The 144,179-nt window shown below is 33.3% G+C and overlaps 11 protein-coding genes and 1 long non-coding RNA gene across 22 annotated transcripts; 5 read left to right on the forward strand and 7 right to left on the reverse strand.

Moving 5' to 3' along the window:
- Positions 1 to 5,351: 5,351 nt before the first annotated feature.
- Positions 5,352 to 20,447, reverse strand: LOC125063472 (probable ATP-dependent RNA helicase DDX46). Of its 2 annotated transcripts, XM_047669935.1 has the most exons (18): positions 20,250 to 20,447; positions 19,967 to 20,158; positions 19,614 to 19,758; positions 18,946 to 19,135; positions 18,721 to 18,821; positions 18,360 to 18,483; positions 17,427 to 17,596; positions 16,813 to 17,027; positions 15,764 to 15,998; positions 14,907 to 15,068; positions 14,359 to 14,478; positions 13,548 to 13,755; positions 12,644 to 12,806; positions 10,577 to 10,788; positions 10,138 to 10,301; positions 9,154 to 9,342; positions 7,248 to 7,415; positions 5,352 to 5,623 (listed from the first exon to the last, which is right to left on the reverse strand). In XM_047669935.1, the coding sequence occupies exons 1-18, from the start codon at positions 20,261 to 20,263 to the stop codon at positions 5,381 to 5,383; spliced, it is 3,015 nt and encodes a 1,004-aa protein (XP_047525891.1). In that variant the 5' UTR covers positions 20,264 to 20,447; the 3' UTR covers positions 5,352 to 5,380. The 2 variants fall into 2 exon arrangements, 1 of the variants encoding a protein (XP_047525891.1); XR_007119515.1 differs by lacking the exons at positions 7,248 to 7,415; positions 9,154 to 9,342; positions 10,138 to 10,301; ... (12 more) ...; positions 19,967 to 20,158; positions 20,250 to 20,447 and adding an exon at positions 6,426 to 6,941 and having other exon boundaries at positions 5,390 to 5,623.
- A 742-nt stretch (positions 20,448 to 21,189) lies between these two features.
- Positions 21,190 to 22,529, forward strand: LOC125063478 (U6 snRNA-associated Sm-like protein LSm3). The gene is made up of 3 exons (XM_047669946.1): positions 21,190 to 21,339; positions 21,459 to 21,566; positions 22,322 to 22,529. Exons 1-3 carry the CDS (start codon positions 21,319 to 21,321, stop codon positions 22,499 to 22,501), a joined length of 309 nt encoding a protein of 102 aa, XP_047525902.1. The 5' UTR covers positions 21,190 to 21,318; the 3' UTR covers positions 22,502 to 22,529.
- LOC125063477 (U3 small nucleolar RNA-associated protein 14 homolog A) lies at positions 22,514 to 25,226 on the reverse strand. Its single transcript, XM_047669945.1, has 3 exons — positions 24,453 to 25,226; positions 24,069 to 24,261; positions 22,514 to 23,999 (listed from the first exon to the last, which is right to left on the reverse strand). The coding sequence occupies exons 1-3, from the start codon at positions 25,100 to 25,102 to the stop codon at positions 22,536 to 22,538; spliced, it is 2,307 nt and encodes a 768-aa protein (XP_047525901.1). The 5' UTR covers positions 25,103 to 25,226; the 3' UTR covers positions 22,514 to 22,535.
- Positions 25,227 to 26,526: 1,300 nt separating this feature from the next.
- LOC125063117 (type-2 histone deacetylase 2-like) lies at positions 26,527 to 35,139 on the reverse strand. Of its 4 annotated transcripts, none has more exons than XM_047669336.1 (13): positions 34,750 to 35,137; positions 34,486 to 34,601; positions 33,281 to 33,346; positions 32,265 to 32,307; positions 31,695 to 31,780; positions 31,196 to 31,273; positions 30,607 to 30,690; positions 30,126 to 30,203; positions 29,795 to 29,887; positions 28,710 to 28,781; positions 27,196 to 27,305; positions 26,991 to 27,116; positions 26,527 to 26,739 (listed from the first exon to the last, which is right to left on the reverse strand). In XM_047669336.1, exons 1-13 carry the CDS (start codon positions 34,937 to 34,939, stop codon positions 26,598 to 26,600), a joined length of 1,284 nt encoding a protein of 427 aa, XP_047525292.1. In that variant the 5' UTR covers positions 34,940 to 35,137; the 3' UTR covers positions 26,527 to 26,597. The 4 variants fall into 4 exon arrangements, with proteins under 4 accessions (XP_047525292.1, XP_047525291.1, XP_047525293.1 ...); XM_047669335.1 differs by having other exon boundaries at positions 31,695 to 31,778; positions 32,260 to 32,307; positions 34,750 to 35,133; XM_047669337.1 differs by lacking the exon at positions 33,281 to 33,346 and having other exon boundaries at positions 31,695 to 31,778; positions 32,260 to 32,307; positions 34,750 to 35,139.
- Positions 35,140 to 36,273: 1,134 nt separating this feature from the next.
- Positions 36,274 to 44,629, forward strand: LOC125063726 (early boundary activity protein 1-like). Its single transcript, XM_047670310.1, has 9 exons — positions 36,274 to 36,416; positions 38,665 to 38,750; positions 42,548 to 42,628; positions 42,741 to 43,012; positions 43,250 to 43,312; positions 43,454 to 43,566; positions 43,770 to 43,913; positions 44,202 to 44,328; positions 44,515 to 44,629. The coding sequence occupies exons 2-8, from the start codon at positions 38,669 to 38,671 to the stop codon at positions 44,278 to 44,280; spliced, it is 834 nt and encodes a 277-aa protein (XP_047526266.1). The 5' UTR covers positions 36,274 to 36,416; positions 38,665 to 38,668; the 3' UTR covers positions 44,281 to 44,328; positions 44,515 to 44,629.
- A 12-nt stretch (positions 44,630 to 44,641) lies between these two features.
- Positions 44,642 to 46,498, forward strand: LOC125063727. The gene is made up of 3 exons (XR_007119556.1): positions 44,642 to 44,888; positions 45,516 to 45,600; positions 45,931 to 46,498. It is a non-coding gene; the product is annotated as an uncharacterized LOC125063727 (long non-coding RNA).
- Positions 46,499 to 48,225: 1,727 nt separating this feature from the next.
- Positions 48,226 to 55,184, forward strand: LOC125063532 (isocitrate dehydrogenase [NAD] subunit beta, mitochondrial). Of its 2 annotated transcripts, none has more exons than XM_047670024.1 (9): positions 48,226 to 48,389; positions 48,678 to 48,767; positions 50,033 to 50,125; positions 50,353 to 50,469; positions 51,073 to 51,280; positions 52,298 to 52,461; positions 53,347 to 53,556; positions 54,115 to 54,251; positions 54,572 to 55,184. In XM_047670024.1, the coding sequence occupies exons 1-9, from the start codon at positions 48,348 to 48,350 to the stop codon at positions 54,663 to 54,665; spliced, it is 1,155 nt and encodes a 384-aa protein (XP_047525980.1). In that variant the 5' UTR covers positions 48,226 to 48,347; the 3' UTR covers positions 54,666 to 55,184. The 2 variants fall into 2 exon arrangements, with proteins under 2 accessions (XP_047525980.1, XP_047525981.1); XM_047670025.1 differs by having other exon boundaries at positions 48,678 to 48,734.
- Positions 55,185 to 55,948: 764 nt separating this feature from the next.
- Positions 55,949 to 57,639, reverse strand: LOC125063765. Its single transcript, XM_047670372.1, has 4 exons — positions 57,405 to 57,639; positions 56,869 to 57,124; positions 56,231 to 56,350; positions 55,949 to 56,148 (listed from the first exon to the last, which is right to left on the reverse strand). The coding sequence occupies exons 1-4, from the start codon at positions 57,605 to 57,607 to the stop codon at positions 56,056 to 56,058; spliced, it is 672 nt and encodes a 223-aa protein (XP_047526328.1). The 5' UTR covers positions 57,608 to 57,639; the 3' UTR covers positions 55,949 to 56,055.
- Positions 57,631 to 65,347, reverse strand: LOC125063764 (ileal sodium/bile acid cotransporter-like). Of its 2 annotated transcripts, none has more exons than XM_047670371.1 (11): positions 65,013 to 65,347; positions 64,188 to 64,325; positions 63,422 to 63,574; positions 63,122 to 63,252; positions 62,326 to 62,445; positions 61,749 to 61,923; positions 60,071 to 60,333; positions 59,417 to 59,603; positions 58,795 to 58,870; positions 57,968 to 58,124; positions 57,631 to 57,739 (listed from the first exon to the last, which is right to left on the reverse strand). In XM_047670371.1, the coding sequence occupies exons 2-10, from the start codon at positions 64,315 to 64,317 to the stop codon at positions 58,022 to 58,024; spliced, it is 1,338 nt and encodes a 445-aa protein (XP_047526327.1). In that variant the 5' UTR covers positions 64,318 to 64,325; positions 65,013 to 65,347; the 3' UTR covers positions 57,631 to 57,739; positions 57,968 to 58,021. The 2 variants fall into 2 exon arrangements, with proteins under 2 accessions (XP_047526327.1, XP_047526326.1); XM_047670370.1 differs by lacking the exon at positions 65,013 to 65,347 and adding an exon at positions 64,390 to 64,775.
- Positions 65,348 to 69,951: 4,604 nt separating this feature from the next.
- LOC125063603 (sodium/bile acid cotransporter-like) lies at positions 69,952 to 93,900 on the reverse strand. Of its 5 annotated transcripts, none has more exons than XM_047670116.1 (11): positions 93,655 to 93,900; positions 85,631 to 85,804; positions 84,157 to 84,309; positions 80,155 to 80,285; positions 77,089 to 77,208; positions 76,450 to 76,624; positions 74,519 to 74,781; positions 73,931 to 74,117; positions 72,520 to 72,595; positions 72,077 to 72,090; positions 69,952 to 70,572 (listed from the first exon to the last, which is right to left on the reverse strand). In XM_047670116.1, exons 2-11 carry the CDS (start codon positions 85,791 to 85,793, stop codon positions 70,463 to 70,465), a joined length of 1,392 nt encoding a protein of 463 aa, XP_047526072.1. In that variant the 5' UTR covers positions 85,794 to 85,804; positions 93,655 to 93,900; the 3' UTR covers positions 69,952 to 70,462. The 5 variants fall into 5 exon arrangements, with proteins under 5 accessions (XP_047526072.1, XP_047526070.1, XP_047526071.1 ...); XM_047670114.1 differs by lacking the exon at positions 93,655 to 93,900 and adding an exon at positions 92,484 to 92,582; XM_047670115.1 differs by lacking the exon at positions 93,655 to 93,900 and adding an exon at positions 86,038 to 86,170 and having other exon boundaries at positions 72,083 to 72,090.
- A 1,016-nt stretch (positions 93,901 to 94,916) lies between these two features.
- On the forward strand, positions 94,917 to 113,127 carry LOC125063382 (phosphoacetylglucosamine mutase). The gene is made up of 13 exons (XM_047669800.1): positions 94,917 to 95,147; positions 96,245 to 96,315; positions 99,883 to 100,015; positions 101,861 to 101,956; positions 102,311 to 102,462; positions 103,343 to 103,545; positions 104,798 to 104,922; positions 105,636 to 105,792; positions 107,069 to 107,223; positions 108,457 to 108,646; positions 109,288 to 109,458; positions 110,053 to 110,153; positions 110,424 to 113,127. The coding sequence occupies exons 1-12, from the start codon at positions 95,044 to 95,046 to the stop codon at positions 110,137 to 110,139; spliced, it is 1,644 nt and encodes a 547-aa protein (XP_047525756.1). The 5' UTR covers positions 94,917 to 95,043; the 3' UTR covers positions 110,140 to 110,153; positions 110,424 to 113,127.
- Positions 113,128 to 113,320: 193 nt separating this feature from the next.
- LOC125063383 (2-aminoethanethiol dioxygenase) lies at positions 113,321 to 114,997 on the reverse strand. The gene has a single exon (XM_047669801.1). The coding sequence runs from the start codon at positions 114,903 to 114,905 to the stop codon at positions 114,036 to 114,038; it is 870 nt and encodes a 289-aa protein (XP_047525757.1). The 5' UTR covers positions 114,906 to 114,997; the 3' UTR covers positions 113,321 to 114,035.
- Positions 114,998 to 144,179: the final 29,182 nt, after the last annotated feature.

Here is a 144,179-nt window from a genome sequence, read left to right on the forward strand (position 1 = left end):
CTCTCATTGGTCGCTTCGCGTCTTCGGTGATTGGACATCGTGTTGAAGGCTGCAATTTATGAGCGCGGGTTTACCTGCGGCCGTCCGATAGCCACCTAACGGTGCCAAACGGTTGTCGAACGGTTAACGCCTTGTGCGGGTGTTTTGTCCGGGGTGCATACACCGTGCCTTTTTCAAGGCGCGAATCAGCCCCTCCGCTTCCTCCAAGTCCTGTGCGCAGCCGGGCCTCCTAGTAGGCACTTATTAGGGAGTAGGAACTCCAACTACTCTCCTGAAACCGGCTTCAATCAGGTCCACTGTTGGACGGGTCCTGTCACATCCGCGGGGGCTCTATTTACCCAAACCCCTGCGGGCTGGTTAGGTCGGTGACAAACCTCACCTCCGCTATCACCAGCGGAGACACATACATATTAGGGCAAACCACAGCTTAGGTACTCACACGTTAGACGTAGGTACACACTCGCCGCCAAACTGCCTTGCTTCCCGCATACAGGATGGCGTCCGAGGCTCAACCCCCCGACGATGTAAAATTATTCTTAAACTTTTTAAGAAATAGATATCCGGATATCATTACGGAATTTTATGAGTCACAATGTGAGGACTCACCTCGCTCGCCGTCCCCGTCGCCGTTTATGACGGAAAATGCCTCCGCGAAGGCACCGCGAACTAATAATAATAAAACCTCACCCGACCAATCCCGCCCTCGCTCGCGCTCGCGCTCACCACTCTCCGAAGTGGAAAGCGTAAGCGATGAGGAGGCGGAAAATCTAGCGCGTCCATTGTCGGCAATGTCGGCCCAATCCGCTCCGGCGGAAACGGTTGACGAAGCCGTTTTATCATCTTCCTCGGAATCCGACGGATTCCAAACCATCGGACGTAAGAAAAAGCGTTCGGCTAACGGCGGCCCACCCGCGAAAAGGCCTACACAGCCGATAAACCCTCCGAAGAGGGATTTAAGTTCGTTGTTATCGGACAAATCGGACAAACCTGCGCCCTCCGCCCCCGCGGACCGCATCAAAACCCCCCCGCCCGTTTATGTTAGGGACAAGGGCGTATGGCCCACCCTTTCTAAGCTTCTCGACTCAAAGTCGATCAGTTATAAAGCCCGAACTTTGAGGGATAACATTTGCATACAGGTGTTCACACCTGAGCACCACCGGTTCCTTACCTCTTACCTTCGCTCCGAAGGTATCGGTGGTCATACTTTCCCCTTACCCGAGGAGCGAGTCCTTAGGGTAGTCATTAAGGGCATCTCGAAGGAAATAGACTCCGGGGTCGTCCAATCAGATCTGACCGAGCAGGGATACCCCGTAAGGGATGTATTCCGTATGCTAAACCGCACCACCAAAGAAGAGTACGATATGGTACTCGTAGTCTTAGACCCTACTCCGAGCGGGAAAAAGATTTTTAACCTTCGGGAGTGTTGTAAGCTCTCGGGGTTGAGGGTTGAAACTCCCCTCAAACATTCTTTCACACGGCAGTGTCATCGCTGCCAACTCTACGGGCACGCAGCCCGTAACTGTTTTGCAAGGGCGCGGTGCGTCAAGTGTCTAGGCGACCATGGCACATCGGACTGCAAGCGTACTCTTCCATGTGCTGAGCCGCCGGCATGTGTGCTTTGCGGGCAACATGGGCACCCTGCGAATTATCGCGGTTGTCCTAGAGCCCCCAAGGCGCATAAGCCGCCGTCTTGGCGCATGGTGGGTCGCGACGCGGCCCGTCGTGGCACTGGAGCAAAGCCCTCATACGTGCCGGCCCCGCCTCCCGGTATTAGTCCATGGGCCAAGCCCTCCGTTACGGAGGGCCCTCCCCAACTCACGGCAGAAGCCTTCCCGCCTCTGCCATCTAAATCGGCAACCGCAGCGCCTTCCCAGGTCCCTGCGCCAATCCCTATCTTAAAAGAGAGGCCCACATTAAATGCGAGCCCTCCTAAAGCCCTCAGCCCTCCCATGAAGGCAACTGAGGAGTCAGGCAGCGTCCGCGACGCTTTTAATCTTGCGTTCAGCGTAATAGACTTAGACGCACTCGTCGCATTCGCGGAGGCCTTTAAGTCCGCCAAAACTGCGTCCACCAAGGTGGAGGTAATAACCGAGCACGCCCTGCTCCTTAAGTCCGTGCGGCAATTTGTGGAATCCGGCACACCGCAATAGTTACGACCATATTACCCCTTCCCGACACATAAGGCTCTTAGGAGGCCCAGGTACACTTACACACTAAAGGATTCGGATGATCCAATTATCGTAGCTAACACATTAAATTAAAAGCCGCCGGCGCGGCGAATAATAACAATCAAGTATTCAGACACAGATTAGGGATAAAAACCGCCTTCACCGGGGAAGGCGAGGACCTCTACTTAGCACTTCGCTCACTTCAGTGAGTTTCCGTCCTGCCCTTCAGGCGATTGACCACCCCGCGACGGCCCAAGCCGAGGTTCGAGTCTCACAGGAGACGCCCTTGCGCTAGTCGCGGGAAAAACGCCATTCTGGCCGAGCTACGCTCGCCAACCAGCCCGAGCTGAGCTGTAAAGGCCTAAAGGCCAACAGCGAGATTCCTTTCAAAAAAAAAAAAAAACCAAGCTGCTTGGAGGCTAATTTAGCCTTTCCTTCTAAATGACCGCGTAACTGAACGTCGTTCGTATCAACGTCTAACATTCCGTTCTGGCTGTGGCACACTTCTATGCTTACTTAAATTGGTATAACATTTCGTTAAAAAAACCATTACGCTACCTCAGATTTCTGTATGTTTCGTGATAATTTTTTTCTTAGTTGAGTTTTTTTGTGTAAGGCGTGCATGCCGTCCTCACGAGGTTTTCCTTCATTTATTATATATTATTAGTAGCTTGCATACAAAATATCTATTATTATTTATCAAACCAATTTCAAGATTAAATGCGCATCGTTTTTGCTAGGAGTTAATTTAGAGAAAAAAAAAGACAAAGGAGTAATTTTGGCCGTTTATCAAAAACTAAATTAATGAATGTTCTTTTAACGACGAAATTTTAATAAAACAATATATTCCTGTAGACATTTTTGCTCCTAACAGTAAAAGAAGCAAACGAGCTCGCGTGGGTCTTCGTAAACAATGAAAATCTGTCAGTAGCAAGGTAGTGTTCAAGTATTACGTAAAGTATTTTATTCCTTTTGTAAAACGTTACGATGCGGGGCGGGGATTAAATTACGCGTTATTGTTAATATTTTTTTTGACTTACACCACATAATAGTAACTAAAGAGTCACTAGGTGGTCACGAAACGTTTTACTATACTTGGGACTGTACTTGGGCACTGAATAACGTTACGGCGAGTTACATGGGGGGGGGGGTCAATAATCTCCAAAAATTGCGTTACGTAATCCTTGAACGCTCCCCAAGTAACAACCCGTCTCTTAATACGTTTTCATTTTTATTTTACCCACTAAACAATATACGAAAACCGAGAGGTGATAAAAACATTTACGTTATAATATATAGCAGAATATTACTAACTGTTACTAGTTATTCATTCATATATTATATATATCGAAAAATATTCCAAGAAATTGTTAAAATTTACTAAGTCCAAGAAAACGCCTACTAGACCAGTGCAGATAGCCTTTAAAATCGAAAATTCACCCGTCAAAATATCTGCTTTTTTAAAAAAGTCGGTGTGCTTTCAGTTCATTGAAATCTCTACTTTCCCATGGTAAAAAAATATATATATATTACCATAGTAAATCTTCTCAGAAAATGCAAAAAATCGTATGCAGTAACGCCCAGACCCGTCATCCCTTTCCCTAATTCTACATCTTTTTATTACCTACAACTTTGCCATTTAACTTTCTTCGATAGGACTTTTAGTTTTGCCGGAAATCGAGATAAACCGTTTTTTACCCTTAAAACTCCCCCCCGACCTCAGATCACCCGTAAATTATTTTTCCTTTAATTTTTATAATATTCTCCTCCTTTTCCAATAGGTTTCATCCTACTATTCTTTTTTTAGGTTTCAAAAATTATCGGCACTGGTCTATACACGATATCTCTGTATTATGCTTTATTATAAAACAGGGCATGTGTGTATATTAAAGATATAATACATACTTTGGCGATTGACATAAGTGGGTATGTTTTTATAATATTTTTTATCAATGACTGCCATAGTAGTTAAAAAGCCTGATCGACTTCTTGATGAAATCATCGGCATCCAGCTAGATAATGATGATTACTTTACCTAGTGAGTTGCCTTGCGTACTGACTCACAATAAAATCGGATTAGTGGTGTGTAAGCTATGCTAAGTACCTTATACAACTTAGTAAATATTTGCAATGTAGCTATGCTAGCAGTTTTTCCTATCATATATCCCGTGGTGTCCCGATTATTTGTTATAGTTGTCATAAGTTTTTATTATAAAGTTCTTTCAACCACCACACACCACACAACTCTCCGTCCTTATTCAAACTCAAACTCAAAATATCTTTATTCAAGTGGGTAACCAAGTACACTTTTGAATTGTCAAGTTAAATTAATTGTAAATTTACATTTACATTACTACCAGTTCGCAAGTCAAGGGCGTAGAGCGGGTATTATCTAACTTAAAGGGCCACCTATTTTATACGGGCGAATTCCACTTTGCTTGAATAATTATGTAGGAGTAAAATTATTGATACGATTTTTTAACACTCCGATTTTCCCACTCTCTCATGATTAGTGCCGGAGTTTTTGGGCTTTAACTTCACCTATCATCTCCTCGATCTCCACGTTTTTCCTGATTCTAAAGCTTCCATCCTGCCTATTTGTAGGCTACTAATAATTTATCCTCTTTCATGGTTCGACAATATGGGTTTAATAACTGATTTGATACCTTAAGAAGAATCTATAAATATACCTAAACAATACCTATTGTTAGTGACCTACTCCAAGGTGGATGCAGTAAAATTTTCGATGGTACAAATAATCATACAAATTAAGTGTTTCTGCTGTACTTAGTTCCTATTATTCTGCGACACAAAATATATCTGACGAGTACTAATCCAATACTCAGGACAGGTAACAGGATACTAGCGGCTGTTTCACTTTGGGGAAATATATTTTCCTCGGGAGCCTGATCTCCTGTGACTGATACACGCCATCGACTTATTGGGTCTATGACAAGCCGGTTTCCTCACAATGTTTTCCTTCACCGTTCGAGCGAATATTAAATGCGGACATAGACAGTCCATTTGTACACGGCCGGGGATCGAACCTACGACATCTGGGATGAGAGTCGCACGCAGAAGCCATTAGGCCAACACAGCTCACATATTTTATAATAAGAATAATAACGATGTTTTACTAACTATATCACATAAGTCACTAAATCTAAAATAAAAAAAAACATGCCACAGTACAAGTCAAATTTATTAAATCATTATAGAACCTTATATCTAGCTTTGTTAACCATATGGTGCGCGGAAGTCTGTAATTTGAGCAGTTCTTCCTTAATAAGTCGAGTTATTTCAGATTTCGCTTTAGCTACGGCTAACTCCTGAGAGCTTTCTATAGCGAGGTATAATTTTCTTTCGCCCTCTGGTGGTGCTTTACCCGTAGGTACGTACGTCCCTCGCACTGTTATACCCGCTTCTGAATATTCGCTTATAAGAGCCAGCGCCTCCTGCAATTTAAAAAAAAATTACATGTAACTTACAGCGATATTTTTAAATCCAATTTAATTTAAAACCTTAAGGCAGTGAACACCGATTTAACTTAAGCTTATTTTAAAATTATTCTTGGTAATGTATTTAAATCACTAAATGTTAACTCTTTGAAGACGGATGATTTTACTATCAATGCGCCCATTAATACTTGCTCATACGGTGAAGAAAATAACCACGTTTTTATCGATTTATTGATCATTATTTTATTTATGAGTGATCAGCGCCAGGACTTTGTAACTTCCAATATCAAATTTAATTCAATAGCGCGGTTGTTTCAATCTTTTTTTTAAATATTTTATAGATAATTCCCCGAATATGTTGTCGTCGGAGGTATTAAATCGTTTTCTCTATCGTAAAACACGTCTCCGATTTTTGAGTCTGAGCAGCAGATGAACCACATCGAACAAACAAATGTTAATTGCGCATAGAAAAGCCAGGGTTCAAACGCACGACCGCACTAGAGAATAGCATGCTTAGCGATTAACACTGCTCTAATGAATTTGTTTCGCTCATTTATTAGATAACTGACAAGGACAAAGCTAGTTAGATTATTTATTTTATTTATAGAAGAATATAGAAGATAAACAGTGTTATTCAGTCAAAATTTTCTCCTACTTAACTCACAATACGCCAGACTCTTCACAAATACGCTATTCTCCGACGAAAAATCAAGAAAACTACTCAACTGTGGGATGAGAGAATGCCCATTATTTATAGATGGTAAAAAATTAGTATGAATGTTAGTTTTAATATATTTACCTCTGTCACTAATAATAATGTTTAGTGTAGCACTTTTGCCTGTTTAATAACTTAATACAGAAGTAAACAAAGGCACCGATCAATGCTAGTTTAAGGAACATGATTAGATTGCAACTGAGGGTTAAAATGTGCAACTCTGTATTTATAGGCGCATTTGAGACGGGTTATGGACAAACTATTTGCGTAGCGGGTTAAAAGTTATCATTTATTGCAGTTAATTTTATTACCGGACTTAATTAATGTTTGTTATTGACGTCTTAATTAAAAATACAGTTTATATAAATGAGTTTATTTTTGATTTTTTAATTTATTCGACACTAATCTATCAGGGAAGTTAATTAATTGCGAGCGCCCGTATAGGTTACAAACAATATTTTTCCGACATTCATTGGGTATTCTTGTTTCTAATCAATGGTTTTGACAATCACAAAATGACGGATTCAGACTAAGGCCAGTATTCGAGAAAGTCAATCAAACCTTAATGTAGTTTGCAGGTCCTTTTATAAAACGTTACGATGCGGGGCGGGGATTGAATTAAGCGTTATTTTATTATTTTCGACTTTCCAGTACTTTACACCACATAATGGTAACTTTTAGGCATAAAGAGTGACTGGGTGGTCACGGAACGTTTTACTATACTTGGGTACAGAAAAACGTTACGGCGCGTTACATGGGGAGGGGTCAATAATCTCCAAAACTTGTGTGACGTAATACTTGAACGCTCCCTTACCCTAAGCGTCACAACGTATTATATTTTATACGTACGTAACGTTTTCTTCGTATTTTATAAGGGATACTATAGAAAAAAAAAATTAAACATACCTTACTAGTGACCCGCCACCTGGCCTGTTGTGGGAAGTCATTAATTTCTAATTCCGTTTCGTATTTCCGGAATACCTCTTCCGCGGGCTCTGCATTCGCTTCATCACGAGGTTGGTAGTTCAAACGCGTATTTAACTTCGCCGCTAACTGTTCCGCTACTGTTTTTGCCTAAAATATTACATGATAAAATACATTACTTTTGTTTTAACACAACTAGCATTTAATGTAATATATAAAACTCTCGTGTCACAATGTTCGTTCCCATACTCCTCCGAAACGGCTCGACCGATTCTTATGAATTTTTTTATACATATTCAGTAAATCGAGAATCTACTAACTATATTTGAAACCCCTAAGTGATAAGGGTGGTCCACACCAAAATTTTATTTTTATTTTTTATGATACAGCATACAAAATACATACAACCCTTAATTACCACCCCTCTACGATCAAACCCTATTTTTTTATAGGTGATAATTATTTTTATTGAATTAAAAAAATGTTTCCTAGAAATAATATACATGGCAAAACGACGTTTGCCGGGTCAGCTAATAATAAATAATAATTTAATGACAGTTAGTAATAAAAGGCTTTTAATAGCATACACTAAATATTTGATAAACAAAGGGCCATGCACTCCCGAAAATAAAGAGAGAAAAACGTAAGTATTATTATTAAAGTTAGTGGCAATAAACAGCAGAAAATCCCTATGTCTGTTCTCATATTTTTAAGCCGTAAATAAAATTATATAAAATAGTTTCTTCATATTAATAACCTCATTGGGGCTAGTTATCGGTAGAAATTAAGAAGTACTTCACACTATACGTGTAATATTTAATTCAAACTAATTGTTTTTCATTCTCTTTACTGTTAATAGATAGGAACACTCTAATCAGCTTAGAGACATTTTCTCATTAGTGCATTAATAGCGAGGAAAATCGGAAAAAACCCGTTCGGGCTGTTATCAGTCGCGTATATCATTAGAAATGTTATAGCACATTTCTAACGATATACGCAAGTCTAACAACTAATTGGCGTTATTGAACATCCAAACAAAAAGATAAAGATATAATATAAGGTAGTTTATATTATTTTCAACGCAATGTTTTTGTATTCAAAACACCCAACTGATAAAAATACGATAAAAGATCGAAATCTATATATATATAATTCTTCTGTGAGTGTGTATGTCACTGAACTTCTCTCAAACGACTGGACCGATTTTGATGAAATTTTTTGTGTGTGTTCAAGGGGATCTGGGAATGGTTTAGATTCACAAATCAGCCCGCCAGATGGCGCTGCAGTCGGTACTTTCATACTTTGCTTTCCTAATCGCTTAAAATATCATGCAGGACAACGTCTGTCGGGTCCACTAGTATTATTATATAATTAGATTATATTACATACTTAAACATTTTGTATACAGTAAAAACTAAAAAATGAGTGCGTGTACTTATGTACGCGCGTTATAGTTAGTTATACTTCTTTGGCATTATTAAAAACAGTTTTTGATTGCATGCAAATAATTAATTACAATAAAATAATCAAAGACTGGAAAAGGAGTCATTATAGTCAATAAAGTTCAGTTTACATTTGAAAAATGAAATAAATAAATATTTATTATTATTCTCTTACATTAAGTGTAACATAAATTCTATTATTATTCGAATGTTGTTTTTAAATTATGTCCAATGCCGTATCTTACGTGGGCAACTTCATTTTGTTAATTTTGTGTCACGGTGCGCGCGCATCGTAAAATTTCACTCAATTTTTCATAACGCGCCTAAAGAAGTATAACTTCAAAAACACACGTCGAAATGATAACGGGGTTCGGGTTTTTGAAGTGTTTTAAAAATTATATTTATATTTAAGTTTTGACCATAGACAGTTTCTATAGAAAACTTACGGTAATAAGTGTATGTGTAGATGGTGATCCCTTCAAAATGGCTTCAGCGGCCTGTTGAGTAGCGCCCTTTTGTTCTACACCAAGACCCTTAGCGATATTTATCCTTGAAGCCAGACGTTTCGCCAACTCCAGTTTGCCATCGGCGGTAGCTGGACCCCCGGCAGGGGGCGTTGCACCCGCGACACCCGGCTGTAAAAGGCAAAGGATTTCTTAATATAAAACATGTTTTTAATAACTCAAGTCACTTATTGCTAAAATACAAATTTCACAAGACTGATCATTCCAAGTTAAAATGTCATTTAAACTAAGATATCATTTTGTTATTAATTAAGTATATGTGTATATGCAGTCAATATCTGTTATAATCGAAGGTACTCATATTTGGTCGTAAAAACCGATAGTTGTAACAGCTGATGACGTTGTTAATAAAAACCTAATGCAATAGAATTCAGCCGGGACCTTTGATTTTGGTCAATAAACAAACAAAACAAACAAAAATCATTTATACATGTAGGTAACACAATGTACACTTATGATCGTCAAAATATACATTAAAAATGGCAGTAAATGTAAAATAAATAAGTTAACATTTACTGCCAGTTCTCAAATCAAGGGCGTAGCACGGAAGAGAAGAACTGTTTTACAAAACGTTTGTAAGGAGTTGCAACCATTACACCATGTTCCACGAGACATTTTAAGTAATAAATAGTTAATTAATAATAATAAAATTAATTAAAAACAAAGATTTGTGCACTATCAGCAGGAGGCATGGTGAAATAGGAGCACGCACGTACATTCTCGAATTCAATTAAGACCAGTCACCACAAGTAGGACCCGTTCACGAGTATGATGCATGGCCAGCCATCGGCCCCCGGGACAGAGACAACCCGACGCATGGACGCAATATAACCGGTATGTTGTCCTAAACTATGTCGTCGTAAACGAATTTAACTGTTTTGACAATACATTCAATAGAAACCTTACCTTAATTTCTTTAACAATCTTCTTGGCAGCTAGCATTGTCTCAATCTGCTGATCGAGGTCTCCTTCAACATCCTCATCATCAGAATCTTGAAGACCCAGTGCCGCTTTCTGGTATTTCTTTCTTTCCGTCGCCGCCTGTGCCTCGGACTCGTCAAATTTGAATCCTAAAAATTAAGAACAATACTTAAACAATTGGCTTATATCGATGATATAATTTCATAAATATATAATACCGTTTATATAGAAATATAAACTGCATAATTGGACATAGCTTTGTTTGCTTTAAGTAAGACAATACAGGTAAGTAAGAAGATCATAGTTCGCGTTTTGTTCTGAGATGGCTATCAAAATTGTATTTGCTTATCAATGAAATCTGGACCAAATTAAGCTTTAGTAACATCAGATAACTATTATCGAATTATCTATAAACGAAATTTACCTTTCCCACTAAACCCTCCGCCAGTATGAACTTTCTTTCCATCCTTTTCTTGTGCTTCCTTATATTTCTCCCAAAGGTTCCTCAAATCCGGAGTTGGGTTGGTTCCAGCGAGTTCGAAAGCCCTCAATACATCCCCAGCGTATCTCCCTTGTTCCGGCGTAAGGAAGGTCCACGCGTAACCTTTGTTACCAGCTCGGCCAGTTCGACCGCATCTAAATCATGTTACAATTGTTTAATAAAAAACTTCAAAGGTCTATGGTACAGACAATAAGTTATGGAACGGTGTCGTAACCAGTGTATACGCAGAAGTATAACCTGCGTGAGCGCACTATTATCTATTTAAGTACCTCCGACAGAGAAAGGATCATCTGAATATGAAATTTACCACACATTCCTAAACATATAACACAAATCCACTATTATAAATTTACAATTATTATTTTACATAATTTTAAATTTAACCGATAAAGATTAAAGTCTTTCAGACGGCCTAAAATTGTCAAAACCTGGGATCCAATAATATCCAAATTAAAATCTCCAAGATAAACAATCCGCGAAAATAGAGGACACCGTGAGCCATTTATGCCAAAACCCTCCATCTTTTAGTCGATACCAACTCCGGGGAAATAAATACACATAATACAACTTTTTCTACAGCTGTGATACTTTTTGACATTCAACACCTTTTGTCTTCAGTCACCGTGACCACGCACGCTGTAAAGCACGCGAAACGTCGGTTAAATTTAAAATTATATAAAACAAGATGACCCCGTGAACTTTGTTTCACCAACATATATTTGTGTCAAAACTTTTAAAACAGACCAAAGAGGTCGGCCCTCATACAGCAGACTACATACTGATACAATGAAACACATATTTTTGAAAGAATCTACAAATATGTAAATGACAACCAAGTGACAATTTTTTATTTCTAAAAAGACGTCCAATTTCCCATCTAAAAACAGTTTGTATTGGGAAATTCAATTGTCGTTTTTAGTATTTTTTTAAATTATTATTTACGTTTCGTTTAAACCTTCCCTGATCTTCCACAAATATTTTAAGATCATAATTAGCCAAATCGGTCCAGCCGTTCTCGAGTTTTAGCGAGACTAAGGGTGCTTACATAAAGAAACAGGTTTCCGGTACAGACAAATCTGTACGGGTCGGTACCGATCGGTACAGTGTTGACTCGCATAAAGAAACAGGTGAATCTGTCCTTAGTGACAATCATGGCCTCCAGTTCGTCGGACGAAGATTTTTTACTTTTAGAAAGTACTTACGTCAAATATAGAAAGAGAAGAACAGTTAGTGTATCTGATATTAACAGAAAAAGAACTAAATATGGAACATATTATCATTTATTCTTAAAAGATATAAAGGACGATGAAAAGGAGTTTTATGATTATACAAGGATGACTCAAGAAACATTTTACTACATATTAAATTTAATCGAACATCGCTTAATTAAGAAATGGTGTAACTGGCATGTTCAACCAATTTCACCTGAAGAAAGACTCGTTATCACTATTAGGTAAGTAATGAATAATATTTATTAGTATAAAAATATGCGTAATATAGGTACTGGGTGGTATAATTTCAAAATGAAATGTCTTCTATACCGCTTATAATCGGGGTGTCCACAGCCAATGTTCAAAAAAATTCCATTTTTAATATTATTAAACACACCCTACACCAGTAAATGCTTAAACCCGTATGGCACGGTCCAGGTAGTCGGCACCGACAAGTTACAACCTGTTTCTTTATAAGTGAGTGAATAGGATTATATTGAAATATTATACCTGCGCTGATCGGTACCGACCCGTACAGATTTGTCTGTACCGGAAACCTGTTTCTTTATGTAAGCACCCTAACGAACAGCAATTCATTTATATATATATATAGATATAGATAATTGTAAATTTATAATAATACATAACTTCAATCAGGTAAAAAAGTGTTTTCTTTAAATGTGTAAAGGTTATGTCAATAAAATACAAATCCTACACTAATATCACAAACACATACATACAAATAATTTGCCTTTTAAAAGTCGGATAAAAACATTACCTATGAACATAATCCTCATAGTGATTCGGACAGTCGTAGTTAACAACCAGAACCAATTGCTTGACGTCCAAGCCTCGAGCCGCTACACTCGTCGCCACGAGGAGTTTCACTTTGCCATTCTTGAAGTCGACGATCGTCGAGTCCCTGTCGAATTGATCAATACCTGTAACAGAGCGTTATTAATATTCGAGCAGAGGCTTTAGCATGACATCTAAAATCGAACAGATAGTAACGTGTTACATTTTTGTATGGACAACGCTTTTTAAACGCCCCCCCTCATGTAACGCACCGTAACGTTTTACTGTACCCAAGTATAGTAATGTTCAGGTACATCGGTCTTATCATCATGAGCCTAGCCTGCCACCTTCAATAGGTGAAGGCTAGGCAGGCTAGGCTCTTTTATACCTAAAAGTCGAAAATAATAATTATAATAACGCGTAATTCAATCCCCGCCCCGCACCGTAACGTTTTACAAAAGGACCCCCCCCCCCCCAAAATTCGTTTCGTAAAACTTGAACGCTCCCTAGAATATGAGTAACTATACAAATAATGTATCGATGTCGATGTTGTTATCTGACGTATACGACTGTTAAATAGACCCAGAAATGAAAATATACAGAGGCGTAAAACTAGAATATTTATAACGATTTCACAGAATATTATTCAATGAAGGCAATTGATTAAATGAGAATGAATAATAATTTATCTCTATATGTTGTCCCTATCATGTTATTGATTTTTGAGATCATGACATGCGTGCACGTTTTCTTAGTATTTTGCTTTCACCATAAGCAATTACTAGTAACGCACAAAGAAAGAAAAAAATATTGAACCACAGCTGGCGTTTTAATACTAAGTTAAATTACAACCTACTAACACTCAATTCCTTTTTACACCAACATACCTCCATGCAAGCTCATACAAGAATAGGAGGCCTTCATAAGGTCCTTGAGTAGACTGTCAGCATTCTCCTGTTTATCCACGAAAACGATGATACTTCCCAAATGGCTGTACAGTCCCAATAATTCCAGAAGTTTGAAGAATTTCGCATCTTCTTCCAATATTGCCACGTGCTGTTCTACTTCTTTGCACACTACACTGCGACCGCCGACCTATTTATTACATAATACATTAGATGAAAAAATTACAGATCAAAAAGGTAACCTCCTCCTCAAAAATACTTCTTTTTATTAAACTAATTGAGTAGACATTTATGAGCATACGCAGATTAAATCGAGATATATTGTCCGGCAAATAAGTTTGTCAATATCACATACACAGAATAATTTCTTGATTTATTTTAATTCATAATTACGTTATATATTTTATATCAGTTAAGTGAGCGTTCAAGTATTACGTAACGAATTTTTTGGGTCATTTTGTGAAACGTTATGATGCGGGACGGGAATTGAATTACGCGTTATTGTTAATATTATTTTCGACTTTCCAGTACTTTACACCACATAATGGTAACTTTTAGGTATAAAGACTCGCTAGGTGGTCACGAAACGTTTTACTATTGGGTACAGAAAAACGTTACGGCGCGTTACATGGGGGGGGGGGGGGGTTTAATAATCGCCAAAAATTGCGTGACGTAATACTTGAACGCGCCCTAATACAAAAATATTAGAATGATTATTACTAAATAATATTAATAAAATCACAAAATTTTGTAGTTTTAAGGTGATGGTTTCATGATGATAAGACCGATGTACCTGAACTTCAATTGGTTTCTGCAATATCCGTCTAGCGAGGGCCTCCATTTGTCGGGGAAAAGTCGCGCTGAACATCACTGTTTGTCTGTCTGGACGAATATTGTCTATTATCTTCATAACCTAAAAATATTACAAATAGATAACAGCGCTGGTTACATACATACATACACATTTATGTTATTAGTATACTATATACTGGTAACATAAATCTTAAAATTCGAAAGCACATTATTAAATCGTTTAGTGGTATATAGGGTAGTTATGATTTTGGTGTTTTTTTCTTTCTTTCAAGAGTTATCTTATCTTTAATAGTATGAATACATACAAAAAAACGATTGTTATAGATATAAGTTAAATGTACTTTAGTATTTAATTGCGTACTTTAGACAAATAAAAATTATGTCTTAGATAAACCCAACGTAATTACGAGATTATAAAATAAATATATAAAAAAACTAATTGCTAATAATGCAAATAAAAAATTTGGTAATTTAATAGATATTGATATTATATCAAAGATTTTATAAAACTTTAAAAGCCTAAGTCACCTGCGGTTCAAATCCCATATCAAACATCCGATCAGCCTCGTCCAACACGATGTACGTGACTCTTCGCAGATTTGTGACTCGTCCCGAGTTGGCAGCCAACATGTCGATCATTCGCCCTGGAGTGCACACTATTATTTCAGCGCCACGTTTCAATTCCGCTATCTACACACATAATAATACATTATTTAGCATTTTTACAAGTTTTAGGCCAAAACAATATTAACTTATAAAAAAAACGTGTGGCACTCGGGGACTGCCGCGGTAAAGCTATTGCATATTTTTTTTTCAACTTATGCAATTATAATTATTTATTTATGCAGTATTTTTTTTTCTTTCATATTAATTCAAGCTTTTTCATTGATAAATTAATACAATCTACCACTCTACCAGACTCAGACTAACTCGCCTATATAGTCTGTCTCACTCTAACGCGCACCGGCTGCACCGATCTCGTCAGAGAGATGTGAATACGCAGTATGCGTTCTGTCCCGCTCTAACGCGTAAGGTTTTTTTGTTACGGAATTTCTAAATTCGGTCTCCACGCTCGAGGCCCGCGATAGAAGCTATGCAATAGCTTAAAAAATGAATGTTGTATATTTACGAAAATAACTGAAAATAGACTCTCCACCACTCTTTTTTTTTGTTTTTTTTTACAAAATGCTTTTTATATATATTGGGTAGTAATAGTAAATGTAAGGGATTACCATAAACGCCAAAACATTTTTTGACTATACCCAATCAGGTGTCCTTTAAAATAAGTCAACCTGATAAATTCCATACTAATTGATAAATATATACAAAATTTTATATATTGGGCTTCGTTTTTGAAGATTCATCCATGTATCCAAGATTCATACCTGTTCAGAAATTCCCGTGCCGCCATAAACGCAAACGACTCTTAGATTCAAAGATTTCGCAAATTTCCTTATATCTTTGCCAATCTGCATGCAAAGTTCTCTTGTGGGTGACATTATGAGGGTAATTGGGCCATCTGTGTCTTCTAAGGGCGGTTGGTCCAAAATATGTCGGAACATTGGCAATATAAAAGCTAGGGTTTTGCCTGAACCAGTTTTAGCTATACCAATTAAGTCTCTGAAAAGAAATGTAAAAGGTAAATACATTTTTGTGCCATTACTTACATATAGAAAACTGACCAAATTAGTTAGTTTTTATAGAAATTTCAGGGGATTTCTTAATAGGAAACCACAAATAAAATCAATGTATAAAGTCAGTAGAAAAATGATCAACTGTAGGTGTTGATAGAATAGAAATGTTGCCATGCTGTTAGTACATTTATAACGGTTATGTTCCGATATACACTGCGACCACTGTACAGAGTACCGTCAATTTAGTATACTGTGAAACCGTTTCTCTATAGCCAGCTATACTGGTTACAATTTAAAACGGAACGCAGTCCAGTATACTAGTCAGCTTCGTTTTTCGACACAGTTTTCAAATGAGTGCATCAAAGTTTTTCAATTCAACAACAAACTATTATTGGAGTATTATCGCATTAAAAAAATCTATATTAATATTAACTGTCAATTGAATTAATACTACAAAGAAAGTAAGTTAGAATTTTAAATGTTTGTTATTAAACTGTAAGTTATATCAGCCGTTAGGCATTCAAGTGGTTTTGATTGATGACGTGATCAAAGCACTGCGAGTACCTTACCTCGAAAACGCCAGTGCTCGCAGTAGAAGTATAGCGGGGATTTGTGACGTCATATATTTCCCTAGGACGCTGCGGCTGTATACTGGCAGTCATAGCGGAACGAATTTTTGAACAGTGGGAGCACTATACAGTACTCGCAGTGTATATCGGAACATACCCAACATTTATTGTTGTCTTATACAAAAACAAAGCAGAACTTATCTACAAATATAATATGAGACATTTTCCTACCTTCCGGACATAATAGCCGGTATGGCTTGTGCCTGAATAGGGGTTGGTTTTTCAAATGCAAGTTTCTTCAAAATATCCATTTCCTTCTTACTAATACCACAGTGAGCCCAGCTCTTAATAGGTTTGGGACATCCCTTGCCTTTCACTCGGATGCCTTCTAATTCTGTTCTGTATGCTTCCACTTCTTCTGATGTCATTCGAGCCAATTCACTAATCTGGAAATCAATTTTTTTATTTAAAAATTTAAGTATTTACGAATTTTAAATGCCCAATTCATAAAGTGAGAGGAACCTCGAATATGTACTGATCTAATTTGTGATGGCAATAAAAAATATTATCTAAATATGTTTAGTTATTGTATTGAAGATGATCAACACAAAAACTTTATTTAGCTTTTCTTTCTGTAACATTCTTGAAGTATTTACAATTTATAAAAGTTTAAACCTACACAAAAAATATTAATCAATTAGTAAATCATGAATTAAATTGTTTAATTATTAAGTTTCTATAAAATAATGTTGTTGACAGTGAAACTTTTGGTTTATGTTTAAATGCGGATCACTTAGCCCAAGACTCAGAATAAGAAAAAGAAAAAGAAAATAAGAGATGCTTACTTCAGTATAAAATGCTTTCCTAAATGACATGTACTCAAGGCTGGAATGATCCACTTTAGCTAACTCCTTCCGCTGCTTAGATGCAAGATTTGCGGCTGCATCTTTTATATCCTCAGTTTCCTCTTCAGATGAATATTCCAAACCATCCTGATTCTGTTCTATTAACTCTCCTGAAAGCACATAAATATACAAATTTTTACTTATATGGAAATATAGAGTGGATCTTTTTACCTCATCTGAAAGGGTTCTTAAACATGTTGTTTTAATGAAAAACCAAATATTGGTTGTAATATTTTGTGTTTATTCAATGAGACATTTATAATAAATAAAGCTTTTACTAAAGGCCCAAAGTAAGTACCACCAAGTCTCTGTAAACAAAGAGTTTAAATATTATTTTTATTACTTGGCTAGGATGGAGGTGTTGTATATGTCAACGTAAAATTGTAAACACCGTTAGATTGTAATCTATCTCGCAAGATTGTGAACTGTCGAAAGATTGTGAATCTCAACGCACTGCTTACAATTTAACGTATTATTATTCGGTAGATTGTAATCTATCGAAGTGAAAGTGAAACTATAAAGCCGACCAATCAGGGACAGCCTTCGGACAGTAAACAATTTGACAATTTGAAGATTGTAATTCGACGGTTTCACTTCGATAGATTACAATCTACCGAATAATAATACGTTAAATTGTAAGCAGTGCGTTTAGGTTCACAATCTTTCGACAGTTCACAATCTCGCGAGATATATTACAATCTAACGGTGTTTACAATTTTAAGGTGACATATGTATACTTAGCGGCCGGAATAACTTCATTAGCAAGTTTCAGGGTATGACGTCATCACAGTGATAGCCGTAGATTGAAAGTATTGCTACAGATTCAATCCCATGTTATGAGATTAATTAAAGTAGTGCCTATATCCCACCAACCTTTGTTTTTCTGTTCTGCCACTTGCTTTTTGGCAGTCCCGGTTAGGATAACTACACTAGAATCAGATGAGGGCAGATTTATGATTCCACGAGCATGGTCTATTTGATTCACTTTACGAACTTCCTGTAATATTTGGTAAAAAATTATTAAGGTATGAAAACTAGCTATGTAGATTATATACAGAAGACTTTTATAACATTTTATAATCCAGTTATGTTGAATTTAATTTGCGATGTTGCCATTTCTGCTTTGTTAAATTCATAAAACCACAATCAAAATGAATACCAAAAAGATTTAAAACCAGATGTCTCAGGTACTTTTTAAACATAAATAAGTTAAGTTTGTATGTCCCAAACTTACTTGTTGAACTTCTTGCATGTATGCATCAAGAGTATCAATTTCGTCTTCTTCTTTCTTCTCTTCTGCCAATTGCTTCTCTTTGGCCTCCTTATCTTCTTCACCTGTGAATACAAAAGATTTTTTTTTAATACATAGAAACAAACAGTTTATAAGCACAAGGATTTATATTATTTGCAAATGATAAGCTGTAATATGAAAACTAAACAATAATATGAAATTAAATACCTTCATCACCAGAGTCGTCTTCTAATGACCATTTTTTAACAGTCGGTGTCTGTATATTGGTGACTAAACTACCCTTTTGAACTTCTTTCTTGGCAGATTCTAATTCCTTCCGCTTTCGTTCAGCACGCCACCTCTCTATACGATCGCGACGCTTTTGCATTTCTGCTTCTAGTCTATTCTGTTCTTCTTCCTATTAATAATATTCTTACTTTAAAAATGTTAGTGATAGTTCATTTTAAGAAAGGGTTAAGCAATGGTTATACTTTTATAAATATTTGTTTACACTTTAAATCAAATGAAATTAAATTGAATATACATAGTTTTTCCATTGATATAAGTAAAGCAATTAGGAAAAATGTTTGATACATAACTATAATATTCTATTAATCTTTAAAAACCGAATCTTTCTATCTTCTGTTTTCACAAATCTAAACTGAAAGGCTCTTGATACACACTACACTAATTATTGTCAGAATAACATCATAAAATACTTTACTATATTAAAATTTTGTTACAATTTTACAATATACAATTATAATGCCATATAAATCATTCGTAAAGACCAAAATAGCAATATTTTTTTTCTTTAATTGATAATTTCGAACACATTATAAAGCTTTTATTATTTTCACTCAAAATAATAAAAGCTTTATAATTATATTTCTTACCTTATCAGCAGATCCAATGTCATAATCAGATTCAGCTTTTAAGGATTCCTCCTTTGATTTTAACCTCTCACTTTCCTTTTCTCTATCTGGTGATTTCTTTCTAGATTTACTACTAGAGCCATTACTCTTTTCTTCCCTTTTATCTCTATAAATAATACATATAACATTAAAAAATCTCTAGCTGACACTGGACTATGCAAAATTAGGAACAAGTGTTCAATAGTTTTATATTATAATATAATATAAAACAGAACTAGAGTATATATATTATATATTAAAATATTAGAATTCGTAATATATCTGAGGTGTATTGAGGTTATGAATATTTAAAATAACATAAGCACAAATAATACCTTTTTCTGTCTCTATCTCTTTCCCTATCGCGATCTCGACTTCGATCGCGTTTTGTATCTCTTTCCCTGCTGCGGCTGCGCTTCCGTTTTGATGTTTTGGATGGCCTATCACGGCTTCTGGACCGGGAACGCCGTCTTTTCCTTTCTGGAGTCACAGAACGACTGTGAGACCTACGGCGGTCACGGTCACGTCTGCAAAATAATAGAAATATGTTAACGTTACTCTATTAAACAAACCCATGTAAGAACTAAGTTTAACTACAACACAAAGTAAAACACTCACCCACTTCGCACCATTACGATTAAAGTTCGTAAAAAATTATCATTTCACACAATATTAGACAATAGGAATAGAAGCGTAACCTGGAAAGATTAAAATTTGTTTTTAGACGCAGTAAATTGTTAATTTGTTATTGGTAAATTAATAGTTAATTATTTAATATTTTCTTAAACACGCTTGGTGTTATCGCTTGTAGTTTGACAATTGACAATTTGACAGATAAAACTCAAAAGACAAAATTAGTCAAGATTCCTTAACAGATTTAGTGCGTTTTTCAATTACAGAGCATAATGCGACTCAGTGCCGCACAATGCCGCATAATGCTGAAGCTTAATTGGAACGTGAATTAGTTTTCAAATGCATCAGAAGAGTGCGCTAAGTCAGTGTTGAAAAAAAAATGTTCTGAATAGAGTTAGCAACCTCATTAATGTATAAATAATGTGTTAAACAATAATAATTGTTTGAAAACTATGCATTGGTTGAAAACTATGCAAATGCATTTGAAAACTAATTCACGTTCCAATTAAGCTTCAGCATTATGCGGCATAGAGTCGCATAATGCTCTGTAATTGGAAAACGCACAATTTCGATCAATGCCAACTTAAAGAAAAAACACTAGCCACACAGGGGTCACTTTTAAGTTTTAGAACTCAATGATCAATCTTATTTCTAAATGTAGGGATTGAGTCCACTGTTTCTTTGCTAGCTTCCACTTGCTAGTCCACAGTCCACTTGCTAGCTTTTAATTTTACTGTTAATGTAATTTTTTTATTGAATTGTCTTTGGCGTTAATGACGGATTTTTGTTTATAATTTATTGCTATCTCTCTTATGTCGCTTATCGCTATATCAGTGATATTAGATATAAATTATAGTCTTCTCTTAATCTGTCAATTTGATAGAAGCGTAACATGTAAATTGTAAAACTAAAAATAAGCAATAGGAATTAGGATGAATTAATTACCGCTTGAAGTTCTTTTTTAATATATTTTAGTGCTAACTATCTAAGTACTCTCTAAAATCGAATATTAAACAATCGTAAAGCTATATCATAATTTAATTAGGACTTTGAAATGGCTGATGATGGAGAAAACGTTTGTATTATATTTTTATAACCCGACTTTATTTTAAATTGACTTCGAGTAGATTGATATATAATACCTTAATAAATTTTGCTAACTTTGAATTTGTTACATATTGAAAACTCTTTCAGGTGGCGGTGATGACCGTAAAAGAACCTCTGGACTTGATAAGGCTTAGTTTGGACGAAAGGATTTATGTCAAAATGCGCAATGAACGCGAATTACGAGGAAGACTGCACGTAAGATATTTTTTTTAAATAAAGCAAACGACTTAACTTGACTTCATGTCGGTCTTGAGCCTCGTATTTCACCTCGCTCCAAGTCGTCTCAGCTAAGAAAGCATACTTAGCGTGGTCTATGAAAATACAATTCAGTTTTGAATCCGCAGACATAGCTAATTCTCAGTTCTGAATCTTACCCTTAGAAGAGCATAACCCTGGTAATCAAAATGCGCACTAATGTATTTCTAAAACTTTTGGATCTTTACCTTGTGGTTAACTATGTGTACTCTCTATATGTATGTAAATAAAATATATAAGAGCAGTTATGGCGGTTTACTCATGGAACCTTCATCAGATTTTTTTTTGAGTGTAAAATTACATAAAAGTTTAAAAACTTGCTTGCATGGTGCAGGAAAACATTTTGAGGAAACCTGCATACCTTTGACCCAAAAGTTAGTGGTGTTTTTCAGGCACAGAAGACTGGTAACCTCCTTGCCAATAAAAAGACCTAGAAATGAATAGAAAATCTTAAGCTTTCTAATCTAATAACAAGGGTTGGTTGCCTTTGGTTGGTTTTTATGTATGCAAATATAAATAAAAGGAACTATACATGCATTGCTATATTTAATAAATGGTTTGCCCCACTATTTCTAAAACATCTAAAATGTTAACTTTGTTACATAAATTGTAGATTTAAATAACAAAACCGTTTTTGTCATGAGATAAAATATTAAATGGAAAAGTTTATCAGTTACATGATTATATTGTTTTAGGCTTATGATCAACATTTAAATATGGTCCTTGGAGATGCAGAAGAGACTATTACAACAGTAGAGATTGACGAAGAAACATATGAAGAAGTTTATAGAAGTACAAAAAGAAATATACCAATGTTGTTTGTAAGAGGTGATGGTGTAATCTTAGTTTCACCACCTGTTAGGGTTGGAGCTTAGCTAAATAAAACATTTTTTAATAAATAAATTTCTTTTATTGTTTACTAAGCAGCTTTATAATCTTTTCATTCTTAAATGTTTGGTTACGTTTAATCAAAAGCTGTTCATCATCCATGGGTTCTATTATTGTTCCAGCTTTCGTGATGATATTTGGTCGAATTAATTTTTTGTGAGCTGTTTCAGGAATGAAGGTATTACCAAGTGGAGCCCTAACTGAGGCCTCAAAATCACTTACTTTTGTAAATGGAAATGGTAATTCAGATACCTTATGTGCTTTTAGTTTAGGCAATTTTAATTCATTTATTATAATGTCCCCTTTATTTTCATCACGTCTTGGCATCTTAGGTATTTTCTTGGAAATAAACCTGTTATTTTTTCGCTTAGGTGCTTTTACTCCTATTCCACCCCAGCTTCCCCACCCTGGTAACTGCAAGTCAATTTCTTTAGGAATATCATTATCAATTTCATTTTGTTTTTCTTGTCTGAAACTTGCTACAACATCATCTTCCTCAAAAACTTCTTCTATATCAATTTTTGGAACAATTTGTTCATCATCATCTAATTCATCTAAGATGTTTTCACCTCTTGGAATTGCAGTGTTGAGATACTTGGGTTTTACTTCAATAAATTGACTTGGATCAATATTAGAATTATTATTGTTAGAATGGGCAGCTTGTTCAGATGGATATTGAATAATTTTTGTGTAAGTCTCTGTCTTTTGAGGTATATCTTCAGGTGCCTTAAGATTTGTCTCTATTAACTCTTCATCAATGATAGGCTTTGGATTATTATTTTTAAACATTAGAGATTCCAAATTACTAATATTGTTCCCTTTCCCTCCCTTTTTCTTAACAACTTTTAGTTTAGTAGATGATTTCTCTAATCGCTTGATGTTCTTCCTTAATTTATTTATTTTTATTTCAACTTGTTTCGCTACTTTAGTTTCAAATGTATCAAAAACCTCTGCAACCTTAATTTCACCCGATTCAGTACTATCGTTTGGCTTGATAATTTCAACCGTCCACTCGGATGTTGCTATAGGTCTTTTAATATTTCTGTCTTGTTTCGTAACTTTAGCATTCATTTTTTCCATTGGTTTCTTCTTGGAGTCACCTAAAGGGCTAGATGCCTTGGCCTCATCAGCAGTTTTAGGATTACTTGATTCATGAACATTGTTTGTTAGTGCACCCAATATATAATTTTTTTTTTTAAGTGCAGATAAATCACAAACTGTTTCATCATTTTCTTCAGAGTCACTGTCCTCTGTATGCTTCAGCACTTTTTCCTTTAAAAATTTTTTGTAGCCAAAATCAAAATCAGTATCAACATTGCTTTTGTTAGGTCCTTTCATCATCCACGGATTTGAAGGATCCTGAGCTAATGTCATATCTGGTAGTATCTCATTTTCATCAGCTTCATCATCAGTACTTTCAATATCTTGTGTTTTATGTGTAAGTCCCCTGCTCACTGCTAATTGCTCAGCTAATTGTTGTCTTACCTATAAACAAGTTAAAATTAAGTATTTATTACGAAAAAATAAAATGAAATATACAATTATTCTATTTACCTCTTTATCATATTTTGCTCTGACTAATTTATTTTTAGCCCACTTTCCTGTATTTTTATGCCTTAAAGTATGACGCTCAAGAGCTCTTGCTTTTTCTAACTCCTCCAACTTTTTTAAAGCTTCCTCAGGATTTTTCTCCTGTAATTCTTCAAACTCTTTAAGCTGTTCTTTCAATCTCTCCTTTTTAAGGATTCTGTAAATAATTATGATGTATTAATAGTTGTAGAAAAGTTACAAAGCTCCTATGTCTATCATGTAGCACATTACAAGACTTATTTGTTGTTCAGATCGAGGGCCACTGCATAGCTATGTGCAGATATGTGATTTATACCAATTATAACTATTTGTACTAGTTTAATATACCAGTATCATAAAATAACATACCTGTGATATTTTTTACTTTTAATTTTACTCTGTCTCTTAGCTTTTGCTGCTTTATATGATTGCTGAGCTCTCAACTTAGCCATTTCTTTTCTGTGTTCTAACATTTCTTCATAAGTCATAGGAAAGCTTTGTTCCTCTTTATTTTCCTCTTCAACTTCTGCTGGGGGGTCAATCTCATCTAGCTCTTTTTCTAAAGGAGATTTAGATTTTAAATTAGACAAGATTACTTTTGTAGGATGTTCTCGTTTGGAGACTGAATGTAGTGGGAAGGAAACAAAGTCCACTGTTCTGTTCCTTGCTACAACTGGATCCCATTTAGCCACTTTTTCTTTGGTAGCATCATACCCTGTTGACCTTTTAATTCGTTCAGCCTGTGGTTTTTCTAAAGGTTTGGGTAAAACCTGCCCTTGGTCGAGACTTTTTAATTTTTTTGTTATGATTGTATGATGAGCACTGTCCTTCAGAGCACTAACAACTTTACTCAAATCTAATTTATTTGAGCTTTTAATTAAGTTAAATTCTGAACTTAGATTTGTGGGTTCATTACGAGTGGGCTCTGTAATATGTTGCGTTTTGTCCAATTTTGTTATTGCACTCACTAAATGGTCGTGTTCGGCTGACACAAATTCTTGTTCTTGTAAGTCACTCATTTTTAATTATTTTTTACATTTATTTAATTCTTATTTATCATAAATTGAAATGCTAAAAAATAACTTGTTGAATATTGGTTAGAGTTTAGACACATGTTAACAGTTAACACTGACTTAACCAAAGATGACAATATGACATTACTTAATGTTAACCAAACTTCAAAGTATACCCATGGCATTTGTAATAGTTTCCGATAAAATTTAAAGCTATTCTTAATGTGACGCCCTCTTAAGTACAGCCCTGAAACTAAACTCTAACTAAAACGACAAGTATATTTTGATATAATAATTAATTGATAATGATCTAGCCTCAGATTGTATCCGTTTCTTTGATAATTTTTATTTTCTAGGTGATCAGCGGAGATCGAACCTACGACCTCAGACAGAGAGTACGCTGAAGCCACAAGACTTACACTGCTTACATTCATGTATTGTTTATTGAATATATAACATTATCTATTGCATTCATTAGTTTTTGTGTTTGTGAAGATTTTGTACATTAACAAACAAATACAATTGAATTAACATAACCTAGCCAGTACTAGCATAAAAGTCAAAGTCAAAGTTTACATTCTTGTAAATTGAAAATAATGCAATTGTAATTTTTAAATGTTATTTTAAAGAATCGTACAAACGTTAACGTCACATACGTTTTTTCAGATGTTTTTACAAGAAACGTACTTTTAAATCATTGGCAATCAGAAATCATTTATAACACCAATAAGTATTCATAGGAGTGATAGCATCAATTTTAATACATCCATCCTGGAATTAAAACTCATTTTAGAAATTTTGCATCAAAGTACCTAGATGCAAAAAAAGGCAATCTTATGAAGGTAGCTATGTACATACCTGAGGGTAGGCGTTTAAAGATCGTTCCCAATTTCAGTAACCATCCAGAGTACTGCTTCTTTCGATAGGCGGTAACGGTGACAAAAATCAACATCATCCCAGGTTTCTAACGGCGGATGGCGTTGCCTAAATATTTTTGCTCTTCTCATTAAAACATATTCTAATAATATAATATTATCATATTCTTCTATAGAACTTTCGACATCAAAGTATCTAACTACGTTTAAATTCATCACTAGATAGTAATAAACGTATCGCAGCTTGATTTCTGTGACAAACAGCTGTTACTGTATTAAATAACCAGCGGCCATCTTGTTAACCCACCGATACTGACTACTGACTAGTTAACTTTTTTGACTACTGGTTAGATATTTGACCATTAGTTACTCTAACCACGGATCAAAAAATGCATTCAGCATTTTGCTGATATTTAACTAATAGAATATTTAACCAATAGTTGAGTTAAAACCGGACCTAAGTGCATTTTGTGATTTATACGTAATTGTACTTATTTAAAAAAATATCTTGTATATAGATTCATAAACAACAGGTCAGAAAATAAGACTACAGAGTGTAATATTTGCATGTCAATTTATTTGCCATCCGTATTTTATATGTGAGATATATATATTGTTATTATATTTTACTCACTAGTGTTAGAATCTTCATTTGATGAGACGGGAGACGGCGGATCGATTTCATGGTTCTGTTGACGTAGCCTTTTAAAAATTTGACGATTGCGATAGAGTTTAATTTCGTCAACACAATTGGTTGTTATATATCTCCTGAAAAATATTATTATAGTTATCAAACTCCCAAAAAGATATCAATTATGGCTTGACTTTTGTTTACTTTCTATATATTTTTCATACAATCCCTTAACTTTAAGTTTTAGTTTAAACTATCTATGTTTTGTTTGTTTCATATTATGACACATTCATTCAATTTGACAAAATGAGGCAGTTTAGTTAAAATAGGGCAAACAATTTTTAATCTATGTCCTGGTGTTAGTGTAATTATAAGATTAGTTGGTTACCTTACTACTCTCTTTGGCACTGCGCATCTTTCAGATACCATGTTTGCTATGTCGTTCACAATGACGGGATCGAAGCACTTTGTTGCAGACCTATCGGCCATCGCTATTGAGTTATTAAGTAGTACTCTGAAATAGATGATTGGAATTAAATAAAACTTGTAGGTATGAAAGTTAAGCAACAAGACATCATCGAAAATAAATTTACCTTGGAAATACAGCTTGTAATAACATCCGAGTGGCATTTGAGTACGACGTCCAATCAATTTCATCTAAGAGTGGAGCTGGTATCATTACGTTACCTCTTCCGATAGGTATCTGCAATATATTATCATAAATAAGCATATTGGTACATCGGGAAAAAGTGTACCTTATATTAGTCTTAGGATTTACCGACATGAGTTGGTAAATGTTAGTATTTCTGAAAATACGACGATTTTTTCGAGCTTTTCGATCTTAGGATTTACTGCAGTTCGAGCGTTTACAGTAACATATACATTGATTACTATGAAAGAATTGTTTCCGTTACAATAATAATTTCAGGCAAGCAAATATTATGTCAGATGGGTTAACCTTTTAGGGTGAGGTTTAGAATGAGACTTAGCGCGGACTATCACTATCGTATGTCATAAAAAAAAAATCAAATTAAAATTTGATTTCAAGAACCCGCCAAAACTAACCCGCTAAAATTGCGTTCTCTAACAAATGTTCAGCAAATGTTTTATAATTATTTTTGTCAAAACTTATGATCTACAATTTACAAACTCTCTCACATTAGAAAGACATCTTTTCAAAATTCGAATGATGATTTACAAGTTACTTTACTTTATAACGCTTTAAAGCCATGTCTAACACGGATAACTCTCAATAACACTTTATCATACATCATATATCATCATCATACATACTTAGACGATTTGAGGCGGGTTTTTGTGGAGAGCGAAAGTAGTGTTGGTCTAGTGGCTTCAGCATGCGACTCTCATTCCTGAGGTCATAAGTTCGATTTCCAGTTGTGTACTAATGGACTTACTGTCCATTTAACACTCGTTCGGTCGGTTAAGGAAAAGATCGTGAGGAAACCGGCATCAAAAAAATCGGTGACATGTGTCACACAGAGATGGCTGACCTACTAGTCTATTAAATAAAAATGATCAATAAAACAGATGCAATCTTAGACCAAGACCCAAATAGGCTTGTAGCACCACTGGATTATTATTATTTCGAGAGCGATTATTAATATATCTTTCATTAAATAAACTATGGGCGTTACCGTATTACGCAGTACATGGATAAATTTAATAATTTTTATTAAAAATACGGTTTTCACATTTAAGTTTTCTTTTGTTTCTACGTACGTACCTACCAATTCAGTAATAGTTCCTGCAGATGCAGTATCGACTGTACCTGATTGGGTATAGTTTTGCTCTTGAACTAGCAAATTATGGGTATGTTGGTGACAATTTCCCATATTGGTCAAATCAGTTTGAAGTAACTTATCACAAATTAATTTACCTTTTGGATTATACTAAAAAAAAACAGTTTTGTTTGATAAATTGGTCCTAACCTAAATATCTAATAGCAGATTTATATTGATAGATTTATAGAGATACATAGATGTTTTTCTTCATCGTACGAGCGAGTATTGATACTTAGAAAGAAAAGTGATTCTAACCCACGACTGTTAATTTAAAACCTTCAAAATTTTATTATTCAGACACAAACCTCTGTATTAGTTTCCATGTTACTATATCTTTCTTGCGATCCTTGGCCAGTTTGGTCGTTTAGAGATGTAACCTAAAAAAATAAACTAAGAAGCTTCTTTCAATAATTGCTAGAAATTAATATATTCAATAACAATTTTTTTTAATGGAATCTGACAGCTAGGGGCGTATCTACTCAAGGACTTTTTGGGCTTCAACCCATGGCCCCGTGGACACAATGGGCCCCCAGTCCCCACTGAAAACAGTCGCTAGTTTCCGGTGGGAGTATTTGTGTATACGTGCGTCTATTACAGGGGACTTGCCCGTTATCCCACAGAACCCTACAAATTCACGATCCGTCCATGTTGACAGCTCAACTACTATTTTGACGAGTGTAGCTCAGCCAGATAATGATTAAACTATTTCATATAGGTAACTAGCAGATCGGCCAAGCGTTGCTGTGGCTAAGGTTTTTGTTATACCTATTACATAGTAGCAAACTATTCAAGGGAAACGGTAGGAGAACACCAGTCATGGGGACCACCATGCTTTTTTGGTGGTTATGCCATTAAATTGTAGCTTATGTGAAACGTTGGTACTTTCAACACAGCGCCATCTGTTAGAATTGGGACTATCAAATAATAAACAAATATTTTGCGATAAAATAATATTGCGGGTATAAATTGAGATGTAAGCTATCCTATCTTTTAAGTTGGATCAAAGTACACACGGTGTGCAAATTTGATTGATTCGGTATTTTAGGAGTACATAGCGGACAAACAACGTGACACGTAATTTATATATATTAAGATTTATTTACATAGCGATAAATTGCAACATCGAGTTGTTTTATTTTAAAAGTTTCGACTTCAAAACAAACAAACCGGAGGAATCTAAGGAAATCTTAGAAAATTTATCTTATTTTGATTGTGCCGTTTAATGTTCTAAAGGTCTGTTAAAACAAAAGTACTCCAGTTGTCAACGTATTTCACTAAAACATGTAGTTATCTATAGTAAATATGTAATTAGTGTAAATCAAACAAACAAACATATTCAGCGTTTTCCAGATAAATTTAAAACACTTATATAGTATGTTAATATACTAACCGGTTGATTTATTTCAGTATTACTATTCGAAATCGTCAATTCGTCGATTCTTTCCTGCGATAGATTACGATTTTCGTGGCTTTGTGATGCAACCTTAAAGAAAATTTTAATCTCAGATTTTTACTCACTTCATATTTTAATACTCCCCTTTTATGTCCCCGTCGCACAGTAAATTTTTGTTTTATTTGAACCTTTGAATCTATAATGATATGACAATTTGTCCAAATATTCCTAGTATAAAATAACAAACATACGTACTATTTTTTTTTTCTGTAAATCTAGTACTTATAATAGCTATAACTGCACTGGTATAATATATTTAGGTACGAACCTCTATATTAGCTGGAGTGTTATTGGCGACTCTTGGTCTTTCTTGTGAAGCTTGGCCATTTTGTTCGTTTGGTAACGCCTAAAAAATAATTAAAAATCCTTAGAAGCTAAAATCCTCATCAACGTTCCTAAACAATATATATAATTTGTTTTTTTTTTTTTTGGACCACAAAATTAGGACAAACACATGATATACATTGACATACATACAAAAATATCAAAAGCGGTGCCGTCCCTATAACATGTGGACACGACTAGATTTGTTATCTCAAGGCCTTCATATATTTATATTGCCTTAGCACAAAAAACTTAAATTTCATTTGTTTTCTACAAAAATGTTCTTGCATACAAGCTATGTACCATACATGTACGATCTTAGGTAGAGTGGCTACTTATTATTTCTAAGCCACCCAAAACTGTAATATGTTCTTATTCAGTTTCCTAGTAGGTACATTTAGTTATCATTTCATAAAGATACAAACCTCTATATTCGTTTCATTGTTACTATTGTCATTTGTATTTCTTTCTTGTGATATTTGGCTACTTTGAACGTTTGGGGATGAAGCCTAAAAGTAGGAATTAATATTTAAAGCTTGAAATTATATATTGAAAGATTTTCGATTTACTATATCCCATTACTTGGGAACATTATCGCTTTTTGTTAATTAAAACAAGTTACGAGTATCTTGGACTAGATTTTTCTTGAAATAAAAAATAAAAGATTTATGTAGTCTAAAATAATATGTATGAATTAATTTCTTGACCAAGCTCTTATATTTTATTAAAACAAAAAAATCAGCAGGAAATGGGAATGAAACTTAATTTAACCTCAAGAAGACACATCGCTTGCCACGGGGAACAAAGTCGTAAAGAAAATCTATTATTTTCAAGTAAATTAAAAAAATATTTTTATCCCCGGTTCTTTAAAATATAAAAAAAACATTTATTTACATACAGAATGAGTCGTGGTTATGACAGCTACTTCTATTCCTGGTAATAAATGTACGATTAACTGTGTGTACTTATATTCCTTTTTTTCGATTAGTTCACTTGTATAATATAGTTACAAACCTCTACATTAGTTTCTGTGTTATCGGTTCTATTTCCTTCTTGTGATGCTTGGTGACTTTGCTCAGTTCGAAGCGTTGCCTTAAAGAAAATATTATTTACATAGCTTCTTTCGACAACTGAGTTAAAAATTATTATAGTTTAATATCTTTATTTTTGAAAGATTTCAAAATCGAATGAGAAGGGACCTTTAACGTGAAATTGTTTTTAATTTAATCGTATAACATTTTTCTAACTCAATGTCTATTAAGGAATTGACTAAATATAATAAAATTCAGTGGCGCTTATGAAACTTGGCCTCAGATAGCATATTACAAGATGGTGATTGAAATATTATATGCAGGCGAGTCAAAGTCAAAATCAGGTCATCTCCTCACCATGTTTTCCTTAATAATGTGAGCAGTTGTTTACATACACTTGTTAAATCACACAAATAGCCTTACTTCTTGTGTTCTTTGTAACGTGAAGTTCTAAAACTTTTAAAGAAATATGAAATACATACCTCTGGATTGGTTGGAGTGGTATTAGAATAATTGTCATTTGTTTCTTGCAAGGCATTACCACTTTGTTCGTTTTGCGGTGAGACCTAAAACAATAGCAATATTTTGACTCAAAGATTATTATTAGTCATATATGTTAGTATAAAAGAAGAAACCCTATTAACAGCTTCGTGTCAGCTTTTATAAATTTACAGTACCTACTACCTATTAGGTATTACCTCTGTATTAGCTATGATGTTACTAAGCTCCGAAACTTAATATATGCAATAAAATAGTTTTAAGAATCACCATCAATAGCGTAGATAATATAATTTCGGGTTTCAACTGTAAATGTAGCATTCGCCCAAAGTTTTAATAAATGTTGAGATAAAATTACATCTGATTTCGGCTTAGGTGTTGAATGATATTTGTGTTCCGTTTCCCGGCTAAACGGTTTCTATTACGTAGGTTTCGTTTGTTCTAACAAATCGTAGTAAACAATTAAATAAATAAGTAATCTTACACTCCTTGTAGGGTTTCGAGACCGTAAAGAAACTATATTTACTTACAAAAATATAATTTATATACCTCAGCATCGGAATCACTGCTATCGAAGACATAGTCTACAGATGAGTTCTGGAAAAATATAAAAAAAATTAAGCTGGTTTTTAATACTAACTGATAGCTTTGCTTTGCTCCAAAATTGTTATATATTTCAGGTTTTTATTTCATACTGCATAGCACACACAAAAAAAGCTAAAAGGTAGTGCTTGAATAAAATCATATTTAAATATAGATGTTTCAACTATATATTATATACTAAATAAAACTTCATTAATATTGTCATAAACGCAAATTAATCACATTTTTAATTCGTCTAACGAGTCTTTTACAGTAATGAAAGCACGGCTACTGTAAAGCTTGTTTAATAATAATGTAGTTCAAATTACATAAAAACATATCTTCTTTATATATTTTACTCCCTTATATAAATGAAACGCTACTGATGACTATGTCAAGAGTAGTTATTATAAAAATATAGATATTATTTTTAATGGTGACGGTTAACTTTTAAAAATATGTACATTTACTTTTGCACATACCTAGGTACTTGATTGAACTTTTATATATTCCTAATTCCTATATAGAGGAATATATATTCCTTTCCATTAGCCATACGTAATAATAAACAAGTTTTATTTTATTAAACTCCAAGTCATCTTTTAAACTATTATATCCCTAAGATAATAATTATATCTACAGAACGGTGCATCTCGAATAAAGATAACGTATTTAACGAAGTACAGATAAGCCTTTTCATATTAAGAGTTTCGATTATTTCCATATTTTAATGTTCTAAAAATATGGTATAAGCAACAGTTAATTTTCTAAGTACGGCTGATAGACGAACTATGAGATGGAATAATAATATTTAAATAACATGTTTTTACGGAATCAAAACGAAAACGGCAGTCCACTATTTAAAACAAACTTGACTATGTTAACAGTGCTTTTCAGTTCGCATGATCACAGTTAAATGTAGCACCACTCCAATGCCCTTACGCGTTATCCGATAAAGTTTTCAAAACAAATGTTAATACATACAGACCTCTCTGTCACTGTTTTCCATTAAATCTTCTCGTCTGAAGTCACTTTCACTGATGAGAGGTAGGATCTGAAAATATATGTATTTGGATGGCTATTCATTGAATGGGTACTAATCTTAATATATATAAATTACGTGTCACGTTGTTTGTCCGCTATGGACTCCTAAACTACCGAACCGATTTCAATCAAATTTGCACACCGTGTGCAGTTTGATCTAACTTAAAAGATAGGATAGCTTATATCTCAATTTATACTCGCAATATTATTTTATATATGATAGTCACAATTCTAACAGATGGCGCAGTGTTGAAAGTAATGGCATCAACCCAATGGCCAAAAAAGCATGGTGGTCCCACTGACTGGTGTTCTCCTACCGTTTCCCATAGGTTACTACTATGTAATTTAACTAAAACCTTAGCCAGAGCAACGCTTGGCCGGTCTACTAGTTATTTATAAAGATTTGATAACTCTCTATGAGTGTTGCATCTTAAAAAGCACGCGTCTTTTATTTTTGGTTTGAGACATTCCGATCAGGAAATTCAAAGAAACCATAACAGGATAAATCAAATAAAAAATGTAATAATAATGCACAATTGTTATTGTAACAGCAGTGTTCTCGGTTTTCTTCCCTTTTTAGCAATGCAAACCAAACATAAAGATATTTAAAAAAAACCAGTGGCGCTGCAACCTTTTTGGTATGGGCCTGAGATGTTTCGGGATAATTTGTTATTTTTTCTTATAGGCATGTAGGTGATCAACCTTCTGTGCCCGACATTCGCCTTTTATTGGTCTAAGGCATGTGGGTATCGTTACAATGTTTTTCGGTCGTACGAGCGAGTGTTAAATACGCACAGTCAGAAAGTCCATTGTTCCCGGGATCGAACATACGACCTTAGGGATGATAGTTGCACACTGAAGCCACTAGGTCAATACTACTGAGTAGGTATAGAAGTAGTATAAATAACAAACATAGTTATTCAATTTATAAGAAAAATAAACTCGTCAAAATGCGAGCGGCTAATAAATACCATTTAACATTTGTATGATTAAAATATCATAATTTAATATACACATGTAGGGTGCATTACAAAAAAAATAACTTTTTCGTAAGCATAACTAATATTTTTTATATTAAACCATGAAATGTCCAAACTATAGTATACAAGAGTATGTATTATAATATAGTCATATTACGTAGGTACATACCATTTCAGCTGGTTTTTCTATTTCGTGCGTGTCCGTAACTAGTGGTACCAGATGTTGTAACTTTTTATCTCGTCCCAAAAAAACACCCAACATTTCTTCTAAATACCTTTTCACTTCTAAAATAAAAATAATAACAAATACAGCAAAACCAAAGTTATTATTGCACCGTTACTTGGTGTAACGATAGGACGGTTAACGGTCGTTGCCTACGATTCGTTACTTATTAAAATAGTAAATGTATTTACTTTACAAAGGTTAACCAACCTGAAATCTTATGAACTTGTCCTCTCCTCGGCTTTCCCTTAACACCATCTCGAACTAGAACAGTCTTCCCCTCGATTATCTCATTGCTATCTATCCAAGCCACATTTACCACGCCATAACTTGAAAATTCTTTTGTGTCTTGTGAATCATGATCCACCCACTCTACTAAAACCCATAAGCGTTGTTCCATGGTTGAAAGTTTAAAGTCCTATTAATAAATGACTAATTCGGTAATTAATTACGTCGTCCTAGTGCAATTTTAAGGTTAAAATCAATACAATAGATGCATGTGCTCATCCAGTTTCATACCCACAGAAACAAAGAGGGAAAAAGATTAAAAATAAGACACAAAAGGCGGTGTGATGATATATCTAGGTACGATAAATATTAATTTAAAAAACTGTTCATAAACTATTGCAAGTATTTAATAAATTATCATAATTTTTAATAATTTATTGTTCGCTTTACTGTCTATAAGCCTGTTATAACTAAATAAATATATAATTCGTTCAATAACCAGAGATTATTTTTCTACGGTCAATAAAGGTAGATCAAAATAAATTGAGAGACTCAAGCGAGAATTCTTGTGGGTACAATTTCGATGTGTGATTAATGCTTAGAGTTAGATTAACACGATCACGGTTTATAAAAATATGAATGTGTGTATGAATAAAATAAAGCTTTTTATATAATATCGATAAAAACTGTAAGTACAAAATTTTATTAATTCCTCCTTTTTTAATTTGATTGTTTTGAGAAAAGTGAAGTAATTTATTTAATTATAATTATTTAATTTTTGCTCATTATAGTTAGTGAAGACCGGCGACGTGTATTTTTTTTAATGAAAGGAGTAAAAAAAATCATTATGGTACGTAAAACGTGACATTTTTAATTATAAGTAGTTCATTTAATAATAAAAAAATTACATTATTAGAATGAATCAGCTAAATCAAATTAAATTATGCATAATATAACTATAAAAAGAATATTGTATTTTAAAATTTATTTTTAAAAGCTTTATACAAATACCTTTTTTAATTACTTTTTGTAAACTGAATACCGCGTTTATGACAAACAAGGTTTCACATCCCTCTCGTCAACTTTTATTCCCTCACACCCTCACCCCTAAATCCAGGTATATGGGACACGAGAGAATTTACTACCATAATATACTTTTTAATGCATTTATGATGCAAACGTTTGACTTGATTATTCTTTTATATTATATATTGGTTCATAAGAACGTATTATAATTGATAGCCGAGCTTTAAGGCGTAACAGTTATTGATTGAAGTTCATATAGGGGTAATTATAAATCAGCTACATGCCACCAAAACAGATGCTAAACTGTATCTGCTTTTCAGTTGAGGCAATCTATCTTACAAACGTTGTGAAAAACAAAAAACTTGTCGATTAAAAGGAGTGGCGGAGAGTTAATGCCAGTTGTTCTCTTCCATTCTACGCCCTTGATTTGAGAACTGGCAGTAAATGTAAAATTAGAAGCATTTAATGTATATTTCTTTTTGTGTACATTGTATTACCTATGATTTTGACTTTTGACATTTAAGATTTAAAACACATTTTTAGGACGCGTGCGTTGGGATCATGGAATATAGAAAAATATATTTTAACACAGTGTGTGAGTGGACGCTAAAGCAACGACAATGGTATTATTCTTTTGTTAGTTCAATAAATCTTACTTGCTAAGGAAAACTTTAGATTAACAGACGACACTAAGCCCTTACTTTGGCTATATTATGTAAAATTATTGGCGATGAGTCTCGACTGTCAATCATACCATTAAATTTAGGTATACTTTGAATTGGCCTAGTTCAGATGAGTCTTCTTTGAATTACAATAGATTATTATTAGATAAATGTAACATAATATTTATTAAAAAAAATACAAAACGAAAGTTAGTTTTTTTGCTGTAAAATGAAAATTACCTTTATATCATTAACAATAATTCTTCATGCTCATACCTATAGCTCAGAACCTATAGGTACTTATAAATACTTGTCGCATAATAGTATTGTCAGCGATTACAAATGTTAGCAGGCTCAATTATTGTTAAAGTTTAAATAAATGTAAGGGAAAAATGGATGGGCATAATAACTTTTGATTACATCAAATAAGTAGTATGTAGAACATTTCATTAAAAGTAGGGCAGTGAAAGCTAAAAGCTAATGAAATCAAATATGCCTGTAACCATAAAACTATCTGGATGGATAAACCAAACATAAAATAAAATTATTAGTACCTACAAGGCATTTCTTTGAATATTCTGTATGTTCAAAGCAATTATGATCTGGTACCAGTCTGTTCATACGTCTCGCTCTTTTCTATACGGTGAAAACGAGATAGGGAAAATGCTAGAGGATTTGTTTTAAACGCATCATCCCCAAACCTAGATAACTTTGTTCCATTTGCAAATTCGGTCAGTGTCTTCCGGTTTCTTGAAGTTGAAAGTTCTAAAAGTAAATTTAGTGTCAAATTTGGTGATACGTTTTTCGAGTTAAGTCAACTTTCTAGTGTAAGTAAAATAAAACATTTTATTTTGTTCATTGCATATTTTTCTTAATTTAAATAATGTCTAACTAACATTATTTGAGATTTTATTTTGATACAAAATAATTGGGAACATATTTATTACTTTTTGGATAGTGAAAATAATTGCTGTTTATAAAATGAGCATTTGTTTTGTTGTTTGTTGAGTAATTTAAATATTTACTAAATAACTGTGCTAAATTCATAGTGTTTTATGAAAAGCTTCAAGTCAAAATAATTGGACACAAACAGTTAGTTTTCAGACATTGCCATAACTACGAACATTATTTATTAATATATTTGAATCTTTGATATGGCAATTTAAAAAAAAGTTAAAAAATTCACCATAAATTTTCCTGTGAAATAATAACTTTAAAAAAACTTGTATGAAAAGAGTTAATGTATTTATAATTGATAAACAAATAACTAATATACAAATGAGCAGGGCTTAATTAGGTATTGTCATTACGACACCAATTCAAATCGCCATTTTGTTATCGCCGCTGCATTTAGTTAAAACCATAATTTATAAATGCGTATCAACAAAGCTTCGAAGTTTTTAGGGCGTTTTGAATAATTTAAAATATAAAAGTTAGCGGCATTTATTGTAAGATAGAAGACTTATTAAATGAATAAGTAATTTATCTTATTAAAGTTATATGTAAACAGTAGTAGTATTTAAGATGTTCATTATTAAAATTTTCATGAATGAAAAATTCTCGCGTCGCGTCTACGTTTTACCGATGAAAACTATAAATATAAATTGATTTTGACAAAACCTCCTGTGCATAAATAATCTTTTTAATAAGTATAAATTCGTTTACTTTAAAAATATAAATTAATTGGTTGTTCTTTACATTATTCATTTTAAAGATTTGTTGCTAATTGAAGTTTGCTATGTTTTTATAAATGAATTTAAATTATTAGTTATGTTGTTAATAATGAATTACGCCTTTTATAACCACTAAGTTAATGTTAGTAGTTAGTGTTTTCTTTCTAAATATTTTATGAATTCATAATTTTAGGCAAATTTCAAGTACATAATTATATAGCTCGTAACTCGTAAGGCGAGCTCTCTCTTAATAGGTAGGTAATTTGTCAAACCGGTTGTAGGCAATGCGAGTACATCTAATAGGATGACCATTGTAAACAATACAAGTACACAGGTACCTGATTGGACTTACATCCCTTTTCGGGCTAACAATGCTTCCAATTGTTACCTGCAGTGGACAAATGGTTAATACTGCCCGCCCTAACGATGGATACCTACTTTAATGCCTATTTGAAAGTTTAAATTTTTCGTTATTTTTAGCATTTTGAATTAACGCAGTTTCGACGTCATAATAATTTAATTATTTATATTTATAGAAGCATGTCTCTGCTAGCTAAGGAGATCGCAACTGTACAAGCCCTGTTGAAGCTTCAGGGATCGAAAATCCCTTTTCCGCCCAGTGGTATGTAAAGTTGATGTTCTATTTAATCAAAGTCCTTGCCTTAATGTCCTATAACCCCTAGTTGGGGCAGAGGGCGTCCACAGTGAGTCTCCATCGCGTTCTGTCTTGAGCCTCGTATTTTACCTCACTCCAAGTCTTTCCGGCTCTCTTTGCCTCGTCTGCGACTGTACGGCGCCAGGTTTGCTTGGGACGGCCACGTTTCCGCTTTCCTTGCGGGTTCCAATCAAGCGCCTGCTTGGGAATATGATTGGGATCCCTTCGGAGTGTATGGCCTATCCAATTCCACTTGCGTCGTTTGATCTGCTGGCTGATCGGGGTTTCTCGGCAGCGCTCCCAAAGTTGCTCGTTAGAGATTTTTTCAGGCCAGTAGATGCCCAGAATACGGCGAAGACAGCGGTTGACGAAGACTTGGAGTCGGTGCGAGATGTCTTTGGTGACCTTCCACGTTTCACACCCATAGAGCAGCACAGACTTGACGTTGGATCCGAATATTTTAAACTTGATTCGACGCGTCAACATCCGTGACTGCCATACAGGCCGAAGTTGTGCAAAGGTTGCTCGGGCCTTGGCAATGCGTGAAGTGATGTCCTCTTCTGTACCTCCAGTTTCAGACACGACGCTTCCGAGGTAAACAAACTTTTGAACGCTTTCTACGTCCTCTACACCCATCCGCAATGGGGTGCGATTCTCAACTCCAACACGCATTTCTTTCGTTTTCCGGGTGTTGATTTTGAGTCCCGCAATTCCCGCCTCGCGTTCCAGGTCGTCCAACTTAGATTGCATGTCGCGGTGCGTGTGACTTAACAGACATAGGTCATCGGCATAATCCAAATCTTCCAAGATGTTGGTTAATCCCCACTCTATTCCGCGGCGCTTGTTCTGATGTGTGCGATGCATAATCCCGTCGAGAACAACCAGGAAAAGTAGTGGCGAGAGTAAGCAGCCTTGACGGACGCCCGCATGCACTTGAATATCGTCTGAAACGAGGCCGTCGTGAGTCACTCTACAAGAATAGTTCCGATAGCTGGCCTTTATTAGGTTAATTATCTTTGGCGGGACACCAATGTTAGAGAGTCGCGACCATATGCTGCTCCATCTCAGCGTATCGAAAGCTTTTTCGAAATCAACAAAGGTAAGATAAATCTCCCTCTGCCATTCTGATGCCTGTTCGAGAATGATACGAAGAGTATTAATTTGGTCAGTACACGAGCGATTAGGCCGGAAGCCAGCTTGTTCTATGCGAAGGAGAGGCTCGACGGCTCCAGACAACCTGTCCAAGATAATTCTGCAGAAAACCTTGGAAGGGGCAGAGAGCAAGGTGATACCTCTCCAATTGCTGCATTGGCTTAGATCACCTTTTTTGGGCACAGTTATAAGAAGGCCCCTGTTCCAGTCCTCCGGAAGCTTCTCGCTGGTCCAGATTTTGCCAATCAAAGGTGTTAGCGTGTCGACTGTGGTAGCCAAGTCCGCTTTTAACATTTCTGCAGCTATTAAGTCGAGACCTGGTGCTTTACCAGTCTTAAGACCCATGACCGCTCTCGCTACCTCATCACGTGTGGGTGGTTCGACGTCGATGTCAAGTAGCCTGGGTGGTGGAGAAGTATATTGCGGGGCATCTGACGTAGACAAAGCTGTGGGCCGAAAGGTTTCCTCAAAGTGCTCACGCCAGCAGCTCGTAGTTGCCCTTCTGAAGTTACGATAAGCTGACCATCTTTTGATTTTAGAGGCTTCTTACGCTGACTTCTCTTCCCTGCCAAGATATTAGTAGCTTTATAAAGTTCTCTCATGTTGCCGGTGTTAGCGGCAGTTTGAGCGTGGTCAGCAATACCGTCAACCCACAACCTTCTGTCATTACGCGAGCTGCGATAGATTTTCTTACGAATCTGTCGATACTGCTGCCTGAGGTCGGCTTGCAGTAGCTAGTCGTTGGTTCCTAGCAGTTTTAGGTGGAGTTCCCTACGGTCGTTTATCAACTGCCAAGTGGTTTGTGACATCCAATCCTCGCGCGGGTGCTTAGTGTGACCTAAGACGAATGAGCTGGTCTCTGTGTAGGCCACTTTGATGCGTTTCCACTCTTCGTCTATTGAGTCATCGTCAGCATGCAGTCCTGTGAAGCGGTTACGAAGTTCAAGCCTGAACTTATTCATAGTTTCAGGGTCTCGCAGTTTAGTGACGTCAAACCTTCTTCCAGCCCTACCAGGAACACCGGCTGGTCGCGCAACCGCAACCTTAAGTCGCATTTCGGCAACAACCAGATGGTGGTCGCTGTCAATATCAGCGCCTCTTCGGTTTCGGACATCAAGGAGCGACGAGCGCCAGTTCGAACTGATAGCAAGGTGGTCAATTTGGTTTTTCGTTAAGCCATCAGGGGAGTTCCATGTGTACTTATGTACATCTCTATGAATGAAAAGTGTCCCACCGATGGTCAGGTCATGGTGTTGGCAAAACTCTATAAACCGTTCACCATTCTCGTTTCGCGCACCAAGTCCGTGTTTTCCCATGTTACGCTCACAGTTGCTGTTTTCGCTTCCAACCTTTGCGTTAAGATCCCCCATGACGATCACAATGTCTTGTTTCTTAATACCTTTAAGTGTGGCATTTAGAGTGTTGTAAAAGTCATCCTTGGTGTCTTCCGCAGACGTGTTGGTGGGAGCGTAACACTGCACAATGGAGATCTTCCGGGCTCTTGAGTTGAAACGGGCCCAAATGATTCGGTCTGAGATCGGTTTCCAGTCCAAAAGGCTTTTCTTTGCGGAGTTAGAGAGGAGGAAAGCGACACCATATTCAAGGTCGTCATCCTCATTTTCCTTCCCGGAGTATAGAAGAGTTAGGCCTTTGGACGTTCTCAGTTCGCCAAAACCATTTCTACGCACTTCGCTTAAGCCCAGTATTTGCAGATTGTATCTAAGCATTTCTGCTTCTGCTTGTGCTAGTCGAGTGTCGTTGCTAAGCGTTTTTACATTCCAAAAAGCAATTCGTGTCCGTGATTTAATGCCAAAGGTCGTCGGTAAAAGATCGGTCCGGTTTCTCACTGTTTCGGTTTCTTGAATCATTGATGGTTTTTCAGGCAAGCAGGAGATTAGCCCACTGTGCCCTAGTCTGATAGTGGGGCTGCCACTTTAGAGCTTCCAGACAAGCTCGGTTTTATGCGGGTTACCTCCCTAGTGAGTAGATTCTGTTTTAAGGCGCAGAATATTCGCCTTTTGCCCTGCATCCTCAGCTCAACTGCAGCTCTAGGTAGTGGGCACGCGAAAGCGTGGCTGCAGTAGGTCCCAGGGTGGACGACTAGGACGTGGATGACTCGGACTGGCCGGGGTTCTGCTTAAACTAGTGTTCCACTACAAAACACAGCAGCTGGTTTTATTTGGCTTTTTCTAGGCAATGCTGACCTCACTCCATCAGCGATTCCCACCAACACCATCCCCAACTTCCCACCCCAAAATTTTAATCAAAGTACCTATTCATAAACATTTATTACAATCATTGTAATAAGAAAACAACAGTAAAAACCCGTAAATGGTATATACAATCTCAAATTCCCATTAAAAATATATTTCTATTCTGTTTGAGAAGGCAAGCAATCATATTTACGACGGTTTATAAAATTTTGCAGAAACATTTTGTTTGTCCACGCCATTGCATGTCGGGGTTAACTATTGTTTAAAACAAAAGAATACAATTTTACCCACATTCTACCTACTCTTGGTAAATATTTTGTATTAATGCTTTCGTAAGCTACGTTGGTACCGTTATATCATTGCCTAGTATGTAGTAGACTCTAATACTAACACTTGCAGAAATGGATATCGCCGATATATTGGCCGCTAAAGCCTTATTAAATCTTCGGGCGACCTGCAATCAAGTTCCTTCTGAGAATTGTAAGTACAGCATTTTTTGGTTCCTTTATTTCTATAGCCAAAATACAATGTTGAACAATATTATTTGTGGTTAGAAATTTGATTTTCCTTGATTTATATTACGAATTTTCAGCTGATAACCAGATCATTAACGTACAATCTGTCAACATACGCAATCAAACGGACGTAATACCAGGTGGTAAATCTGAATCTTTATCACATCGGACTCCCCTGAAAGGTATTCAAAATATGAGTAAACCAGTTAAAACTGAGATGCCAAATATAGAGGACAATGAGGAGCTTGAAATATCGACGGGGCCTTCTACTGTAGTTGCATCGAAAGGACGACGTTCTACGATGGAGAGACGCAGGAAGAGATGCAGAAGAGTTCGCACAAGCACTCCAGTAAATATCTTATCACACTAGCTTTGTTTGGTGGATTTATGTGTAGGCATTAGACCAATATTGATTTTATCCTTTCTCGGTTTCAAGAAATACAGGCAACCAACTCATTTATCGTTTTTTGCACTCTCGCTTAGGATTAAAAATACAAACTGGAACATACTACAGTTACACTTGTATATATAGTACTCAAAAACGGGATTAAACTATATGATATATTATAACATCTCTTTTCAACAGGAATTATCTAACAGACGCCGTACGAGTAATTCACAATCAAAGAATAAGTGTGGAAACAATATGGTAAGTAACTATTATTGTATTGCGACTTGAATATGATAAATAAATATTTTATTTCTTTTAAATTAGCTGTGTTTTTTGTGAATTAAAGTCGAAGTTTGTTTATTCACGCAGAAACATAAAATGATTTTAAGTTTTTTATAGGTTCGATTAGGAGAGGGATATGCCATGGTCCCTAAGGGAGTCCTAGCGAATATTAAGTGGGAATCATATAAAAGCGCAACAAGAAAACTATTAATAGCTGTTTTCCCTCGCGAGTAAGTATTTTTCACGTATTACGTAAATAAATTATAACACAAGTCTGGAAATTTTTCGCATTTCTGATATTATAATATATGTATTAGAGACTTGGAAATGGTCGAATTTAAATGTTAACATGTTAAAAAACGTGATGACTGATCGATCCTATCTTCTGTGGTCTTATCCTAAAAGATATGATAACCTTTGCTTTTTATTGCAGAGTTCTGGCAACGCACTCGATGTCAGGAAAAAGGTCTCCAGCGTTTCCCAACAAACCAGCAAAAGCGAAGCTCGACCCAAATGTCATTAGCGATATTATTAAAACCGTTATGGCCAAATGTGGCGTAGCGGAAAATATAGTGAGGTAAATCGTGGAAGCGCAATTATGTCCATTTTTAATATAATATGCAGTAGGTAGTATAGCAGTCACTTGTTTACTTAGAAACGTTTTAGATTCGAAATGTATTTCAACAACAACATTCTTCAGATTCAGTTTAAATATTAAAGCGGTAAGTAACATTACCAAGCATCTATATGCAACAATACATTCAATTGTTTATATTATTGTCGCTGTCAAAATTTACGTGCAAATCGTTGCATTTAGTTAATGTCCAATATTAAATGTATGTAGGCTTCTATTATATTCTTTTAGGATGACCATAACAACGAAATGCGCCGACGAAAGTAAAATGATGCGATACCGGCAGAGACAAGAAGAGGAAGAAGATTAAGAGTAATTTTTTATACACAGCACTAAACAAAAAATATGTCTTAACGAGGTACGGTAATACATTGTGTATTTCGATTTTTTGGGGATATGGGGAATGATAAAACTTTTACAACTAAAAAAGAGAAAATTCCGAACAAATTGAAACAAAACTTAAAAATAACAGATATCTAATAATGACGAAATAAGAGGAATGTTCAAAATAAGAAAAGAGTAAAAAAATAACGTTTTTTTTTAGCAAACTATGGTTAAACACAACACCTATACTGCCCATAACAGGTAAAAAAACAGTCTTCTAGTCGAACACGATTTTCGAGATGACTTTAAAAAAAACCAAGCTGTTCGTCTCTGTACTTCGCGAGCAAACAACATCTGTGGTGAGAAAACGTTGAAGAGATTTCTGCCGTGGCTAGTAAATGAACTGCCCGGTTAAATGAATATTTTCATATACATATATCGCGTTCCTAACAAGACTGTAATATTGTATGATTTGTGTATTATATATACTGTTGAATAGATATATGTTAAAAAATATAATTATTTGTAGAAACATGTCTCTGTTAGAAGCCTTATTGGAGCATCAGGGATCGAAAATCCCCTTTCCACCCAGAGGTATGTAAAGTCGATGTTCTATTCAATTAAACGTATTTCTATATATGTATAATTAAAATTAGGTCTATATATGAACATTTATTAGATTTTTGTTCCTTCCTATCCGGTGCACTCTTGACAGAGCGGTCGTGATCGCTATGAAGTGGTAATAGAAGGGGCAGATGGGATGCGCTTCACGACGTTTCGCCATCGTTGCCTATTAGAGGTCATCCTGCTGCACTGAATGAGTGAGTCTCCTCCTTGGTCAGTCCAACGCGTAGGTGACCTTCCGCGCGGTCTAGTGACTTCCACCTTCCCTGGACGACAAGGCGTTCTATGGACTGATCACCACGCCGAGATACATGTTTTTGTTAACAGTATATAAAGTCCCATATTCGCATGTGTAATATATTTCTAAATGTCTGAGAAGGTGAGAAATCATTTTGTGCACGCTAAGGCACTCACTCTAAGGCAAGGCTTAAAACAAAATAATTACATTTTATCCAGATGTACGATTGGCAAATGTTTGTATTAATGCTTTCGTAAGCTTTAACATTAGTACAATTATATCACATGCCATAGTAAAAATAGTAGAAGCTTCTACAAATAGTTAGAATAAGATTTGCAGTGTGTTTATAATTTTTGCAGAAGTGGTTTTCACGGAACTTTGGCTGAATATTGGGTGCTGAACCCTTTTGAAACTTCGAGAAACGGACAATCGATGTCCTTCGTTGTAAGTACTTTTGCGTGTCTTAATTTCTTTAGCCAAAATTAAATGTTTTACAATATTTGTTGTGGTTAGACATCTTGAATTTGGTCATTTTGATTTATATTGCGAATTTCTTAAGCCCAAGCCTCTATGTACAAATAAACACAATAGCTCCCAATATCCACTAAACAACTGCACTTTCAACTACTTTCAATCGAAAGATATCTAGAATTGAGCTATGCTATCAGAAAATAGTCCATAAGCCACGTATTAATCTGGGAAGCTAAGAAACGAAGCAAAGTTAAAAAAAATCATTAAGTTAATACAAAAAATATTCGAGAATTTCATTCGCAGAATTGGACGAGAAACGCGAGGAGCACAGCAGGCCGGGAGATCTTGAAATGTCTCCAAAACTGTTATTCACAGTTCTTGCTAATATTATGTATATTCAAAAAAACTTAACTGGAATAAAAAGGGAATACAAATGTATGATGTCTACATGAGTCATTGAGCTTTTGCTGATGTTGTCCTTTTAATCGCCGAAGCAGCTAACGATCTACAAGTAATGATAAAATCTCTCTACCAAGAAAGTATACAAGTCCGTCTCAACCTGAATATAAAAAAAAAATACGACGGAGAGACGCACTACGAGACATAGAAAAGCTCTCACAAGAACCCCAGTAAATATCTTACTTCTTAGTTTTAAGAAGTAAAAGCAATACGTTAATTATTCTTTACTCTCTCGTATAGGATTTAAACACAAACAGACAATACATGCTACAGTTACACTTGTATAAATATAGTAGGTACATAAAAGTACCTGCAAGTGACAAAGTTATTAACAGAAGAAGCTTTCTCACAAATTATTGCAGAGAATTTATGAAAATTTTGTTAACATATAAAAGAAAAATGAAGTTTAATCAAGCAAAATCTTGAAATGCTGAAGTGCGATTTATAATAAACACCTCTTTATCTTCATCATCTCATGAAGAACAAGCAATGAAAGTGAAGTTCTTGGAATTGTTTTCTATCTCTGAAGCCTATGATCGACGGGCGAGTAAGACCGTGGTTTTAAATACCGACGAACCTGGCTCGCGGCTCGTTGGTGCTGATCGATTAAGGGCCTGATCGACGGACGAGTAAGACCGCGGTTTTATGGCTGGTCGGTAAAGCTCGCCAGTGTATCATTGCAAAACCACGGTTTTAATTACCGCCGAGCCTGGCTCGCGGCTCGTCGTCGTGTTATATTTTTTACTCGGCTCGCCATGCAATACCGCGTGTCGATCACGGCCGGCGAGCCGAGCCGTCACTTTTCGGTGACAGCGCTAGAGGACGGATGTGCGCCAGAAGAGCTGTGTACCTAGTACCTACCTACAAACTTCGCGTGCGTGCTCAGTCCGTGTCACAATAATGGATCTACGTACTTGCAGCCATGACTTTATAATACAATTTATAAATGCCTTTCGAGACTGTCCCTGTTTATGGCAAACTAAATCAAGCGAGTATAAAAACAAAGCAAATAGGCTTGAAGCATATAATAAACTCGTGGATATTGCAAAAAAATATGAACCAAACTCGGATATAACCGATATTAAGAAAAAAAATCATTAAAATAATAAAAAAATAAAACAAAGAAATAATAAAAACATAAAATTTATTTATCCCATGGCGAGATAACACAAGGCTTCAGACTCGAAACAAGACATGTTTGCTACTGTTTTGCTTGCTAATCGATCAGCACCAACGAGCCGCGAGCCAGGTTCGTCGGTATTTAAAACCACGGTCTTACTCGCCCGTCGATCATAGGCTTTAGCAAGCAAAACAGTCGCAAACATGTCTTGTTCTCTTTCCGACACGCGGTTTTGCATGGCGAGCCGACTAAAAAATATAGCACGACGACGAGCCGCGAGCCAGGCTCGGCGGTATTTAAAACCGTGGTTTTGCAATGTTACACCGGCGAGGTTTACCGACGAGCCATAAAACCGCGGTCTTACTCGTGCGTCGATCAGGCCCTTGATAAGGTTTTAAGTTATTTCTATGATTGAAATGATATATTATAATAAATTAGTACATAAAGTAATTTACGATTGATTTATTTTTGATGACATAATATTTTCCTGCCTTAAGAACCCGATGTATAACAACATTCTTCTTACAAATAACTAATATATGTACTTCATGTTCATTAATACTAAAAACATAAATAAAAATTAAACAATATCAAGATCATTTAATCCAATTTACCTAGTATTGCCCACAACAAATTTTTATTTCCCTATTTGCCATGAGATTCCGATAGATCTATACCACAAGAGTTACAGCTTTTTCATAGCTATGATTTGTATTAACTTTAATTATGTTTGGTATAGCGTATTTATGCTTTTATATTAAGCTAAAATTCGTTATAGAGAGGGTGCTTCCACATAGAAATACTATAAGATAAAAGACACTATTAAGTACTTTTTTTAGTATAAATTATATTGCAAATTCAAAAAAAGGTTTATTTTTTTTAATGTTGACTTGTAAAACTTGAGGGAAATCTATGATGCTCACTTGCAAATACTAGACAAATTTGTACATTGTAATTCCGACTGAAAGACTTGTAGCCATGGCTATGTCATAAATTAATTTAAAAAAACTATATGTTTGTCAATTGTCAAGTTACGTAAACTGGAATTCGCCGGGGTTACGTTTTTGTCAGCAAAGGAGATCCAAAAATAAATTTTCATTAAACTAAATATATTACTGAATTAAGTTCTCCTATTTAAACTATGTCTCTTATAACTAGGAATGTGTTTCGTACTTTAGTACAGGTTTGTACCGACGATTTAATTTTAAACCTTATTTTAATAATTCTACAGCTGTTTTATAATAACATTATCCAATTGTTATTTACTTTTAACTTTAAACAACTGTACACTCAAAAAATAATACACCTGTAATGATTCGCCTTGATAACATTATTATTGCGTATTAGTACTATAGTTTTATTGTCAATTCAACAACTTCCCAGGTCTCACGTGATGTGATTATATACGTATAAATTTTCATCTACATTGTCGTGTAGGGTTACTTACACTAATTATATTGACTGATTTCAGGGTTCTCAACATGTTTCCAAGGGCCTTCACACTACTGCGGTAAATCCTGACAAAAACGTATGTTTCGCACCTCAATCTATCAGCACCTTGGTGAGAAAACTAACTTACCCACTAATATTCGTAAAATCTATATAATAATTAAGCAGTGTTATTAAATTCTTCTATAGAATCAATATGTCAAAAATGATTCATTTACAAAACAAAAGCCACTGCTTAATTATAACTGTCATAGAAAAAAAAATATTTTTTCAAAATTTTTAGAAAGATGTCACATTACTTAAGTAGTTAATTGGTGTTGTAGGTATAAAGTTTTTTTTTAAATGAATAAATATATGATTTTTAAAGATTTTACCAGGCTCCCTTGGCATCAGGTATCACTGTAAGATGTGTTGTTATTGTTGCATGATATTTAAAAATTGGTGTTAACCACCATTCTATTCAATTCAAAATTTCAGTCCTTTTTTTTATTAAAGAAAAAATATTACACACACACACACACACACTATTGGCATATGATTTTGAAATCATTGCGAATGGAATGGTTCCATTGCATGAATAAAAAGTCAAAACTGGTATTCATTATTATTTATTTACTTCACTTTTTTGTTAAATATGTAATTAAAAATTATTGACCCAAAGTCAGCATTTGTTTTACATTATGTTAATTGGTAAAATTCATTATGTACTAGCAAGAAACAGATGTTTTATACAGCTCTATTGCTATTACTTTTCTTTAGTGGACTTTAAACTTTTGTCTAGTACACACATTAAGGTAGCTAGGTTGTTGATCTTGGTTAAAAAATAATAACACATTTTTGGGGTATAATCTATAATTAAACTTATCTCGCATTAATCTTAGATTCAAAAATTCAACTTAACCAATTGGCTTAATCAAAAAGCTATATATGTTTTCTCGCAAATAACTTTTCTTTAAAAGTATCATATCAGTGGAATAATAAATGTGAAGTAAATAGAATATTATGTTTTGTATATACGAAGCATGATTCCCGGTGTATGTGCGATGCCTTTGTGTTGTCCAAATGCATTGTAACACTTAACTATTTATACAAATATGGCTATGTATTTCTTTAATAGGAATTCTGCGATTAGAACAATTTTATTCCACTGGAATTGGTGAGTAACTATTATATTAGCCACATTTAATAAATATGAAACATATATGGACAAACTACTGTTTTGAGATATGAAGGATTGCAATATCAATGGTAGTAACTATAAACTGTTTATTAAGATACATTTATTTATATAATAGAAAATATATATGAGGTTTTATGAGGCAAAATAGGGCTTGATAAAATGGTGCATGATATTAAATAAATAATTTATATATACAGCAAGCAAGCAAGGAAGGTCACATAAAATGTACGCTCATCCCTGGTGATGGAGTGGGTCCCGAGCTGGTTTACTCTGTTCAAGAAGTTTTCAAGGTAAATATTACAGACTTTAAATTAAAGTAACAGTCTCAAAAGAGTAGTTTTCTTTAAAATCTGTTTCTGTTACATAGACATTTATATTTTTCTTGAATACCTAGTTAAATATTTATTTTATTGATCTTAAGCCTTTACCTTTGCCTTTTTTTAAAGGCATTTTATTGTTTTTTCTTATATCAATTGTAAGGTGATTGGAATATATTTTGCTATTCTGTTTTTTATAGGCAGCAAACATTCCCGTGGACTTTGAATCTTTCTTCTTCTCAGAAGTGAACCCAACATTGAGTGCTCCCCTTGAAGATGTCGTCAACTCTATTGCTAATAACAAGATTTGTATTAAGGTAATAACGTAATTGATAGCTTAAGTGTAATATGTTTGGTACAAAACCTTTAGGGGCGTTCAAGTATTACGTAACGAATTTTGGGAGGGGGGGTCCTTTTGTAAAACGTTACGATGCGGGGCGGGGATTGAATTACACGTTATTGTTAATATTATTTTCGACTTTCCAGTACTTTACACCACATAATGATAACTTTTAGGTATAAAGAGTCACTAGGTGGTCACGAAACGTTTTACTATACTTGGGTACAGAAAAACGTTACGGCTCGTTACATGAGGGGGGGGGGTCAATAATCTTCAAAAATGACGTGACGTAATACTTGAACGCTCCCTTACTCAGGAAATGCGTTAGTATGTTTTATATAGTAACTGTAATGTCAAAGTAATGTTGTGATTAAGAAATATATTAGTATTGGGCCTTTATTTTATTACGCAATAACGACAAGTAACCTTCATTTTGATAAAGATTTTTATGGAGGAAAAACTTTTCTTCAAAGTTTTCGCTTAGATTGCTGAAATGCACCAGACACGTCGTGTTATTTCAATTAATTATTAATAACTTCGTGATTTTACTTTTGTATTCCCATCGTAATGTATTTTTCAGGGAATCCTGGCAACCCCGGACTTCTCCCACACAGGAGAATTACAGACCCTAAACATGAAGCTACGTAATGCATTGGACCTTTACGCTAACGTGGTGCATGTTAAGTCTCTGCCTAATGTTTCCTCCAGGCACAAAGATGTCGACTGCATCATCATCAGAGAGCAGACTGAGGGAGAATATTCAGCCCTGGAGCACGAATCTGTCCCTGGTCAGATCGACATTTCTTTCAGTTATATTTGTATATATACTTCAAGAAACATAGAATTAACTGGCTCTATTTTTATATTTATAAAATCGCGAAGTGCATAGTCGAAAAGTAATTATATATGAGCCAAGTATTACAATAAAAAAATTGTGTCAGATGTGAACTAGGTGGAGCGAAAAATATATTGTTTATATACAAATTTAATATTACTTACAGAAAGTAAATAACATTTAAAGTTGTGTTTCACGAATAATTTTTCTGATACATCCTTAGAACGAGTTAAGTCCCTTCATCTATCTATTTGCAGTTTTACACATTTAAACCAAAGACAATATTATATATAGAAACATTTAGTGTCGTTGCTGTGCGTGCACTTTTTTCTTTATTATGACAAGACAATGTTTATGGGTATTTTTATAAACAAAATAAAACCTTTTTAGGCCTCAGATCTGTTTCACGACAATTTGTCAATTTAATAGGCAAGTAGGTGATCAGCCTCCTGTGCCTGACTCACGCTGTCGACTTTTGGAGTCTAAGGCAAGCCGGTTTCCTCACGATGTATTCCTTCATCGTTCCACCGAATGTAAATGCGCACATAGAGAGTAAATAGTCTATAATTTATAAAAAAAGGGGTGCGTGTACTTATGTACGCGCATAAAAAGTTATACTTCTTTGGCATTATTAAAAATAGTTTTTGATTGCATGCAAATAATTAATTACAATTAAATAATTAAAGACTGGAAAAAGAGTCATTATAGTCAATAAAGTTCAGTTTACATTTGAAAAATTAAATAAATAAATATTTATTATTATTCAGTTACATTAAGTGTAACATAAATTCTATTATTATTCGAATGTTGTTTTGAAATCATGACCAATGTCGTAGCATCTTCCGTGGGCAACTTCATTCTGTTAATTTTGTGTCACGGTGCGCGCGCTTTGTAAAATTTCACTCTCATCAATTTTCATAACGCGCCTAAATAAGTATAACTTCAAAAAGCTATCTTGAAATCGTTACAGGCGTGGTCGAATGTCTGAAAATCATAACTGCGTCTAAATCGGAGCGTATAGCCAAGTTCGCGTTTGACTACGCTGTGAAGATGGGACGTAAGAAGGTCACCGCCGTACACAAAGCTAACATCATGAAACTGGGCGATGGACTGTTTTTGCGCAGCTGTGAGGAGGTATTTGACGCTATAATAACGAAAATCAATTTAACAACTATCATTTTAACTAGTAAATATATTTTGTAACTGGCAAGTAAACGAAAATCTTATATTTTACCCACTGACTATCTAATATAGTTATTTTTAGTGAATTTTTAATGAATATGCTTCTTTTCTACAGTTTAAGATTTTAGTTTATTATTTAGTTATTTATATATAAGCGAATAAATTAAAATAAAGTTTTTGAAGTGAAACTTCTTTATCGGGGTTGGATTAAAATTTAGTGTAACATTTTTTCGTTACGCGTCACATTTTTCCGTTACGCGCCATCTTTTGAAGTGAAACTTCTTTATCGACGTATGGGAGAAATTTTGTAGCAGGTTACGCGCCATGTTGCTTTTGAAGTCAAACTTCTTTATCGGCGTTGGAAAAAAATTTACACACATTTGTCACATTTTTCGGTCATCGCCATCTTTTTGTCCCTACCACGGTTGATCCGAAGAGATTCGTAGCCATTAGTAAGAAAAATATATAATAACGATAACAATAATAGTAATACTAATAATTCTATTACAATTAATGAAATTCTGTAATAATCTTAGTACTACATAGTAGTACAGTAATAAGTTAAAATGAAATAATTGTATTTGTATTCATGTCTATGATAATAAAAGCCTTTTGTTAAACTTTATCTAATTTAACTTTATTTAACCAATTTCTGTAAAGATCATTTTTCGAAAAATAAGGTCATAAAGAAGTTTCACTTCTTACGTGTGTACACCTAGTACACGCACACATTTTTATTTAATAACTTTGGACATTTTGATCAATAGTAACCTCTAACTCTAATAGTAAACCGTTGATATTTCTCATCTTATATAATTAATCTAATACAATTTTCAGATCGCAAAACTTTACCCCCGCATCCAATTCGAAAAGATGATTGTCGACAACTGCACCATGCAAATGGTCTCTAACCCCAACCAGTTTGATGTGATGCTAACACCGAACTTGTATGGCAACATCGTAGATAATCTCGCCAGTGGACTTGTAGGGGGCGCTGGTGTCGTCGCTGGAGCCTCTTACAGCGCCGAGTGTGCTGTCTTTGAGCAGGTAAATACGAACGAAGGAATGAGAGTCAATGAGTTTTTGTATTTTGTTATAATTTTAAAGCAAATACCCTCATTTCTTAAAATTAAAACATTGTAATTTTACTCTTCTAAGGACTCTTTCTTTCTGTTTGTGCGAAAGTTTTCATGTTATAAATGTTCTGAACGCACCTTGTCGTAGATAAATACCGAAACGTTATTCAAAGTTTTTATTTCAAGTGTGCGTTAGAGTGCAAAACATATTGTAAAGCTATCATAAAGTCTGCATATAATTGTATACACAATTATCCCAGTTAAAAACCATAATACATTAAAAAGAGGGTGCGTGTACTTATGTACGCGCGTAAGAAGTTATACTTCTTTGACATTATTAATTATACATACGGATAGTTAACCTCTATTGTATTGAAGCACTTAGGAAGGGGTTGATAGCAATTTTAAAACGGACAAGGTTTATAAATGGTTTCAAGACTCCAAGGCGTTTGTTAATAAGATATGAATATGGTGGATATTTTTTTTAGCCTAAGTTTTTTGTGAATAACCAAACATTTATTATTTACAGGGTGCTCGTCATATATTCTCCGGTGCAGTGGGCAAGAATATCGCAAATCCTACTGCAATGTTGCTGTGTTCGGCCAATCTCTTAGCGCACGTCAATCTTCACTCCTACTCCAAAATGATCAAGGGTGCCATTAACAAGTCAGTATAATTATTAACTTGGTGATGTTTGAATTCTAGATGGAAAAGAAATTATATAAATATTTCCCATCTGTCCGTATACTTCATACTAAAATTCATTAAAATCGGATCATACATGAGATATGATAAGAAACATTAATAACATTAATATAAGAAACATTTATTTCGTACTGCATATCGACTTGAAATATAGATATTTTAAAGAATGTCATAAAATATTAAAAAGATATACAACATATTTAATCTTATGCCACTGTCCTCGAGAGATTGTAGCGCTGGATTATTATGATGTTAAATTTTATTTAAATGTTTATTTTCAGGGTGCTATCTGATGGCAAAGTGCGAACCAAAGACCTCGGCGGTCAATCTACCACCAAAGCCTTCACTAACGCTATTATTCATTGCCTAACATAAACACCTAACACACACACACATCCCTTTACCATAAACCATTTTAGATCTTCAGATGTCTTTACCAGTACAAACTTGACAATTTACATAAATGACAGTTGGTTAAATGTCACAGATCCTGTCACTTCCATAATAATACATAGTGTGTTTTTGTTACTTAATATCATGAAAAAATCTAATATCGATCGGGTGGTAAATGCCCTTTTTATTATTAAAGATTGTACATTAACTTTATTCAAATAAATAGATGTCATTATAATCCAGGTTTAAGAGCGCTATAAACGAGTTTGAGCTACATACATTTGTTAAACATATTATATATGGGACAATTGACCATGAAAATTAACTATTATAATGAATTAAATAGCTATAATAATAGTAAAAATATTGAATCATATTGAACTCGAGTAAAGTCTCTAGATTAAGTATAATTTATTTTATTTGTATTTATGATCTGTGGTTTTGTAGTTACAGTATTATGTCAATATTTGTTACCAGTGTAAATAAAATTAATAAAATTGATTTGATTATTTTTCATATTCCTTCTCCTTAATAACTAAATATTTGAAGTGAAACTTCTTTATCGGGGTTGGAAAAAAATTTAGTGTAACATTTTTTCGTAACGCGTCACATTTTTCCGTTACGCGCCATCTTTTTGAAGTGAAACTTCTTTATCGACGTATGGGAGAAATTTTGTAGCAAATCGTCACGTTTTTCGGTTACGCGCCATGTTGCTTTTTGAAGTCAAACTTCTTTATCGGCGTTGGAATGAAACTTCTTTATCGACGTATGGGAGAAATTTTGTAGCAAATCGTCACGTTTTTCGGTTACGCGCGATGTTGCTTTTTGAAGTCAAACTTCTTTATCGGCGTTGGAAAAAAATTTACCGTCACATTTTTCGGTTACGCGCCATCTTTTTCTTGTCCATACCACGGTTGATTCGAAGCCATTAATAACAAAAATATATAATAACGATAACAATGATAGTAATAATTCTATTACAATTAATGAAATTCTATAATAATCTTCGTAGTAATAAGGTAAAATGAAATATTTGTATTCATGTCTATGATAGTAAAACCCTTTTGTTAAACTTTATCTAATGTAACGAATTTCTGTAAAGTTGCATATAGTAGATCATTTTTCGAAAAATAAGATAAAGAAGTTTCACTTCTTACGTGTGTAGTACACGCACAATTTTTTTATTTTCTTTACCCACAAAATATTACAGAATAACCTTGCATACTATATAAATTTGATAACAGAAAGTAAAATAAAACAAGACATATGATTTGAAAATTTACTGAAAATGCTGAGAAAATATAGGGATTATAATTTGGATGTTAAAGAAATATGTGTAGGTCGGGCAATCATTGATTTGAGGAAAATTGAATTAATCATATGCTCCGGGCTGCGGGATAACTCTTGGAGCTGCTAGCTTCTTGACGCGGTCTGATATTACATACTTGAGGGCGTTAGGTGGAACCTAGTAACAAGATAAAAACATTTTAGTAATTTAGATTTCGAGCGAAATTTCTATATGCTTTGTCAAAATGTTTGAAAATTACCTTAACAGGATCTCTGTACCACGCTTCTTGAGATAGTCTTCTGTATATCTTGAAATCCGGGAATCGACATATTTGGTTGATACGAGGCAATAACGCCGCTAATGGCTTACCGTGTCCTCTCTGTAAGAAGTAAAAAGTCATTACCCGAATGATAATATATTTTGTCATTATAATATACCATTATTAACTTCAGACAAGCTTCGACGACAGAACTATATTCAGCCATCAGAAATAAATAAGATAATTCAGAGTTGCACATAGTATTGTCTTTTATTGACATAACTTTTACACATTTAAAGAAAACACTTTTTTACCGGATTGAAGTTATGTATTATTATAAATTAACAATTATTTTATATCACGGTGACCACGCACGCTGTAAAGCACGCGAAACGTCGGAAAATTTTAAAATTATGTCAAATAATTGTAAATTTATAATAATACATAACTTCAATCCGGGAAAAAAGTGTTTTCTTAAATCAGAGTTGTTTGTTTCAAAAAATATATTGTCATCTAGTTGGCCATGTATTAATATTTAATACTCTTGTATACTCTGACAGTAGACAACCCTAGGTAAGATAAAGGCCGCAGAAATTTGTCTGCATTGCCTTACCAAGTGGCTGTCCCACTATAATTACCTTTATGGGTGGCGGTCTAAAGTCCTTCCTGGGGCCAGCAATTTGACTAATATATTCCATATGTTTTTTCCATTCGCTTTCCGTCCACCCACGTTTCTTCTTAATTTCTTTGGAATCCTGCTTTTTGAGGTCAAGCACGCAGTTTGCGAGTTTTGAATAACAGGTGGAGTTAGCTGCTTCTATCATGCGATCTATTCGGTCTGTTCGCTCTTGACTAAAGCGATTTTTATATAGTCGCTTTAAGATGAGAAAACGTCTGAAAATATTTCAAAACAAAATTCACGGTAAAAGATTTTCATTTTGACAATATGGCTGGCCATATTGCTAGTAATAACTATGTATAGTCAAGATTAGCTTAACAAATTATTAGTATCTTGTTTTAGGTTGATAAATAATTATTTTTGGGAGCAAACGGGCAGTAGGCTCACCTGATGTTAACTGATACCGTCCATGGGCGGTTTACAATTACTTCTGGCATTATCGGGCTTTTAAGAATCGGTATGCTCTTTTTTTATTGGCGTTGGTGATATACTTACCGTATGTATGGCCAAGCAACATCGGTAACTCGATCAGTGGCCTGTGCGCCTAAAGCCGACTTCCGAATACCTCTCGGATTGATAGCTGGCATTCCCTCTCCCGTATCAATTATATACTTTCTTGGCACACTCAATATGTTCAGTCGTTTGGGGATTTTGTATGGAAAGTTGGAGGTCGGTGAGTCATATTTTGGTTTACCCATTTTGCTAACTGATCTAAGAGTTATACTGCAGTTTCAGATTTTGGGTTTACATTTTGCTTATTTAATCATGGTTGTAACCATATTTATTCATTTTTCCGGTGGACTATTGTTGTGGTGTTTGGCTTGTCCTGTCTTAAATTGACATTGTCTTTAGACAAAGATATCTATAATTTTTAATGAGTAAAAAGTATGTATGTACTATAATATTATATTCTACCTTATATAAAAAAGCCGCCCGATGCACAACGTATTTTTTACTATTAAATTCTACTTTTAATAATAATATGTATGCTTATAAAAATATTTTAATAGTCTTAGTAAAAAAAATCAGAAGTAATTAAATGATCAAAACATATATACAAATATCTATATTTACAATTTAAAAATCTTAATTATAATTTACAAATATAAAATTTAAGCGTCTTGTTTAGTCTCTGTGTTCTTTTGGAATTCTATTTCTTGAATTGCAGGTTCTTCTAAGGGTTCAATATTTTTATTTTTGCCTCGATTTCGGAAACTGTAACAAAATTGAAGATTGTTCCGTTAGTTATGTTACGTTACGTACGTTACTTATGCCTACCATGAGTTTGTTAAAGTAATAAAACGCTGAATTAAACTGAGTCTGCGTAAAATAATTAAAATATAATCCTTTTATTATTTTATCAAACTCATGGTACCCTGCAAGTTAACACTAAGTCGGACGAATGTAAAGTTATTTCTTTAGTTTGGGTTCAGTTTTTTTTAACTCAAGTCATTTATCATCCGATACTCCAATTTTTTAGCAGTGTTAGCCTAGTGGCTTCAGCGTGCGACTCTCATACCTGAGGTCGTAGGTTCGATCCCCGGCTGTGCACCAATGGAATTTCTTTCTATGTGCGCATTTAACATTAGCATTTGCTCGAACGGTGAAGGAAAACATCGTGCGGAAACCGAAATATCTTAGACCCAAAAAGTCAACGGCGTGTGTCAGGCACTGGAGGCTGATCACCTACTTGCCTATTAGATTTAGGTATAAATGATCATGAAACAGATTCAGAAATCTAAGGCCAAGACCTAAAGAGGTTGTAGCACCACTGATTTATTTATATTATTTATTCCAATTTTTTTAACCATTTTTTTATATAATTTATATGTCTTTTTATTGTTTTAAAACAACAAATCATGTAGGCGGTGAAATTTATACATACCATCCCCTTATTCTTTGATAAATAAAGATGGCGGTCATTGGAATTGGTGTCATGATGGCCACCGACACTGGTACAACTGAAAACACATGAAATATGTATTACAATTTAGTATATATGTAGTACAATTTTTAATTACTATATAAACTATTTCAAAATGTAATACACGAATACATATTTATTGTCAAAATTAAAAAAAACTGTTACGATTAGGAGAGCCTTGAAAGCTTTTGTAATCTCTATTCAGGAAAAGTGTGTATGGGAGCGTTCAAGTATTACGTAACGTATTTTTTTTCCTTTTGTAAAACGTTACTATGCGGGGTGGGGATTGAATTACGCGTTATTGTTAATATTTTTTTCGACTTACACCACATAATAGTAACTAAAGAGTCACTAGGTGGTCACGAAACGTTTTACTATACTTGGGTACAGTACTGTACTTGGGTTTTGAAAAACGTTACGACGAGTTACATGGGGTGGGGGGGATCAATAATCTCCAAAAATTGCGTTACGTTATACTTGAACGCTCCCTATGTCTATCGTTCGAATTTATTTGGTTTAATTAAATGTCATTTATAAAGTTAGTTATTAAAGTAAAAGTCGTAAATTTAAAATAATATTATACCAGTAGTAAGATCGGCCTCGGGTTGAGGCAAAGCGTATCGAAGTAGGAAAACAGCGATTCCCATATTTTGGACACCTGTTTCCATTGATATTGCTATAGCATCTGTGTGAGGCTGTCTGAGTAAGCGAGCAACAACATATCCGCTCAGATATCCTAGCCATGGTATTCCCATACCAGCTACTATTATCTAAAATAATAGGTCATTATCACTATAACTGTTTATTAGCTTGAATAGGCTAGATTATAGTAAAGTGAAAAAAATTGTAAAATGTATGTTTGTAACGTACGTACGTACGTACGTGGCACGTACGGTACGTAGTTGCGTGACCGTTGACGTGACGTGATAATTGTTTTGGGTGAGAAGGTAAGAAAAGTTTGGTGATTTAAATATCAATAAACTATAAAGTAATATTATCAGAAATGTGCCTGCTTTACTAGCCTTAAGCCACTATGAGGATTTAAGATGGATACAACGCTAAAAACTGATTTATTGAAACTTACGCCTACTTTAAACCGTTAATAACTCTAGTTCTCTATTAGTGCAGTTATTATTACTATCAGACATCACACTATTGTCTGTTTTGCACAGTGATCAACACGCAGAAATAATTACTTGCTGTAATACCGATTTTAAAATTTATTTAAAATACTTACGTTCCACGTAAACAATTCAAAAATGTACAAATTGGTTACGATCGCAAAAATAATGATAAATAGCAGTAATGTTGTTGAGAATCCCTTTAATATCTTCACCATGAAGCCAGCAATTCGTGGGGTAAGTTTCTGCATAGCAAGCCCAATAGCCAGGGGTACCAGGAGACCCACAACGAAATATGCTATACGAGCATATGGTATGACGATGTTGGCATCGCTGAATACCACTTGGCCAAGTGAAAATATCCAAGCAGGCATTAGACCTATAAGAAAATCGTAAGTCAGAAATGTAAATCGTTCAAAATGTTACGTAAAACATACAAAGGAAACTTCTCTAAAGTCATAGAATATAATATTTTCATTTCGTCAACTTTTAGTTGCATAACTTTTCCGATGGAGTCATCAATGTCGTATTGATTGCATTGGAACGTTTAAAGTTTTTTTTCTATAGCAGGGGGGCAAACAGGCAAGAGGACACTCACATTGCCCGAAGGCTTGCAAATGCGTTGCGGGCCTTTTAAGAATTGCTGAGGTCTTTTCTTTTTTTATCTACATTTGGTACATTTAAGGAAATAAAACAAAAATAAAAAATAATCTTGAATGTTTGAACTACGTATACTCATAAAGTTTTGTACCTTGTATTTAACAGAAAGCATCATTACGATATAGGGGAGACCGGGTACAAAAGTAACACTTTGTACTTCACACTTGATTTGTGGCTAGGTTTTAATATTGTCATTAAATTAATATAACCATATATAAATTCAGTTTATGTTCTTTACACTAGCAGCTCGATTTATTTTACTATGGTGTGTTTTATATGAATAACAGAGAGTTAAAAAAAAATCATCAGTTGTTACTTTCGACCACGTAGGCAGGTCGAAAGTAACAAGACGAAGAGGTTGGTAATTAATACAATATTATAGGTTTAATCAACAATTATTTATTTAAAAAGTAAAAGTTCTGCATTCTGCATCCATCCACTAGCATTGCCAGCTCCGGCACAACCAACAGGACCCTCAAGAATCATGTGGTCTTGGAATTGTTTAAATGGGAATACGAAAGAGGAGGAATGTGTCCTCCTTGAGCATTAATGGCAACAGCAACAGTTTCTAATCTTCCACGTTCTGAGGTTACTGCATCTACTTGTTTAGTTCCTTTTTGAGCAACAATCTTGCTAGGTTTGTTTGTTACTTGTGTACCCATAGAACTATGTTACTTTTGTACCCTTCCTCATTTTTGTTGAAACATGAAATATAACTTAAAAACGGAACGTGCTAAACAAAAACAAATTTAAACAATGTACAATCAATCTAATCAAAAATAGATATGCAAACATTCAGATTACTACCATCCTTTTACGACTATGTAAACATTAAATAACAAAATATCGAAAAACTTAGTTTTGGTTTGTAAAAACACATAGTATCCTCTCACACAACCTAACAGTGCGTGGAGTACGTGGCGACTAACTACAAGTGAGGGGGGCACTCTCAGCTATCGCCTGACGACGGCGAAGCTGTTTTTGCCCATTGGATGAATCTAGAGAGCAATTGTTACTTTCGACCCGCCGTTACTTTTGTACCCGGTCTCCCCTACGAATTCGAACTATATAACCGTCTGGCTATGGAACTGAATATATAATCACGAGAATCATAAGTTAATTTTAGTTACTCACCAAAAGAAGCTAGCGTTGATATAGAAGTCATAGCCAGAGATAGATTAAGGTTTCCGCCCAAAATGAACGTCCAAATGTTTGAGGCACCGCCCCCTGGCGATACTCCGGTGAAAAACATACCTAAACGCATTGCGGGCATATCCGGAAATAGAACAAAACCGAGACCGAATGATATCTGAAAAAAAAAACGACAAAATTCTTTAACATAAAATATTTAGTTTATTGCATGTGTCGTATCGTATAGTCAAGTAGCACAACAAATATTATTCCCTCAATTATTATAATAATTGTAAATGATTTAAAGAATAAACAAAATTGTTGTGTGTGTGATATCACAAAATTTAAAAAAAAGTGCAAAGTTGATAAGATCAACCAGTCAAGCAAAATCTCAAAGAATAATATTGCGTTATGAATTCTAATCAGAAAATTAAAAAATAAGAACAAAAATCAGCCGACGATCAACGGGGTTGTAAGTAACCAACATTTTAGTCAGCTCATTCATGCTAATTCTCTGTGGACTACGAATGACTACGGACCTTTTAATATAAGTATTTTGTACTTATAAAATATTACTTACGAGAGGCATAAATAAAAATTGTCCACACATGCCAATGGCAGGGCCGAGCGGTCTTTTTATGACCTCCTTTACAGTTGGCCAGTGCATGGCGCACCCAAAGTTTATAAATATTAGCGATACCTGAAAGCAAAATTGTCCATTGTTTAAAAGGTTTATTATAAATAATAGTTAAAAAAAGCTAGAACACACGCTTTATATAAAAAACTAAACTAAAAAAACAGAAAATAAATTTTAAAAAGCGTGGGTTGCTCGGCACAGAGCGCCCCACGCTTTTTCACAATAATACCAGTATTTTTTGTTTATTACCATTTTCAGCCTTAATTAGGAATTATTTACATTATTCTTAATTAATATTTATTAAAATTTATTTTCTGTTTTTTAGTTTAGTTTTCTATATAAAGCGTGTGTTCTAGTTTATATTATACATATATAGTTTATATTAAACTATTATTTATTTTTTAGTTAATTTTTTTTCGGATTATTGCATCGTCATCGATCTTTGACAGGTGCGCAAAGTTTGAATTAAATCTGTCCGTTAAAAGTGGGTCAAAATCGAGTCCGAAGGAGTCGGATACATACATACATACAGGTGAAGCTAATATAAAGCGTATAAAAATACAATATTATTTCACAATTTGTTTATGTTAACAGACGCATTATCGCATTTTAAAATGAAGATCAGGTCTCGAATCAAAAATAAATAAACTGAAACACAAAAACTAATTATATCTCGTAATAATTGTTATTACGATTTATTGCTTACTAAACACATTACTTCATATAAAAATATACTTACAAAAAGCGCAACGCTGATGGTAAAAGCTTGATCAATAGGTCTTTGTGGACGAAGGAGTGTCACCGGCAAAGTTCCATTCACAGGAATTCGGGTGATACCACGTCTTACTTCCAATGAAAGGTCTGCCCTTCCTTAAATAAATAAAAATAATAACTCTAAACTTTCCTACTGTATGAACCATTCAATGAGGCATAGGGTAGACACATTCCTTTGGCTATTTCGTTTCTTTCGGCTTTTTGGTCTGCTGTAACATCCAGGCCCAAATTATTAATCTAGAAGGGGTAACCGAACAATACTTACCAAGAAAAAGAGCATTTATTCGAAACCGTCCTTGAAAAAAGCCGCTATCAACATTTTCTTGCGTCAGCCGGTAAGTGGAATTCCACTCAACTGTCATCAGCTGTGTGTGACTGGATACACCCACAATATCATCGTCCTTTTGGAAAGTTTCACCTGGAAAATGTGTGTATTATCAATACTTTTGTTTGGACCATTGGTCATATGCAAGTATAACTTTTATTTTTACTCTCAAACATCAACATGTTAAAATGAGGATACTTAGGAAAATATGTTATAGAAATATATATATGTGTGAAAATGATATGACAACGTAAGAGGGTTAGACACATCCATCTTACTTCCTTACACACAACTCACGAACTCTTCAATACGGACTCTTAGTATTGAAGAAGTTGCATGGACCAAACATCCGCGAATAGACAATGTAAATACATAATTATGTAGGAATAAAGAAAATAATAATAGCAAATAATTAACACAGCAAGGGTTCTAAAACGACTCGGAGAAAGGTTTCCATGAAGTTGCTGAAAATGTCCACCGAGACACAGTTTTATTGTAAATCCGAAACAATATGTTAAGACGACCATTAAACGATGAGCACAAACGTTATTATAATTATGGTTAGCAACTTTATACTCTAAGGAAGTACTATTAATTTTATAGTTTTTAAACAAAGTAGTGACTATTAAAGATTACGCAGACAAGTACCTTCCACTATACCCTACAACTCAACGTGCTATTTAATATACTACATTATAAATAATACCTGTAATATTAAAATCCACGTAGTCGTACTCATTCATTAGTACTGTTATTTCTTCAGGCTCAAACAACGCGACCAAGTCTTGGCTTAAAGCAATTGGACACATCAGGCATACAATTAAAAAACGAAGCATCTTGATGTCTGTGAAAATAATTTTTAAGTTAAAACAATTTGCCGAAATGTGGGACACATTGGTGCGACTCACATCGGTTATCACGAAACAAGTTTGTGGTATTACACTACACTATTAAAATACAGCCACTTTTTCCAAAAAACCCTAAATAATTAATTTAATTAGGTAAAATTACACAACACCACTCTAGAAAATTTAATTGCATTAAGAACATGATAACAGCTACTGAAGACAAATAGTGAATAGGCTATGTTCACGGACATTTTAACGGATCGATAAAATTACTTTTGGATGTAACCGTAACTAACAACGAAATGTTAGTGTTAGTGAACATCGGCTTTCTTAGATACTTGTGAAAGTATGTTATCAGTGTATCTTATGCTCTTGATAGCGAAAGTACAATGTGGGAATCTTAACAATGTGGGTGTCTGACGATATTATACGAAACGACTTTGTTAAATTAGATATTAAAATCTGATCTTCTTTTCTTCCAAATCTTGGGTCTTTATATAGATACTGTACAATATATACCAATGGCTATGTATCCTTAGTTATAACGCTTATTTAAAACAGTGATTGTATTTTTATTATAGCCAAAACGTTTCTTAACAAATTTAATACAGTATATGAATAAGACAGTTTAATACAATTTACTTTGTCTTTGCTTATAGTAAAATGTATTATTAGGTACTTACACGTCTGTTAACCTTTGTATAATAAAAAATAATTAATAAATTAAATAACCATTTTAAAATTTAAAACCAAAACACAATATAATTGATTCGCTTTACAAACGCGAATGCCTTTGGTTTAAAAATAAATTACTGCAATTGAGAAATAGTAGACTTATTCAGGTTTTTATTACAAGGGCATAGAGTTTAATTTAATTATGCATAATTGTTATCATCAATTTATGTTACAGTATCTCGTGGGCCAACTCACGTAGCGATTATCTATGATAAAAATTATATTAATTACCATGATTATGTAAGGATAATTACGTTTAACCAAATAATGCAAATTAATTTAAATAGATTAAACATATGATTAATTACACCGCTGCGATTATGCAATCTAATGCCAAGGACTACACGTGAAGATATGTCTTTAACGAATTATTTTGTTTCCCACTTTCAGGTACTCCTCTTTCAGAATCTTTTTTTGAAATTTCTTAAATATTAATAGTTTATTAAATATTGACAAAAAACGAAATGCCATTTATTTTCATCTTTAGGTTTATCTTTTCTAATTGTTTATAACTTTTGCAATTTTTTATGTGCTAATACACGCTTTTGGCACATTTTTCTAGGCGTCATTCCGGATCCAATGAGCTATCGCACATAATTTTAAGAGCAGTATCTCTATTTTGTACCATTTTCAACTTGTCGACTAGACTATATTGTCAAAAAGAACAAAACATTGTAATAAATGTACAATAAACCCATAGCTGAGCATTGAAGGATTTGAAGTAAAGGAAATTTTATTAAGTTACAGTTTAGCGTGCGATCCTTATTTCTGTGAAAGTGAGGAAACCACTATGTCTCAATGTCATATTGTGTCAGAACGCTGGTCACCTACTTGTCTATAAAAAAAATATCGAACAATCCGATGCAATCTGAGCAACGACCTATTTAGGGTTGTAGCCTATTTACTTAAATCTCCTTCCTATCTCAAAAATGATTTCAATTTATTGGGAGCCCATAACTATAGCTTACGCTCTTCCGAAAACTACTTCCTTGAAATCCCATCTCATAACTCCTCCTTTCTTGGCGAGTCCTTTAAGGTCTCTGCAGTTAGGCTATGGAATTCTCTTCCCGTCCCTATTCGCTTAGCTCCTTCTCTATCTTCCTTTAAATTTCTTCTGTACAAACATTACCTGTCCACATCGTATCCCTAACTTTCTTACTAACTACTAACTGACGTGAGACTGATCTTAAATTGGTAGGGGAGCCCACGATGCTAAATGGGGATTTACTCGAGCGTCGTAGAGACCTATTGGGATGCAAAGCTTAGATAAAAAGAAGAAAAAAATGTTATATGATAAATTCCTTTTCATCGGTGGGGGAAGCGGCTATAGATTGTTAAATATGTAAAAAAAAACTGTTGCATGGACATCCTCGAGCGCGTCAGATATTGATAGCATCTATGCCCTACGTATTTTTAATAATGTACGTATATTTATCTGATCGTTTGCATGATGCGGGTGGTTGTATTTAAGGGTTGAAAATTAAAAAAAAAAAAATATTATCGAGCGCGTCAGATTTTCTAAGGGAGTGTTAAGTGCACCAAAAAAAAGCTCTCATTCACTAATCTGACGATTTCGATGGGACGCAAACCCACAGCCATTTTCTTAATTTGCAAAAAAAAATCGCAATTTTGAAATACTCAAGCGCGTCAGATTAAGATATATGTGGTTCATCTTTATGTTCTAAACGTACTGTCTCATAATCTGACGATTATCTAGAGGGATTCGCCTGATCTGACAAAAAAAAAATAGAAAAACGGTTCACCTAAAGGGCCATCCCTGCAACTTCCCGCTAATTCCATTCCTGGGCGCTTAAAATTGATATTTTGAGCTCGCTGAGTTCAAAGAAATAACATTTCTATGCATTTGAGCTCTCCCAGCTCGAAAGTCCGATAGAAGTTTCATAGAACACTGTTTTTGGAATTTTCAAACCGCAATAACTTTTGAATGGATCAAGCAATTTTCACGCGGTTGGCGGCATTCGACGCAGTTTTATCATCCTCATAAATAATTTTGCAATTTTAATTGATCGAACCACAAATTTCGGAGTAATCCCGAAAAAACACTTTTTCGGGTTTCTTTCGTGTACGATATCTCTCGAACGAATCAACCGCTTTTGACCAGCTTGGTGGCGATCGACGTGGTTTTTCAAGCTCAAAGGCGGATTAGTTTTTGAAGTTGATCGATAAAGAAACCACTTTAAAAAAAAATATTTCTTATTTTTTTAAGATTTTTCAAAATTTCTCAAAATCTATCGGTCCGAATCGGTTCAAATTCACAGGAAATGTAATTTTGAGGGAAATGTTTAGAACGCCGTTTAGTAGATTCCGATCGGTTTAAGGAAATGTAGGCATCACGCAGCTGCACGCATTTAACTTTATCGACGAATTTTTGTTATTTCGGCTTGCGGAAATCGTCAGATTATATATTTTTCATTATTCTTGAATTATTTCCTTCAAAATAAAAAAAAAATTAGCTACGCTCGAGAATGTCGAGATGACGTTTTTTTTTTACAACTTTGTTGCCCTCCCCTTTTTTTCCGTCACTCTCAAATTGTCAGATTAGTGGAATATACACTTTTTAGGATGTAATTAACTCACCCTACCTTAATCTGACGCGCTCGGGAATTTCTGATGGTCAATTTTTTTTTACTAAACTGATTCTGTCTCTTTCACGTGCGGCTTTATATATGGGCCTCATATTTTGTGGAGGTACTTAACCGGGTACAAGGTATCCCCCTATATATTAATCTGCCGCGCTTGAGTAAATCCCGAAATCCCCTCTTGGGCTCCCCTACCAAATTAAATTGATACATGTGCGCTTTTTAATTTTCATGTATCTTTTTCTTCTTGCCTACCTTATGTAACTTAATACATTTTTTTTCCCACAGTGGTTGCCTGGAAGAGATCACTCGAACTCATCCTAAAAACCCAGATTTGTTTCCTTTTCAACATTTTATTTATTACGCATATGCAACATACACTCAATTGATTTTGAACAGGATGTTTATTGGAGTTTTCAGAAGGAAACGGAAAATTATTGTAAGGAAAAATTATTTCGGCTGAATAAATTTTATAAATAAAAAACCTGTATGCATATCTCAAATGTATATCTCTTCAAATACACGATAACTTAAATACTGATCTCATAACAACCACAAAACAATCTTTTCACATCTGTTTCACCTATAAACGAGTCATGTGACCATTACATTGAAGAATTGGTATCCTTATGTCAAAATGTTAAAGCCAATATTGACTGTGTTTTTAACAGCCAGTTTTTAAATATATTTATGACATAACTATTATAAAAACGGTAAATATTGGCTAAACGTAAAATCAGTCCATACGTTAGATTTAGGAATGATTAAAATATAATCGTACTATCACATTTCGATATCATTCTTCATAAGCGACAAACTGAGATCTCTAAAATAAATGAAAATTATTGAAATAATTAAATGTTAGCAAGTTTAATCCTCGTTAAAGATATAGGTGAATCATCATAATAAAACTATATATTGCTTTCTCTTTTCATTTGTAAGGAATATCAAGAGAAAGCTAACAAACTTCCAAAACAGTATAGATAGCTACCCAAACTCATTAAAACAAAAACAATTCCATTTTTAAAATTTCGTACAACAAAAACAATTTAATTCCAAATTCAAAACAACTAAGACCGACGTTCATAAACAATATTTCACTCTATTTCGGGTCTTTAAACAAAAATTTGTAAACTTTGGACTAAAGGTAATTAATCTTTAATTGACAATTAGAGCCAAAACATATGAAGGCATTCATTCGTATTGTCCTAAAATTCATTATAATGTGCTTGTTAAGGTTATTTAGTATTTTACTAAGAAATAAAACTGTACTAACATATTCGAAATGGAACTATCTTAGCTGGTAATAACCATTATATAAAATCATATGACCCAATAAAAACTTAACAAGCACGAATTTTCTAATCTAATTCATATTTTTTGTATATTGAGCACAAAACAACGTCTATCGGGCTAGATAAATAACAATAAATATATCAAAGGCGAAAATATAGCAACCATAATTTAAAAAACAAATTTCTTTCATAAAATACATTAACTGAATATGCTATATGACAGTTATGTAACTGGATTTAAAAAAAATCGTCAACAAAAATACGTAGCGTTACCATGACAACGATGCATAATTTTTATGTACGCAGCGTATACTAATTATTTATATTATTGTCTATATTTTGTAATAGAAATGATAAACTATTTTAAACTAATTAATAAGAAGTTAAGAAAAATAAACGATAAATATTATAAAAAAAATATTCATGATGATGACGACCAAATCTCTTCCTGCAGTTAATTAATGTATTAAAAGCGCTTAAATATGACTATGAAGTATTCGACGAAATCACTTATTAACAAGATATGTTTGCGAAGACAATACTTGTAAACGTATAAAAAAGATTTTCTTATTATAAAATGCGTAATAAAACTGGTATAAAGTTACTATTCGTATAATTCTGTTTGAGAGAAAATGTGAGAATCAAAAAATATTTCTTTGTAAATCTATCTATATAAAACGGTACTTATTTCGCTTTACATAATGACATGTTTAATATCCAGAAGAAGGAGTCCTAAGCAAGAATACCTTCGAATTAATATCAATACGATGCTTTAAACTTTGAACCGGTACATTTACCATATATGTAAGCTCTAAGTTTTCGAGTCTATATTGACTATTCATTTTGATTTTTCGTGTTGTAAAAGTTACAAAAAAAATTGTGCGTGTACTAGTGTACACACGTAACAAGTGAAACTTCTTTATGACCTTATTTTTCGAAAAATGATCTACTATATGCAACTTTACAGAAATTTGTTAAATAAAGTTTAACAAAAGGGTTTTACTATCATAGACATGAATTCAAATAATGTAATTATTACATTTTACCTTATTACTACTAAGATTATTACAGAATTTCATTAATTGCATTTACTTGAAGTAATACGACTAATTTCAAGGTTTTCTCGCGAGATTTGCCGCCGATATTTTATTGAAAGTTATGAAATGGAATGGCCGTTACAAAACTTTCAATAAAATATCAACCTGCGATCCATCAAGCAATTTGTAGTTGGTATTGAAAAAAGCAACATGGCGCGTAACCGAAAAACGTGACGATTTTTTACATAAATTTCTCCCATACGTCGATAAAGAAGTTTCACTTAAAAAATTAAATGCGGGCGTTCGTATTTAAAAATCGCCGGACTCGTTCGAGACGCTCTGGCCAATCACAATCAATAAACGCGTTTATTTTTAAAAATTACTTTTTAGACTATTAAATGTTACATTAGATGTATATTTTCTATTTAACATTTTCTCTCCGTAAAGAGGTCTTATATGAGCTATATTAGGCCTCTTTATTTTGCGTCATAAGTGGCTCCATCGAGGCCGGCGCTTTCTCTGTCTGATGTTGGCGAGTCTTCGAGCATTTTCTTGTGCTCATTTCTTCGTCGGTAGCTGGAAATTAAAGTAAGTAAATCAACCAAAACATTTTTCTACATCTACATCTTTAGGGCTAGTTTTATTATTCATGCATTGAATCAAGACTTCATGCAATTAACATTAAAAAAAAGTCTTATGAAATTTTTTAATTAATATGCGACGTCACAGTTAAGTTCTAACAAAACATTCAAGTTATTAACTAACTCTCAATTGTATCAGTTACAGACAAAAACCCCTCACAAGCTTTAGATAAAGACCTATGAAGTATTGTTTTATCTCGTTAACCGCTTCTTCAATGACCTTCCACCCTTAATAATTTATTCCATGCATTAACATATACTTAAAAAAAGGGTGCGTGTACTTATGTACGCGCGTAAGAAGTTAATACTTCTTTGGCATTATTAAAAATAGTTTTTGATTGCATGCAAATAATTAATTACAGTTAAATAATCAAAGACTGGAAAAGGAGTCATTATAGTCAATAAAGTTCAGTTTACATTCGAAAAATTTAATAAATTAATATTAATTATTATTCTCTTACATTAAGTGTAACATAAATTATATTATTATTCGAATGTTGTTTTTAAATTTCACTCTCATAAATAATTATTCATAACGCGCCTAAAGAAGTATAACTTCAAAAATATTTATGAAAGACTCTCAGTACCTCCATACTTTCAAGAATTAAATAAAAAATAAAACCTAAGTTTCGTGTACAATATTTTGTTACGTTACGTCTTATTTTTTATTGAAAAACGTTAATATGTAAATATTTAATTAATTTTATATTCAAATTTTATTAATGCATTAATTTTATGAATTGAGATAAATATAAGTTGAAAAAAACTTTGAATAATAATTTATACAATATTATTTTAAACTGGTTTATTTTAATTAAAACATTTGTGTAACACAATAGCAATTTTAAGTAAAACGATATTAAACTATGAGAAGTTTGTTATTTAATCCATTTTGTATGAGGTTATATATTAAGTCTAGCCATAAATACTGTTACAATTGAAAATTAACAAAATATTACTATTTTTATTTGAATTTGGAATCTGTCATTTTTATATGATTGTTCATTGGTTTTCTCATTTTGGCGCCAATTTATTGTACAATATTTTGCGATATTAAAAAGCTTCCCAATTAATCGACAGAGTGCAACGTGGGCATTATCCAACTTCAGTGATGGTTTGGTGTATTTATGGCAAGACTAGGTAGATATACTTTAAATATATATTACAGCGAACCTATAGTTACGAAAATCAACTAATTATACTTAAATCTTATATATACAAAAACCAATGGCCAATGCATGTTTCGCAAAACCATTTTATTACTATTTTTACAAACATTATTTATCTTTTTCTAAATTGAGTTTATTTAAAAATGTCTATTTTTGAAAATAGATTAAACATTATTTCTTTTGTATTACTGGAATATTCTACGATAACTTTTAGAAAAAGATTAATAGGTCACAAAGCCCCGCCACCATTCTTTATGTTTGTATACGTACTCGTACCTCCCAAACTATCGAACATCGCAAATGTGGATGACATGTGGAAAATAAAAACACACGAATTTTAGTCTATATACTTAAAAAAACCTTATATTAAAATAAAATTCAACACAATGCAGCAAAAAATGTCCCAATAGCATAAAAATTACTATTATAACTTCGAAAACAACTTATTTTACCATTTCATTATATTAATTAATTTATTTCAAGGATTAAGGAGTTTATAAAAACCCGTATTATTCAGTGAAAAACGTTAACACACAAGAAAAACTTTACAAAATAACTTCAAAAATAAATAAAAGAATTAAATTCAACTCATTAAAATTAAAATGATTAAATTAAAATTTGCTCCCTTTGAGATACATTTTCATACAATTTTTTTTTATATAATAGGGGACATGACTTGTGAATTGGGGTGAAACAGCCACAAAAATACATACCATCCCCTTATTTTCTGGTAGATGTAGATCATGGTCATAGGTATCGGCGTCATTATAGCCACTGATACAGGAACGACTGAAAATTAAAAAACAATCAAATTATATAACTATTACGTACGGAGCACTTTCTCATAAAATGCAGTGACGCTACAACTACGACACCACACTACGCTCTCAGATTCTGCATTTATATTTATTAAAAGGCTTTCTTAATCAGTATATTATGACTGACACACATAGATTTAGTTGATAAAGATGTGCCGGTTGCCTCACGATGTTTCCCGTACGTACTAGCGAGTGTTAATTGCGTATATATTAAGGAAAGTTCATAGATAGCGCACGCTCAAGATGCTAGGTCAATACTGCTCTTGTAAACAAGTTTCTGATATCGAAAATAATTTCAAAACCAGTATGCAGGCTCCATTTTTTGGTCTATGGATTTGTAACGGAAGCTGAATCCTAGTCCGTTCGTCTTTTAACAGTATTCGTATAGTTAAATACACACGTGTTCGTGTAACACCTAACGTTATCGTATAGTGAACCTATGAATTATAATGAAAAGCTTGAATGTATTTCCCTTCTCGAGCTCGCAGGCAGACACAAATCTAAATTAAAAAATCAACTTAATTCACTCGCCACAAAAAAAACACGTTTTTATAGCATAATTAATGAACACAATTGTCTCAAAGATATCCTTTTGTGGTTCCAGTTGACCTTCAGTTTTTCAAAAAATATTTTTTCGAACTTGCATGGTTTTCGAAGCGAAGTACAAAAAATTTAAAAAGTTGTTTTTATCATGTAGTTTTGGTAGATCAAACCTTGGCTTTTTAATTTAAGAACAATAATTTAAATTACTCTGTCTCATAGTCCTTTTTGGGACTTCCTGTCCACTAATCAATATTGATTTGCTATTTTAAAAGAGTACCGAGAGTTTTTTTACGCCGGCTTTTTCTCTCGACCTACACCCTCTGTCTTCTTTGCCAATGAGTAGGGATGCCTACAAATTCAAATTTAATGACGTGGAATAAGTGATAGCTGCATCTTATGTTCCATCATAAACATTTTATTTTATTTATAATAAAACGTTTTCTTGCTAACCACGACCCTCAGACATAAGCTACCGACAGGAGAGATAGATTTACGATAACGACAGGATAAAAAAATTGTTACCCTACCCTACCTGAAGATGATTTGTAAGATTTTTTTCTAGAATTTGAGTACTTCACCTTAACACTTCAGGTTTGTTACAATAGTATAATTTTGAAATGTCAGTGTACCATTGTATGAAAATTGCATTACCCATGATCACGTGACCATATAAATTCCAGTGCGGATCGCTCCTTCGCAATAAAAATTGTCTATCGTTTCATAAAAACAACAAGTAAAACATATTATGTGTATTAAAACTTACCTGTTGTAAGATCTGCCTCTGGTTGCGGTAACGCATACCGCAGGAGGAATATCGCAATACCGGTATTCTGAATACCGGTTTCTATCGATATGGCTAACGCATCCGGGTGCGGCTGTTTGCATGCGATAGCCACTAAATACCCCGCTACGTAACCGAGCCATGGTATACCCATGCCGGCTACTATTATCTAGAAAAAAATATAAAGAAATTTAAAACGGAAGTTCTAAATTCAAACACGGAATATGTCAAAAATTGTATTTGTAACTTAAAATAGAGGGGCCTCATAGCCTAGCGGTCTTATTGAGTGGCAGCTAGGTGAGGGGTACCGGGTTCGATTCCCGGTTCGAGGGCAAATTTTAATTTAATTTAAAATTTGTTCTCGGCCTTTGGGAGGGTTGTGCGGTACCGGGCGAGTGCCTAAAACCGCACATGTAGGACACGGTCGAATTTCTAAAGACTAGCACGAATTATAAAAAATCCTATACTTGACGCTGGCTAATGCACAAACCGTGCCAGGGCCATTAAAAAAAAAACTTAAAATAGTTATTATGAAAGCTTTTTAAAATATTAAAACAAAAGACTACTAACCTGCCATGTGAACAGCTCGAATATATATAGATTTGTAATAATCGCAAAAACGATTACAAACAGAAGTAAGGTTGTCGAAAAACCCTTTAAAATCCGCACCATGAACGCTGCTATTCTAGGCGTGAACCGCTGCATTGCCAGCCCTATCGACAATGGTACAATGAGGCATACGACAAAGTATGCGATGTGCTTGTATGGCACCACGATGTTTGCGTTACCAAATACCACTTGGCCGAGGGAGAAGAGCCACGCTGGCATAAATGCTGTAAGAAGAATTTTATTTAAATATTTTATTTAAAGAAGGTATGCCAACAGGCATGACAATAAAAGCCAGCTTACATCTAGAGCCAAACATAAATAGACATAAAAAGTAATTGTACATCCTTTGAGAGCGCGGCCACACGATGCGGTAACGGTGCGGTGCGGCGCTGCAATTACTTCGAGCTATAGCGTACACACGGGCGTTGCGGTGTGGCAATATATTTTACCCCTAATGCCGATAGACGCGGCGCTAGCGAGTAGCGCAGCGTAGTAATATGTTCCTAGATGCAAGGCTATTTTACCCCAACACAACATAAATTAATATGAAATTCGCGAACTACTCTCCAAGATTTGCTTCTAATTTTCTACCTTAAAACAAATAAAATAATATTCCACTGTAACGACAAATTTAGTTCCAGGATTCCCGTCGGCAATGAGTGGTGGCGCGAACTCTAATTTGTATGTAGGATGACGTTGCGGCCCCGCTCCGGCGCCGCACCGCACCGTTACCGTATCGTGCAAACAAAACAAATGTAGTAGTAAATAAAGTTACGCCCCCGAGCATTAACATTAGATATGATTTCATTTAGCATTTAATAACTTAGAATTCTTTTGTTATACGTGAGGTTATTAAAGAGTAAAAATAAAATCCTCTATTGTTTAAAGCTTGCCGTTGACCTAGGAACCGTACAATGACTAATTAGTAGTACATATATATAATATGTTTCTCTTACAAGACATGCTGTTTATTTAATTTTAGAGCATTTAAAATTAGTGTTAAACTTGAACTTACAAAATATATAATGTATATATATTATACATTTATATGTAAATAAATGATTGTTATATATAAAGACGATAGTCTAATTCATAAATTCATAGCAGGAAACAATCTTAATAATATTGGCTAAATGATGCAAGATTTTTCTGTGGAATATACTTAAATTAATAAATTTAGTACTTTATATACGAAAGTGAGTTAGTTCGTAAAACAGGTAAGTTTAAAATTATTTGATTTTTGATGAATGGTCAATAGAGATTAATTTAATAAAAGAGGTGTGAATCCGTAAAAAATAACATTAAAACTGGAAACCAAATTTTATTAAGATATCGATAAACAAGGCGCTACTAGTGTAGTTTCAAGAAACGGAATTTCTGCTCAATGAAACATGAAACAGCCACCGGTTGCGTTTATCAGGGTTGCCAACTATTTCACCAAATAAATCTTTTGTGTATTACCACATTTGTTTGTCATTGAAATAGTATACGTACAATTAATTTATAAGTATTGACAACCCTAACAATGTAAGTTATTTAAGACCTTATCTTTACTCAGTAACGAAGTATTAAAACAACTTTCTACTCTATACAGCTTTCCAGAACTGATTCAATAAAATAAATTTTATATAGGATTTTTATAAAATAAAATCTCTGTTTTTTTTACATGTGTCTTTACGAAGACATCAAGGAACATTACAATCTAGCCTAACTAAAGACTAATGAGTAATTTAAGTCTAACCTAAGGATATAGATGCATATAGAAATAATGTCTACGAATCCACTTGTAAAAATTATAACTTATATAAGATCTCAGACACATAATTTTTTTTGATATTTTTTTTTTAAAAGCTCATTTTAACCACCACAGTTGTTGAATTATAAAAACTCACCAAATGACGCCAAAGTACAAATAGAGGTCATAGCGAGTGATAGATTAAGATTCCCGCCCAATATAAACGTCCATATATTTGAGGCGCCACCTGCGGGTGACACCCCCGTACAAAACATGCCCAGGCGCATAGCTGCTGAATTTGGGAATATCACATAACTTAGGCCGAAGGATATCTGAAATAAAGGAATATATACTTTGTACGCGTAATATTGGTTTGAAAAAAAAAGTCATTGATAGACCATAAGAAATATTCTAATATTATCTAAAGAAATGTACGTGAAATATTGATTAATTATTTTATTTATTATTTAATAAAAGTAGTGATCGCCAACCTTCCAAAGGAGATTGGACTATAAAAAGAAATTGTAATTATATTGTTCTATTTCTAAATGTGGCGTGCTTGTTTCCGCGACATGATTGGCATGATTTTGTTACACTAATGTGTAGACAAATTTCAAAGGTGTACAAACAATTTATTTTTAATAGGTCAGTTGTCATTTGTTTTCCCGGGCAATTGCTAGTAGTGTCGTGGAGTTTTGTGGCAGAAATCGGACGGCTTAAATAATCAGCAACAGAGAAACTGATTATTAATCAAAAAACTTTTGTAGCCTTAGTGATAAAACATAGATATACATACAAGTGGCATGAACAGGAACTGGCCGCACATTCCGATGATAGGCCCGACTGGTTTTATCAGCACCTCCTTGACAGTCGGCCAATGCATAGCACAGCCGAAGTTTATAAATATTAACGACACCTGAAAATGTTTATAGCTGTTATCTAGAGTAATTATATATACTAAAAGCTGAACTTGAACTCAAAGGTTCATATACAATAATTAGTTTAAATAAAAACCGCCGTCAAACTATCCAGCATTACTACATACATATTTTGGCATGAATCGGAGGTTTCAAAAACTAATACAATAACGCACGCTTATTACTCTCAGCCACACTTTAAAATACAGAGTGTATTATACGCACACACACCCATTCACATACTCATACATCCACGTATAGTTATGGTCTTATACGAATTTTGTTTGATTAGTAGTCTTAGAGGTAAGACCACGTTTTCTAAAAAAAATGATTTAAAAATGCACCATGTACCACGGAATAATTGTAATCTAGTTACCCACAATACAGGGACTAATGTGGGATCTGCCGTTAGATCATGTGTGTCACAAGTTTCTGTCATGAAAAAAGTTTTGTTATTATTATTATTGAGCAGTGTTGGTCTAGTGGCTTCAGCGTGCGACTCTCATCCTTGAGGTCGTAGGTTTGATTCTATGTGCGCATTTAACATTCGCTCGAACGGTGAAGGAAAATATCGCGAGGAAACCAGCTTATCTTAGACCCAAAAAGTCGACGGCGTGCGTCAGGCACAGAACGCTAATCACCTACTTGCCTATTAGTTTACAAATGATCATGAAACAGATACAGAAATCAGAGGCCCATATCTAAAAAGGTTGTAGCGCTATTGATTTATTATTATTATTAAAATGCAGTTCGACTAAAGATTCACTTTCGGGCTGTAGAAAGAGAGGCACCTCTTGCACGAGGCACTATTTGCATGCTTATTTTCATCTCGTCTTATCTATAATTAACATAACGGTTGTAAGTATGATCTTAATCATTCCTACATTGTTGCCCCTTCCATACCTTATCAGTTTTTAATTAATTCTCTAAAACATAAATAATATGTAAGCAATCATAAATATGCAATCCTCCAATTTTAATCGTCAAACATTGGCCCATACTGTTACATTAAATATGTGAATGCTGTTATTGTCATTTACTTTTTAAAACCACTTATCATTCTTATTTAGCATTTTTATAGCTGTTTTATAGTAAACGCTGTCTCCTTCTTGACGTAATCAATATTGATATGAAATTATGTAACACAGAACATATTTAAATTTGATTTTAAAATGAGTGAGATTTCAATGCGAATTTTTTTGACAATTCAAGTATTCATCGTATGCGCCTTGGCAACCCAGTTGGGTTTGCATAGTCATATATTCATGACTATGTAAATCATTAAATACTATATAGTTATATTTAATTACACTTATATATTAACGACATAATTATTGTTTACTAAGGAAAAATTCCAGCCAGAATGGTTCTAAACATGAAGATATTCTATGCAGGTACTCATTGAAAAGTTAAAGTTGTTAAAGTTCTGAAATCGTTCCAAGAGGAATACTTTAGGAATTTCTTCAAAATTATTATAATAAATTGAAAACAGGTATAAATATACCGTATGAAATAAGAAACGTATTTAAAACAGGTTTAAACAGCTTTTAAATAGTAAGATTGTAAAAACATATATTATTAATTAATAATAATTAAGGGAAGTCCCCATTAATATTAATAGGGAATCTAATAATAGTTCTTGATTAATTGCCTCTACTTATCAATATACAAGACTACTTTGCTAGCAGTGTTATCACGAGGAACTATTAAAGTACTATTACGTATACGTTTAAGATTATTAATAATCGCCGATATTATTATTATTTGCTCACACTGGCACTTGTCCCATTTTTGCAAGTCACGCAAAGTGGCCTTGTTAAACAAAAACAATCACATTTCGATTGACATTTCAATATACAAATCATTATTTAAAGTTACAAGTTTAATTTAAATGTGTAAACCAAAGACGCTTCATATTTTACAAACACACTTTCGTATTAATAAAATTAATTAGAATTACAAGTGTGCAAATTATAATTGATTCCCTTGACCTTTAACAATGTTCCGTACACATTGCACGTTTCAAATACTTGCGATACGACGAAAAAACCAAATAAAAAATGAAATATGCAGACACTTTTTTGTTACATGCGTTAAGTAGGTGGTATTGTTATAGAGCAACGACAATTTCCTGAATAGTTAAGAGTATGCAAATGTATTTAAAGTACACTGAGTGGTATTTTGATCTTTCTGAGATTTACTTGCTCGATTACGGTTAATTTTAATTTCAAATTCCTTTAGTGAAAATTAAATAAAAAAAAGTAGAATTTTATTTTGTTAATGTAGAAAAATGATAATTATATGTACGTTATGTCTTTTTAGTATAATTTTCATGTACCTAATATAAATAAAATGTAGTTTTTTTTTACATAAATATTTTTTAAATTAAATTTTATACATGAGTATATTAATCACACATGCAATAATAAATATTAGGTACTTAACAACGTCATCGGCTGTTACGACTATATAGGTTTTTACGACCAAATATGAGTAGTACCTTCGATGTCGTTAGACTAATATTATCATTCATGGGAACTACAATGACACGATTATTGGTTACGGTTTTAAAACGTATTTTACAATTTAATGTTCAGTCTTGCTTTAACAGTTTCTGCACTATATTGTGATTGGAATCAGCAATACCTCAGCTGAGTTACATCATCGGACGTCGAGGTAAAATACGAAATTCCGCCCATAACACCTCGACGTCCGTCGTTCCACAACTGAGCCTTTTTTAGGCAGTTTTTGCCGCGCACTGTGTGAAACCAGCTGCCCACTGAAGTATTTAAAACCCATTCGACTTCAAGAAAAGAGCGTACCAATTCTTAAAAGGCCAGCAACGTACTGGCGAGCCCTCTGGTATTGAGAGTGTCCAAGTGCAGCTGCCCTTTTGCCCCCTATTCTATAAAACAAAATACAAAAGTGATAAAAAAAATACTTACAAATATAGCAACACTGCTCGTGAACAATTTGTCTATGACTCGGGATGGTCGCACAACTATGACTGGCAACGTCCCATTAGCTGCAAACTCCTCCTTGTCTCTTTTCACTTCTATGACGACATCGGTTCGTCCTGTGTAGAAAAACAAATTGCAAACATAAGCAAAAAAAAACATCATTATAATTTACATAAACTGGTCTTACTTTATAAGTTAAACAGAGCTGATTTAAATGATATTAATATTTAAACTTTATAAAAAAAATAATCATAATATTTCCTTATATTGTCATTTATATAATCCTATATAAGGATATTTATCAAGTCAATAATTATAAATGTGAAAATATTAATTAAAACTTAATTTAATCATAATAATATTTATTTATTAAGTAATTTTAATTGGAACGTAACTGCCCTTCATATTGTTTACTACACGCTGTTTTAAGCATTGTGACAAGGTTTTTTTTTTTGTTTTAATGCCTTATTCATAAACTCTTATTAACTTTTATAGCCCTGTCAACTATAAAGTAATAATCAAAAATAGCGAAAGCGAAATATATTCGAGTACTAAATAAGGATTACATTAAGTTAATGTTATTATTGTATCTAACATAGTACACGACCCCCGACGGAGTCATGTAGTCCTCCAAAGTATCTCATCTTTGCTACCATTTGTGTTTCACTTACACAGTGATTCCCAAAGTGGTCTATATCGACCCCTAGGGGTCTATGACAACCTGCAAGGGGTCTACGTCAGCGAAAAAAAATTTGGGGTTCCATGAAATGAAAATGGGGGTCCACGATAGTGGATCTTAACACATACACTGATAGTACCTATTTACTTACATCATACTATCTGATAATATCAAAACATATACATTATTTATAAAAGTACCTATGAAGCAAAAAAAATATTATATATGTTTATAAAAATATGTATATAAATCTCGTGTCACAATGTTTGTCCTCAACGGACTCCTAAACTACCGAACCGATATCAATCAAATTTGCACACCGTGTGTAGTTTGATCCAACTTAAAAGATAGGGTAGTTTAAATCTCAAATTATAGTCGCAATATTATTTTATTGCAAATATTTGTTTATTGTTTGATACAATTCTAACAGATGGCGCTGTGTTAAAAGTACCATCGTTTCACATAAGGTCTCCTACAGTTTCCCTTGAATAGTTTACTTCTATGTAATATAACAAAAACCTTAGCCACAGCAACGCTTGGCCGGTCTGCTAGTATGTTTATAAAATTGTGTAAGTTGTAGGATGTTGGTATTCGCTTTGTGGTCGCAATACATTTTGAAATTTACAGGAAATCAATATCAGTAAGTAGGGGGTAGTCTACCCAACACGGCAAAACATGGCAAGGGGTCTACGACACAAAAAAGTTTGGGGAACTCTGATTTAACATATACATTATACAGTGTAAACTCTATACAACGACGTTACAAAGAGTTGCCGTTAAATGGAACGAAATATCTGCATTAGAAAAATGAAGTTTATTTCAGACTAGTGTTAGTAATTACATAGAAATAATTCGTATTTGAACACGTTGTCTGTTATTTTTGTACTGTACCAGTAGTTAGGTTGTATTTTTTTACTTATTTCATTCATATCTTGCGTTATTGAGGCATCATCGTGATAGAGCACATGCAAGCATGCGCAATTTGTAAAAAAAGAACGGATTTCTTAGTAAGTTCGGTACGTATGACGAGTACCGATAGTCGAGTTTATTTCTCGAGTATATTTTTATTTATTTGTTTATGATACAGCATACAAAAATACAATTACTACTATAATAATAACTAATAACTAATACATACTTAATTTTCACCCCTCAACGTTCAACCCCTATTTTTTTTTATTATATAGTTAGTACGCTCTTTTATTGAACTAAAAAATGTTTCCTAGAAATAAAGTACATGGCAAAACAACGTTTGCCGGGTCAGCTAGTAATAATATATAAAACCTCTAGTAGTACCTGACGCAATAGTTTTTAAAAGTGTAGTCTTCTTGAAACCAAAGACTGTACAAGGTTTTCGAATAGCTTTGCGGTAGGCTACTGCTACCGGGGTATCGGTTTCGTGTCCCGGTCGGAGCGCAAGTTAATTTAAATTTTATTTGCCTTGGGTAGTACTGAGTCGTGAGTATAACCATACACGCATGGAGGGCACGGTCGAACTTCTAGGTCAAGCGGGGAGCTACCTTGGAAAGGAGACTGTGGTCATCAATACTTCCTGGACCGAGGGGAAATTGCAAGCGGTGCGGAAAAAACCAAAGGTTATGTATTTTTGGTTCATTGTGAGTATATTTATGATGATTTTCATATCAATTATAATTTAAGTTAAACGTTCTTCGACCATGACCTAGTCTTCCGATATAAAGAATACCGTAAAAGGGCGTCTTCAATTTATAGCCCTGTAATTTGGCAATAAAAAGTTCATTCGTTTATTTTTAGCATTCTATAAATAGCAATGTTATTTTCAAAACAGGTTTTTTTATTTTTTTTTATTTATACAATACAACCCCAATATATTGAATTTAATTAAATTATCCACTGTAAGTTTTAACATTTGATAAATAATGACATGAATAATGTGAGAGATAAGTAATGGGCGAAACAACTTTGTACTTCAATAGTGAAGTACGTGTTTAATTTAAAATAAACTGGGAGTTTTAGGTTCGAAACCCATGACAATTATTATTTTGGTTTCGGGGGCACCTGAGTAGCCCCTAACCCCTTATGAAAAATTAATTGGAAAAAACACTTTCAAATTCAGCTTGAACGCCATTACCACCTAAGCCATGAATGGGTTTGTGTACACGTTATTTTATTGTCTATGAATACGATAGAATTCATTAAGATATTTTGTCCTTTATAGTTTCCCAATAGCTTAAAAGCATTTTACTTCTTCATTATTTATGTATAGCTTATAAATGCTAAATGTACATTAATTAAAGAATCTTGTATACCCAACATTTTTCACTGGGTACTATCAATATTTGATGGTACTAATCTAGCGAATCTTCAAAAGTTAAGTGGAAATAATGGCTCTACTAGAATAGGTATTTAGTTAGTAGGACCATCCTTTTTGGCATATGCACTATCAATACAAAATATTTACAACGCAATTTAAAGTATAATCATATTAACATACAATATTTAAATAAACTTCTTTAACAGATCTAAATGTAAAATTTAATGGCGAAATGGCGTCTTTCGCATACGATAGCTGAAAAGCACTCGTAACGTCGAGTTATGCAAATAATGCAATAACCTCGTGTTTATAGCCGCTAAAGTAGTTTTATTTCAATATTGCTTTTAAATGTTCAAATTAATTACAAAAGCGTGCGATTTTTATCCCAGATGTCGCTCTTTTAAACCCGTCTATAGACCAATATAGTTTCTTTGTATCAGCGCGATTTACACATACGGTAACAAAAAGTGTACATATCGGGACGTCCAAAGATCAGTAGTGTCAGTGCCGTCCCTACGTCCGTAGAAGGTTGATCACCTACATTGCTTATATCAATGAAACAGATGAAGATCACTCCACCACTCATGTCGCAATTGACCCCAGTTATATGCCAAACTGAGATATATAAAGCTTTTAATTAACTTATATATAAAATTCTCGTGTCACAATGTTACCATACTCCTCCAAAACGGCTTGACCGATTTTTATCAAATTTTATATGCATAATCAGTAGGTCTGAGAATCGGCTACTATCAATTTTTCATACCCCTAAGTGATAAGTCCACCCCTAATATTTAATTTTTATTTTTTAGACAATTTTTTTTATTTTAATTTTTTTATGATACAGCATACAAAAATACATACAACCCCTAATGTTCACCCCCCCACCCCCTATTTTTATTATATAGTTAGTACGCTGTTTTATTGAACTTAAAATTGTTTCCTAGAAATAATATATGTACATGGCAAAACAACGTTTGCCGGGTCAGCTAGTAATAATATAAAATATCCTTACCTAAAAAGTTCCCATGAACTTTCAACGGTGCTGTAAACAGTTGACCATCAACATAGTCGTCAGCTAATTTATATGACGAATTCCATTGAGCACTCGCTATATGCTCTATATCTACTTTTGCTATTATTTCATCGTTTGGTAGAAGTCCCGTACCTGAAAAAGGAGATTATGTAACTTCTGTATTATAATCTAATACATATTAAGGGCGAGATTCAGGCGGAAGTATGGCTTCCGAATGTGAACAACGTATAATATTTTGACTCAATCTGAATCTTGGTCTACGAATAATTACATTGGAACTATTCAATAGAAGAATCTGAAAGAGAACTTTCACTGTCATTTCACATTTCTGCTGGAGCCCACGAACATAGGCTCCACCATCACGTGAATGTCGAGGCTATTCAACTCCTTGACACCACGGGCCTAGTGAGACGACTTAAAAGGACAAAACCATTTGAACTAGTGAATTAGTGTTAGTGCACGTCAGTACTAAATACACAGTGAGTGAAAGAAAAAATAGAACACAAGAACAGAGTGTCTTCCCCTTAATAGAGACTGTAAGTAGTGTTATTTGACACTTTCTTATGTTAAAAATCCTTATTAGTAAATTAGGTTAGACTTAAATTACTTATTAGTCTTAAGTTAGGCTAGATTGTAATGTTCCATGATGTCTTAGTAAAGACACATGTATATAAAAAAAAAAATCACAGGTTATATGTTATTGTAATTATTACTTTACAAAGAGGTAGTTTAATAGAGAATTGCTCGACATTACAAATTGCTTTACATGTAAAAGAAATAATATGTTTGTTCATATTATTTTAACACTTTGAACACAGTTTAAAAAAATATAGTTGTAGTGTAATAAGTCTAGACCTAGCACCGGAATCCCTTACAAATAAGCATTATCATCGTTTGTGATCACAACGGCTGTGGTTTGAATATCAATCCTTCATGACATTAATTTATGAGTAGTGTTTTACTAGGCGAAACATAAATAAGTTTTTTGTTTAGTTGTGTCGCTACACTAATATTATACAAAGGAATGGTTTGTATGTTTAATATACGAATAAACTCAAAGATTTTTGGACCGATTTTAAAAATCATTTTCATCATTATAATGCTAATACATAATCTCAATGTATATAAACTCTTTTGCAGAAAAAAATCGGGCACCTAAGGAAATTCTTTCTAAGGTCGATTTCAGTGAATTAAATGAAATTTGATTGTCTGAAGTAGTCTATATATTCGTGTAAATTAAAGGGTGAAGTAACTTCTGGCAATTTTTGAATTAATTTGTATGAATTCTTTAAAACCGATGTACCATGTAGATAACAAGATTTTTATTGCAAAACAGTTTATATTTTTATATGTCCAGCCGTGCGAGTCCGCTGGATATTTCGTATATAAAAATATATACTATGCTATATATTCATCTCGACAAGATTAGCTAGTTAATTAAAGAGCAACCAACCGTTTACAACAACTTGTACAAAAGCTTCCTCTCCCATGTTCAGCTTTATTTCCATTGGGTGGAAAGAAGCTATGATGTTCGGCACTGACTGGCAGAGTACCCATAATGGGCCTAAAGCCAGCAGATACAGGATGATGAGGTGTAGGGGCCAAAGAGGACACATTCTTGAGTACACTGTAAATAAACTTTATATTAAACTTTGACGAGTTTCGATTCAATGTTCAATTTCCTTAGTAAAATTTGGTTTTTACTAAACAAATTGCTAGTTATTAAATAAATCGCAAGTAATTATTTTTTTATCAATATCAATAATAAAATTAAAAATATTAACGTAAAGTTTTTAAATAAACAATTTTAAAAATCGAACATCGAAACTGTCCATTGAAGTCACATACTCATTCACTCACTTTTTAAAATTTAATTCACTTAAATTAATTTGCAAGCATATGTACTGATTCGCGAACGAACCGCGAATGTCAGAAACAGCTACCAACCCTCACTAATACACTCAATTGCATTGAGATAAAAACCAGATTCCAACAAGCTACATAACGAGATATTGTTTCAGTGTATACGTCATTTGATAAGATACAATAAAAATTGAATTAATTAAGATGAAACAGTCTTTTAGAATATTTGCCTCCTACGTTCCTATGAAAACATGCTGTTGCTGTTACAATATACAACTAAAATATAAGACGGTATGCTCATTTATTATTCTTAGCTAAGAAATTTGTCTAAAGGTAGAAACATTCACTTTAAACTAAACTAAAAGATATAATAGCTTAAAAGCTTCCCACATTTTAACCCGCTAAATTGTTTCTTTTTTTCTCGTTTTAAAGCTTTACTTTAAAATAGATACCAAACAATTTTTAAATTGTATCTTCACTTTCGTCGTGATAGTCAATGTAATGACATTGAACTTGGTTATCATGAGGTTTCTCCCGACAAAGATATTGTTTATTTAATACTTATTAAAACAGATAATGAATTGTTGTATTTTTAAGTTAATGACCATTCGTCTACGATAATAAAACTGATTTTAGTTAACATAAATAAAGTAAAATTAGCAAATTTAAAATATTAAATGTTTCGTAATAGCGATTTGAATTTTTCAAAATCAGATCACGCAATCACTTAGTCCAAAAACATGATTCGATTTGACACCTGAATACTAATTTAAACAAGTTTTTCATTCTTTTTTAACCCTCGCTTTAGCGCGTCCAAAATCCTAGTATAAGCTAGCAATTAGTTATAATTGACAATTAATTTTAGGTCAGTCCAAGATCAAAAGAGAACACTTCTATTGATATTATTCAATGTCAAAGTCAAGATACATCTTCTCTCTATTCTACTACAGTAGAATGTCTAAAATCATGTGTCAAAGTCCCTTTATCGAGCACAGATTGCTTTATCGTAGTCCTTATAGTGTACATAACAATTTCTCATTAAATAAAATAAATACAATTCCGATTTTGACACTGACAGCGACAACCTGTCTAAAAACAAGTTCTAACTTAAAAGCAGAGCTCAACAAAAAATATTTTAATCGTATGCACACGTTTTAGCAAATACATATATGGCGCAATAAAAAAAACTATTTTGCATAGATATACTGTTGAAAATAACACTTATTTCTTATTTGAAATGTAATAAACCTAGGTTAGATATTTACGTATATAATTATAGAATATACCAATACATTGTTTTGCGTAGGTTGTATGGGTTGTACTTAAAAATACTCCATTAATTTGTTCAGAACGATAGTACAGGAGGTGAGAAAGAGACACGAAAGATTTTGTCTTTCCTCGCCAATTGCGTGCTTATTTTTTATTTGTGATTGGTCGAGCCCAGAGCGTGTGTCTATCTCTAGTCTCTATCGTCAGTTAGTAAACGCCAAATGCTTTTTATTTAAATAACTCGTAAAATATAGAATATTTAATCGCTAGTAACAGCTCTCGACCAAACAAATGTGCTTTAATTCAATCATTTTTGACTCCAAAACACTCACCATAATTAAATAAAAACGAAATTAGACAAATTTTAGAAAGGACTTGATGATTTTTTTATATCGAGGAATGTGCTTTTAATTAGAGTCAACAATTGAAATTATAGTGAAGGATCAATACATATTAATTGTTTTTAATTCAAAGATCACATACTTAGATCAAATCAAATCTACGAAGAGTGATTTTGGTTATAGCCCGCTCTTAGTACAAGATTAAAATTGTATGTTACGGTAATTACGTATGTAATATCATAAGAATGTTTTATATTGAATAACAGGTAATACTCAGACCTATTAATTATTAATAAAAAATAATGCAATTAAAGCTCAGTAATGTTCATTGTAGCGCAACTAGTTAATAAATGCCGTTTCCTTCAGTGCATAAACATGCATTTATTTCTTTAGTTCTCTAGTCTGCTATGCAATCTACTGATACAATCAAGTCAAAATCAGGATTTGGATGTTGATCGAGTCAGATCACGCTTACACTATACTTTGTCTATGAGTATTGTCTTCAGGAACTTATTTTAAATTGGTTTGACACATCAACATTCGGTATTAATTCGGTAGAAAGGTAATATCGCGTTCGAGTAACACTGTAATAGGCTTAGAAATAGACCAAACTAAGACAAAAAGTCATTAACAACTATTTCTTTTCATACACCTTTTTTCCGGGGATTTTCCGCTTTAAAAATCATAGTAGACATCTGCAATGAATACAAAGATTTGTAATCATTAATAGTACCAAAAAGGTAATGTTATGGGAGGAATCTAGGTTATAAATTTTTATGTCAATGTAACATATACATACATTAGCAATAAAACTGCAATACATTAATTAAATACATGAATAAAATTCTTCTTTAAGTACCTTCAGACGTAGGTACTTGTAACACATTTATATTGAACATTTGACAATTGATTAGATTGTGAGTAAATATCGGACTGCTGGCTTTAGTCTAAGATCTGTTAAAATATGTTTAATAATATCAAAAAATCGTTTATTCTAGCATTCCATGCCCTAGCAGACTGCTTTAAACCATAAACTGCCTTTTTAAGTTTAAGAACACAATTACATGGACAATTTAAATTAGTAGGTGCTTGTATTAAAATTTTTACATAAGTTTTTTCTTCAGATCATAGTCATAGTAAAAAAAAAAGAAATCATCAACAAATATTGCAATGATAATCTACTCTTTCTTACAAGATCCATCTGAATTTGAATCACCTTAATTTTTACTCTAATATAGTAATTGAATGCGTTAACAATATCGATTTATTTTACTAACAGATAGAATAGTAAAGTTAAACAAGTCTTTAAAGTCAGTGACACGCGACAAAATACTAAAAATAGGTTATGGGGCATCCACACGCTGGCTGTTTGTCACAAACACCGCAAAAAGCAAACGAAGTCCCAAACACCAACCACAATCACCCAACACAAACAGCCATCCACATGCTTGGTGAACGTTCATAACATTCCGAATCGGCAAACATGGCGGACGACGAGCTTGTGGCAGCTATTACTTTCGGGTTGACATATTTTTATTATAAATTAAAGCAAGAGAAAGAAAAAAGGAAAAAAAGAAGAAAGCAAAGACGATGGTGGATAATTAAAATTCATAGAAAGCGTACAAGGCTTTAGACCTATTATTTGGGCTTTAATTTGCCGTGTTTTTTTAATTTTACTTAAAAGTTACTTAAAAATGTCAGAATCGTAGGTGCTCCAATCAGACATTTTTTACGCTTTGCGCGCCAACGAAAGTGTAGCAAGTAAATACGTCCGCCTCCCGCAAGCTCGCGCGCATACTGATCGCTGCCAAACGTGTGGATACGTAGCAAACTGTTTGCCTAAAGCCCCATCCACACGCTTGACAAACAATGGCAAACAGCCAACAGCAAACAGCAAACACGGACGTGTGGATGGGTGTTTGTCGTTGTTTGCCTGTTTGTGTTTGTGTTGGGCAGTGTTCGGCATCGGTGTCGGTTTATCTTGCCAGATCAAAGGATGTTTGGCAAACAGTTTGCTACGTATCCACACGTTTGGCAGCGATCAGTATGCGCGCGAGCTTGCGGGAGGCGGACGTATTTACTTGCTACACTTTTTCAATTAAAGCCCAAATAATAGGTCTAAAGCAGTACCTTGTACGATTTCTATGTATTTTAATCATCCACCATCGTCTTTGCTTTCTTCTCTTTTTCCTTTTTTCTTTCTCTTGCTTTAATTTATAATAAAAATATGTCAACCCGAAAGTAATAGCTGCCACAAGCTCGTCGTCCGCCATGTTTGCCGATTCGGAATGTTATGAACGTTCGCCAAGCATGTGGATGGCTGTTTGTGTTGGGTGATTGTGGTTGGTGTTTGGGACTTCGTTTGCTGTTTGTGGTGTTTGTGACAAACAGCCAGCGTGTGGATGCCCCAAAACATCCTTTGATCTGGCAACTAAAACCGACACCGATGCCGAACACTGCCCAACACAAACACAAACAGGCAAACAACGACAAACACCCATCCACACGTCCGTGTTTGCTGTTTGCTGTTGGCTGTTTGCCATTGTTTGTCAAGCGTGTGGATGGGGCTTTAGCAATTGGCACCGTAATTTCGTTTGCCCATTAGCCCGACTCAAGGGCTTTGCTGGGTATTAGAAAATCAATTAATTCATAAGGATAATGGTTTTATACAGTAAGACAAGCACGCTTCTATTCAATATCCGAACACGATTAATTCATATTAGGACAATCGCTCATAGCAGTTATTTATGTATAATATTGAATATGGTGATGTTAAATAAAATTAGTAAATTATACGCTTTGATAAGCGCGGTGATAGATATTTTACTTGACATAAATTTATTAAAACAAAACACAATCAATATTACGTTAATCAATAATTAATATACTATATACTCAACGTATACACATATCTATTGCCTGAACTTACCGGAAGTTAAAAATATAAGGAGTCCAAATATCCGCAGTTAATAATCTCAGCCTTCGTTTTTTAAAAATACGAGTAATGCGTAAACTGCGTGTATTGATAAAAGAACGCTATGCAAACTAAATAATGCCACCTTATAATCAAACAAAGGACTATAAGAATTGTTATCACGAGACAAACTTCTGCTTACTTACGTTAATAGTATAATATTAAACTTAAGGAAATAGAAAACGTGTGTTTGCAGCGTTTGACGTAATAACACATTCCTTGTTGACAAATTAATGGCGTATATATTAATTCATACAAGTGTTCGTTAATATATTCAACCGTTTTTTAAGAAAAAAATATATATCTCTTTTAATTAAGAAAGAGAACACAACAATTTATCACGTTCGACGTGTACTTTCTTACTAAATTAGTAATTCTTATCTCTTTCGGTCAAGTTATTTATAAACACTATGATGAAAAGAGAATTAAGTACTTTAGTTAGGACAGTGTAATAAATTTAATTATTACGAATATGAGTTGCATTTCTGGATAAAATAAAAACGCTATCTAGTCTGTTAACATACAAAAAGTTATCGCATTATAAGACTTAGATCTCACAGTTGCGCGCGCGAGGATCTCATTGTAATATCAAATGCTTATTTGGTTTTTAAATATCTATTCAACGCCTTGACATTTACTTGTATTTATTATGCTGTGTGCTTAAGTAGGATTTTTTACTGTAAAAGAAACATTAGTATATACCAATGCAATGCTTAGCCCGAAATCGCTCGAAGATCCCGCGATTTTAATGTAACGGATTGATAGAAAAAAAGTAATCACGTTTTACTAAATATAATTAAACCGCAAAAATATCTAAATTATCTGCATTAGGCGTATAAATATCTTAAATAAGTAATAATTAAGTTAAAGTTAAGTTTTTTCATCTCTTTTGTAAGTGGATTTCTTTTGTAAATATTATGCCTACCGTAGTTGTCAAATATTTTACAACATCAGATTGTAACTTACACTGTAGAAAATGAAAAAAATATATAAACGCAAATTTAAATATTAACCTATGAAATTATATATATAACTATTCTTTACGACTTTCAAATTCGTTAAATTGTAAAGAGTTGTCGGGAACAAAATAGTAGTCTTAAGGCACTTGAGGCTCTTGTACAAAGTTTTATAATAAAACAATTATCTTAAGCTACTATAATGTTGAGTGAAATTATTATAGGTCTATGAATAAGAAAGTAATACTAGACCACCAGACGCGTCTTTGCGCACGTAGTGTAGGTAAACCTATCAATTAGATAATTGGAGACTTGAAAGTTAAAGCCTGATTTTAAAATAGACATTTTCGTTTAATTCAGGAAAATAAAGCTTGGTTGTAAAGTTTTGAGCGCTAGCTAGACTAGCATGTTTATTAGGATAATACTGACTACGTATTATTTATACGTACATGCTGTATTACCTAAACAATAGCTAGAATAATTTCTAGACTAGAAAGGCTCAAACAGAAGTATATGGGTGTGGATGTGTAGCGATTTTGTGATTTACAATTCAACACCTACAGTTCATAATAATTTGCACATGGCAAAATCGGTTTATTGCTGGAAGGAAGTTATTACTAACCCCTGTTTTTAGTCTAGCCTAGTTACTACTAGGTTCGATTATAATAACGTAATTTGCCCTGCCCTGGCGAATGCATTTATAGTTGATAACTTAATGAAACGAAAAAAACTTTTTAATTTGTAAAATAAATATGCAATCCCCAAGTTTAAAGCATCTTAAGCTAACATGATTAATGTCTTGATCGAATCGCAGCGTTTATACAATAATAACATATGTTTACTGTAAAAATAAGAAGAAACATACTCTCTATATATCCAATTCACTTAGATTAGGCTACTAACTTTAACCTTGCAAAGTAACGCGTCGGACGCGGTTAAGGCCAACAATTCGACTGGCTATTGCGAATTGCGATCCCTATTCGTTATAGCTATACATAATAAGAGTATCAGTGTGCCTGTATCAGAATAACTGTCGCTATATTCACGTCCATCTCAGTAAACCTTCAAAGATTTATATGATTAAGACATGCAATAAAAGGAAAAATCATATAAATATAGATGTAAAAAAAAATGAAAGCAACACATGATATAGACAACAACCAGCGAGGCTTTTAAAAGCTAACATTTGCATGAAATTCTATACAAAAAAAAATTACTTTGAATGCTAATTAAAGACAACATTATTTTTAATATTATGTAACATAACAAAAATGTTGTCAACGTAATCAATTTGTATCATCATGACCAACCAAGTTAGTGTCTTAAATTAAATATACATTAAAAACATATATAAATGTATCTTTCATATTTGAGTAATTAAACTAGGAATGAAAACAGTTTTGCTAAAGTTTTGTGAAGTTTTATCAAGTGGTAGGCAATAAAACCTATTAGTACCTAGCTAAGTATTAGTATGTAATACTTGAACAGCCCCTAAGTTATTCTTGGAACTTATTATCTGAACAGTTAAACATAATTTTTTTTTAAATTCAAAGCTCTAAATATTATTTTATTAGTGGAATAAGGGACGTGTTTTTTAATATTAGTTTCTCTCCCTTACAGTACAGTAATATTATACTTTATATATGAAAGGGTTTGCTTTATTTAATTAAAAATTTGATTAATTAATTAGCCACATTTATTAGATGACCATCAGTATGTAATTACTACAGATAAACAATTACAAAGCCTGTTTATATCTTATCACTTAAACTTCATAGTTCACAATAGAAAGTTACTATAATATGTGTGTTATTGTTACTTTAGCACCTAACCATGCGTAAGTCGTGTATTATGGTATTAAATATGTACGAAAATGAAGGTGAACGCTAAGTTTGGACTATACAGGACTCCTACTATTACAAAATATTTATAGGTAAATTATGTAAGTTATTGAAAGCTTCTAAAAGTTATGAACTAAAAATCCTTTATGAATTAAAAAATTTATTATAAGATTACACATATGTTGATGCAATGTTAAATTATTTTATTTAGTTTTAACAAAACAAAGTTTTACCTTATGAACGTCTGGAACTCGAAAAAGAAGTTGCACAACACCTTTTCACTTATCAATAAACTATAATTTGATAATTTACTAGGTAAAAAATAAAAATTGTATAAAATTAATTTTTAATAGGAACATGTGTATACTAAAAGCAATATTTCCTTAGTATTCATTGAAGACATTTAAATTATTCATAACTATTTTTCGTAAAATTCCGTGATTGAAATTCACATTCACTGCATTAACCGTCAATGTCATTAGATCATAAAAATAATGTATAGTCCTTTTCATGAAAGAAGTCCCCTAGACGCGGCGCTGCAATCGCATGACGTAATGTTGCCATTTATGAGTAAAAAATTTACCTAATTTATTTACATTTAGCAGATGTAATTTATCAAATATTATTTTCTGCATACTTCGATGAAACAATATTTCTGTTATGTAAAAAGTATATTTTTATTTACTTATATTAGCGTATTCTACCTACTTACAGGGAAAAGATGAGAAAATAGGGTAAAGAAAAGCAATACAATTTTTTATTCAGAGTTTTATTGCATAATTGTTGGGTTACAATTTTTTTCGAAGTACACGCCGCTGTTACACCTTCGTTTGTAATTCTTGTTACAGTTTTCTATGACACACATGCAATTAAATTATGAACAATTAAAAGTAACTTTAAGTTTATAATGCTTATATAATATGTAATATATGTTTTAATTTCAGTTACCTAGTTTCATCAAGTTATGTATTTATTCAATTTTGTCGCAAAAACTAATTTATATCATAAAAGTCCCATCAATACAGCAAAAAAATATTAAATGGCAACTCTAAAAAGTACCTGTTATGGCGGCAACTCTCTTCCGAACATCGTTTAGTGGTATTAAAACGCCTTGATTCTTATGTTCCGCTTCACAGAACTCTTTCACCTTTAATATAATTTCTCGAGCCGAACTTTTTACAACTTTTGGCATTGTAATTAATCTTTAAAATGCACTAAGCTAGTTAAAAATTCACAAAAATCTACCACAACAAACGAACTTGATAACATCGACGAATGACAACATTGCCGACCTGTCAAATTTAGTTCCAAAAATCACCGCGGGACTTCTTTCATGAAAAGCACTATACATTCAATATTTATTCTCTGTCAATTGTCAGTCTGTCAGCTGTTTTTCAAGGAATCTGCAATTTTTTTCGATGCAGTAAATATTAAAGATATACTTTGTAGAATATTAGTCGTTACCTGTGGTGTAATGTCAGATTTTACAGACAGTTGACACTGGCATATCGCTGTGTGAAAATGCAATGTTGATTGTGAAATCTGAAAATCTCGTTTGTTGATTCGAAGTGATTGTGCTCAAGTTTGATACTCGGCCTTATAAAATATTTTGAATAAAGAGAATGCCGCCGAGTAGTTTACGAGTCGTGTACGCGTTCGCAAGAGAAATGCACCCAAAAACGACCGACATTTTTATTCAATACGGTACTGCCGGATTCCGCACAAAGTAAGTTACTTTTTTCTCTGATTGAAGTATTAAGTCGATAGCTTATTTTCCATTTAGGACACATTTAATTTCTAAACTATGTCAAATAATCTTTAACTTCAGTTAGCATATTGTAACGAACATGTCACGTAAGCAAATTATTGTAAAAGGATCCTATGTCCTTTTACGATTGCATACTAGCGAATGAGTCACCAATAAATATCTTGCAACGGGAAGTCTCTAAATTGTGCTGGTCAATGACTTTTGTGTTTGAATCAAAATACATACTGTTATCTAACCCATACGTCTTTAACTATGTTTAGAAAATGTTTAGTTGGATTAAAATGATATCAGTTTTGCATACCATGAAATAAATTTTCCTAAGTAAATAAAATCACTTAATATTTTTTTTTAGTATAAAGAGATAGAAGCTATAAAATATTGTTTTATTTACTTTTATTAATTTACATCAAGTATGTAGTATTCTGGACATTTCTCTACTCTTCTCTTCACTTACATTATAACTTATGTACATTATTTAGGGTAATATATATGTGATATTGATTTTGTGAATTTTTTCCAATAAAAATTCTTTCCCAGTATAAAAATTCCATCTACCCAATTATAATAAAATAAACATGTCTTCTATAAAAATATACTTTGAGAGTGCTTTAGAATTATTTGGCTATCAGCCAAAATTTTAAATTATGGGTTTTCATAATACTATTTTATAGTATAGCAATGAACCTGTGAATCAGCTATTTATAGATTGAAAGCTTTAAATGGAGGTTGAACCCTACATAGTAAGGAATTAGGTCTTGAAAATTAAATAAAGTATAATAATTTTAAGTTATTACATATTCAACTTTTATCTAACTCTTAAGACAAGCAAATTAATCTATTGAAATAGAGGATTCCCATATTTAAAATTTATATTATCCTATCCAAATTTAAATTAGAAAAATATCTAAGTCAATTAAAAATATTACCTTTAACACCTGTAGTGTGGGTTCCATGTCATTCAGATATTACATATTTAAACATTAAAAACAATTTAGTGAATAAAAATGAGTTCAATACATCTACAATTTAATTTTAAATTATTTAAATGCTTCCAGAGCCAGTCTACTTGAACATGTAGTCTATCGCATGGGACTACTTGCTGTTTTACGATCGAGGTGTAAAAATGGTTAGTATTTTTAATTATCGCTTTTTTACGACTACAACTGCGTTTGCGTATCTTTTGTATTAAGGTAAGATTTTTCTGTGCCCATCTTTTTCTAAGTGCTATTGGCTAACGGTGTAAACTGTTTTAAAATTTACTAAAATCAAATATGCTGATTCAGTGATGTAGTTCGCTGAAAACATATTATTATATAATAACTAGCTGACCTGGCAAACGTCGTTTCAGGTCAGCTAGTTATTTATTAGGGGTTTATTATTTAATCGTCAGGGCTTGATCGTAGAGGAGTGAAAATTAGAGGTTGTATGTATTTTAAATTGTATGTATAAAAATTTATCTTAAAATTTTAGGTGTGGTAGTTAACATTTAGGGGGATGAAAAATAGATATTCTCAGACATACCCAATATGCACACAAAATTTCATGAGAATCGGTCAAGCCGTTTCGGAGGAGTTGTACTACAAACACTGCAACACGAGAATTTTATATATTAGATTTTCTCAAGTGTAGAATAACATTGTAATTATTGTTGATAGAACATACACTAAAGTCAATCTAAGTTAGCAACATATTTTAGGTAGACGTTATTTTTGAAAAGATTTGTGCAATATAAAACGTTATATAATAGCGAAACATGCATTTTAAATGTCAGTACATTTAAAATGCATGGTGCATTCAGCGTACACGATTTAGAGCGCTAGGGCGGAAGTGGGTAAATGGACTAATGGGTCACAGACAAGAAGCTGCGTCTTAAACCACGTTTATTGCTCCTTTTAAGGTTTCCCAATAATAAATTGGTGGTTTTAAAACGCTGGTATTAATTGCAAGCTTATTACTGCCGCTTTACTGTCAATAACCTACATACGAAAGCGCTATTCATTAAAATTTTCTAGTCTAATTCCAAAGTATGAGAAAGCTAAAGTTATTTTAGTTAATAGCGTTCCAAATTACTGCAAATAATTTAAAGACATTTTGAGATTCAAATGGGATGTTCTCATCTAATCAGTTTATTAGAGTCAATCGTAAGTCTTCTTAATCTAAATATGAAAAAAATATTTCATCGAATAAGTTAATAAAATCGTTAAGCATATACTATCGTAAAATTTAAACTATAGTTGCATTGAAAGTTTATAAGCTAGAACATCCCTTACGATTTTCGTTTTCAGCGCCAATTATGTGTTATATAGATGACAAACACGATATCTCAAAACTCCTAATAAGCAATAATTAATGCTCGACCTTAAATGCCTACTACGGTTACTTCCGAGCCCTTGATCCGGTTACAGGAATCCTTAGAAATACTACCATTTGATACGATATTTTTAGGTCAACGCAAGGTTAAAATTGTCATTGTATCTAGGCTATTGCAACAACATATTTCATTTTTACCGTAAAAGTTGTTTTGAAACGAAATGATTTTGTTCCTATACCCACTGCAGACCAATTGCTTCTTCTAATATATAAAATTCTCGTGTCACAATGTTCGTTCCCATACTCCTCTAAAACGGCTCGACCTAAGAATCATGAAATTTTTTATGCATATTCAGTAAGTCTGAGAATCGGCTACTATCTATCTTTCAAACCCCTAAGTGATACTCTTATCACTTAGACTTACAAAAAAAAAATACACACAACCCTTAATTTTTACTTCTCTACGATCGACCCTTATTTTTTAATTGTATATTAAAAACTATTGACTTGAACTCTGAGGTTTATTATAGAGAAAAGTTCACTGAACAACCTAAAAAGTTTTCATTCCGGAAAGCCGAACAGTGTCTGGGGTAGCATAGCAAAATGTTCCATGTTGGTAGGTACTAAAAAGGTAGGCTAAGTAATATCACATTAAGGAGAAACGAAGTTCGTAGGGGCAGCTAGTTCCTATAAACATTTTTACCCGCCAGTTTTTCTATAGAAATAAAATACATACTTAATAACTGTGCATTAAATGAAGTAGTAAGGTGACCATTGTATGATATTGTTTTGTGTTACTCTTTACAATATCTGCCAAAAGAGGGTTGAAATGGGCATACCGATCTTGCACTGAACTTAGTATGTGCTCATTTAAAATAGAATAAAATAACCGATGTTAAAAGCGAACTATCAATTGCAATCTGTGATCTAATCGGGCGTGGTTCTACTTTGTAATCAGTTAGAGTGATTAATATTTACATTTCTTTATATAACTAACTATGTTTATCGCCACTACATTGATGGCTACGATTAATGAGGCTAATACATATTTAGTATCACCTAGTAATATGTAACCTACAAAATTGATTTGTTGTCTTTAGTTAAAGTTGTGTAGTTTTTTATATTATGTAATAATTTTATATTTTATACTTTAAATCTGTAATTGTTAGAAATACATTCTCGAAAAATATTTTATAGATTTTAAATTATATATATTTTATTGAACATAAAATTACGAGTTAAATTGCATTGAATACCGTCATCTTTATTTAAATATAAAAGCTGCATTATATTTAAATTTCTACTCGCATAAATTAAATATTTTAGTATTTAAATCTAAAATTTAAGACCTTACTAAATATAGTTAGGTAATAAATCATTTACTACTGCTACGCTCTAATAATTTCGTATGTATCACAATATTATTGCTCAAAACCTTATTTAAACTCGTTAAAATGTTTCAAAGAATTTTACGCGAAATAACAGGGGAGCGAGCTAAAAATAAAATACATCATTGCTTGTGTTCTCATGCCGGAATACCCGTGTATTAGCGACACATCCTATATCCAGCCTTACTTATCGCCTATATAACTTACTATGTAATCGTTATGTAGGCTTAATTAACTAGACTACAATCTACCGAACAGGTTTTCATACAAATTAAGTATCAATTCTTAAAAGATAAACCACTCCTTATTATATGGAAATTGTATTAGTTTTTTACAAAAAAACTCCCAAGCGAAATTAGAGAATTATTACTAAATAAATTCAAAGCCCTCGTTAAACGAAAATTAATCAATAAAGCTTTTTATAAATTTGAGGAATACTAAAATGATCCTAATCCTTGGGATTGATTTTCTCCAGTTCAAACAATTTGTATGACAATACTTGGCGATTAAAAAGAGTGGCGGAAAGTTTCTTGCCAGTTCTTCTTACCCGCTCTACGCCCTTGACTTGCGAACTGGTAATAAATTTACAATTAATTTAACTTCTTTCTGACAATTCATAAGTGTACTTGTTTACCTATATGAATAAAGATATTTTTGAGCTTGAGTTTAAGTTTAAGTAAGCTCCTTCAAGATATCGTGCGTGCTATATGCCCAAAGATCCTGAAGAAATATTGAGACTTGTAGTTGTGTTTTATTGGGTTTTTGTCTAAAAGGCATCTTAGTTTTTTCTATTGTTAGTGTCGTTTTTCTAAAAACGTAGTATAAAATTTTTGAAAAGATTTTTATCTTGTTACGCCAAAGAAGTAGGTATTTAACTTCTAACGCGTGTAGATAAGTACACACACGTTTTTCGTTGTACTTTTTACTATTTTTAATTCATGTCAGCCTCTGAATATTTATTTAAGTATACTTTATTCAAATAAATTTTATTTCAGGTCGTACGATCGGAATGATGATCACAGCTTCACATAACTTAGAACCAGACAATGGCGTCAAATTAATCGATCCTGATGGTGAAATGCTCGAAGAAAGTTGGGAAGAGATTGCTACAAGGCTCGCTAATGTCAGGTAATTGTTGAAGTTATACTTCTTTAGGCGCGTTATGAAAAATTTATGTGAGTGAAATTTTACGATGCGCGCGCACCGTTACACAAAATTAACAGAATGAAGTTAGTTCTTGGTGGCATGAAAATCGATAATAACTATGTTCAAGTTGTATATTCTAGTATTTTTATATTTAGAACACGTGTTTCGTAACAGTACAATTAAACAGTGTGAATAAATAAATATTATTTTGGTGTTTTTATTAAATCAATTGCATATACGACGGTGATAGTATTTACTAATAATAATTTTATTGATTAATTTTAATATTTATCGTTAATCACTACTGAATTCAGTTATTTTGTTTCCATTGCCAAAGCAGTATAACTTCTAACGTGTGTACATAAGTACACACACTCTTTTTTTTTATTATGAAAGTAAAAATGCAGATTGACAGCATGATACTCACGAAACGAAATTAGATTTTTACTAAGCAATATTTCAAACAATTTGATTAATTATACACGTTTATTACTCTTCTGATGACCTCTAATAGGCAACGATGGCGAAACGTCGTAAAGCGCATCACATCTGCCCCTTCCATTACCACTTCATAGCGATCACGACCGCTCTGTCAAGAGTGCACCGGATATTACTCTACTGCTGTTGGACTCAAAAGTTCACTATGACTTAAAAGATATTAATTTAGTTAAGATTTAAATAATTTAATCATAGCAGAATCTATATTTACTTCCTTATCATTCCTTAAATCTGTCGTTAGTTAATTAGACATTATGTTTAAGCAGACTTGCGGTTTTAACTTTAGATTTTAATTGTATTAATAGCTAATATATTTAGGTTTTTGAAGGAAGTATTTATTTTATTAGTTTATTAAGAATCCAAAAAGTATCATATGTTTCACGTTGACATTTCACCTCCCAAGGCAAACTACATTTACACTCTGCGTTGAAGGTTACTCCATGTTAGTTGTATTGATTTTAAGATGTTCTGCGGAATTATCGATTCTTTCAGATAGTGAGAATACTTAATAAAAATAGTTTGATTATAATTAATAAGGAATTGATATGATCGATACATATTGATAAAAAATCCACTAGTTGACAGAGATTGCCAGCGATTAGATTTTACCTTCTAATTGTGTCAATAATCGTTTTATTATAATATAATAAAAAAATTGTGTCGTTTGGGTATTCGACATACGTCACTCCGATAGTAATAATCGCAACAGGAATATTAGCTAGAAGTGCCTTTATTGGCACCCTTCTCCAAAAATAGCCTGCCCGTCACACCTCAACCTCACCTTAAAAAAAAAATCAGTCGCTCTTTAGGTCAGGCCTAAGATTTCTGAATCAGTTTCATGATCATTTTTCAATCTACTTGGCAAGTAGGTGATCAGCCTCCTGTGCCTGACACAGCCGTCTACTTTTTGGGTCTAAGACATGTCGGTGTCCTCACGATGCGCACTAATAGATATAGAAATAATAATAGGAAGAAAGTCCATTGGTGCACAGCTGGGGATCGAACCTGCGATCTCGGAGATAAGGGTCGCACGCTGAAGTCGTAACAAAGTGCTTGGATACATCGAACCACTACACCACAGGACACAATTAATACATAGACTACAATTATAAAAAAATATATTATAAATGGAGACGGGTACGATGTGCAGGTTTTAATCAACATTATGGAATAATATATAACTTTAACAAATTGTGTACTGTGTGATATTGATAATGTGACGTATATCTAATTACATAAAAATCTATCCAGGCTTTTGCATTTTAACAATTTATATATCCAAATTCATAACCGAAGTTTAAAAATAATAGACTAAATAACATATTACAGTGACAATGACTTAGAATCAACAACTGAGCAAATCATCAAACAAGTCAACGCCGACATGGCACTGAAAGCCAGTGTCTACATTGGAATGGACACCAGGTTAGTAAAGTACATAGTATAGTAGAAACAACCCAGATAATGTATCTTATTGATTTTTTCCTACCTAAATTTCGTATTATTTAGTACGTATTTCATCTTTGGCTATATTACAGATATAATTGGTGTAATTGTTTTTTTGTTATATATAGTTAAATTTAGCTCTAGGAGTACAAAATATATAAAAAAACTGGATGCTATTGCAATTCGGATTAAATTTACTACAGTAGCAACAACCCTCTATGTGGGTTCTTTCAACTACTTGTTTAAAATCCATTTGGATATGATATAGCTTTTAAACAGCACTTTTTTACGATGTTTTTCGTTACCTTACGAATATTATGTTGCGATTTTCAGGTACACAAGTCCACGTCTGGCTGCCGCGGCCGTTCACGGTGTAATGGCTTTGAAGGGGACCGCTAAAGAGTTTGGTATTGTCACTACCCCCATTTTACACTTTTGTGTAAAATGTCGTAATGATAATACATATGGGACGCCTACGGAAGAAGGTAAATTTCGTATAAATATTTAATTTGTCTTTTTTTTCGTAATTATAAAAGTCTATACTGTATGTTCATTATCTCTAAAGTACGAAGTATTTAGGTAGACCATTTTTTTCATTTATTTATAAGTCGTTAAACAATACGCATACTTAAATATGCGATAAAATATATATTAACAAATTTCACATATGTATATACAATTATACGTAGAACATAAAAAATAATAAAAAATCATGTGTCCAATTCACACGTGGTAGAAGTGAAACCTTCAAAAACAAAGTTTTTATAATTAAAATATGTAAATTAGACTTTTTCTCTATCTAAATGTAGGAACTTTTCTTTAAAAAAAAATATATTTTTAATGTTAAATTTTTATTTATAACTTTAATATCTTTAATTTGGTAAAAACTAAAATAATAAAAGTTTGAAATAAATTCACAAGATCCATCGTGGGAGAAAATGAGATAGGAAGCATTATACAGTGTATAAACTTTTAATTAAGTGTAGTACGAAGTTTTCACTTCAAAAAGTTTCTATACCTGATGATTAGTAAATAAAATTGAAAAATAATCTAATTTTATAATTAAACTACTTACTTGACTTACTTATTTAATTTTCATCAAATCTGTTTTTTTATTTCAGAAAATGTTAAAAAAACACACTAATTTAAAGTTTATACACTGTATAATGCCTCCTATCTCACTCTCTCCCACGCCAAATCCTATTAATTTATGTGTCTGTCTCTTTTTACTGTCGCTTTTTCCGTTGCATCCGGTTTGAAATCACAACGATTCTAAAGAAGTTTCACTTCAAAAAACGTAACTTAAAGCGATATTTATTTAACGCATACTAGAAAATGTTTTACCATACTATTATTCAATTACAGGTTATTACGAAAAAATCGTAGGCGCATTCAAAAGTATTCGCCAGAAGTTACCGGTCTGTGGTAATTACAATACCACATTATACGTGGATGGTGCAAATGGTGTTGGAGGGAAGAAATTAAATATAATTAAGAAGACATTGGACGGTGAACTCGACTTAGTCCTGTACAATTTGGGCGGAAATGGCGGAAAACTTAATTTAAATGTGAGTGCCTAAAAAATTTAATTTTACGCAAGTTCTATACAATCTCTATATATATAAAATTCTCGTGTCACAATGTTCGTTCCCTTACTCTTTCGAAACGACTCGACCGATTCTTATGAATTTTTTTATGAATATTCAGTAAGTCTCAGAATCGGCTGTCTATCTTTCAAACCCCTAGGTGATAACGGGTGTCCACTCCAAAAAAAAATTGCTTAATTTTTTGACATTTTTTTTTGTTTTTATTTTTTTATGATACATACAACCCTTACATTTTTATCTACCCTCTACGATCAACCTCTTTTTTTATTTGTTAGTTAAGCACTTATAACTTGAACTCTGAGGTTTATATAGATAAAAAACACAGAAAAACCTAAAAAGTTTTCATTCCGGTAGCATAGCAAAATGTTCCATGTTGGTTTGTAGTAAAAAGGCTAGGCATTAAGGAGAAACGAAGTTCGCGAGGGCAGCTAGTTTAATATAAAATTCTTCAATATATATAAACGCGAATCTATTATATGATTTACATACCTCGATGTTTTGAATGCTTTAGCAAACGTAATCAGCGCTTTTTTCTAAGAAATAGATTTTAAACATTTATTATCTATTTTATAATAGTTAAAAAACTATGTTTTCTTTAAGTATTCCCATCCTTAGTGTTTTCTAAGATGTAACATAGATTAGGCTTAGCATTAAGCGGACTATAAATAGACAAGTGCTAAGTGAGGGGTACCGGGTTCGATTCCCGGTTCGAGGGCAAGTTTTAATTTAAATTTGTTCTCGGCCTTTGGGAGGGTAGTGCGGTACCGGGCGAGTGCCTAAACCGTACATGTAGGACACGGTCGAATTTCTAAAGACAAGCACGAATTATAAAAAACCCTATACTTGACGCTGGCTAATACACAAATCGTGCCAGAGCCATAAAAAAAAATTAGACAAGTTAATTATCTACTATATAAAAATAAGTCGGGTTTTCCTTCCTGACGCTATAACTCCAGAACGCACGAACCGATTTCCACGGTTTTGCATTCGTTGGAAAGGTCTCAGGCTCTGTGAGGTTTATAGCAGAGAAAATTCAGGAAAAATTTCAACAGAAAAGTGGGATCACCAAACGAAATGTTACATAAAACGAAGCCATCTGGTGGCGAAACGGAGTTCGCCGAGTTCGCTAGTCATCTATAAATATATTATCATTACTATAAATTTAAAACGTATTAATCGATTCTTTTGGACTAAGTTTTTAATATTATTTCAGTGTGGCGCAGATTTTGTGAAAGTATCACAGAAGCCGCCAGTGGGCGTTGAACACGTTCCTTACCAACGTGTAGCCTCTTTGGACGGAGATGGAGACAGAATCGTGTATTATTATGTTGATGACAGGTGACTGACACATTTTTAGTTTGTACAGGCTTACCGTGTAACCCTGCAGGAATAACGCGTAACATACATCTTCGACGACTCATTGGTCTAGTGGTTTGTACCCCTGACTGCGAATCCATGGGTCCCGGGTTCGATCCCCGGCTGAGACGAACATCGATGTGATGAGCATTTGGTGTTGTGCTTAGGTCTTGGGTGTTTAAATATGTATTTATATGTCTATCTATCTATAATATGTATGTATATCCGTTGCGTAGTACCCATAACACAAGCTTCACCAGCTTAGCATGGGACAATTGGTGTGAATTGTCTTTAAAAAAAATATATATATTCATACCAAGCCGCAAAGACATTTTACAAAATTCTAAATTTTATTACAAATTTTGCTACATATAGCCCTGATCAGATTTCTGTATTTTTTACTTAATATAATGTTTTCGGCTATGCTCATATATCTGTATATAACAGAAGGGTTGCGTTCATATAAAAAAAAAAAAATATTGTTATTTTTTAAATTGACAAATTACGTAGTACTATTTCACCTTTCTATTAATTTATTTCATCCCAATGACACTTTAATCTTTATCATAACTGTTAAAAACTCTTTAAATGTGTGTATATAAAATACACAAATTTTCTGTTCTTTTTACAATTAATTCAGATTTCCTTAATCATATTCTATTGCTATTTACTCATGGCTATATAATATTTTTCAGTAACAATATGCGACTATTAGATGGAGATCGCATAGCAACATTATTAGCCAGTTACATAACAGAACTACTTAAAGGGTGCGATGCGCACTTACGATTGGGTTTAGTGCAAACAGCGTATGCGAATGGCGCCTCTACCAAATACATTACTGAGGACTTGGTAAGGAATTCTTTTTGAAGTGAAACTTCTTTATCGGGGTTGGAAAAAAATTGAGTGTAACATTTTTTCGTTACGCGTCACATTTTTCCGTTACGCGCCATCTTTTGAAGTGAAACTTCTTTATCGACTTATGGGAGAAATTTTGTAGCAACTTACGCGCCATGTTGCTTTTTGAAGTCAAACTTCTTTATCGGCGTTCGAAAAAAATTTACACACATTTGTCACATTTTTCGGTTACGCGCCATCTTTTTCTTGTCCCTACCACGGTTGATCCGAAGATATTCGAAACCATTAGTAACAAAAATATATAATAAGTTATTATTATTCATAACGATAACAATGATAGTAATACTAATAATTCTATTACAATTAATGAAATTCTGTAATAATCTTAGTACTACATAGTAGTAGGTACAGTAATAAGTTAAAATGAAATAATTGTATTTGTATTCATGTCTATGATAATAAAAGCCTTTTGTTAAACTTTATCTAATTTAACTTTATTTAACCAATTTCTGTAAAGTTGCATATAGTAGATCATTTTTCGAAAAATAAGGTCATAAAGAAGTTTCACTTCTTACGTGTGTACACCTAGTACACGCACACATTATTTTATATTAATTCAATATATATTATTACAAAAGTTATCAAGCCCCAAACGGGGATATTTCTTTGTTCAAGTTGCTTGCTTAAATTAATTAAATGTAAAAAAATTGAGATTCTGTGACAAATAAGACTCAATAATATTGTAATATAGAGCTAATAAGGCTTTATATTGCATTATTTATACAATACATTATTCTTTACTGAAGATTTGATAAATAATTATTTTATTGGAGTGTAAAGGAGCGTTCAAGTATTACGTAACGAATTTGGGGGGGGGGGGGGTCATTTTGTAAAACGTTTCGATGCGGGACGGGAATTGAATTACGCGTTATTGTTAATATTATTTTCGGAATTTCCAGTACTGTACACCACATAATGGTAACATTTAGGTATAAAGAGTCGCTTTGGTGGTCACGAAACGTTTTACTATTGGGTACAGAAAAACGTTACGTCGCGTTATATGGGGGGGGGGGGTTTAATAATATCCAAAAATTGCGTGACGTAATACTTGAACGCTCCCAAATGTAATTTTAATATTTATTTTCTTAGATACCATGTATATACATAATATGTTGTCTATATCTAGTTGCAGCCATTAAATTGCATAAAGGATTATCCAGCATTAATATTTCAAATTCAATAACATTAAATTAGAATACGTGTATTACAGAAAGTACCAGTAACGTGCGTAAAGACGGGTGTAAAACATTTACATCACGCAGCTTTATCCTATGACATAGGAGTGTATTTTGAAGCCAATGGACATGGGACTGTAGTGTATAGTGATGTCACGAAAAATACTATAGCTAAAATTGCTCAGGAGGGGTGAGTATACATTATAAAAGCGAGTAGGACGAAATATCTAAAAAAAATATATATTTGTCAACTCGATACTTTAAGTCAAAAGTAATTGTAATTGTAGAACTATCTGTCAGGGAGCATTCAAGTATAACGTAACGCGATTTTTGGAGAATATTAACACCCCCCCCCCCCCCCCCCCCCCCCCCCCCCCTTGTAAGTCGCCGTAACGTTTTTCGGTACCCAAGTATAGGTTGGTTATCGAAAGCTGGCGGGTTCACAGTACTCACACTAATGCAATTTCACATACAGTATGTTTCAAAATATGATTTTTTTGCCATGCTATACATTTTAGTCCACTCTGGTTTTCGTAAGGTTGGGTGGGTTGTAAATAAATAAAAATGTGTCAAATACATATAAATATTAGGTGCATACGAGGGTGGATCCAAAAGTTCTAAGCCAGACCAAGAACGTGAAAGAGTAGTTCGTGTACATAATTTTTCATTTTTCGTCATAAGCTCCATCTAGCTCAACACACTTCACTTGTACTTCACTAACTATTCTTTCAATACTTTAGAAACCCCAGTCGCATCTGATGTCAAATTAAATATAACATTTTTTCATTAAACTGTTTCTATTAAGATGCTTAAAATAATTAAAAACATCGTGCACCATTTCACGAGATTGCCCTGGTAATGTTTGAAAAAAGATCAACATGTATAAAATAATAATATGTAATATAAAACAGTAAAGATCAACATAAACAGTAGCAAAAGAAAAACAATAACTGTCTCTTTTATACTCATAAGCTTGACCGAGCGCGAGAGAGACGGACAGTCTTTTCGTGATGTATTTGTGATTGTATTTCAGTTTGACATTACGTCTCGCGCTTATACACAGACACTACACAAGCACAAAGTGTAAATGTGTTGAAGCCGCCAGCTTCAGATAACATACCTATACAGTACTGTACTCGAGTATAGTAAAACGTTTCGTGACCACCTAGTGACTCTTTAGTTACTATTATGTGGTGTTAGTCTAAAATAATATTAACAATAACGCGTAATTCAATCCCCGCCCCGCATCGTAACGTTTTACAAAAGGAAAAATACGTTACGTAATACTTGAACGCTCCCTGATAAGAAAATACTACTTCTAGACTAAAGGTTAGAACATAGATCATAAAAATTCAATAGATTTTCATCATCGCTTCACTCACTATCAGAAATGGTCTTTAATTTTGTTAATCTATTATTTCAGTGACACGGAACAAAGAAAAGCGGCTCAATTATTACTAAGTTTCATCGACTTGACCAATGAGACTGTCGGAGATGCAATTTCTGATCTTTTCTTGGTTGAAACAGTACTTTGTGCCAGAGGACATGACGTCAGACAGTGGATGGAGATATATAATGACCTACCCAGTAGACAGTTGAAGGTTACAGTTGAGGTTAGTATACTTAATGTACACGCGTAAGAAGTTATACTTCTTTGGTATTATTAAAAAAAGTTTTTGATTGCATGCAAATTACAATTAAATAATCAAAGACTGGAAAAGGAGTCAGTATAGTCAATAAAGTTCAGTTTGCATTTGAAAAATTAAATTAATCAATATTTATTATTATTACATTAAGTGTAACATAAATTATATTATTATTCGAATGTTGTTTTTAAATTATGTCCAATGCCGTATCTTACGTGGGCAACTTCATTTTGTTAATTTTGTGTCACGGTGCGCGCGCATCGTAAAATTTCACTCTCAACAATTTTTCATAACGCGCTTAAAGAAGTATAACTTCAAAAAACCCAGCAACGGTACTCTGTAACTCGCAATAGTGATGCCGTATATAGTATTCCAAAGTTTGCGACGTTGTGCATTGCATGTAGCGTTTTATAGCTAATATAGGTAATATCTTCATAATGCTAAATAATAAGTATTTAAAAGGACTGTTTTACTATAGCATATTTAAATTTCTTTGATTGCCAAGTTTTTATTCTAAATAACGCCTATTTAAACGTTTCTCGCGTCAATCAACCGTACATTTTCTTTTAAATTTTTTCTATTTCCTACATTTATTTATTTAATTCCAGGACCGCAATGCTATCAAAACAACGGACGCGGAACGAAAGTGTACGTCGCCGGAATCGTTACAGGAACGTGTAGATGCGTTGGTATCTACGTACACCAGCGGGCGTGCGTTCGTACGTCCGTCCGGTACTGAAGATATTATACGGGTTTACGCCGAGGCTGATACGCAAGAGGTTTGTTTAATAACTAAATAATTATTTATTTACACTTTTAAATATTGTATAAACCTATTTCCAAAATAGGCTAAGTTATAGTACACAGTATATCAATATAATAAAAAAAGAGTGTGTGTACTTATGTACACGCGTTAGAAGTTATAGGTACTTCTTTAACGTATGGAAAAAAAAAAACTAAATGCAGTAGTGATTAATGATAAATATTAAAATGAATCAATAAAATTATTATTAGTAAATACTATAACCGTTGTATATGCAATTGATTTAATAAAAACACCAAAATAATATTTGTTTATTTACACTGTTTAATTGTACTGTTACGAAACACTAGTTCTAAATATAAAAATACTAGAATATACAACTTGAACAATGAACATAGTTATTATCGATTTTCATGCCACCTAGAACTAACTTCATTCTGTTAATTTTGTGTAACGGTGCGCGCTCATCTTAAAATTTCACTCTCATAAATTTTTCTTAACGCGCCTAAAGAAGTATAACTTCAAAAATTAAATTAAGCCAAACGCGTAAAAACTCTATGGTCAAATTGAATTCGATGTTCTGAGATAGTAATTTCATTTATTTTTACAGTCTGCAGATAAATTAGCAGCGGAAGTATCTCAGGCAGTTTACGACTTAGCAGGTGGAGTTGGGGATAGACCGACTATATCAGCTTAAGAACTGCGATAAAGGTAGATTTTTTATGTTTTGTCTCTTTTGTAACTTCAAAGTGTGATAAAGACAAAACACGTATACCTAAATTATTTTTACTACGTTTTGAAACTGTCACATCAAGTTTACAATTAACTGTATAATACTGGACCATAAATGTTGCCATATTGACGCCCTCACGCAGCTTAAACACTAATTCTAACTAGTTAGTCTAAAATTGCTAAATTTCGTACCAATACAAATAGTGGTGTAAATACAAAATCGTCAATTAATAAAAAAATTGTTTCCAGGGAAACCTGCTGTGGAAAATTCTTAATATCAGGTTATTTTAGAAATGAACCTCATCACAGAATAAGAAAATTTATTTTACCATACTACTAAATAATTTGTAGTGGAGGACAAGTTAGAATAAAATTAGTTTATAATAAGAATATATTTTAACCCTGCCTGGGTAAAAAAGACGTAAAATTGTGTTCTTTTATGTTAAGTAGGGTACAAAATTACTTTTTTTTATTATAAATAGTCTACAATCACAATTGTGGTGGCTTTTCTAGCCTTTAAAAAGCATTAATTTAACTGAAATGAATAACTATTTATTTTGATATTATATAGCTGAAGAATTTGTTCAACGCGCTAATTTCAGGAAATGTTTCGAATTGAATAATGTTTTTGTGTGTGATAGTCCATTTATCAAAGAATTAACGCGGATAAAATCAGGGCAATTAATAAAGACTTTAATACAATTATTAATTATTAACATTCTGTTTTATTATCAAAATCACCGATAACTTTAAGTTAAATCCTATTGTTTTATTCTGGACCAAATGTTTAGTTGAATCTAGACAAAAGTGAATATTTTTAAAATTATACACTATATACTTTAATTTAAGTACTATTAAAAAACAATTGGATTTCAATTTTTACTTACTGTCTGAATAATTTAGTGGCAGCTTTTTGTCATGACAAATATGCCCGTTCAATATATTATGAGGAATTCTTAATCTCTGACAAATTATTTGCTTATATGTTTTAATACCATGTAAGCACCCATATTTTATTTTTAAAGTTCATTTGACTGTATGTGTTATAGTTTTCTATCCAGGGTAGGAAGGATAAGTTATGACATTTTACTTATGTAATAATAGTCCATTTAGGAGTAGCATTACAATAAATTCTACATGGAATGGAACAGATAAATATAAGCAACTTAAGTCACAAGAGAACGAGAACAACCATTTTGTTTAAAGTAAATGTAGGATTAACAACTAACCGAAAGCTCTTATTTGTCTAATCCATTATTGTATCTTTTTTGAAAGTAATAGTTATTTAAGTACCATTAAGAGTGACAAACACATGATTAATTTTTAGTAGCTAATTGATGCATAATTTGCTATAGCTCTAAATCAATTAGAATACTAGTCTATTGAGATTAAGTGTACAACATTTAACTAGTCGCAAGAAATTCTTGACAAATGTTAAATTGAGATTTTTTGCACAAAGAAAAAATTTATTAATTTGCCAGTTAGGTAAATCAATAAAATTGCTCATCTTTTGACTTGTAATTAAACGCTTAATAAAATGTATAATGCTGCTAGCTTTTATATTTTAGTGATTCAGAGCAATGCATTAGTTCCATTAATAAAAATCTATTAATAGTTTTTTGGTATCATTATAAGAGCTACTTACTTAGCTTTATTAAAAAACTGCCAGAATTTAAAATTCTATTGCTAGGGCCCAATACATTTTATAATGTACTGTGATTGTAGTATTGTAATAATTTTTCACCTTATAAGCTCTCTGCACAATTAACATATAAAAAGGAGATTTATATCAGGATTTGTGAAACCTTTAAACTCATAAAGATTTTACAAAAGTGATTATGTCAATTAGCAGAGATTTAAATAACTTAATTTGCAGTAGAGGTATTTATGTATGACATTTATGGTAAAAAATGTGCCATTGTTAGATGAGTGATCTTATTCTTTTGTTGTAATATTTCAGTCAGTTGGAGGTGCATAAATAATAGTGCTGTTATTGTTTTACGCAAAGGACTAAATTATAAAACATCAGTAGTTGCAAACATGGTTTAAATCTCTGCTAGTTAGTTTTCTTGTAAATTACTAAAAAGATATTTAATTTTGTTTTTAAAATCTGTTTTAAACCAAGATTTTTTAGGTCTTGTTAAAAAGAATTTGTATACATATTATAAAGTATACAATTTAAAAATCCCCAATTTATTAATGTTTAATTTTAAAAGCAGCCATTATTTAGGAATCGATCAAAAGAATACACTGGTTATGATAATTATTATAAAATTAATTTACTTAATCGAATTTATTTTAAAATTATTGATTATTTTAATGCAACTAACCAAATTTAATGTATATATATACATATTGTATTGTTTTACTAACATTATTTTGTTTGGTAACAGGTAAAATATGTAATATAAAAGCCAGTTTCAAATTAATTATGTTACATTATTGAATGTATAATTGAATATATGAACAGAAATTACAATTTTTTAAGGAACAGGTCTCTTGTATTGTAAATTATCTGAGCTCTTATCTGCCTCCACTGATAGCAAATACGTGAAAAATTTAACCAACATTGATAAAAGATATGAGATAGAAAATTTTATTTATGTATAAATATAGCTTTATCTTGGATGTCATGTAGATTATCTTTGGATACTGTATGTGTATAAAACAATTTTATTATGAGTATTTTTAAATTTTAGATCTTGGACACTACATTAGAAGCTACTACCATTTTCAAAGAAATCACACTTAAATAAGTTATTTTAAGAAAATCTAAAATTTCAGTTGCATGCAATATTTTGTTGGAAATGTTTAATAAAAATGTATCACTTTATGAAAAGCATTGCAGAAAATGTTTGTGTATTTGTTAAAATATATGCGTGAGGTTAACTGATTCATCTATGTGCCTTTGTAATTAATTATTTACCATTACATGAATAAATCTCTAACTAAGCTTTTGTTTTTCTATTTCCTTGACCCTTCCGTTAACACAGCCCTTAACAGGGCACTGCCCAGATATATACTCAATGCTCCTTACAACCCAATTATTTTATAATACCATAAAATAGTAGATGCAACATGTTTCTTATTTGAAATCACAGACTAAGAAATATTGGTATAGCGTGTAAAATAGATATTAAAAAAAATTGCAACAAAAATAAGATTTATTTAACAAGAACACATCAAGTAGAGAATAGATGTCTTATAACTAATTATTTCTTAAATCATCAGCATTATATACTTTATAAATACATAATTTTACAAGAGATCAGATAAAATGACTGGTTCTTTTGTGATTAAATTTAAAATTTATACCAATTAAGGAATGTTATGTAATCCTATTAATATTCTTATCTTATAAATATCTCAAGAATTGCGAAACAACAAATGGTAATTTTTTGTCAATTTAAAATTGTTATTATTTTAGAATATGTACAAATATAACTAAAAAGATACAACCATGGGTATAAGAATTGACTATCTCAAGGCCATAAAGAATCTTTGGACGATTTGCAGAAATCTTAAACCAACCCTGTATATGCAATTTTTATTTTCATTTCATTCATTCCTTTCCCTTTACATTACTATTTTGAAGTAGTTAGCCCTAGAATAGCCATCTTATATACAGGTAACTTAAATATATTTATACTAGACATAAAACCTTGCTATTGACAAGGTGATTGTTAATTGTTGGTGCAATTAAATATAAGGCACAAAATTATTTCAACTAGTTTTAAGAGATGTTAATGTTTTGGTAACTTTGTAATAAGATCTCCGTATCTAATTGGCCTTTTACCATTTACTAGAACCACTTAATTTTTGCATGTAAGTAACACATGAAGTTCATAATACTTAATTCAACTATGCAAGAGTCGGTCCTAAATATGGAGCTTGATCACAATAAAAACACTCTGGAATATTTGTTTCTTGTAACTCTACTACATTTGAACTTATTTCATTAACCACATAATAATACCTACATCTTCTTGGACCAATTCCTTCCACAAATGTGTCATAAGGTGGTGCTAAAATATCGAAAAATGCTGCTGGTGTGTTCAGAGCCTCAATTTCATGGTAATTAGATACTGTTGGTGTCAGAATGCATGTTTCAGTATCTTCCTTACAAATATGGTCTTGAGAAATCTCTGCAAATAATCTTCTACGTTTGTGTATGCCTTGAGCAAGTCGCGCTGCTTCGTGTATTGCTCGAGCCTTAAAATCTACTATACTTATTGCTTGTTTAAGAGGATATTCTGAAAAACTTCTTACTCTTACCGCACCAGATATAACTTTTAAAAGCCCATGCATGTGTGGATGATCATGCAAAGGCATTTTAAATCCAGGTTTTAGAATAAAAATACTCATGTTTACCGTACTGTTTTGAAACACTTCGACGTAAGTGCATGGGGCTTTCCTTGGTCTGTTCCAGGTACCAGGATCGTTGTAACTTTGATCGAAGCCAAGGTGGTCTGCTTTTAATTTATCCACTAGGGATTTTAATTTGTTCAAGTTGGTTGCAAAATCGTTTTTGAATTTGTCATCGAAAGTTCGCAAAGCATGGCGGTATGTGGTAATAATAGGGGGTATGTTGACGAGTTCCATAGCTGACTTTGCTTCATTTTTACTATCCATATGAAACCCGCTGATATTAAAGCACAAAAATTTATTTTTACTGCGTAAACGACAAAAAAAACGGCACGTTATCAAGGCACAACTATCTCTAAATGACATTTTTAAACTTGGATAACATAATATATTAAATTAGAAAACTGAAAATGTCATTGTCAACACTCGACTTAATCGTCCATTGCAAATGTCTATACTTTAGATAACCGGATGCCTTAACAAAGACTAATACAAATATAATATAAACATAGAATTATTGCAAATACATTATGAATAACAATTTTGCGACAGATATTATCTGCTACTGTAAATATTAGTAAACAAAAGTTTTACAAATTCACATCGTCGAATAACGTTTGTAATAGTTTTCGTATTAGCACTAATAGATGGCACTACGTGTGCATAAAAGTAAAATATTAAGATTTATTCATTCTTAATAAACATTGAGGCAAATCCATAATATTATGTTCATACAAATTAATTTTAATTATACTAACTCTGAGCCTTAGTATGTTCTACATAGTATGTTTATATGCTGAAGAAATGTACCTACGATTAAACGTTTAAACAGCCACAAAACCGAATAAAAACAATAAAAAGCCGTAAGTACTGTAAATACATGGAGGTCAGCTTTTATGTGTGGTCTCTGGAAATAGCTGGCAGTAAACCACTTAAATAAATAAGTCGATCATTGTTACGTTTCGATACGATTTTATTGAGCTTCCAATGAGTTTCTCTGTTTTATCGCGATTTCTGTGTAAACTGAGATTAGTTAATTCAGTTTTAGAGATAAATTCGTCAACATGTTTGATTTTTCCGGCTGTTAACCGGGTTTGATTTTCCGGGCCTAGTTTAGGTAGTTTTATCATGTCTCTGTTCTTTTCCTACTTAGTATTGTGAGTTTTTTGTCAGCAGTTGTTATTAGTTTTATAGGTAGGACCTTAACTAGGTAATTAAGTTTTACGGGATTTTGACTGAGTTTCCAAAATATCTAATAAAATCTATATTTTATAATGTTAGTTGTCGACTATAAATAACTCCTATTAAATCATGAGAAAATACACCAGGCCTAGATTAATTTTGTGTACACATAACCTTTTATCAAGATGGACATTATATTACAAACACCTATAATATAATTAGGTATTTACACTTGCAAATGTAAAAACGAAGAAATACAAACCAAAGTACCAACATCAATATTATAACGTAAACTTTCCCACGTCTTATGCAATCATATGCATTCCGTTTTCAATAAATCAATATATTTATTGAATTATAGTAAATCGGATTTCCTTTCTACGAAGACCACCCACGCACAGACAGAGACCAGACTCGGTAGCCTGTCTTTGCTTATCATTGGTCCTTAGCGCACTTCGGAGAATAGTCATTACATTTTATTTATTTACAAGACGTTGCACCTTAGAGGTGTATACGCATAACGCTTGGGATAGGTACTCATTTCAAAGATAATTCTTGAAATGTCTTCCTAGGACATATCATCTTTGTGCTATATGTATATATATCAATGTGTTGTAAATACCTTTTGAGTATTTAGAATTCGTGAATGCAAGAAAGAGAAAATATTACCTATCATTACACTCACAAAACCGATAAATAAGTAGGCGTCAAGTAAAACATAGGATGGTTTTGAAACCTAGCTTAGAGTCAAATGAACCCGGCATCTCGAACTTTTAACCAAAAGCCCTATCCAATATAAGATTTTAGGTTTAGTAAGTACCTATTTGGGTCTGTTTCACAATGTATATAAAGTTCCAAATAGCTATGCAACAAATAAATTATTTGGAAGATATATTGTCCTATTTGACACTTCATCGGACTCATAACTTATGATGGACTTTATGAGACTAGCTAATTTGGAACTTATGTAGAACTTATCCGTACATTGTGAAACAGACCCTTAAAGTATTTATAGTTACTGTAATCGATTTCAGTACCATTCTGATGCGTACCTATACTTATTTACATTTTATGACTGTCAGACACAAGACTAAGTTTGACGCCAAAAATTATGAATTACACAGTCACAGTTAGGGCTAAGTCTCGACTGTAAATCTCCCACTTTATTCACAAATACGAACATAGGCGTACTTCTTTTTATATCCGTTTATATATCGATGAATCATTTTACAATGAGAGTCCTACGCGTTCAATTTGCGTAGCATTAAACGGGTAATTACACCACCTCACAACAACAAAGCACGTCCAACAAACTACCATCACATAAACATTTTCAACTGCGGACACAGGTTAATAAAAGTTTGTTTTCGAATGTCATATTTCTTAGAAAATACGATTGCGTTTCAACTTTTGATATGTTACAGTTAGTTCGTGCTATTTTAACGATGCAAAATACTGTCTACATTGTTTTGGGAGATGTTCTCTTATTTCAAGACTATTCTTATATACTTCTAGACATAGACATAACATTTATTACTAACGAAACACACAAAAAAGAAAAAAAAGATGGAAAAAAGGAATAAGGTACATTTTAAGTGTGAAGTGTGTGGTTGTAACTGGCCCTGGCTTAGCATTATGCTGAGGAGCAGAATGTTCCACAGCGCTGGTCATTCTGCCAGAGACCACGACAGTTAGTTTGCACCTCAGACGCAAAAAATGAAAAATAATGTAATAATAATAATAGTAAAAATTATTTAATATATATTTTATAGTTCTGGTTTATTGTCAAACAAATTTATATGTCATAAATTGTAACGGTTACACAACTATACTAAATGGCAATAAGCTTTTGAAACAAACACCGATCACACCATCATACAAAACGCAAACCAACATATAAGCTACCCAAAAATCGCACTTTCGCCCAACGCTTTTTTTCAGAGGCCCTTTTATCTTTAAACACTTTCTTAAAAACAAAATTTTCACTATCGATTCAACCGTTATGCTGAAACGGAAAATATTCTTCTTGTGCAACAGTAGATAGTTATAACATTGTAAGTGTTATGTAGAAATTATTATGTCATGTACTGTTAATATGTCAAATGGCAAGATTAACTTGTCCACGACACAGGGAATTCTAACTGCTAGTATCACTGTCTCTAGTTAAATTTTATCAAACTTGCTCTGACCGTCATCAGTCATGCTCACGGAATATTTATAACGATTATAATTAATATAAATTCTTGTTATAATGTTTCGCGTGTATTAATCGTTTTATCTCTCGCTTAATTGAAATATGAACGCTACAATAGTATCAAAGGGATTCGATTTATAAAAAACTGCGGTAAAATTACAGAACACAATTAGAGATGAAAGGATACGAGATAGTCATACAATTGACGATGGATTTAGTCATCTTTAACTTCACCTGGAACGAAGCCAGCGTTCTGCTTTCATTTCTATGAATGTAGAATAATATTACTACAGAGGTAATTAATTAGCTGGTAAAGGCTACAGATTTATTTATTAAATGAAAATTTTTATAGGATACGGGGGCTGAAAAGGGCAGTCATCGCATGGAAACTCATTTTAGTGGGTGCGTTGCCTGCCTTTGTTGGAGGAGTATGTTCTTTTAAGGAATTAGAGGTCTTAACATGTCTTAAATACTGTTAAATATCTTAGAGTATTCAAAAAAACACACAGACATATGGCATAGAGAAATTTTTATTACACAAATAAAAAGAGTTATTTTTATTATTTATAATATATTATTAATATTGTTATTTTTATTATACCTATTATAGATATTAGATTGTTGCTTTATAAGTGTTGTTAATTTACAATCACGATTTTACAATCAACTAAATCGTTACTATTTTTACGTAATTAGTATAGTTAAGTACTGATTTTTTGGTAAGCTTGTTTATTACTGTCAATACAGACATCTAAAAAAAAAGGTTGCGTGTAATTATGTACGCGCGTAAGTTATACTTTTTTGGCATTATTAAAAATAGTTTTGATTGCATGCAAATAATTAATTACAATTAAATAATCAAAGACTGGAAAAGGAGTCATTATAGTTAATAAAGTCCAGTTTACATTTGAAAAATTTAATAAATAAATATTTATTATTATTCTCTTACATTAAGTGTAACATAAATTCTATTATTATTCGAATGTTGCTTTTAAACTATGTCACAGTGCTCGCGCATCGTAAAATTTCACTCTCATCAATTTTTCATAACGCGCCTAAAGAAGTATAACTTCAAATACCTACCTAAATTGCGCGCGAAGTTATAGGTATATGTCAAATCTCAAATTTGTTTTTCATTACAACTTTAAGCACGCTCACTTTCAATTATTCTAGCGTTTTGTTACGGCAATAATTTTTTTACTTTACTAAAAAGTTTACCTACCTACTTTCTTGGTAAGTGGGTTCTACCGAGAAAAGATTGGCGGTTTCATGGCCCAGCTTCTATATAACATTAGTCTGTGCAATCAGAAGCACATAGTAGTGTTCTTAGTAGCACAATAACGTCGGTAGTCGGTAAGGTAAACAAGCGGCGGAAACACAACGCTTTGTTCGTCTGTCTGTCAGTGGAATGCCACTAGTGTTTTATTGGCCAACTTCCGTGTTTACACGTTTATTGTTAATTTATTAAAAAAACATAGAAAATTTAATTTGTTGTAGTTTATTTATTATCTATGCATACTTTATCAAACGGAGGTACCTATAGATTATTATTACTTAGGTACGATCTTGTAAGAATGGACTATATATATGTAATTATGTATAGTCAGTGGCGGTTATACAGGCAGGCTTAGTAGGCTGGAGTCTAGGGTGGCAGGTTTTTGGGGCGGCATTTGGGAACCAAACCAATTCATGAAATTACAACGAAATTGTTGGATTTTACAGGCAAGAGCTTTCACATGCTATAGGTATAGATATATCTTTCTATGCAAATATTAATTTCACATAGCGAAGTTATCAGGTAATGTATTCGAAATCTAATCATAATAAATATGAAATAAGTTTTCTGTTTATGTATCGAGGTAATTCATTTTTATTTAATTATAAAATTATTCATATCCTAAATTAAATCTGTTCTAATATTAACACTGGTTTGACATATCGTGCCAAAGTTTCTCCTAAAAAGCTATGTCTAAATAGGAGCGCCGTACTCAAAATTAAGACATAAATACACTGTTTAAAAATATTATCGTTTCACACCAATCGTTTAACCTCATACCTTTATTTTGTATACTTTTAACGATTAAAAAATCACATACACGGGCGCATTAAAAAAAATTAACCAGTGGTTGTAAGCTTTTGAAATTATTAATTTGTAGATTATATAGATAGATAGATAGTGTTTTGATTTTATATGTAATTTCAGCCTGGTGGGGTTGGAATACCATAGTGGTCGATTTAAATTCTTTTTTGCCAGCAAATATTATGTATAAAATAATAAATTATGTTATCCGTATATTTTACTAAATTTATTTATATAATAAAATAAAAAAGCCTTTAATTTCCTACTGAAATGAACAATATTATTATACAATTATTTTGTTACTTACTATACATGATATATTAAATTAAGTTATAATTTTAGAAAAAACCTTTTCACATGTATAGATCTCCTCTTAGGAATGCCATATTTCTTGTTATCTGTAGCCAGTATGGTCCAGCAGTTTTGGAAAAGGGTCCTCCCATCGCATATAGGGTCGCCGGTTTTCTTTTGCCTTTTTCAATCATATTAAATGTATAAAATCGTTTATAATAGAACTTGTCGATGTTACCACCACGACCAAATGTTGTCAACCTCTGGCCTATTAAACGAAACCCGCTCCTTCTAAACCAGAAACAAAATGTAAACATCGAGTTGGTAACGACCGAGTAACGACAAAAATCGTTTAAAATGTGACGCTTCGTTCTAGGAAACGCTATGTCTAAACTCATAAAATATAAAAATATGATGAACAGGCGTGAACCCGATTATAAAGGGGTTAATTGGATAATTAACTCTGGTGTAGTGGTGGGTATGGAGTTCGTTCTTAGGAATAACAAATTTACAAAATATCAGTTACTTTTCAACTGTAAGAGAACATCTTCAACATCTCCAAAGCATTCACAAATTAAGCGAAATAAACTGTCGTTTTGCCATAGTTTTCGAAAGATTTTCAGCAAACCTTGAGGCTTTGATAATTTTTAAAAGTCCTTATCAATTATTTGCATATTCGGCTTATACCATGTACGAATGTCACTTCAATCTTTTAGGTCTGGGCCTCAAATTTCTGTATCAGTTCCGTGATCATTTCTAATAGACAAAGGTGACCAACCTTGCCTGTGTCTTGAGTGCCTGACACACACTCGACTTCTTTATCATTTCGTCTAAGGCACGCCGGTTTCCTCACGATGTTTTCTTAACGAGTGTTAAATGAGCATATTGACAGAAAGTCCATTGGTGCATAGCTGGGGATCGAACCTACGGCCCCGAGTCGCAAGTTTAAACCAATAGGCCAACACTGCTGCTGCTGCCATATTCAGCTTACCAATGAATATATTTACCTTACATTACTTCGTGCGCTTTTATCTCGACATGATTAAGCTAGCTTTAACCAGTGAGACTTATATTTAATGTGTTCAAGTGAGAAGTTAAGCAAGATTCGTCACATTCAGGATCTTGTGGTAGGTGTGAAAGATCGCTTGCCAATGCCTTGAAAATTGATTTACCCCTTGTAAGAAATAGAGTAGGTATAGTTATAAATAAATAATATGGAGGGCAACGGGATGTATAGTTTTTAAGCGATCTATTACAAGAAACCACTGTAAGGAAAAAAACTATTTAATTAATTTTGCAAGGTTGGAGACATAAAGAATGGACAAAATAAAACATTTATAACACGTTGACACCGGGACCATCTACCAGGTGCCAACCTTTGATTAGCGCCTATCAACTGGAACGCCTGGAATCCCTTATATAGATTAGTTTTAATTGGTAGGCGAACAAAGTATTAATTTATTAAAAAGTATTTACAGTAGTTTTTTAATTTCGTTAGCGTTACCATAACAAACGGGCCTCGACTGTCAGTCACATTCACAGTCATGTCTAGTTATTTTTACGTCGCTCACACGTGCGTTTGTTTAGCAAAGCGGTTATATTCGAGCGACTAATTGATTTCTGAATGCACTAATTGGTCATCGGATTGAGACGTCTTTTGTTTCAAAATTCAATGCTGTGCCCTATTACTAGAGATAATAACTTTGTAACAGATTTGTAATAAATACCGCCACGGTAGCAAATTTAAATACTTTAAAACTAATTAAAATATTGAGAAATGTATTTGGACTAATGGTGTCTTTACTCGTACAAAGATTGCTGAAAATAATACTACTTATTCACATACTAGATATTAATACAATAAAATCAAGTATTTGTGTAATACGAAAGTGTAGGATAAAAATCTAATTATTCTAAGGGTCAGACAGATTGGGGTGACTTTAAATTCTATACTATGTAGACAATATTGTATATCTTTTTCTAAAATTGTGGTTTTCTTTCCTAAAGGGAATTTAAAACATCTGAACGTGGTAAGAGAAGAACAAGTTGTTGTTATAGGCATTATAATGAAAACTTTATTGACTTTCTCATTTAAGTATTATGCTCAACGTATTATTTTTTAAACACACTATCATATATGCCTTTCCTAAATAAAAAACATTTTAGTCTGTATTCAATATGTAATATTGGATTAATTGATATTTGGCGGTGAGCTGCGTTATACTATATAAAAGAAAAATATTTTTGTTTGATTCTTTACCTCGTCGTCAATAGTCATATGAAGTTTAGGGATAAAATAACTTTCTAGTTCATCACCACCATCAATGGCTGTACAGCTTTAGTGGAGGCAAAGACCTATAAGGGCAAAGGCCATAAAACCTTTCGCCATCGTAAGCTAACGATATTTTCCGGTGAAAAGCCTTCCACTAAGACTATAAAAAAGATAAATCTTTTTGTTTGATTAATGATTCTTTGCCGTCAATAGCTATATGGAGTTTAAGGATAAAATAACTGTCTAGTTCATCATCATCATCATCAATGGCTGTACAGCTCTGTATAGGCCTTTGCAAATATCTTTCGTCCCTCTCGTACTCCTTGCGCCCTCGAACATCTATTGTTACAAGGCCCTCGACAACTCCATCCCACCAACGCAGCCTCGGTTTACCGGGTTTTCTCATGGTTTTTAGGTCTAGTTCACATGTTAAGTAAATGATTAAATAGTCCATATTTTGTGTAAGCAAATAATTGGCAGAAACCTAGGAGATACAGCATGATTTCAAAATAAAAATATGTGTGCGTGTACTAGGTGTACACACGTAAGAAGTGAAACTTCTGTATGACCTTATTTTTCGAAAAATGATCTACTATAAAGTTTAACAAAAGGCATTTATTATCATAGACATGAATACAAATACAATTATTTCATTTTAACTTATTACTGTACTACTATGTAGTACTAAGATTATTACTATCATTGTTATCGTTATTATATATTTTTGTTACTAATGGCTTCGAATCTCTTCGGATCAACCGTGGTAGGGACAAGAAAAAGATGGCGCGTAACCGAAAAATGTGACAAATGTGTGTAAATTTTTTTCCAACGCCGATAAAGAAGTTTGACTTCAAAAAGCAACATGGCGCGTAACCTGCTACAAAATTTCTCCCATACGTCGATAAAGAAGTTTCACTTCAAAAGATGGCGCGTAACGGAAAAATGTGACGCGTAACGAAAAAATGTTACACTAAATTTTTTTCCAACCCCGATAAAGAAGTTTCACTTCAAAAATAATAAATTGAAAATGAACGAAAGCAAGAGAATATTTCATAACTAAAAGTTACGGAACTAAATATACCTACATAGGAAAACTAACAGCGTTCTTCATTAATATCTTTAAATAATCTGAAAAATCGATAATAGTAATTACTAATTAACTGGGGTTACGCAAATGTGTCTGCGTGGGCGCATGAGTGTAATTACTTTTAAAAGCAAAACGTGCGCATAAACTTTATAATCATCGCTATTTCTAAGTTCGCAGGTTCTTCTACTTACACCTTTTTAATGCGACTTAAAAACTTTTGTTTTATTTGTAGAATTTTTTACTAAGAATTATAATTAATATTAATTACACAAGCAAATATTGTAGACTACACCACACTATCCCTAATATTTTATTTGATAATATTTTCAGAATACTATGTTCTTAGCTCTTCTCATAATACGTCGATACACAGAAATTGACTCAATTTTGTAAATTTGTGCCTTACTTGTGCGTTACGTGTGATATACCTACCTAATTTTTTTTTACTTTCCTTTAAATGTTTACATATGTTTTAATTGCTTTGTTCCATTCGTTAATATTTTTATGTCTTATATAGTTTAATCATTCTTGCGCTCATCTTATTTTTTTCTAAGAGATCGCTCAAAAGCGATGAGTCCAGATACCCTCCTTTTATTTAATTGTTTTAATTGGACTGTATTTCTGTATTAAGTGCAACGAACAGTTAATAAATAAATCTATACTTTACCAATCAGTTTGGTAACGGTAAAGAGAAATAAAAAAAATATCCAGTATTTTGTAAAAAAAGGTTTCATTTACTGACAAAATTGAGTACGAAGTGGAACGAAACAACTTTTTATCGTCACGGAACGACGAGTGAAATGATTATTTTGTTTACATTAATGCACTACATCTGTTTTAACAATATTCAACACAAAACTTCAGAATTGAATTCGCAAAAGCAGTACCTAATGACTTATACAAAGTGCAATTAAGTTTTTAAATACAAGCTAAAATGCTTTTTATTTAAGAAGTGTTTTAAAAACAATAGTTTAACATCAATCTAATTTAAGAAAGTCTGTTAAAAGATTGTATTTAACAATTAGTTCTTCTCTTGTCACGTTTACATGTTTTAATTACGTTTAGGACATAAAACAACAATTTATGAAAAATATTTAAATATATCATATTGTCTACATAGTATATAATATACCGCTGTGCATAACCTTAGAATAATTAGATTTATATACTACACTTTCCTGATAATAATTATTTTGTTTTATTAATTTCTAGTAATGTATGTAAATATAAATTTATATTATTTTTAGTAATCTCTCTACGTGCTAAGACATTTTTACAACATTTGCATCTTCTACCGAATTTACGAAAAGTGTTCAGAGTTGTTCGCATTAATACCTGCAGCTGAGTTTCATCATCGGATTCCGGGGCAGAATCCGAAATCACCCGTATCTTCTCGACGTTTGTCGTTACTCAACCAGCTGTCCTCTGAAATACTTCCGAACCATTTCGACTTACGGTCCTATAAGAAAAGAGCATACCAGTTCTTAAAAGGGCGGCAACGTACTCGCGAGCCATCTGGCATTGAAAGTTTCCGAGGCGGTATCACTTAACATCAGATGAGCCTCCTGCCCGTTTGCTTCTTGAATCTTGTATTTAAATAAGCTACCGCGGTGGTATTTGTTCCAAATCTATTACAAAGTTATTATCTCTACTAAAAAACTTGACTAGGTAAAAATCCGACGTAAAAACAATATTACACCGCATGTGTGTTTTGTTTATTTGTTCGTCAGTTCGTGTGTGTCGCTGGGGTTTTATTGTTTTACAGCAATAAATACACATTAATGTTCTGAGATGTGGACTATTATATTGGGTGATTAAAAGATTCATTCCTGTATGATTGCAGGCATAATTACGCAACTAATTTACAACATAAGTTAAATTTCGGCGCAAATAGTATTTGATAGAAGTATTGTGTCGTTTCTTTAGGTATTTTATTATATGCAAGATACCTATTATAAAGAAATACAAGTTAAACCTATAGAAGTGTGCTTAAATTGTGATTAAAGTAAAAAGTAAAGTGGGGTAATTTACTTCTTACTTTAGGCATCCCATAATCCCATTTCAGAATGAACGCGTATTGGCCAAAACTCACCGATATCAAGATTGAGCATCATTATTAACGACCTAGCTCTGGGTATCTATAGCTGCTCCCCTCTCTCTTTGAAATCTATTTTTCTTTTGTTTTTATAGTTAATTTTTTTATATCTTCGTGTATGTTATGTTTGCCTATAAGTCTTGTCACATTAAGTACTGTGTTTTATTTTTCTTGTTCCAATGTATCAGTGTGCCGAACGTTAGCAAGTTTTTATAAATAAATAAGAGAAAATATAAGCACAGCAATTATAAGAAAACATAAATATGGGTAAAACAATCAGGTTAATTGCCCCAACCTTTTATCAAAATTTAAATTTTGTGTAGCCTTTAGATACCCTAGGTATCCCATCATTCCATTTGTCTCTCCTTTGCGAAGAACACGTTTTGGTCAAAGCTCACCGATGTCCAGTTTGAGCATTCTGATAAACGAGCTAGGTATGGATATCCAGCCTCACACTTTGAAATCGATTTTCTACATATATAATAATTTATATTTGTTTTGTTTCATATTTGTATAATCTCTTCGTGTGTGTCATGTTATACACATAACGCTCAGACTAGCGCAGAGTGGAGGCGTCGCCATGCGCCATCTTTTTCACCTATATCATATTCATCTTTTTTCTATAATTAAGGTAAAAAATTGTATCATGGAAATAATATGTAAGCGCGCGTCTGGAGGAGCGTGGCGCTTTCTTCCTCTTCAGCTTCTGATATAAGCATAACCAGTGTATACAGTTGAGCGAATAGTATTCAAGAATGTACAAAAGTCTCTGAACTGGTTCCGGCCTTTTGAATAGGTCGTACACACGTTATTGTCGCGCGTTATAGTTAAAAAACATGACACGTTGAGTCGCTTTGACTCTGCGCCAATGTGAACTGAGCCTAAAAATTTGGAAAAGGTATCGTTAAAAATTACGTAAAAGCCAGTGTACATTTAAATTTTACATATTGGGCGTAGACTGTTTTACTTGAGCGAGCTCCTACTGTTCAAATACGAGACTTCGCTTTAAGTCTAACTCATGTATGTCAAAAATGTATTGGATTTTATGGTACGAGAGTCATAGTTCACGCTAAGCCTAGCTTCTAAATATCACTCTAAGAGGCTGATTTGCACCACAAACGTAGCGTTCTCTATAGTGTCGGAGGAAGACTCATTTAATTAAAACTCTATTTATATTAAATAACCGTACTAGGTATGTACCTACTTGTTATTTATACGTTTATAAAGATTGTCTAAATGTTTACCACCTGCAATAATACCTATATATGATGGACATCAGTCAATCAATCAGGTGATTGATGAGTTAGTAGCTGATGGTCCATTTGATGATTATCTTTTTGGATTATTATTGTAAGTTAGGGTTGTATTCTAAATGAATTTATTTCATTAAAATATTGTACAATACACAGTGTTGTTCGAGTGGTTTCGGGATATTTAATCGTAAAAAAGTATTAATTTATTTTTATGTGTTGTATGTTAAGAGTAGTGTTGGCCTAGTGGTTCAAGCGTGCAGCTCTTATCCCGATGTGGATCCCGGTTATGTGCCAATGGACTTTTCTTGCCACGTGCGCAATTGAAACTCGCTCCTAAAAAGGAAATGTGAGGAAATTGGCATGACTTAGACTTAAAAATCAACAGTGTGTGTCAGGCGCACTTTAAAATAAAAAAAAACATAATCACGAAGACAGGGGTTTTAGCGTTTTCTTTATAATTAAGTATGTTACTATAAAAAAAATTAAACCACACCTAAGTAGGTACATATCAATTGACAAGTCGAATTGGTTAATCACATATGTGCTATCAAAAAATTAAAAGGTAGATTAATTGGGACTTTAATAATTAATTATTTTAATAACACTTACAATTATTTGTAGTCTAAAACACACTAAAGCTGTCTATCTCCTTTCAGTACCTACGGATAAAACGCAAACAGAAGCGTACCTATTTTATTTTAATTAATTTTTTCAAGTGAAATCAAAGATAGCGGACATGATGGCAACCCTAGTTTTTGAATAGTTCCATAGTTATAATTTGCCTTAATCACATAGAAACGTCAACAAACACACTGACAACTAATTTTAAACAGACCACATACGTACAATGAAACCGCATTAAACTGGTCGACAAAATATACAATTCGTATACAAACACGACCTAAATCCATTTTAATTTTTAACAGTCTATTTTCAGTATAAAAATAATACAATAATATTTTAGATTGCTTATTGTTACATTTTTCCGTTCGTTGCCATGGTTACATTGTCTCCATGGTAACCATAGTAACAAATAGCTTTTACCTCATTTTATAATAACGATTAAGCTGTGAAACACTTATAATACTGTGGTAGGGGAGCCCAAGAGGGGATTTCGGGATTTACTAAAGCGCGGCAGATTAATATATAGGGGGATACCTTGTACCCGGTTAAGTACCTCCACAAAATATGAGGCCCATATATAAGGCCGCACGTGAAGGAGACAGGATCAGTTTAGTAAAAAAAAATTGACCATCAGAAATTCCCGAGCGCGTCAGATTAAGGTAGGGTGAGTTAATTACATCCTAAAAAGTGTATATTCCACTAATCTGACAATTTGAGAGTGACGAAAAAAAAGGGGAGGGCAACAAAGTTGTAAAAAAAAAACGTCATCTCGACATTCTCGAGCGTAGCTAATTTTTTTTTATTTTGAAGGAAATAATTCAAGAATAATGAAAAATATATAATCTGACTATTTCCGCAAGCCGAAATAACAAAAATTCGTCGATAAAGTTAAATGCGTGCAGCTGCGTGATGCCTACATTTCCTTAAACCGATCGGAATCTACTAAACGGCGTTCTAAATATTTCCCTCAAAATTACATTTCCTGTGAATTTGAACCGATTCGGACCGATAGATTTTGAGAAATTTTGAAAAATCTTAAAAAAATAAGAAATATTTTTTTTTAAAGTGGTTTCTTTATCGATCAATTTCAAAAACTAATCCGCCTTTGAGCTTGAAAAACCACGTCGATCGCCACCAAGCTGGTCAAAAGCGGTTGATTCGTTCGAGAGATATCGTACACGAAAGAAACCCGAAAAAGTGTTGTTTCGGGATTACTCCGAAATTTGTGGTTCGATTAATTAAAATTGCAAAATTATTTATGAGGATGATAAAACTGCGTCGAATGCCGCCAACCGCGTGAAAATTGCTTGATCCATTCAAAAGTTATTGCGGTTTGAAAATTCCAAAAATAGTGTTCTATGAAACTTCTATCAGACTTTCGAGCTGGGAGAGCTCAAATGCATAGAAATGTTATTTCTTTGAACTCAGCGAGCTCAAAATATCAATTTTAAGTGCCCAGGAATGGAATTAGCGGGAAGTTGCAGGGATGGCCCTTTAGGTGAACCGTTTTTCTATTTTTTTTTTGTCAGATCAGGCGAATCCCTCTAGATAATCGTCAGATTATGAGACAGTACGTTTAGAACATAAAGATGAACCACATATATCTTAATCTGACGCGCTTGAGTATTTCAAAATTGCGATTTTTTTTTGCAAATTAAGAAAATGGCTGTGGGTTTGCGTCCCATCGAAATCGTCAGATTAGTGAATGAGAGCTTTTTTTTGGTGCACTTAACACTCCCTTAGAAAATCTGACGCGCTCGATAAAATTTTTTTTTTTTTAATTTTCAACCCTTAAATACAACCACCCGCATCATGCAAACGATCAGATTAACATACGTACATTATTAAAAATACGTAGGGCATAGATGCTATCAATATCTGACGCGCTCGAGGATGTCCATGCAACAGTTTTTTTTTACATATTTAACTATCTATAGCCGCTTCCCCCACCGATGAAAAGGAATTTATCATATAACATTTTTTTCTTCTTTTTATCTAAGCTTTGCATCCCAATAGGTCTCTACGACGCTCGAGTAAATCCCCATTTAGCATCGTGGGCTCCCCTACCACTGGAACAATACATTTAAAGGGGTATTAGTCATCAGGTACATGTATATCATTTTCTTTTAATCCAAGATTTTTCAACATTACTATTTTTTCTTTTATGTTTTGATTTATTTCAGCGGTTAAACAGATATTATGTCTAAGTACATAAACGTCTAAATGTTTATGTTATATTTAATAGCTGGAATGAAAAGCTATTGTTAAACCTCCTTTGTGAATTAGCAAATATAATGTAAACAATGACGAACGGACTTATTTATAAACGTATTATAGAACTGAACTCTCAACTCTTTCTTTCTCTCTTGGCTTGACTTTCTTTCTATGTGTGTCATTTTAAACTCGCTCATATGGTGAAGGAAAACATCATGAGGAAACCGGCATGCCTTAGACCCAAAAACTCGACGACGTGTGTCAGGCACAAGTGCTGATCTCCTAAGGTTGTGTAGCACTGTATTCTTTTAAGACACTGAAATACTAAAATAATATTTTATAGGCGTAATAATAGAATACCTCGAGGTGGTGTGACAATCATTCCGGTATTTCTTACATAGGATTGGTATTTCAAGAGAAACAGAACATGATTCGATATGATTTTATATTTTTCTCCTAAGGGTCTAATTATACACATAGCCTGGCTGGCGAGTGTGTTGCCAAAGTTTTAGAAGTTGGTACGCCGTACGACCTTTTCAAAATATATTTAAAATTAGATTAATATCGAAAGCTTAAAGCTATTTGAAATGAACGAAAAATATCAAATACAATTATGAAAAGATGACATTTTCTCAAACACTATCTTTTTATATCGAAAAGCTCAATTTAGCCAAGCATCAAATTTTTCTGCACCTACCTCTTCATCTAGTGTAAAATCTATAAGTTATTCTTTACCGTTTACCAAAGGAATAAAGTCTAATTTAAAATTTTCTCATTCTGTGATCTCAACACACTCATTCGAACAAATTAAAGCTGAGGTGACATTTCAGCACTATTTACCTACAGCGTGTTCACTTAAGTCCTATTTCAATATGTTTGATAAATAAATCACTTAATTATTTATTGAACTAACTAACGTAATAAAATATACATTAATTTAATAATTAAATAAAATAAGTGAATAACAGTTATATTTACAACAAAAGTTTTAGCGGCTATTACGGTGGTAGCACCACACAGCGGTTATAAAACACCCTTCCTGCTTAGGGGGTAATAAAAGCAACTAGGGTTAATTTCAGTGCTACATCCCTTCATATGCCTAAAATTGCAACGCTTCCATCAATTTCTAAACAAAAGACTAAGTACGAGTCGCTTTACCTGGCAAACGTCGTCGTTAATAGACGTTATTTCCTCATGAACTGTTTCTGAAACGTGTGAACAATGTCAAAAATATACGGATTACACGACCATAGGCAAAAGATCCAAGAGAAGTAACAGAAAAAACTATTGCTATTTCTGAAGCAAACTGTATACAAAAGTGCTATTAACTCATAAGGAGCGGTCAGGTGTAGAGGAGGGGTGAGGGGGGAGGTCGTCGGGAGGGACAATCGGCCTCTAATGAGTCGCCGCTCCAATAATAATTATCTATCTACACTTTTGCTCGACTTTTCATTCTTATTCTAGGGTTGTCGATTTAAATAGGATTTTTATTAATAATGTATGAACTTAACCCATGTGCACTCCATCTGTCTCCAGGTCTAGCTGGACTCTACCTTAAATTAATATTATATTATATATTTTTGGATATTTTAAATTATATAATATGTTATAAAAAATTTTAATTAAAATTACTTTTATTTTTATGTAAGTGTCATTACTATTCTGCCGTGGTGTGATTGTGTTTATGTACGAGAAAACGAATTTCAAAATCTAGTAATGTTTATAATAAAACAGGAGTATGATTTTTATACTATTATATATATAAGTCATATATTATTAAATATACTTAAATTGTCATTATGACAAAAAGAATGAAAAAAACGAATGTCAGCCTTGCGATTCTGTAACTCATTTTTCGAACTCACACAGCGGTGTTCGCATTGGCGGTCGCTTTTTTTTTTTTTTTTTATAGAACGGGGGGCAAACGGGCAGGAGGCTCACCTGATGTTAAGTGATACCGCCGCCCATGGACACTCTCAATGCCAGAGGGCTCGCGAGTGCGTTGCCGGCCTTTTATGAAATGGTACGCTCTTTTCTCTCTTTGCTCTCAAATCAGTTGTGAAGCAGTCATTTTATGATTTGGCATTCTGATAAACAATAAACTACAAGCTCCCACCTTATCAGAGAGCTGTGTGAGTTCGAAAAGTGAGTTACAGAATCGCAAAGCTGGAGTAAAATTGCTATTCAAAAGTGTTGTGATAAACATATAGATATTTGATCCGTACACATTGTTTTCTTATAAAAGCGAGAACAAAGAGAATATTCAGCAATATTGAATCGAATTGAATACATTCTTTGTTGCACTGACAACCCTATTTAAAATAATAGGAAATTTGTTTTCCGGTTCGGTAGCGGACCAATTACGGGATTAAGGAATTATTTCCACTTTTTTCTCCCCGCCATAATTCGCCTCGGTTTCCGCCTATTGAATCTCTTTTGATTAGCCATCTTTCGGTTTTCCGCTTTCCATTGTACAACGTCACGTACGATTTAGCTCGCCTTTAAGCTTCTTACAAATTCTACTCCTTCACTTTATCTAACTTGAGTGTGGTAATTTTTTCTTTAATGTATTAACCTTTATACAAATGTATTTATTTTAAAAAGGCTTAATGACGCAACACATACAGACACAGAGAACACACAGTATACAAAAATACATGCATGTGCATCAATGACAAGTGTGCACAACATTTAAAGGGAATCATTACAATAAACTAGATTAAGGAATACAAGTTTCTGCAATATTCAAAATGTCAGGTGTAGTTTTGACAAAAAGTGTTTTTTGTATTTCTTTATGAGGGTCGCGTTTGAGATTAAAACTGAGTCCCACGATAGATTTTTCATAACAATTTATGTAATGCTGATGTAAGTAGTGTAACTTAATAGTCAGTAACAATGCCTTACAGAGATAGGTATAACAGCATGAACAGATATTGTTTGTTATTTATCGAACAGGGGGCAAACGAGGCTCACCAGGTAAGTGATTCCGCCACCCATGGACACATACTGCCAGAAAGCTCCATAGCTCCAAAGCCTTTTAAGAATTTCCCATTTCTTGGAGGACCCTAAGTCGAATTGGTTTTATGGTTTAGAACAATTAACAACTAGCAATTATGACTAATGTATAGAATATATATAGTGTTAGGGTATATTACTCCAAAGATTATAGTTATAGCACGAATACTGTAGCGAATGCTTAAACGTTACAGTCTGCTGAATCTTCTTGGTAAAAGATGGTCTCTGGGTCCAGATAGGTATCCCATATGCCAACAGCATTCGGTTCAATGTTACTGTTTTCTCGAAGAATAACATTCACATAGTGAGAAAATTTAGGGTAATTTAGTTGTGTACACCGTGTTATGAAATTATTGAATAAAGCTTTACGCAATAAAAATAGTTGCTCTGCAAATATTAAAATAGGTGTCCATATGTCTCAATTTCGTGTTCGTTTGAAAAAAAATATTACGAGCGATCATGGCGCCAATAAAATTTGTTTTGCAATAGCTTAAAAATTAAAATAGCAACAATCCAATTGATCTCAGAGTTTTATTGCGAGTAGCAAATGGAAGGCTCATAATTACGGCTGGCTTAGTTTCGAATGATTTACGATAACGACAATGTAAGTGCTTCGGAAAAACTCACAAGTACTGCCTCAGACCACTCCAGTTGCCAAAAGAACCGGCGACGTACGCTCGAGTAGAAAAACGTTTTAAAGATTGCCTTCTATCGTTATAGATATTATCTTCTTATATATATATTATATATAGTTAAAAATTATGTATATAGAAGATTCTAACCGAACTGTTTGGTATATAAAATTTAGTTTGTTAAATAAACCTAGACATTTATAACGGCGCTGAAGCTTCCGAAAGGAGGATCTTCAGGATTCCCTGGACAGCGAAAAGGAGGAACTCGTAAATTTTCAAACAACTACAAGGGACAACCCGTTTAGCTTCAGTATGTTACTGAATAATCCTGATCATCTTTAACTTAAAGAAACTTGTGGTGACCGGCAGAGTGGAAGATACGACCATTAGTAATGAAGAACGCGACTAAAGAAGAAGAAGAATAAAACCTCATTGCTTAAAATTTATTTCAGTATTTATCATTCTAAAGTACTCTCCACAGATGGACAGAAATAATCTCTCCAAAGATAATAAAATTTCCCCTGAACTTGACCCCTTCCACCTCTCTTACTCACCTCAGTTACGCAGAGCTATCTTTCTTCTCTTTCTTTATATATCATGAAGTACGCAATAAGTTATAATTTATATTTCTCTATTATAATTAATGGTAGAAATTAGGTTTAAAGCATGCTGTATTTATCTGAGGGTTTACAATTAGGTTTTATTGTCATTTTTGTTTGTGTCATCATGTCCGTTGGCAAAACATTTTTAAACAAATACATTTTCTTTCAATCAAATTAAACTCAACTATCGTGAGTAATAAACAATCTTTTACATAGGTTAGAGATGATTTAAAACAAGATGTACGCCTTTGTTGACGACTGTACAATAAATAAGTAGCGTTGAATTGGGCAAGCGAATCTCAAGTGCTATATTAGAGGCCCGGCCGCTGCATTCGGGTTAATAGTTAGTGCTTACGTGCACAATGTTTGTAACCTTCGTTTTGATTTATGCGATATTCATTTGCCAACGGCATTTTGGTTGCGATTTGTTGTTCGTCTGTCGAACAGTAACGCTTGGTTTAATAATACAAAATCTTCGTACGTGTAATACATTCGTACGGGTACGTCATAACTAATGTCTCATTCCCAAGGTTAAAAATCAGCAGAAGTTTCCAAATTCCATCTGCAAAAACCAACCTAGGAGTTCGGGTGCGTCACATTCGAATTCTTCGCGAATATAACCGCATAAACAATACTTATCCAGATATAGAATATATCTTATCTTAATATATATAAATTACGTGTCACGTTGTTTGTCCGCTATGGACTCCTAAACTACCGAACCGATATCAATCAAATTTGCACACCGTGTGTAGTTTGATCCAACTTAAAAGATAGGATAACTTACATCTCAATTTATACCCGAAATATTATTTTATTGCAAAATATTTCTTTATTATTCGATAGTCACAATTCTAACAGATGGCGCTGTGTCGAAAGTACCAACGTTTCACATAAGCTACAATTTAATGGCAGACCCACCATAAAAGCATGGTGGTCCCCAATCCCCATGACTGGTGTTCTCCTACCGTTTCCCTTGAATAGTTTGCTACTATGTAATATAACAAAAACCATAGCCACAGCAACGCTTGGCCGGTCTGCTAGTAATATATATTCATTAGTGGGCTGATCAATTAAAAAAAAACATTGTAAAGATTAGCCTATCTGAAACCTTATCCGCTATTTTGCTAGTAATAAAAAAAAAAGAAGAACAAGTAGGTATCGCGTTTGAGGTATTATTAACTGAGTCCCATGATAGGATTTGTCATAATAATTTTTGTAATGCTGATGTCGCCGTCAGCGACAATGCCTTACAGAGGTAGATATGATAGTACGAAAAGGGCAAACGGGCAGGAAGCTCATCTGATGTTAAGTGATACCGGCGCCTATGGACACTCAATCCCAGAGAGATCGCGAGTGCGTTGCCGGCCTTTTAAAAGTAGTGGTGCGCGGCAAAAACTGCCTTAAAAACGGTCAGTTGTGGAACGACGGACGTCGAGGTGATACGGGTGGAATTTCGTGTTCTGCCTCGACGTCCGATGAAACTCAGCAGCAGGTACCTATTAATCCGAACAACTCATCTGAACCCTTTATACTAAAGAGACGACATTAATAACTTCATTTGTTTTTCTAACTTCAGCAAATTAGTAGGTACTTCTCTGTGTAGAGAAAAAGCTTGTTCTTCAGGTTTTAAGGTTAATTATTGAGCTATGGAGTCCATTATCACTTCTGTCATGTTACGACCCATGACGAAGACATCCACAGATAACAGAAGTACGTATTTCGCCACTGTAGCGACTGTACAGTGTCATAGATAAAGGTGAACATAAATAATTGTGAAGTGTCTAAGCAGTTTTTGTACAACCACCCTTTATGTTGAACTAGTGTTGTTCTTTTACTTTCAATTAAATAAAATTTTTATATTTAATGATTATCGAATCAAACAAACATAATTTGATAATTTACCCTATAGCTCTCTAATCTATATACAATATATAATAAATATACTTAATCAAAACACAGATGTATGTTGGTTTCTTATTTTAATTAGATTATTTCTTTAAATTCTATGTCCGTTTAGAGTCCATATTGTATGGCTATTGACCTAAATAATAAGTCGTTTATAAATATTAAAGAAAATTGATAACACTATTTACATACCAATGAATCAGCGTGCTTTCCGGTGACAGTGCTTAAAGCGCTGTAGGTATCCATTTAAGAAGCAAAAAGCTGAAAAGTTAAAGAGTTTGCAGAATACACTGCCAAAGCTTCGTGCATCACTACTTGTAGACATCACTTGTTTCACCCAGTAGGTAGTCACTTGTTTCAAGGTAAGTATCTAATCTCAAACAGCTTGTTCTTGTCTGTTTACATCTTGAGAACATACACTTCACTTCATACACTTCATGTAAAAATATTGTGCTCAGACCGTGTTAGTTTAGGGGTTAAGCGATTTTCAACCCTGGAATCACCCTTTCGAACCCCCGTTATTATTTAAGCGCAAGTTATCCTTCTCAATCCTTCCACCGTACGAGACAAGACAATTGTTCCATGAGCCTCGTACGAATAATTTCTCCAATGTTTCGAGTTTTAGCTATGACACTAATAATGAAGATATTGATATTTTCCACCTCACCAAAGATAATGGGAAGAAATATTAGTAAAGACGGGAAAACTTTGACTTTATTTAGCAGTAACAATTTAGTTGTTTCTTTGAAATATTAAGTATTAATTGTCGTTTGTTTAATGTTAAATTTCAGTTTCCTTTTTGTCTATTAATGTTACTTATGTTGTCTGTTTCATATCCATATATTGTTTATCAATGTAATCCGTTTTGGCTATGTATATTGACTGTTTTGTTTTATTATATGTATGTTAGCCGTAAATAAATAAATAATATTATTAAGTCATAAAATAACTTTGCATTCTAATATCCATTACCAAAGACCTAAGATTAGAAGCACTCAGAGTCAAGAGTTGGCATTAGATCGGGAACTATGAGATATGAAAGATTCGCTTAAAGCACTTGTATGCGATCAATAAATTAAATAGCAATGATATTACCGTAGTACAGTTTTGTTTACACTATTCTACATTTAAGATAATATATTTTTCTACCGGATTGAAACGTGTTGAATTCAATGGTTTTGTAATTTTATTTGCTGTTTCCTGCTTTATAACCTGAATGGAGACGGGTTGGATATATTTGTTACAAAATTGACACGTGCAATATTTATAAATTTCCGCGTTTTAATCCGGTTAGATTACAATCTGTATGTCCGTTTCTTAGATTACTCTTAAACAGTTAATAATGCAATATCTTGTTGCTACGACCCGACAGATATACCTACACCTAAAAATAATATGCGATTCACGAATCCATTTTATTACACAAAAAATTTCATCAAAATCGGTCCAGCCCTTTAGGAGGAGTTCTTTTACAATCACGCACAGAAAATTTTTATAGAGGTAGAAATGATATATGATATATATATATATCTATGCTTTTTGACTGAGAAAAAGTTTTTAAGACAGACTTTGCATACCCTATGAAATCGAAATGGGCAGTCTACATAACAGGTCCAGGTCGTCTAACGTTGATAACCGTGGGATCTAACATCTCTGTCTCAAGAAACTTACAATAATTAAAAGTTAATTACTCGGTGTAAGCAACCTGTTTAAGAAAAAGATAAAATGTAAATTGTTACAAGCCATTACAACCATTTCAAGTGGTCCTGTAAGGGTATGTTCACACTGGCTTCGAATTTGCCAATCGAGTTTATGTTAATAATTCAATAAATAAAACAGATATTTGACTATGTATTAAACGCATAAATACACAAAAATACATATAAAATATCTTTAAAAATACATCATCTTATTGAAATAAAATATAAAAGTTATCTTTTGTAATAGACCAGTGCCGATAATTTTTGAAACCTAAAAAAATAATAGTAGGATGAAACCTATTGGAAAGGGAGGATAATATTATAAAAATTAAAGGAAAAATAATTTACGGGCGATCTGAGGTCGGGAAGGGGTAGGGGGGGGGGGGGGAGTATTAAGGGTAAAAAACGGTTTATCTCGATTTCCGGCAAAACTAAAAGTCCTATCGAAGAAAGTTAAATGGCAAAGTTGTAGGTAATAAAAAGATCTAATACTTTTGTATTCACACATTTCTCACATAACCTCAAAATTTATGTGAAAAATTCAAAAAATCAAGTTTTTGGTTTTTAGTTTTTATCTTTTACAAAAAAAAAATTATTTTAACGAAATTTCGTGAAAACTTACCTTTCTATGTCCCAAATACGCTGTAATTTATTTGATTAAAAATATTTATTTTTTCACATTATTTTGAATGAATATCGAAAAAACACCCTAATTTTCAATCGAAAATTCACCCGTCAAAATAACAGCTTTTTTTAAAAAGTTGGTGTGCTTTCAGTTTGTTGAAATCTCTACTTTCCTATGGTAAAAAAATATATATACATTACCATAGTAAATCTTCTCAGAAAATGCAAAAGATTGTATACAGTAACGCCCAGACCCGCATACCTTGTTCACCGCAGCATACATTTAGGCAATGTTGCCAACAAGGGACTGCCACCAAACTTTTATAAATATAAGATATTAAAACATTGTTGAAAAATGTGTTCACAGCCTAATGATGTTAATGTAACACAGATTATTAAGTCTAGTGTCAATTTGTGTAAGCTTCTGTAGGGGTCAATGTTACCGTTTAATGATCTATAGATTATTTAGTCTTTAAGTGTTGCCACCAAGAATCAAATTGAAGAGGCAACCATTAAGATTTATTATGAATTAATTTATCTAATTAAACTCACAATACTTTCTGAATTTATTGTAAGTAGTAGTAGGCGCAGGAGTCATTAGGTGTACAGTATTATATGTATTCGTCCTATGTTATTATGTAATTTTGTGCAAAGCATGCTAATGCAAGTTTAAAAAATCACCAGTCACGTGCCGAGGCCAATAAGCCGGCCATAAACGGACCGCATGTTGCAGTCAAGACCGACTGCAATAAGCGGTCGCCGCACGGCGATCTGCAGTTTCCATACTAGATCCATATTCGCAATCCACGGACCGCTCGAGCAGTTCCTGAGCAAACCGCTCGTCTATGGCCCGCTTTAGATTCATCATAAAATTTTAATTCCTCATTCATAAATGAACTTTGGGTAATATTAAGAGAATGATGACTGCGATACAAACTTAGCGATTCTATAAAGGGTTAAGCCTTGAACAGCTGCTGTAAAAAGCAGCTTGAAATAAATAAAATATTGATTTATTGATCCATCTATGGAACTGTAAGTGAAAATCGTCAGCCCTTAGGCCGCTAGTGAGCTCCTACCAATATTGCCCATACCTACTTAAACATATTAGATAGTTATAATGCGAGAAAAAATAGGCACTAAATATTTAACAGTATAACATATATATCTGACCTTTAGATATATTAAATTATGGACCCACAGGCTCCTTGAATGAAGACCTCGGCAGAACAAAAGACCACGCGCCCACGGACTAGATGGACTAACGACATCGTCAAGAAGGTCGGGTCCCAGTGGATAAGGGAGGCCAGTGCAGGGGATACTGGAGCTAAAAAGGGGGAAGTCTACGTCCGGAAATGGACCAATTTAGTGGCTGATGATTATCCGGGCCAAACTTCTGGTCCTAGGTACCGCTGGATCCACAGAATGGAAAAGGACTGGTGCAGCTGAAAGCCTTGAATTGGCGCTAGCACAGGACAGTTGGCGCTGGACGTTTCTCGTTTCGAACCAGACACTTTTTGGGTCGTAGAGCCAGCGGATTGAGTGCCTACGTCACTTTCATTGATCATTTTTCCCCTTTATTATGATCATGTCAACCTGGTGTTGTTTACATTAGAAAAAGCATTGGTTAGGTTCGAACCTGCTCGCTTAATCGCTAGGCCCTGTTCGTGTAATTGATATTATAGGAAATAAAATAAACGGATCCTGCGCCCCTCTTAAAAGCTTGTTGGCAATGTTTAGCTTTAGCAGTGAGCAGGCAAATCTGTACACACATCCATCACTGCGATTTGTGAAGTCTAAGAGCTGGTAAGACATGAGGATTGGTCAATGATTTTGACGTGTTAGTCGCGTCTCTACGGGTATTGGACTAGAGATGCTGTTGACACATCGTCTTTTCGTCTTTTGTTTTAGATTTCTACCCACCTTGTCGTTATTTCATTTATATATGTTATATAAAAACTTACCCTTGTCTAGTTTATGTTTGACTAGCGGGATCTTATTTTATATAAACTATATGAAGTAGCATTTGTTCTTGACCCAGACCCTACCATATAATAATATAAGAATACCAAACTGTACAGTAAAAAACTGTACAGTTTGGTATTACATACTTTAGAATTACATTAGGTCCTTAAAGCTTAATTTTATTATATTTATATTATTTAAATTAAATAAAAGATATGTACCTACAAATAAAATAAATTTATATTTGTAAATTCAATTCAATATGTAAAAACTATCTATTTACATACCTTACTTTATAATATTAAATTACAGAGCTGGGGCAATCTCTTGGACTATTATGGGGAAGTCTTCTGCAATAGGACACTTTAATGTGTTGACTTTTATTGGATTGTTAAATACTTGTAAAGTGATCGCTCGCTATAACTTTACGACAAACATTTGTTCCAACAAATACAAGGTCTCAGTTGTACCATAAATGTAATAATAATATTATTGAAGTCGTAAATAATTAAAAAAGAAAAGTGTTTTACATTAAATGCCACCAAAGACATCCTGAAGTTATTTGTGCGACACGTAAGAACGTAGCCAGCAACAATAACAAGAGCATTGTACATCCACAGACTAAAAACAAGTATAGCAACGAAAGAGGTTTTAATATGGATCAATATATAGTAATCTGTAGATATATACCTACATTAATTATAAAAATATACTAAGTATTTTAATAACTGTATATAGTAATGCTGATTTTTTAATTATCAGTTTTTTGTTTGGTTCTTCCTGCGACATTTTAGATAAAATAGTTAAATATGCTTCATGTATGAGCTGATTACGAGATTTCAGCGTTTACGGCCTCATCAAAAACATTAAATAGCTTATTATAAACCCTTTTAGCCGAAATATTCCTCTGAACACGCCCGATGTTTGTTTAAACTCAATTTTAGTATCGCATTACATGGCTTTGGAAAAAAATCTGCGTCGCTTAAAGCTGTGGTTCTCAAACTGCCTTCACTAATAACGTTAATTAATTATTACAAAATTTCAAGGGCGTTTTCTTAGTTTTTATTTATAGATTACAACACTTTGTTTTATGAAAGTAAAAACTTACACTAGATTAAACGTACCTTTATAGATTAAAATAAATCATTTTGGTTTTTGTATTTGCAGATATTTATACTTTTAATTTTAATTATATAGCTATTTATAAGCTTTAAGAGAGCTGCCCAGGACCGATCAGCCTCGTTTTCTACGCTGGATGCTCCACTTCGGGGACATAAGACTTTACACAATACAGAAAATATATACCTATAGTTATGTATATAAATAAGAAGTAAAGTAGGTGCATAAAATTATCTATAACATTAAACACATTATAATCATATAATAGATTTTTTCTAATAACATTAAATTTAATTAAAGTTTGAGAACACCAAACCCGGCATTAGCGTAGTGCGACTATTAAGTAATAGTTTTAGGCCGGATGCGTTTAGTAAATATTTCAGTGCACCGACGAACAGCGACAACTATGGAGACGAATAAATAAATTATGTTTGAATTTTTCATTCTTAGCATTATACTGAACATCTATAAATATAATCAAAGCTAGGACGGATTTGCGTTTATGTGTGTATTTTTTTTATCACGGCGAAACGGGCCGGATGGGGCTGTTAAGTGATACCTGCATCTCCTTTTCATAAAAACCACTGTTATTACACTTTTTAACTAAAGTATTATTTTTGGCTTGAACGGTGCACTTGTGCTGTTTTAGTTTCTTTGACTACGTTTATTTTACTATTTCTTTAATAGCCTACCATGAATGAAGGAACTTTAAAGATCAATTGGGAAAAAATTTGGAGTGTGATAAAATTACTTTTTGAAAACTTAGTATTTCATTGCTATATTTAGTTAATTAAAAGATAATGTAATAAGAGAACACGATATAATCTTACAGGTTGTAAATTGTCAATGTGTCAATATCAAATTGTCAGTAGTGCGTTGAAAGCTGACCTGTAAAAATAAATCAAAATGTCGGACTACGATAGTGATAACCACATGGCAAATATTAATCGCTTCGAATCTGTGACATACATATGGAAAACTTCTTAAACCGGACGACACCACATGATTTTATGACCTTTTAGATCATATAATAGTATTTACTAAATAGTTTAAGAATCTTATCCTACTCTTACTCTCTACTACTCACAACATTATCTCTACTCTACTAAGTACTCATCAGATTCACTAAACGATTACTCATTATTTGAAGCTAATATATTGATCCATAAATTATAGTTTAAATAACAACTCCATTGTACTTCTGTTTCAGAAGCGCCAATAAATTAATTAGAAATTCGTTAAAGACGTCAATCGCTTGTCTATACATCCCATCCATCATATACACTCACAAACATTTTGAGCTAATATCAACCATAGCGCTGTAATAATACATCACAGACTCCATTCAAAAATACTCTTAGCGATTTATATCGGAACAATGTATGGTAAAATGTATTTAATGATATTTCGGACGGATCTTATAAAATACCTTATATAATAGTTACTGGGGAAACGATTTATTTGTAGTATTTACAATATTTTAATCTACGTAGTAATAATAATAAATAAAATTATTAAATAGTAAATATAACGAATTTAAAAATTTAGTCGCTGTGACAGTGTACCTTTAATGGTGCCATTTCCTCGCTGTATTGCGATACTTATTCGTTGAGCGAGGAAAGCACCAGCTCTGGGGTCACCGGTAGGTACTATCAACCAGGCACCAACTTAAATCTTTAATTACCGCCTGTGCCCTTCAGGTTTTTTTTTTATGTAATAGGAGGCAAACGGGCAGGAGGCTCACCTGATGTTAAGTGATACCGCCGCCCATGGACACTCACAATGCCAGAAGGCTCGCAAGTGCGTTGCCGGCCTTTCAAGAATTGGTACGCTCTTTTCTTGAAGGACCCTAAGTCGAATTGGTTCGGAAATGCTTCTGTGGGCAGCTGGTTCCACATAGTGGTGGTGCGCGGCAAAAACTGCCTTAGAAAACGCTCTGTTGTGGAACGACGGACGTCGAGGTGATACGGATGATATTTTGTATTTTGCCTTGACGTCCGATGATGAAACTCAGCTGCAGGTATTAGACCGAACAACTCCTCTGAACACTCTCCATGGTAAATGCGGAAAACCACGAAATGCTGTTACACTTATCCCTACGGCATTTTGCTCATGCAGGGAATTTGCGTGACTCAAAATTGAACTACCCTATAAAAGCTGATGGATAGCTCCAGCTTGCAAGAAAAACACAGAGATAGTATGCGTTTAAAAGCCTACAGCAATAGATTTTTCCCTCTCTTTACTTAAATATCATTTAATGCGGTAAATGATTTCAATAGGAATAAAAATTGCCGTGTTCATCCCAAATTTCTTGGGAACAATCACCACATCATACACAACGGAAACCCACATATAAGCTACCCAAAAGATGCCCTTTTATTCTCCTTCGAGGTCCTTTCATCTTCAAGCACTTTCTTAAAAACAAAATTTTGACTATCCTTCACAACTTTATACATTCAATAACAATCTTAAGCAAAATCATCTCAACCTATCCTATGCTGAAACGGAAAATATTCTTCTTGTGCAAGAGTATTTCAATTATCAAAGTATAAGTGTTATGTAGTTTATTAAGTCAAGTACCTACCTAAAATCATTAATATGTCAAATGGACTAGTTGCCCACGACACAGGGAATTATAATACATGATTTTTTTATTGTGTGTAATAAAGGTTTTTCGGATTTTTTGAAGTCGGCATCACAGCCGTGCGATTCTGTTAATCTGTGAGTTCACCTCGCACTAATAACGCTCCCTTCGTCACTCACTTCACTTTTGGAATCTTATGGTC

The sequence above is a fragment of the Pieris napi genome, chromosome 3 (genome assembly GCF_905475465.1).
Source record: "Pieris napi chromosome 3, ilPieNapi1.2, whole genome shotgun sequence".
Classification (NCBI taxonomy): Eukaryota; Metazoa; Arthropoda; class Insecta; order Lepidoptera; family Pieridae; genus Pieris; species Pieris napi.

Excerpts from the sequence above, each read along its gene's own strand:
- LOC125063472 (XM_047669935.1), bottom strand. Across the intron at positions 15,069-15,763 it reads GCACGGGAATTTCTGAACAG|ATAGCGGAATTGAAACGTGG; the intron begins GTATGAATCTTG and ends TTATGTGTGTAG. Across the intron at positions 7,416-9,153 it reads CTACACATACACTTATTACC|GCAAAAACAGTAGCGGAACA; the intron begins GTAAGTTTTCTA and ends GTAATATTTTAG.
- LOC125063478 (XM_047669946.1), top strand. The coding sequence starts at position 21,319 with ATGGCTGATGATGGAGAAAAC. Across the intron at positions 21,340-21,458 it reads TGGCTGATGATGGAGAAAAC|GTGGCGGTGATGACCGTAAA; the intron begins GTTTGTATTATA and ends AAACTCTTTCAG. Across the intron at positions 21,567-22,321 it reads AATTACGAGGAAGACTGCAC|GCTTATGATCAACATTTAAA; the intron begins GTAAGATATTTT and ends ATATTGTTTTAG.
- LOC125063477 (XM_047669945.1), bottom strand. The coding sequence starts at position 25,102 with ATGAGTGACTTACAAGAACAAGAATTTGTGTCAGCCGAACACGACCAT. Across the intron at positions 24,262-24,452 it reads AAAAGTAAAAAATATCACAG|AATCCTTAAAAAGGAGAGAT; the intron begins GTATGTTATTTT and ends AATTATTTACAG. Across the intron at positions 24,000-24,068 it reads GAGCAAAATATGATAAAGAG|GTAAGACAACAATTAGCTGA; the intron begins GTAAATAGAATA and ends ACTTGTTTATAG.
- LOC125063117 (XM_047669335.1), bottom strand. The coding sequence starts at position 34,939 with ATGGAACAACGCTTATGGGTTTTAGTAGAGTGGGTGGATCATGATTCA. Across the intron at positions 34,602-34,749 it reads ACAAGTTCATAAGATTTCAG|AAGTGAAAAGGTATTTAGAA; the intron begins GTTGGTTAACCT and ends TTTTTATTTTAG. Across the intron at positions 26,740-26,990 it reads GTGCCAAAGAGAGTAGTAAG|GAGATATATAACAACCAATT; the intron begins GTAACCAACTAA and ends AATATTTTTCAG.
- LOC125063726 (XM_047670310.1), top strand. The coding sequence starts at position 38,669 with ATGTCTCTGCTAGCTAAGGAGATCGCAACTGTACAAGCCCTGTTGAAG. Across the intron at positions 38,751-42,547 it reads AATCCCTTTTCCGCCCAGTG|AAATGGATATCGCCGATATA; the intron begins GTATGTAAAGTT and ends TAACACTTGCAG. Across the intron at positions 43,567-43,769 it reads ATAGCTGTTTTCCCTCGCGA|AGTTCTGGCAACGCACTCGA; the intron begins GTAAGTATTTTT and ends TTTTTATTGCAG.
- LOC125063532 (XM_047670024.1), top strand. The coding sequence starts at position 48,348 with ATGTCTCTTATAACTAGGAATGTGTTTCGTACTTTAGTACAG. Across the intron at positions 48,768-50,032 it reads CTCAATCTATCAGCACCTTG|CAAGCAAGCAAGGAAGGTCA; the intron begins GTGAGAAAACTA and ends TTATATATACAG. Across the intron at positions 53,557-54,114 it reads AGTGTGCTGTCTTTGAGCAG|GGTGCTCGTCATATATTCTC; the intron begins GTAAATACGAAC and ends TATTATTTACAG.
- LOC125063765 (XM_047670372.1), bottom strand. The coding sequence starts at position 57,607 with ATGGGTAAACCAAAATATGACTCACCGACCTCCAACTTTCCATACAAA. Across the intron at positions 57,125-57,404 it reads GTTGCTTGGCCATACATACG|ACGTTTTCTCATCTTAAAGC; the intron begins GTAAGTATATCA and ends AAATATTTTCAG. Across the intron at positions 56,351-56,868 it reads TTAGACCGCCACCCATAAAG|AGAGGACACGGTAAGCCATT; the intron begins GTAATTATAGTG and ends TACTTCTTACAG.
- LOC125063764 (XM_047670371.1), bottom strand. The coding sequence starts at position 64,317 with ATGCTTCGTTTTTTAATTGTATGCCTGATGTGTCCAATTGCTTTAAGC. Across the intron at positions 63,575-64,187 it reads CGTGGATTTTAATATTACAG|GTGAAACTTTCCAAAAGGAC; the intron begins GTATTATTTATA and ends CACATTTTCCAG. Across the intron at positions 59,604-60,070 it reads TTGAATTGTTTACGTGGAAC|ATAATAGTAGCTGGTATGGG; the intron begins GTAAGTATTTTA and ends CTATTATTTTAG.
- LOC125063603 (XM_047670114.1), bottom strand. Across the intron at positions 80,286-84,156 it reads AGTTCATGGGAACTTTTTAG|GACGAACCGATGTCGTCATA; the intron begins GTAAGGATATTT and ends TTTTCTACACAG. Across the intron at positions 77,209-80,154 it reads CGAGCAGTGTTGCTATATTT|GTGTCGTTAATATTTATAAA; the intron begins GTAAGTATTTTT and ends AAACATTTTCAG.
- LOC125063382 (XM_047669800.1), top strand. The coding sequence starts at position 95,044 with ATGCCGCCGAGTAGTTTACGAGTCGTGTACGCGTTCGCAAGAGAAATG. Across the intron at positions 101,957-102,310 it reads TACATTGGAATGGACACCAG|GTACACAAGTCCACGTCTGG; the intron begins GTTAGTAAAGTA and ends TGCGATTTTCAG. Across the intron at positions 109,459-110,052 it reads CCGAGGCTGATACGCAAGAG|TCTGCAGATAAATTAGCAGC; the intron begins GTTTGTTTAATA and ends TTATTTTTACAG.
- LOC125063383 (XM_047669801.1), bottom strand. The coding sequence starts at position 114,905 with ATGTCATTTAGAGATAGTTGTGCCTTGATAACGTGCCGTTTTTTTTGT.